We start from the raw sequence: 144179 nt of genomic DNA on the forward strand, positions 1-144179 counted from the left end.
GATTTTGTTGCTAGACCTACTAGAACAAATTCTGACAAAGGTAAAAAAGGAAGCCTGGGATGAAACTGACAGAAATAGAAAGGAGACAAAAACTCTAAGGAAGCAAATAGCCTCCAGCCCTGCTGTCTCCCTCTAGCCCCCCTGCAGACAGAGGCTAACTGGCGATGTAGGCTGTATGTCGGTAAAGTACAAATGGGGTTTCGGTGCCAACTCTAAAACTGCACATTCATTCACTGGCACGCTGGAGAATGCTCACATTGAAAAATGGGGATTCTACAGGATGTGGCAAAAGTAGATTAACAGTTGTGAGTACACAAAACACAGATTTTATTCTTGTATTATTATTTATTCATTATTATACTTATATTTGCCATATGAACAACTGTAGGCCTACTCTGGCCCCACAAGGTATTTGATATGATTTTAAGATTTAGGCTCATATAGTTGAGGACATCAGAGTATCAACCATTAACTGCATTTTGCTTCAAAATCTGTCTTTTAGTGCATTATTTTAAAGGGATATACAAATATTAGTTTAGACGTTATGGTGTTAGTAAAAGATTTCTATATGAGGCTCTGAAGGTTCATTTCATTGATTTATTTAATCTATTTTTTCATATGTGAAATAATTTAGCTTAAGTGTAGTAGACATATCCATATAAGCATTATGTTTTTGCAAAATTACAATTTGCTTTGCTCTGTTTTTTTATTGCAGCTTGACTCAGAATGGAACACATACTCAGTTTAATCCACTTTATAAAGGTGACCACATATATGTATATGTGTATATATATCTATATATATATGCACATAGACATGCCTTGAGGTATAAGAAACACATAGTAAAGCAGATTGAATTTTCACATTTTTTGCAAGCACGGCCATGTTTCTTACTTTGCATGTCCTTCAGGCCTCATCAGCCAAAAATTCCAAGTGACTTCAAAGGGCTTTCTGTACTCAGATCAGCTCTATGGGGTGTATAGGAAGATGAGAAATGAACCAACACCAGAGGTGCAATGAAAAGTAAAATCTGAGCATCACCACAGCTCCTGAGCTAAGCAGCAGGCTAAATTACTGCACCTGGATAAAGGAATCTCATGGGTTCAGGAAGGAAAAACTGGTAACATGTAAGGCAAAAAATAAATCTGAACTCAGAAAAAGTTTTCCTCACCAAGTAGCACAGGTAACTTTTTTTTAAAATTATATTATGAGTATCTGTCGGCTTATTTAGAGAAGGAAATATTGGATGAATGTAAATGGTCAAAAATAAAAGCAAAATATAGTATCTAGCTATAGTGCTTACCTATTATTAAAGAATTAGAACTATTAATTCTTTAGTCATGTCTAAAATGATTGCTTTAAAAATATAATTACATGGACATACTGTCTTAAAACTGGCCATGCTCCTTCAAGCTCTTTGTCATCATCAAAATACTTTCTCTATAATGTTCTAGTAATCACTGTATATAGTTCACATACCCTATACTCTGCTTCTGCCCCTTTTATCTGGATCCACTTTTACTGGAAGAAGAGATTATCTGTAATTGGCAATAGATTTCCTCTTCCACAATATTAATTTTAGTTACTTTCTTTATTTGTGGGATTTGGCCTTTGAGTACTGTTTCACATTTACAATGTTGTATACCTCTGGCAATTTTCTAGATGCCTGACAGTTCAGCTGGGCCTTTATTTGAAGCCACTGCTGCCACCATGTTTTCCAGGCTGTATTTCTTGAAACATCTTCTTCCCAAGTTTCACATGCCATCCTTTGGAAAGAGCATTTATTTTGCACCGCTCAGCCTTTGACTCCAAAATCCACCTCTCCGGTCCTGATCTCTCTTATTTATGTTCCATTATTTCTGCTTGCCTGAATCACCTACTTTCACCACAGATTTAACCTAGGAAACTTTGAAGGAACAGTGCTAATACCCACCTATGTGGGTATGGACACCATGTCCAGGACATTGTGTCTGGATGAGTTAGGAGTTAAGTCGAAAACACTAAGATCATTTCCCAGTTTAATTTCTATGGATTTATTATTCACGTGCTAGTAGAAACAACAAAGTAAAAATAAGAAAAGAACGTCTTCTAACTGGAGGACATGGCATCCCCGGTGTCATTGCCACCGACCTCAGGTGCAACAGGAGACAGGGCCATCGCCATTGGAGTCTGTTTCCAGGCATTGCTTATTAGCAATCTTGGCACCGTCATTGACAACATTAGCGATTATCAACCCCTTCAGAGCCTGTTAGCAAAAATACCCCCTCAGTGGATAGTGGCGGTAATTTCAATGATTCACTTCAGAGGGCTTACGAGTTTTAAAAGTTGGAAATAACTAAAGAAAATGATAGATGTCATATGACTTACATTTAAGAGGACAAGGTTTTGGAGCACAAGGAAAAGACCTTCTACGAACTTGAAGAACTATGAGGAAATTGACAGGCATGATGGGAGTTTCTGAAAACGTGAAGAAATGGAGTGAAAATGCTACAATATTGTAACATTTATTGTGATTCCACATTTACTTCCTAACCATGTGCCTTGTGAGATGCAAGCCACACAAAATTCACATAGTCTGCCTTTGACTTTCTTGCTGTGATGGTAAATTGATGCTCAGCAGGATTTCATTTCTCTGGGAAGATGCAAACAAGTGTCTAAAGTTGCTAATTTATTCATCCAAATGCCTCACAGTAGGTGATCTTTGCTTCATGCTGTAATGGGTAATATTAGCCATTGTCTTATAATCTAAACCTAAAAGTGCTTTCAGTGACATATATAGTCCTTCTTAATTTTCCCAAGTCTCTTAATCGCTATCATCCTTTAGGTATTTTATGCACAAATTTTAAAGTCATCTTTGACTACAAATTATTGTGAAACTACATCTCATATATATATAGTAAATTATAACATCACAAATCACTAATATACAAATCTCCTCTTAGCTCTCACAACCAGAACATCAATTAAGGGACTAATTGTTTCCATTCTTGGATTATAGTAACAGCTTCTTAACAGTCTCTTTACCTCTATTTTTCCTTTCTTTAATTCTTTCTGCACACTACTTTAGCTTAATCTTCCCTCAAACTAATTTAAGTTGATATATAAGAGGAGAAACATATTTCAGTTTTCTGCTCAAAAGCCTTTAGTATCTGAATGTTGTCTATCATATTAAATTTAAATTCCTGTCTGGTTTATGTAATTTTTAAATAAGCTGGTCTTAGGGTATTTTTAAAAAAATTCAGTCCATTAGTTAGTTAGGAACTCTTTCTGTGAGTTAATAAAAATAATAAATATATACTACTAATTTGATAAATCCTGCCTTTCTGATGAGAGTAAACTTTTTGAGGTCCAGGACAATGTCTAACACTCCTCTTACATTTAACAGAATATATCATAGCAATACAAAATCATAGTTTTTAAGTAACTTCCAGATTTGTAAATTAACTTTGAGAAAAACAAAGTCAATTTCTAAATGTCACTGAAACCTATTTATTTCAAATCAACTAAAACAATGCAAAGTCAGAAGAAATAAAATTTTAAGGCCAAAATATCTGTATATTTCAAAAAAAAATTGTTATTATACCACCCATGTTTTAGCATTCTTTGTCGATAAATTATAATACGAGCTCACCATGTTTTCTGAAAGACAAATGCTTTTAAATAATAAATTCTTTAGAGGCTTCTTTTCAAAGCTCTATCTAGTCTATCATTTAATAGGAAAATTATTTTCTATGTTTCACAGTAGTTGTGGATAGTTCAATGTACAACCTATAACTTTTTTGATAATTGTCTGCTTAATTGTTGTTGCATATGTCAAGCTCCCTTAACAAAGCTGAATCCATTTAGAAATTGATAGAATTCAAATGGCATTACTGTTGTTTTGATTATAACAAATGTTCTTCCATCCACTTTTTAAAATACATTTTTTCTTAATAAATAGGAACTTCTGCTCATCTAAGAACTACCTTACATTTCATCTCTCAATGCCATAATACTATCACTACCTATGAATTTACTGACAGGCTTCCAGCTTTCTTTTTGTATTTTGTAGAGGAATGAGTTAATTCATCCAAAAGACCTTGTGACATGTTAAATCTATTGCTTTTAACACATTGAGATGTATTTGTTTTTCTTCCATGCAGTGAGTGCACTTAGATAAATGCTCTTCTGTTGACACCTAATACTTTACATGGCAAAGACCAAATTCATTATTTTTACCTAGCAAAATTTTTGTCAACATTCCCAATGTTCTCAACGATCCTTTCCCTTCTTTGTCTTTCAGATAATTTGTCACATGATTGCCTTTTCTGAATTTTCTTAAAAGTGAGTGACATTATATATAATATGAGAAAACTGCAGCCCTTTCTGTCTTTTTATTGAATTAACTAGTAGATAGATGGTTACTAAATTGGCACAAGAATCTGTATCGGTAGAAAGCTGGAAACCTGGGATCTCTTCCAACGCTACTGAGTGGTGACTGGAAGGAAAGAGTTTAATCTCTTTGGTATGTCCTCTGTTCCTTCATTTGTAAACTTAAGTTATTAACATATATCTCAGGTGTCCTTTTAACATTGAAACTGGTCATAATTAATTCGAGGTGTGGTGGGAAGACTGTGAGGTGCTTCCTCATGTCTGAGCAGTCATGGATAGGCAGTTCTGGAACTCCCGCTAACAAGACTTCCACAAAAACAGGTTTGTCTCAGATACTCACCTGCCCCCTTGCATACATATTTTGTGTTGCTAAATTAAAAGAATACAGTTTTTAATGGTGGTGCTCTGAGGCAATATGATGCTTGTCATATAAATATTGATAATTATAAATAGCATTTCTCTTCATACGCATTTGAATTTTCCTGAATTCCATCCCCTCTTTCTAGTGTGGAATGGGAGAGCCATCCATCCTCTGAAAATAGAATAAGTTTAGAAATAGGTAAAGAAACTATGATTTTTTTTGGCAAGATCCCATGGGCTAAGATGCCAGCTTCATTTTTCTTCATTGTTCAGTGTTAATTTGGTTCAGCTCTGTTTGCTGCCAATGCACTGTCATCTGAAATGCAGAAAACAAGAAAAGAAATTCCATCCTAGTAATTCAATATATTTAGCACTTGGAGAATTATAGACTACTGAAGGTTTAATTTTCTATTTATAATATAACCATTAGGAAAAAAGGAACATTTTTATTTAGAGAATATTGAATGTATCTCTGTAAAATCTTCTACATGATGTCAAATGTTGTGCCTATCTGACCAGGTCATTTGCCTCAGAAATTCATAGCCATCGTTTTATTTTCTCATGTGTAATTTTGAAAAATATAGATACTCTACAAATATATGTCAAAACAGAAGAAATGATTCTATTTTATAACTTTCTATTGAAAATAGAATTCATTACCCATAGTTATTTTGGCATGGATTCTACCATAGATTTTATGGAGTACATATAAAAGGAGATAATGTTAGTAAAATTGTGTTCTTCACAAAACTGGTTTGTGAAAAGAAAAGTTATTATAGTGGTGGTTCCACTAATAATGTATTTGCTTTCCTACCATATAAAAATAAGAGTCTATTTTGGGGTTTTATTTCAGATGCATGCAATAGCTTTCAGAGTTATATTTGTTTAAAAGAAGTTTCTGGAATAGTAAGCCTTTTTAATGAAATAGCATTATGTAAATACATTTAGAACTAGGCAAGATTAAGAAAATAGGACAACATGGCAACTTGAACACTTACTGCCCTGCTGTCATTATCCTAATTGCCACGTTATGCACACGTTAAACCGAGTATCCAGAGGCTGGTAGCAAGCAAGGCGTCAGGCTTAGCTGGCGTTCCAGACAAGTGAGTTTGTACAGTTGTTTTCCCCACTGGGCTTGATATCACTTTGGGCTAAGACGGAGGAAGTTTAGGGTGATAAATTTTAGATGGATTGCAGAGAGAGCCTGGCCTACAGATATCCATAAAGTCCATCCCGCACAAACCGAGTGACTGTGTATTTCTTCCTGGAGCGCTACATGGAGGACCAGCTGGTCCCTACGCATTAGAGTTTCTGTGGGACCACAACTCTGGTATGCCGAGTTCCCTGGGCCCCTGAAAATTAGAGTGACATGGAGCTGAAAACTGGTCTGTTGCCTATTCTTAGACCAGGAATACGGTGTTTTGCAAGTCCCTCCAGTTCGCAGCCACCTTACTCCAGCATTTGGACCCACCCTGAATAAGCAGGCAAGATAAACTTGTGTTGTTGCTAAGAGGCACCCCCATATAGAGAGAACAGAAAATGAGGTCGTTTAATTAATTAAGGCTGCCCTTAGGAGGAAGATATTTTAAACAACAGTTTTAATTTAGCTTAAACACAATTTTAATTTAACAAGCATTTAAAATTTGTGGCTTCATGATTTTGATCAGATTTGAAAAGTTCATAACCAATTACTTTTAGTTATTTTCTGCCCTATTATTTCTGTCCTCCTCAAATGCAAATCCAGTTATATGAATGACAGACCATTCGTTCACTTGTTCTTTTCTGTATTTTCCTGAATATTTAGTGCTATCCCCTCTTCTACTTTGTCTTCTCTTCTGTTTGCTATTCTGCTTTTAAACCCACCCTTAAATGTTTAATTTCAGTTACTGTATTTCTCAGATTTAGAATTTCTGAAGATTTTCTAATTTTATACATTCCCTTTTTCTGATACAAATCTCTATATTTTTCCTTCTCTTGAGCATACTTATCACAATAATATAGAAGTGCTTGTTAGAAAGTCAAACATCTTTATCATTTTGGGGTTGGTTTTCTTTGTCTGATTTTTTTTCATTGAATTTCTGTTATTCTATTCATTTTCCTGATAATCTTGGAAATCATTTATTTAATGTCAGCATTGTGTTTGAAAAATTTTGGAGGCTGTGCAAGATTCTATCTTCCTCTATGCTCTATTTACTTTGCTTCTAGAAGTAGGAGCAACATTTCCTGGTCAAAATAAGGATAGAATACTTCAGTCATTATGAAAGTTAGCCAATTTCCTATAGGCTTTTGTTTAGGGGCAATCCTAACTTGTGCTACCTTTTCTATCATAAATATCAAGAACTCTTTTTTATAAAGTGTTTGATTGAGATCAGGGATCAGCAATTTTTTTTCCCTGTGAATAGCCAAATAGTAAATACGTTGGGCTTTTCTGGTCATACGGTCTCTGTTGTAACTACTCAGTTCTACATTTGAGTCATAAAAGCATCCATAGAAATAACATAAATGGTTGAGTATGTCTTTGTTACAATAGGACTTTAATTATATTAGCAGATGTTAGGCTGAACTTAACCTTTAGATCATTGCTGATATTTGGTTTAGACTACACATAAGTTCCCTCAATTTTTTAGCCTTTGTCCCATGACCCTAAGAATGAATATTCTTCAAAAATAAAAGGAGCACAGAATGTTAGGCTTATTTTTCTGCAGTTCCCTTTTCTACAGATTCTTTTTCCTCCAGTATTAAAACACTTTGTGGCTTTGAAATGCAATTATTTGTCACCTTGATCCCATGAGACCACCTTAAGATCTGGGCTTGTTTATGCTTGTTTACTAAGTTTCCTACTGTTATTAATCAACAAATAGATGGAAAGGAAAGTGGCAGAAAAATACCTGGATATAGTCAACACTTTTGTCTTCTTTCTAGGAACTTTGCCCTGTAAAATTCTGGCTTGCAAGAGCTATTCTTTGGAATTTTTTTTACAACTTTTATAGTTATTCTTGAAAGGACGATTTAGTCTAATATAAGCTAATCTATCATAGTAGAAAGCAGAAATCCCCAACGGGAAAATAAAAAAAAGCAATTTGTAGGCTTTTGAATAAATTACCAAAATACAAAAGTAGAAAACCATAATAACAATGAAATGACATAAAAGCAAACATTAAATAAGAAAATAGAACTAAAATAAAGTATATCAGGCGTTACATTACATATAGAAAATGAATCAGTCTTGCTCAATAATGTAAAATAAAATCTGAATATAGAATGCCATGCCATGCTTTTGATAGAAAGATTAATAGAATAAAATGATCAATTCTCTCTGAGTTATATTATAAATTTAATGTAATTTTCAGTGGATTCATAATAGAGTTATTTTTTGGTTGGCTAAAAAGATTTCAAGTTCCTTTTGAAAAACAAATGCTTAAGAACAGTCAAGACAATTATAACAAATATTTAGTTAGAATATTTATAGAAGACTAGTCTTATATGACACTGAAACAATATAAAAATCAGTAGATTAAAAAATGATATTGGTATAAGCGTAAAAAATAAAACAGTGAAACAAAGTGAATAATAAGTAAATTCTGGTGTATACACAATTAGGATTTTATGTCTCTAGTGTACTTTAATTTTGTGGTAATTTAATAGCTGATTTAATGAATGTCATTGATCCAAATGACAGTAAATGGCATTATCTCATAATACTCACAAAAATAAAATCTAAATGAAACATAGCATAAATGTAACACTTAAGTATTTTATAATAAAATATAAGAGGGTAAATGGACACCCTATTGGTTAGGAATAATTTTAAACATGTTGAAAAACTGGAAGCTAGGGAAGAACAAAGATAGAAATATTTGACACTACATTAAAAAAAACTATGCTGCATCACAAAATGCACAATAAACAAAATAAATATAACTAATATTGATTAGGATTAATATTTGCAACTGAGGTAACACCTGTAATGTAGTGTGGCCACAAATTCTGGAAACAGGCAATAATACATAATAAATGGTATTGACATTACATTACAACATGTGATACAATCAATGTGTTTTATTTCATTAACAACACCTATATTAACAGAAAAAAAGGAAAATACTTTAATATTACTAGTAGAAATATAAATATTACAGTTCATTGAAATCTTTTTGGCAAAATATATTAAAATAAAATGTTTATATTCAATATGTCTTCTGTGAAAGTATCCTATGGAAATACAAGCCTCATTCATATAGATACAAGGGTGTTATAATTGTGTTGTGGAAAAAAATGAAATAAGATGGTTTTTCTAGCTACCTACTTGAACCACCAGATTCTACCTAGAAATAAAAAGAAATATTTAGGAGGTTGCCGAAAACTCAGGTATTTTATGTTGTTAATAGAGAAATTTATTATGAACATGAAGGACATATAAGTTTTTATAGAAAATATGCAAAAAAATCTTCAGAAAAATAAGTGTGTGTCTATAAAATTAACTACTTGCAATACCATATTAAAAAAAAATCTATTCTATTATATACAAACACCTTGAAAGCAGGTTTTCTCAGTTTTGTTTACTGCTACAACCCTAATCCTAGATCTTTGCCTGACACAAAGTAGATACTCAACAATATCTGAAATGAATAAGTGAATGGATACTTTATAATCTACAGGTAATCAAATTATTTTTATAATGTTTAGGATGTTTTTGACAATTTCAGGATTTTATTCTGCAGCCCCTAAATATTTTTCAGATATTTTGGCATGATAATTTTTAAGCCTCTATTTTAGAAAATACAGTTAGCCTCTTTGTGTAAGTTTTATTTCTTCATATGCTTAAAACTACATTAAAAATTGAAGGAGTTTAGCCCTGGCCAGGTGGTTCAGATGCTTGGAGCATCATCCTGTACACCAAAAGGTTGCAGGTGAGATCCCCCATCAGGACGCATACCTAAGTTGTACATACAGGAAGCAATCGATTGATGTTTCCCTCTCATCAGTGATTCTCTCTCTCTCTCTCTCTCCTCTCTCTTTCTCTAAAACCAATAATAAAACGTACCCTCAGGTGAAGACTTAAAAAAATCAAGAGAGTTTAGTTTTTACAGTATACAAATAATTTTAAGAATATTTTGTGAAGCAAATAATTCAATTTTCTTTCTGCTTTTTTGTCTAACATTTGAATTTTAATATTCTTTCAAATGAGTCTTTTAAATTTTCTTTTCTCTCTGAAGACTGATGCTTCTGTCTTAGTTAACTGGGCAAAAATTTAAGAAATTTATCTAAAAATAAGTTAAAAAAATGAATGATTTTCAGGGCTGTGTTTCTTCTCTGGAGCCCAGCCATGAGTGGTTAACATTAAAGAACTGAGACAATATTTCTGTTGTTCACACATACCACATTTGCCACAAGCAGTAGAGCTTCACACTGGCAACAACAGAATTTGGCCTGGCATTTCCATCCCTGATGCTCTCAGCTGCGTGGTACAGTCCCCAAAGAAATGAGCAGCTATTGTTTTCTCTTGCCAAAACCAGAATTTTGGACCGTAACCAGGAAGATGTATTTTTCCTATTTATCTGCATACTGATAATTAGGCTCAAGGAAATGAAGTGCACAGAATGAACGTTGAGATTTTGTTTTTTAATGTGAACTTGTGTGATACCCATTTCCACTCTTCTGACAGATGGATTCTTTTTGCCAGGTGATTATGCAAACTGTTCCTTTCGTGGCTGTCTATATGAAATGTATTCTATAAACACATTGAAGCATTATTCACCTCTGAGTCCTCAGTGCTTGGGAATGTATTAGCACTGTGATTATTTGGATGACAGGATTCAAAAGTGGCTGAGAGTAGAAGCTGGGGAAATACTAGTGTGATTATTTTGCTTCTGTCATGGGCCCTGGTAGATAATAATGTGGTTCCTTTGTAATTTTACACAGGGCATTTTCATGTCAAAGGAAAAGAAATGAACCCATAGATAATAGAGGAAATTCCAAACAAGCAAATTGTAAATAGTTTTTAATAAGTGTTTTAACAGATACTAGACAACTAATGCATTTGGAAAGCAGTGCTCAGGCAAATTCAAAATGCATGTCAAGTACTCACAAGGGATTACCCCGCCACTCATGATTTAATTATCAGAGCCATCTTTCTTCATGATTTAACAGTTTTGAAATATACTCTGATATTTTTATGACAAAAAGAACTCTCTCTTTGTATTTCTGCAATTGAGGATATAAGACCTGACTCAGTAGTACTTTTGCAATCCAAATTTTAGTGTGAGTTTTTTTTTTCATTTTTAAATTCTTTCAAGAAAATTAAATATATTGGGGTGACATTGGTTAATAAAATTGTGTAGGTTTCAAGAGTACAGTTGCCTTGCATTGTTTGCCCACCACCCAAAGTCAAATCTTCCACCACCATAAGTTAGACTTCCTTTATCCTTTACTACACATAATCCACCTTCTTTCTGGTTTCCACCATACTGTTGTCTGTGTTTATGAGTGTTTGTTTTTCTTGTTTGTTCGTTTGTTGCTTTAATTTTTATATCCCCCATACAAGTGAAATCATATGGTTCTTGAATTTTTCTGTCTGACTTATTTCACTTATAATACTTTCAAGATCCATGCATGTTGTTGCAAATGACAGTATTTCATCTCTTCTTATGGCTGAGTAGTATTCCAGTGTATGTGTATATATCATCTATATCTATATCTATATCTAATCTATCTACCTACCTATCTATACTTACCACATCTTCTTTCTCCAATCATTTATTGAGGGACACTTGGGTTGTTTCTATGTCTTTCTCAAAGAACTAATACACACACACACATTCACATTTTAGGCGGAAAAAAAAAACCCCAAAAAACAGATTGCTTCAACCAAGTCACAGATAATTTGTGTTATTTTAAACAGGCCTGGCCATTCATTTGGGCAGTATAGGACTTGCTACATCATACATTTAGTGGGTCAATGGGATGCTAATGCATGCTCTGGTCTGCCCCCTTACCTACAATTTTGAAAGCCAGTTTGAGGGCAGAATAAAAACCTTTATATTTTAATACACAACTGTGGCTATTTATTGAACACTTTATTGTGGTTGAATTAGGGATTTTTAATGTTGTTTCTAATTAATTGCTACATATTTAGGCAAGGCCATTCAAATTGCATTGGTTTGTGATAAACTAAGCCAACATTACAGCTATCTGGATTTTCGACTTGTAGGCATAAAATAACATTGTGATTGGCTATTGAAATCTGATTCAGTTAGAATCTAGTTTCTAAATTTGGTGGCACAGAAAAAATGAGGAAAGCATTTGGGGATACAGAGGATGAATCTACAAGCTTTAGTATTGTCCATCTTTATTAGTACATAATCAGGTCCTCTTTAATAGTGAAATTGGTAGAACAGAATTAGTAATTAATTTATTCAGTAAATATGCATTAAGCATGTATACACTGAGGTATTACTTTAGGTGAAAGAGAGATAGCAAAGAACAAGGCAAAAAATTAATTTTATGTAAATTGTCTAATTTGGATGGAAGTAGATATATAGAGACAATAAACAAAAAAATAAACAGTGAAAGGATAATGTGATGGATCTGAGAATATAAAAATACCTAAGATTGGGAATGCATTTTCAATGATATTGCATTTAAGTAAGCACTAAATGCTGAACATAAGTTTCCTTGCAAAGAGTGTGAAGAGTATTCCCCTGGAAGGAGCAGAAACACGAGAATATTCTGGGGTTCCAAATGTCAATTCCTATGTAACAAAAAAAAAATGCTAAAATTTAACTGCTAAAAATATGAATTTTATTTTGCTTAAAACTTTCTGGATGAAGAATAGAGTATGGTTCTGTAACGTACACATTTCTGCTATATGTGCTCTCAGCCATGACCTATTTTTGTCAATGGGACTGGAAGATCTATTCCCATGTCTGATAAATGTGTACAGTTAGGGCTATTGGCGTGGCAACTTAATTCTTCCTCAAGTGCACATTTCTAAGGGCTTGCTTCAGCTTCCTCCCAGCATGGTGACTGGCATCTAAAAATGAGTCTTCTAAGAGGTCGGAAGTAAAAGTTACAAGTTTCTTAACGTGTGTCACTTCTGTCATCGTCACAATAGTCACAGAGCCCACACTCAAGGAAAGTGGATACAGACTACAACTGTTAATAGAAGTATAAGGAATTTATGATCATATTTAATCTGTCCCAGCTAACCTTATGTCTAAAAATGATTTATGTTATTCCTACATGCAAAATACACTCACCACCACCTCCCTAAATCACAGAAGTTTGATCCCATGCAGCATCAGGTTCAAGCTCAGGATCCAGGATTTCATCGTCTAAATCAGGGTTAGGTATTGTGGAGGCTCCTCACATGGAATAGTAAGTTAGTGTTGACTGTTGTCTGGGAGCTCAGCCAGGCTAGTCCACTCCAGGAGGCAGCTTTGGCTTTTTCACAGGGTGGTGGCTGACATCCAAGAGTGAGTGTTCCAAGAAACATGAAGTGTAAGCTGCCAGTCTCTAAAGGCTTAGAGCCAGAAACAGGCACAGCACAACTTCCCATAGATTCTATTAATCAAAACAGTCACAGGGCCCACCCACTTGATGGGAAGGACATCAAGGAATTTGTGGCTTTCTTTAATTTACACATCTGGTGTTTTCAATGGGTAGAAGATGAATACGTAGGCCATATTTCATGCTGTCCTTTGTGTGTGTGTCTAATTTAAAATCAAAACCTTTTAAGAACTCGGAAAATGTAGTAGTCAGGAGCAGGAGGGAAAACAGAGGTTGTAAGAACTCAGTACTGAGAGCTGAAACTCGAGAGAGTCAGCTTAGATAGCCATTGGATGAGCAGCAAAGAGTCACAAATTGAGCTAAATTATGGGTTGGGAGTTATTTTCAACTGGGACACAACAGGAAGTGAGAACAAGAGGAGGAAAGAAGTAGGAGTTTTTGTTCATGGTCATAAGAAAGACTGTGGCTTTCCAATATTGCCTACTACTTCCACTGTGAATGGTGAGTGAGACCTATTTTAAAAGTATGTATTATTGACTTTAGAGAGGGAGGAAAAGAGAACCATCGATGAGAGGGCGAAAAACAATAACAAATTTAAGAGCTTAAAAAAGAAAGAAGTAAGCACCACGTTATGAGACTATCCAAGGATAGGGCCTGAGAGCGCCATGTAGGAATTCAGAAAAACTCATGGCCAAGAGCCTGCAAGAAAACAGGAACTTAAATTAGAACTGCAAGGAACTGAATCTGGTTACCAAACAGTAAGCTGAAAGAAACCCTGACCTAGGTAACACCCTGATTTTAGTCTGGTGAGACCTAGAGCAGAAGACTCAGATAATCTGTGCATGGATTCCCATGGAAACTATGAGAAAATAAATAAATAAAAGTATGTTGTCAGGCAGAAAGAAAAAATTAATAATTTTATTCCTCTGGACATTATAGTAGACAATTACATATTGTTTGTTGTAAAGCAGTTCTTCACATACCATGAGGAAAATGTAGATTCCCAAATTCCAAAATATTCACCTGTACTTTTTTTGTATCCAATGGGAAGTGATTTGATATTTTAGTAGATACTCTGTAATCTTCGCTTGTGGGATCTCCTGATGATTGCTTTCTTACACACAGAATTATAAAACTGAAAGGAAGAAACACAAAAGTCAATCACAGTGAATAGAACAATCTAGTTTTAAAAATGGGTATAGCCATGATTATTATAACAGCTCCTTTGTAAGTGCAGCCAAGGCTCTACTTCGCTCTAACTTCTATTCATCCTTCAACACAGCTTCTTTACTCTTCTTTTAAACACTTTTTTTGATGTCTGCCATTCCTTCTAATCTAAATTAGAGATTTTCTATGTTTCTGTAGCCACCATATGTATACTATTATTATTTTCATACTGTTTTTAAGAATTTTACTTATTTTTTCCTAATAGTATAAAAATATTAGTACTTTGTACCGTAACTGTTTCTTACTGTAATAAATCTGCTCTGTCCAATATGTTCGTCATTAGACACAAGTGGATATTATTTAGATTTAAAGATAAACTTTTAAACTTACATAAAATTCAGTCACATTTCTTGTGCACAATAGCCTTGTGGCTATTGGCTACCACATTGGAAGGCATAGATATCAAACGTGCCTATTTCACAACAATTCTACTCTAAATTGTTGCTCAAGGTTTTTACATAATATTTTTGGAATGCAGGAAAAAATGTCCATTACTCAACAATAATACTTCAGGTAAGAAATTGTAAAAAGATACATAAAAAATATTATTCATGTATATTAACTTTCAGTTTTCTTGGCATGGCAGTAGTAGCTGCTCATGAAATATAAGTTAAAACTTGATCATGCTGAATAAAAGCATTTTAATTCACAAGAAAAGGCTAATGATCACATAAATTTCACTTGTTCCAAAAATTATGTGTACTGTCTGACTTGGTTAGTCACTGAGATAATAAACTCTTGAATTCTGTAATGAAACCTATTGAGGACTTAGACTAAGGGAAATGGAGTGGGTACGAGGGTGGATCTGTACAGTCATCATGCCAAACCTGAAGTGACACTGAGGAGTGCTTTGATATTTATTTAAATCTGTCATAAGAATTAGCTTGAGGTATAGAACACTTTAAAGAAGTAGTCAGAGAAACAATGATATAATGAAAACTGTTCAGAATTATAAAAGTGCTTTTTGAACAAAGAGATCTAAGTCATATTAAACAGTCAATAGGAATCAGCAACATCGGTGAAAGAATTTTCTAATGGTCTCATTTTTTGCTGTTTGGAAAATTGCAGAAATGATCTTATAAATTGTTCCCTTCATTGACCCACATAAATAAGAAAGTAATGATAAAAGAGTGGAAGGAGTGTGCTCATTAGCCCTTGGCAGGACCTGGGCTTCTCCTCAGTGACTTCAGATTTATGCACTTTGCTTATTTAGCTGCCAAAGCATCCCCGAACTTCAATTCTCAATGAAGAGATGAGACAAAACTCCTATGCATGAGAAAATATGAGAGAAAGAAAATTAAATATTGACTGAAGAGGAACATTTCTAATTGGATGGGAAAAGTTAATTCATTGTGGAATAAAAAATGAGACCATATCTCAAAATGGTCTCAGATACATGAACATTTACTAGTCATATTTTTCATTATGGATTACAATATGGGGCATAGTAAGTTTTTCATTTTCCCTATATTGCCTGCTTTCTCATACCCAATATTCTTTTATAAACAGACTGAAGAGAGTGTACTCCTGGTTAAATACATAGAAATAAACTGTCTCTAATAGTAATAATTATGCAAGCAGCATTTTTTGCTTTTGCTTACACTTGACTGAATTCATATATCCAAATCTTTATTTTACTTTATATATTCTTAATTCTTATTGTCTTTTAATTTCACGTTGCATTGCCTGCCTCTTTAGTCACTGTTCTTTCGTATCTGCCCTTATAAATTTTAGGCCTTCCCTTCTAAGTTACAGAGTAGTCATTAGCTATGAATACTTAGCTATATTGAAGTTTTTATTCCTTGCTAAATTGATATAAGTATTTGGGTGCTGAAATAATAATCTCAAAACTTCCCAGGGTAAAAAAAAAAAAAAAAAATCCATGCATTGTAGCTTATCCTAACATAGAACTCAAGTCTTATCATTTGGGGAGAACAATATTCAAATGGGGATAAAAACATGAGATTTCTTTTTATTCTTTGCAGCAAGATTCTTGTGTTATAATTCCATTACAATAATACTAATGTAAGTATTATTAATATTTTTAATTCGGTCATTACTTTCAGTCAATTTGCATGACTATTTGTATAATATGTTGTATTATGAGGTCCAGGATTTTGGAATTTAACCTCATTTTTCTCTTTCTACTTACTGCTATAGACTGAATCAAATTCTGCATTTTATCATAGATGTCATAAAATTTAATTGGTTTTAGCCATCAAACCTGATTTTGAACATAGATGGAATGACTCTTATAAAACCTTCTTGGCTGTAACAGATTTCCTCTGCATGGTGGCCTCATAGAAAATTCTCAAGGTCACCTTTTATTACAGCAAATTTGGAAGCACAGATAATTGGACATGTTGATGGTGAACCGTTACCCTTCAGGAATATAGTAGGCCTTTTTACTGAAGAGGGATCCTATGTAGTTGTCAGTATTTGACAAAAGCAGAGTAGCTCTTTGAAACTATTCAGTTGCAGTTTCAATGATCTTTCTGAAGCACAAGTAAAATATGAGCATAATGCTACTCCACTTAAAAACTTCCACAGATCCGTAGCACCCCTAGGTAAAGTCAAAATTCCACAGTGTGGTTTACAAGTTGAAAATGTGTTCCCTAACTATTTTTCCAACCATATCTCCCACTATTCCTTGACTCATAAGCTGCTTCAGTTCTTTTATTTGATTTTCAAATGTCTGTTCAATCTCTTTTTTTCTCCCTCTGTGAGAACTCTGTGACTGCCCTCTCCTCTATTCCTAACTAAATAACTATAATTGTTCCTTCGTGAACCAGGAATAGGTATACAAAAAGGGAGTGATTTTTTCATCAACCTATAAAATGAAAATCTATAATTATTATATCTAGGTAATCTATGATTCCTGTTGAATAATTTGATCATGGGATATCTAGGAGGCACTCTCCTTATTATCTCCTCAAATATCACATGCTTCCTGTCAGGGAAGCTATTATAATATTATATTTCTGGTATATACACAGATGTACTGCCCACAAACCCTTGAAGAAGGACTTGCTGTCAGGCTTCAAGGAATGTGGTCAACACACAGCCTCCATTTATGAGCCTCAGCAAAGTATGACTTAGCTGCAGGGAGTCTCCTTGCCTGAGGTTATACCATTTTCAAAGTCAGATTGTCTGGTGATTTGACTGAGGAATGCCTATATAGGCCCAGACATTTATTCAGATAACTTTGTACCAAGGAAAGGTGGATAACCAAATTAGGAGGCTGAGAATAAAAAGGTCAGAGTAGAAGCATATGAATGGACATACGAGGGTAGACACAATGTGAGAAGGCCTTTGAATTACATGTTCATGACCAGCAGGATGAATCTACCACAGAGGAGGCCCTAAACATCTAAGTGTGGACAATGTGGAGCAGTCAGATGACTTCAGTGTGTGTCTGTCATCCAATCTCCCAGTGTCAGCACATGAATGAAGGCTTATGGCAGTGATTATAAGGGATGTGCATAAAACAAACAGCACTAACTATGTTTGATCTAGCACAACTCAGCATCAGATACCAATGCTGAGTCCTTGATAGGGACCATTTCCTGAAAGGACAAAATGGATGCTTGGCATCAAGTTAACGACTGTTCCCCTTAACATCCTAAAAGAACCAGTAGTTCATCAGAGGAATAGACACATATTCTGCGTATAGGTTTGCCTTGTCCACAGGTTCTTTGCCAGCATCATTATTTGAAGTATTTCAGAGTGTTTAGTGATAGGCAATGGATGCCATAGAATTTCATGTCAGATCAGGTCATCCACTTTATGCAAAGCAGGACAGAAACGGGTCCATCATTTCCGTATCACCCAAGCTGACTGCATGATAGAAGCTTTGAAATGGTTAACTGAAGACCCAACTGGAGGGGCAGCCTGGTGGGTATATGCTTCAATAACAGGATGTCCTATTTTAGTATACCATGTATGCATTGAATTAAAGGCCTTTATTTGGGTGTGCACTTGCAATAGGAAGACTGCAGAGTTTTAGGAACCAGGGATGAAAATAGGAATGGCCACCTTACCTTCACTCTCAGTAATCCATTGGGTGTTTTTATGATGGAGTATGACAGATATGCAGATGTGCAGCCAACATCCCCCTTAAAATTAAAAACTTGCTCTCCAGAAACCGGGAATACCTTCAGAGACAGTTGCCTTCTGTTGGTTCCTCAAGGGCTGCCTGGCACAGAGAGCACCCTTATCCAAGATTATATATTGGCTTGTGCAACCTGCATCTGGTGACTGACTGAGGGTAGAATATAAAGGCCTGGCTATATCATGCCTAGGCAGGACACTTTGATAGTCATTATTTGCTCCAAAGCTCTCTCCTGAGTTGGCCAAGTCTTTCAGAGTCCTGTATTGTAGTTTGAATTCTTCCACAGGCAAATGTTACCCTCTCCCTTTCATTTCACAGATGTTGGCCCCTAATAAACAGCTTGCACCCCAAATTCTGTCTTAGCATCTGCATATGGAGAACCCAACTTATGACAATATTATAGTAGCTTTTTACCTTTTGTAGAGGATGTGAAGGTGGAGTTGTGTTGTCTTTACCATTTTATCTACAGAAACTGTCACAATGTTTGGTACATCATGTGTTGTCAGTAAATATGGAAAGAATGAACAAATTTTTAAAAACTTTTATTAAATCAGTTTTTATTGTTATTCTATTACAGTTGTCCCAACTATTCCCCCTTTGCCCTCCTCCACCCATCCCATCCGCCTCTCCCACAGTCAATTCCCACAATGTTGTCTATGTCAGTGGATGATTCATATATATTCTTTGTCCAGCCCCTTCCCTTTCTACCATTACTTCCCTCTCCCCTCCCTTCTGGTCACTGTCAGTCTGTTCCATATTTCCACACCTGTGGTTCTATTTTGTTTATTAGTTTATTTTGTTCATTATGTTCCTCTTATAGGTGAGATCATATGGCATTTGTCTTTCACCAACAGGCTTATTTCACTTAGCATAATATTCTCGTTCCATCTATGCTGTTGCAAAACATAGGAGATCCTTTCTTTCTTCTGTGTAGAATTCCATTCTGTAAATGTACCACAGTTTTTTGATCCACTCTTTTACCGAAGGGCATTTAGGCTGTTTCCAGCACTTGGCTATTGTAAATAACTCAGGGCCCATAGGTTCTTTTGAATTGGTGATTTGGGATTCTTAGGGTATATTCCCATCAGTGGAATCTCTGGGTCAAAAGTCAGTTACATTATTAATTTTTTGAGGAAATCCTATACCGTTTTCCATGGTGGCTGTATCAGTCTGCATTCCCACCAACAATGCACTAGGGTATCCCTTTTCTCCACATCCTTGCCAGCATCTGTTGTTTCTTGATTTATTAATGACAGACATTCTGACAGGTATGAAGTGATATATCATTGTGGTTTTAATTTGCATCTCTCTGATGGCTAGTAATGTTGGGCATCTTTTCACATGTCTGTGGGCAATCTGTATGTCCTCTTTGGAGAAGTGTCTATTCAGATCCTTTGCCCATTTTTTAATTAGATTGTTTGTCTTCCTATAGTCTCCACCAAAAAACTACTCAACCTAATAAGTAAATTTGGCAAAATAGCATGGTACAAAGTTAATATTCAGAAATCAGTGGCATTTTTGTACACCAAAGACAAAATGTCAGAAAGGGAAACGAGGAAAAAATTCAATTTACTATGGCAACAAGAAAAAGAAAGTACTTAGGAATAAATTTAACCAAGAAGGTAAAAAACCTGTATGCAGAGAACTATAGAATACTGAAGAAGGAAATTAAGGAAGATACAAACAGATGGAAGCATATACTGTGTTTATGGATTGGAAGAATTATCATCATTAAAATGTCCGTACTACCCAAAGAAATCTATTGACTCATGCAATTTCTATTAAAATACTAATGGCATATTTCACATATCTAGAACAAATATTTCAAAAATTTCTGTGGAACCACAAACAACTCCGAAGAGCCTCAACAATCTTGAGAAAGAAGAACAAAGGAGCAGGGTTTACAATACCCAGTATCAAACTATACTAAAAGGCTACTGTAATCAAAATGCTAGCACTGGCATAAGAACAGACAAATAGATCAGTGGAATGGCATAGAGAACCCAGAAATAAACTCAATTCTCTATAGTCAATTAATATTTGACAAAGGGCCTTGGCTGGTGTGTCTCAGTGAATTGAGTGCCGGCCTGTGAACCAAAGGATCACTGGCTGGGTTCCCAGTCTAGGACACATGCCTGCATTGCAGGCCAGGTGCCCAGTAGGGGACACATGAGAGGCAACCACATATTGTTTCCCTCTCTCCCTCCTTTCCCCTCTGTAAAAATAAATAAATTTTAAAAATCTTTTTAAAAAGTTGATGAACAGGGCATGAGCATACAACGGAGTAAAGATCGTCTCTTCAACAAACAGTGTTGGGAAAACTAAACTGGTAGATGCAAAAAAATGAAACTAGACCACCAACTTACACCATACACCAGAATACACTCAAAATGGATAGAAGACTTAATTATAAGCCGTGACACCCCCAAAGTTCTAGAGGAAAACATAAGAAAATTTCAGATATCCCACATGGCAATATTTTTGCCAATATATCTCTTAGGGCAAGGCAAATAAAGAAAAAAAATAAACAGATTGGATTACATCAAACTAAAAAGTTTCTGCACAGCTAAAGAAACCATCATCAAAAGGAAAACAGAACCAAGTATATGAGAGAACATATTTGCCAATGATACATCAGACAAGTGTTTAATCTCCAAAGTATATAGAGAATGAACAAATTTAAAATATTCATGAAAGTTAACAAATATGTACATGGTGAAGAGTAATACTTAAATTAGAATTCTAAGAAAATTATGTTATATTGATCCAAATAGAAAATAATTTTTAAGATGACATGACTTATTACATAACTACCTTAATATGTAGGTGCAGGTTACTTTATAATTTTCTTGAATCTATAATGTAATTGGATAAACAAAATTTCATAATGCTTCAGTGATAACTTTGCTGTTTTTCTTAAGATCATTTTATCTCTAAGTAATTAGAGCAGGGAGTGTTTAAAATCAGTCCACAAATTCAAAAAGATATGATAGCTCATTCTAGGGTTCTGGTTTAGATTCTTGTTAAGTTTTCTTGTTTTCAAATACTTAGGTTTTGGGTGACTTATATAGCAAGGAAAAAAAGCATTTTCTATCACTGTGAGAAAACATGACCTTTTACATTGGATTTGAATTTGTTATTAATGTAATTTTGTATGACAGCTTACTAAGCAAAATTTCTTCATTATAAGGGAAAGCAGGTATAGTGATAGCTTGATAATTTATGATAAATTTCTGGTAAGACCAGTGGTTCATATATTTCCCTAACACAAACTTTTGAAAAAAAATTATGAACAAATGCAAAAAATACCATTACTTAAATATCCTGTTGCATTAAAAAAAAAGAGAACCTCATTTGATTTCATAAATGAAATTTCTCACATATTAGAATTTTGTATAATTCTGTAATAAAATTCTTGTTTTGAAAGAATCATTGTATTAAAATTTATATTTAATCATTTAATTAAAATTAATGTGCTTGCATAAGACATTTTTAAACTGTACTATCAATATCAAAACTCTAATATGAAAAAAATTATCAAAAAAACCCAACATAACTAAAGGGTACATTTGATTAAAATTACATGAAAGGACAATTATCTTAATTCATTAAGATTTTTATGAAATTAAATTGTTTCCTTAAAGTACATATTATATATTCACATTATGGGGATATTTGGAAGTAGAAAACATAATTTTTACACATAAGAACATTACCATTTAGCATGGTGGCTTCGCAAGATACTGCAAAGAGCACATTTTTATGGTCAAAAATACTAGGGATTGAATCTTGGCCCAGGCAATTCCTAGCTATAATATTTTGGGCAAGTTGCATTTTTTCTGAGGTTCAGAGATTTATTTGTTTGTTTGTTTGTTTATATATTACCTGAAAGCATCAGGATTAAATTACTTAACTCTCAGGACTGTTGTATTTCTTTTCAGTGTCTTTTTTATGCTTCTTTCCGTTGCCCTTTAATGCAAACAAGAGAGTTTGTTCCTTAAATGTCTATTCTGGGTCCATTAATACTCTCTCTCTCTCATGTTTGTGCTGGCTGATTCCATTAATTCAGACGTTTTTATTATGGTGTATTTACTGATGAATCCTAAGGTGAAGTTACAAGGCTGGATGTCCCCCTAACTTTGAAATGTCTTTCTTATTGGACATATTTGATTTATTCCACAAGCACCTCACACTGAATCTGGATAAATCAGTTCATCATCTATGCTGCACTTCACTCCCAAACTTTTTCTCCATACTGTCAACACCATCATCATCAATGTACCAGGAAAATCTCTCTGTATCAGAAATTATCTCTGACAGTGTCCAGTACTTCCAGCTGCTCCTTTGATCTCCTCATCCACCTTGCTTTCATAGAGCGTGCCAATGCCATCCCTCACTATAGTCACCATGTAAACTAGAAATCAGACTGTCACACTTCAGGTTAAAATTTTAAAACATTCTGCTTCACAGAGTACAGTTATTGTCACTGAGTTTGGCATGTAAGGACTTCTCTGAGTCGGCAATCCCTGCTTCTATCAACAGCTCTAGACACTCTTCCTTTCTTTTACAATCTGGTAACATAAAGTATAGAGTCACTTTGTTTCTTATTACAGGCCTTACTGTTTCATACATGTATATGTGCCTGTGTTTTTACTTATACTTGGAATATTTTTTTCCAGTATTCTTTGATGAACCCTCCCGGATTCAACTAAAGCATCTTCTCATTCAGAAGGGCTTCTCTGAACCTCAAAGTTGAACTCAGCTCTCTTGCTTTTAGCACATACTACATTTTAATGAAATTATTTGCTCTTGCATTTACTCTCACCCAACTCCTCACATACATGGTTATGGCGTTTGATGGACAGTTACATCATTTTTTTTATGTCCACTCAGCACCTGCCCAATGGTAATTGGTAGCTCTTCGGGTGCTCAGTAATTGATAGAATTGAGACTCTTAGAAATAACAGAGTGTCGAATGGGGTAAGAAACTTTTTCCAATCCTATCTCCATTAATTTCTCTAAAAAATTACCCCAATAAATACATCAACTAAGTAAAAACAGTTGTTTACTAGACAATAATAAATTATAGATAAGTCCCTTAGCCTTCAACTTCCAACCAGAATGTCACCCATGCCCTTTTGAAATAGATGTTGTGGAGACATCACTGAATATCGGTCATGATAATTCCTTAACATAAATCCAAATTACTTTAGTTGACTTCAGAAAAAGGTTAGCTGTTTTTACTATAATTATTATCATACTGAGATTTACTATTGTTTCAAACCACAAATTATTTCTAATCAAGAGACACTGTAAAAATAGTAAGAAAATTTTCCCTTCACAACACTTACTTGTATCAGATAACTTATTTCTGAAGCTATTTCCTCTCTTTATTATTTAAATAATGCTCCATCAAAATTCCTTACCATTTATGAATAAGAGAGCAAGACCAAATGGAAGAAAAGTGAGTAATTTAACAGCATTACAATTTTAAACTTAAGTTACTTTCTATTAACCTTGGCATTTATTATCTTAAATTTTGTGCAATTACCTTTCTTCTAAAAAATTAATAACATCTGTTATAATCTTAAATAAAAGTTTACATTCATAATGTTTTAATCAATATCTATTTGGTTCACTATGGCAGGGTATAAATAAGAGAACAAAGTTAACCTCTATTCTTTTTTTAGTTGCTTTTTAATGTCTCATCAAAGAAAGTTTTCAAAGCTTCAGTACTTTGCAATGGATTATTTACTCTGCTAAGTAGAAATATTTTCACAAAGATTGCTTCAATTTTTTAAATAACCCGAAATGGACTCACAACTTACACTGAGCACATACATCTTTAGATATTGTTAGGGAAATACCTCTTTGCAGAAGCACAGGGCTCAGCCAAGCATGTGGTTCATGCACCTCAAGATTCCAATTATAAGAGGATGTCAAATAGAATCTCTAAATCAATTACTTGGAAAATGGAATCAGAATAATTTAACAGCAGGACATAACAAAAGAGGAAGTAATTTTTATTGTCCTGTAGTACTTATCTTGATTGTAAAGAACAATTTATTAGCTGCAATGAGACAGCATACCTTGTTTATCTCGCTATTAATAGGGCATTAATATGTAAGAATTGTTACCAAAGAACACAATTCTAATGATGCTGAAATAAATGGTCATTTATTGTCATTAATAACTCTATTGAAGGCACAATTATTTGATTTCAATAAAAATCACTGAGTTGATCACAAAAATCAATATTAAAGTGTCTATGTAGATAATTTTGAACATTTCTTACTGAAAACATTAGTCTCCAGTTAAACTTTTAGATATTGCATTAATCAATAGCTATACTTTTTAAAATCTAAGTTTATACTAAAAATGAAAATGAGGCTACTTGTTAAAAAAAAAAAGCCAGACATTATACTTATACCCTGGCAAGATTTCAAACTTATCTCATTTCTGTAAAATGAAAACATATGATTTCAAATGTCAGGCTTTAGATGTATGAATGAACTTTCCATAATCTATCATCCAAAATAAACTACATTATTTAGAAACTTGGTGATGGCAGATGAACCAAAATCACATTTCATAAATGAAATGGGTTATACTAAACTGTTAATCTGTCAAGAAGTCAAAATGATATTAAAGATGTGTACGTGGGCTGTTGCTGCTTCTTTAGCGCTACCAAAATGGCTTCATATTTTCAAACTCTGCTTCCAAGGCTTATTATGATTTCCATTAAAATAACCTGGTCAGTTAAATAAACTTGATGGGAGTCTAAATAAATGTTTTTGATAAAAGAGAAAAAAATTACTGAGTAGTATATATAGGGTGATACATATACATATACAATTTGCATTAAAGGACCCTTTCATGTGTTATGTCATACTTGCTCACGGTGTTTGAAAATTTTAAGATGATTAACCTAAATTACTTCTGAAATTAGTAAGACCCCACATTTTTAAAAGAGAAGAAAGTTCTGTGTATGTGTAAATACTAAAACTCACCACTTCTCAGTGATCTTTCTTTATACCTTCTCTAAAACTCATAAACCCTCTTTACATATGCCTTGTTCATTGCACTTTGCTGTTTTATCATGTTATTTTCTAGCTTTTCATTAACAGTATACTTTAGGAAGGTAGAGATTTTTATCTGTTTGTTTACTATTGAATTTCTAGCACCAAAATGCTGATATATAATGGGTGGTTGCTTAATGAATGAATCTATATAGCTCTGTCCATTAATTTATTCAAAATATGTATATATGCATACTATATACTATAATATAAATATACATACAGTATATAGCAGGAGTCATGGTTTCCTACTTTTGTGTAGTCCCCTAACTGCCTTTTAAAAAAGGAGAAAAAGAGATACAAAAGTCCAAAACTTCCAAACATCATGAAGAATACTACCTGTTTATGTGAATAATTACTATTGTAAGGACACGTGACAAAGATGAAATAAGCTTCCATGAGAATACTTGAAAAGTAATCTTTGAAACAACACAAGAACAAATGAAGCATTTGATATGTTTATGATTGAAGATATAATTGTTGCTGCCAAGTATGCATATATCTGAGTTTTCAAAATTCATTTCATTTCTATTACAGTTCTGGAAAATAAATCAATATTTCATGATGCACTGTTTGCATCCTGCTGAGGACAAATCTGTATTCAGAATGAAAAACATGCCAAACATTAGGAATGTTGCCCTTTGTCAGAATCTTGAGCCTTTTGAAATTAACCTATGAAATTAATTGATTAACAAATACTCTTTATGCACTGATGGAATTAAAATGTTATGATGAGTTTGTTGAAGTGAGAATCACATGCTGACTTTTATATATGTTTCTGAAGAAGAGGCTATCTGGTTATCCCTCCTTGCTAGAGCTCATAATTTAAATAGTTTAATAAAAATTACTAAGAACCAACTGTGTACACAACACCATGGTACATGATGGAACACAAAGATGAGCACCACAGGATCTTTTCTCAGTAATACCACCACCAGCATCATCCACAAGAGTCGCCATTTATTGAGCACCTCCTATGTACTAGAAACTATATGAGGCATGTTATTTTTACATGTGAATTTCTTGAAATATCTTTTTTGAACAATCTATTATAATCATCAGTTTATAAAAGAAGAAATTGGAATTCAGTGAGAGTAAGTAATTTGTTTCAAAATTACCTGATATTAGTCATCTCTTGGAAAATGTCCTAGTCACCTCTGGGAATACGTTCCTATTTTTATGGGAACTACTTCCTCACACATAACAGATATGAGTTACAACTGTCATGTTTATAATGTGTGTTCCTTTCTCTGCTACAATTTGTTGGGTCAGAAATAGACACTAAAATCTATCTCTTAATATTTTCTTAAGAATCTGAAATTGGGATTTAGAGATTCCCACTCATTTGCTCAGAATACTTAAACTCCCCTGAAATAAAGTCAGGATCTGTTGGATGACACTTCATCTGCAAGGAGAAACAGAAAGAACAATCTATGAAGGGTATGAAGCAAGTGCGTAAAGCAAAGGAAAGGTGAAGCTACCATTTGAGGGTATTTTTAATTTCCTTTGGTCAAGGTAAGGTACACTTGTTACTTGGGTTCTTTCTTCTTTTTTTTTTTTTTTTTGGATTACATCTGAAGTCAACTTTATTTATTTCTTCAAGAGAAGATTGTGAATTTAGCAATTTTATAATCAGCTAATGTGAGATGGCAAAAATCAAGCTTTATATGAATTAACCTCAAGAAAGCTCTAACACTTCCCTGTAGGTTTACCAGAATGAAAGTAGATGTAAGCTGGAAATACACTGTTGTAGCTATATTTCCTGCTTTCTTATTTTGAGAAAGATCCAAGAAAACTAGTAGTAGTGGTTGTGGTGACAGGTTTTTTTGAAATGTTGTGCATTTAAAAAATGTCTACAACCATGTGGTAGTGATTTGCTAGTATACAAACCAATCTTTCAGTCTAGCGTGCTGTTGTTTTTATATCTAATTACTGATCACTTAATAAGAAATTAATTCATTTAGCGTGGTCAATAATTTTCCTCCATGTTGGTACACGTTCATCATGATTGCCACTTTTTTTTATTTAACTTACCACGTGAAAGCATTCATAGGCACTGAACAGGTCATTATGTATCAAATTTCGATCCTTATTCTAGAATATAATTTTAATATTATGTCATCTTCGATTCAGCTCTGTTGTATGTGTAATCTCCCCATTTTCTTAAGAAATACAGAAACTTTTATGATGCTGATCCTAATTAGAAATTAGTAGCTAAAATATACATTTAGAAAAATATATTTGGAAAGGAGTATATAGCCATATATTTCTCTTGACTGGGAAATTTAAAGTAACAAAAACGCTTTTTAACTACTATTTTATTGCAGATATATTCTTATAATACATATGGGAGGAAGTGATGCAGCTGAAACACTACCACTACTATCTATTGTTTACTACTACTATTACTACTACTACTACTACTACTAATAAAACTATGACTACCACCATCTCCACTACCACCACTACTACTACTATCACTACCACCACCAAAACTACTACTACTACTATGGCTACCACTTATATAATATTTACCAGCACTGTTACAAAAATAAACTCACAGCTCTGTGTACAAAATCACACAATATTAGTTCATGTAATTCGTACTTAGTTTAATGTGTTATCTTTGACTTGGGAAAGTTATTGAAATTATTTGAGAGAAATCTTTTTTATCAGTATAATTTCAGAAGGTGTATAACAAATGACATGAAGTAAATGAAAGTGCTGTCTGAAATGTGCAATATTAGACACACTTGGTTACGTATACGATGCTCTAAGTAAATGCTTACAATTGGGTTATTAACTTTAATTAATAGTAAAGGAAATTACACTCATGATAATTGAGAAGTCATACACTAATCATATAAATTTTTCTCTGGTAATTAATTAATAATAGAACTTGTCACCATTTATATCTTCCAGTGTATTTATTTTTAATTCACTAAAATGACTAATCACTCTTGCTATGTACTGAATAACTACTGTTATTTTGATATATTTTATCAAAATATATATATGTGTGTGATATATATTATGTGTGTGATAGCCCATTTAAATCTCTATCTCTACCAATGTACTTAAAGTCAACATCTGGTGTTATGAATCCCTAAGTTTCTTCAATATGTTTTGCATGTATCCACATAAAATGAGTAACTCTGTTCCATAATTAATGATACAATATAATCCTCTTAAATAAGGATTTTATCAGCCCATATAACTAATGACAGAGTCACCTAAATGACCAGTTGGCATCATTAAATTTACCAACTATTATACTACCATCAATTCCAATTAAATCCTAAATACATCTCTCACCAACATGTATACATATTTTCTAATTGGGATGTATATTCATGAGTAAATTTAATGGTGTCAAGTTGATCATTTAAGTGATTTAATAGTTTCATGAGAAATCATTTGGTTGTGAAGGCATTCCTTCTCTTAACCCTGACGTTTATTGTAGATAGGACTATCCATGTAATAAAGCTTGCTAGAGAAACTGATACTAGCCTCGTACAAAGGAAGTTTATTACATTTAGCAGTGATCTCAGGTGTGTTCTAAGAGGGTGAGTACAGGAGTTGAATTGTAGTTCTGAAACCCCAAAAGGAGATATTGAATAGTTAATATGAATATTTGGAACAAGTAAAATTATCCAGAGTTTGACTGGTACTTGATCTTAGAGAAATTACTTCTCCCCATGAGGTATCAAAAAAAGATTTGGGCAGCCACCTGGCCTTTATTTATTTGCTTGTTTTCATATTTTCTTATTTGATAGAATTCTGTCAAACACATAGTAGAGGTTTGTTGAATGAATGAACCACAGAAGTAGCTCAATGACAGCGTCATTTTCTGTATTTGAGCATTGAAGTAGAAGATTGTCAATGAAAATAATCATAAATTAACTATAACTTCTATATAGCTTACTGAGCTAATTATATTCTGAAGACTTGAAGAACAATGTTTCACGTACTATATACTCTGATGTTCACAAAAACCAAAAATGGAATCAGCCAGGATTTTATTAAAAAACCTGAATCCACTATAGGTATTTGAAGTAAAAAAGAGTTAAGTGTAAGAGTTAAGTGGGCTCCAGGATGGCCTCCAAGAATGACGCCCAGCCTGCAAGTGAAGCAGACCACTAACCTGCGAGAACTCTGCCACAGCTGCTTCAGCAGCCTCAGGGCTGGAGAGTCAATGCAGACATTTCCACATTTTTACTTGCGAGCAGGAAACAGCCAAAACACCTGGAAGATAGCCTGCGCTACATTTATGCTTTCTAAATCTCAGAGAATTGTATTTAATGTATTGTAATTTTTCATGCAGGACTTTAGCTGCAAGAAAGGAAAAAAAAATTTTTTTGAAGAAATAAGTAGGAAAAGATTCTGAGTGCCACCAAATATATTTATCACAAACTTTATTATTGCCACATCCAGATATGGAAATTATGAGTCAAATAGTTTTAAGTAACTTGCACATGATCATAGAGCTAGCACACAGTGAAGCAAGGATTCAAATTCAAGTGAATTAGTTAGCATTTGCTAGGATAAACTGTAAAGAACAACATGAACATTTCAAAATATCAAAGGCTTTTATTGACAGTGTAAATTCTCTTCTTACTCTGGAATGGCTACACCCTGGAATTCGGGTCACAGTGATAAAAGAAAAAAAGAATGTGGTGGACATAATGTTGTCCCTTAAGCTTCTTCCCCAAAGTAACACATTATTTTCTCTCATATTTCACTGACCAAAGCAAATCCCAGGGCCACATTTCAGTTCACTGGCATGGGATAGGGTGTACAGTTCTCCCTCAGCAAAGGGAATCAAATATTTGAGAATAAAACAGTAATCATGGCAGATCTATCTGACTGTAAATCCTATGCTTTTGTCTACTAAAAGTCTATTCTTGTTCCCTAAGACACTGTGAAAAAGATCCAGATAAGTGGAAGCCCTTGCTTCATAATGAGAGACCCAGGTAGCTACTGCCTGTTCTCCTCTGCTGTCAAACTTGTGCAGAGAAGTGCTGCCACCAGCTAAATTTCTTCTCCTGGTACCAGCTCTTTACTCACAAACTCTCTTGGGACAATCAGTATTGATGAAAGTAGCTTTACCCATAACACTGAGCTATGTCAGGAGAAATTATTGTGTGTATGTGAGTGCTGCAAAGGAATGTGGCATACTGAATGTATAATACCACTACATGGAAAGCTGGTGAAAAAATATGTAGACACTTGCAGATCAGACACCGATGAATATGTGTGAGGTCTATTGTGATACAGAGACAATTACCAGAAAAGATTTCACATTAAGCCTACTGCAGCCATCATGGAATCATAAATAGGGCAATGAGGGACAAAAAAGAGTGTGAAATTAGACTTAACCAGTAAAGTTTGACCAAAGTAGTAATTAATTTTTCTTGAGCAGCACAAATAGGTAAGAAAAAACTTGGAAAGGAGGAACCAAATCCAAACTTTTAACTGAAAAATCGAGACATTGGCTTTCATTTTAAAAAGTATTAAGATGATTGCCAATAAAATTAAATGACTTGTTTATCTTTTTAGCTGAGGGGAAAAAGTGAAGTTATTGGAAAACGAAATTCACGGAATAATTATAAAGCCAAGACACCAAGAAGCCATGAAAGCAGTTGTGTCTTGGAAACACCTGGAAGTTAGGAATCAGAGGCCACCAGCATTTAGCTTCATTTCCTACTTTCCACTCTCTGCTTTGCAGACTCGCTATATAAACTTGACAGGAAATATGGCCAATAGTTTTATTATATCCTCATTTAATTCCTACCACTGGAAAAATACTTTCTTTCACTGCTGTTTGATAACAAATCTCAGCATTTGGAAAAAGGAGCTTATCCCAGGTTGGGTCAGCACTATCAACTGTGACCATGGTTCACAATCACATATGTCATGATATGAGTCACAACTACCCATGTAAATTATATTTGTGGTGATAGATCCTTTAGCTGTGAAGAAAAGAGAGAGTTCTGATCAGAAAAACATATAATATTCCAGGTGATCAGGATAACTATATTTCATCCTTCTTATATTTGCTAAAACAGGTTATCTCTTTTAATAATCACGACTGGAATACATTTCTATTGTTCCTGTACTTACCCTGGTCATGGGAAACATAAAAATATATTCTACTTACTTGTTTCTTTATCTATATACCTTACAAAATAATACGTTTCTTGAAGGCAGATACTTTACTTTGATAATATAATAACACAAAACAGGCATATAATATAATGATAATAAGAATTGATCTTTATTCAAATTGGATACATTTTTCTCAGGCACTGTGCTGATATATTTTATGTGGATTATAACATTTATTTCTGGTAATAACTTCATGAATTAGTATTATCATTATCATTATACATAGAGGGATATTTAGACTTTGAGAGGGCATGAGATCAAGGTCACAACCAAAGTGTGTTATAGCTGGCACTTGAACCCACGCAGTCTAACACTAGAGAGCTTACTTTTAATCATAACACTAAAACTCATTCTTTCAGCTTTGGGAAACATGGAAATGATATGATACATATCTGGAACATTTCTTTTGACTTTATGAAAGCTTTAATCATGAAAATTTATTATTTATTCAAAGAAGAAAACTTGATTAGCTCAACAAATGATGAGTAATGGAATCTATTTAGACAAAGTGAAGAAAAAAATAATTATTTGCATAGTATAGGAAAGGAAAACAAAATACCATGGCAGTTTCTTTTTTTTAAGTTTATTTTATTCACTGATATTTAAACATATATTAAAAATTTAAACATTTATTTAAGCATATATTTCCCCTAATTTTTCCAACAACATTGTTCACTAAATGATGGTTAAATTGATGTTGAGATAGACATAGAAATTAATCTAAAACAACAGAGCTTTTACATGATGACATTGAGATATCCACAGTTTGCCAAATGATAATTATAATTCATAATCAGTTCGTACTGTATTAGTTATAGAAGTATAAGATACATTTATATGCAGAGCAATAGATTAGATAATTTCACTTGGCTACCAGAATTTTAGATAACACATGCATATTCTAAGTCTTACCGTGTTTTGGCCAAAATATTCTACAGATAATATGTATGTTTCATATTCATGAATTATGAGCTCTACTGATTACAGAGTTACTTAGAGTGGATATATTTGCAGTGCCAATGGTCATTAATCTCCAGGAGTAAGCATAGGGAATTCTTTACATTTTTAGCTCACTTGAATTTTAAATATATGAGGTAGTTATCTTTGATAGTATAACATTGATACAAGTAACTCTTATAATAATGCAGTTTAAAAATTATATTTTTGAAGGTAGTAAGTTCTCCTAAAGGTAATAATTTTTGTGATTGGAGGACAAAATAATTTTTATTAATAACCCATAGGTCATGAAATATACCAACACTCAGTTTGATTTGTAAACAAATTCCTCAACTGGAATGTGTTCTATGGCATTGCTATAAGTTTACAGAACCTTCTGAATTCAAAATTATCAAATAATAAAATCAAGCTAACTGGATATTTTTCTAACATTTTTACCACAACGGTGTCAAACATTTTGTAGAAGTTTCTAAAATTGGTTACATGTAATCGAAGATATTAAAATTAGAGTTCAGGAACTGTTAAAAGAAATTTTCTAAAGAGAAAGGAAAAAAAACAAAGAAGAAATCTTGGAATATTAGAAAAAAAGAATAAAAGGATAAACAAAACTCAGGGTAAATGCAAAAGGTTTTCCATTTTCTTTTGAAATTTCTAAATTATGTTCGATGGTTCAAGGAATAATTTACACACTGTCTGAAATGATTCAAAATGTGTTGAGAGGAATATTTAACTTATTTGCATTAAAATGGGGGAAGCTAAAATGATATAAAGGGAGGTAAGATTTTGGCACTTGAACTGATAAAATGATGACACCAGTAGACTTTAATAATATGTATATAAATCTAACACCTAGAGTAATCTTAAAAATGCTATATAAAGTGATATACTCAAAAACATTAAAGAAAAATAGAAATGGAATTCTAGAAAATTCTTGCCATAGGCAGGAAAATAAAACAAAATAATAACTAAACAAAAATAAAATTGCACATTTACATCTAATACTAATATATAAATAATTAAATTAAAAAATATGGTCAAACTGCACCAAATATAAGACAGAAATTGCCAAAGTGAATGAGAACAACTGTTTACTATCTATTAACAAACCTCGTTTCAAACACAATGACATAGGCAGGCTGAAAGTAAAAGGATGAAAAATATATATCATGAAACAATAATTTTAAAATGTTGTAGTGGCTACATAAGTAACAGATGAAATAGCATTTAGAGCAAAGAAAATAATCAGAGTTGAGTGGGACATTGTATAATGGTAATGCACAGAAATTTGACAGCTTAGATCAAATGGACCAAGTATTTAAAAATTAAAAACTACTACAATTTATCAATATGAGATAGATATTTTGAATAGACTTATAATTATTAAGGCCAAGTAGAGCAAGTGGGTGCTAGAAACTGAAATGTGAAAGTCTTCTACAGAAGGCCACCTGGAAGGATCATACGAACTTTAGTGGAGTGATACATGCTGGCCTAAGCCACTGTTAGAGCAAGGCAGCCAGAAGATCACATATCTAATATCTAATGGTGCTCACTTCTCCCTTCTGTCTCTGGATGTTCTGCATTAGCCAAACCCAACAGACAACCAGGGCACAAGGCCAATTAATGAGTACACTCAGGTCTGCCTCCTGTGGCAGAAAACATAAGGGCAACTTGAGATGTTTACTACACTCATTGAAATAAAATATAAATATTATCTCTAATTTTGCTTTATGTTATTATTTGTATCATTATCTTATTCTGGAATATAAGCACATATTTTGTATGCAATTCTAAAATATAATATTCCCTCTTTAACTATACTGAAAGTTACCTTTTTCACTATCAAGCCTCTCTTCATCTCTCAGACATACATATTACAAATAAATATATGTGTGTGTATATATATATATATGCACAGTATATATTGGTTTATATACACAGAATAAAAGTAAAATATGCAGACTTAGCAACAGCATAGGAAAAGACTTTGTAGTATAACAAGTATAATTTTTCACAGCTTGTTTACAGGTAAATTTGATTGTGTTTGTTTTTGTGCATGTGTTTGTGTGAAAAACTCAAATGAGTGCATAATATCTATAAAGTATATACACTTCTATCGAATTATGTTAATAATCAAATTAAAGGTGTATGCAAAGATTTAATTATAAGAAATTGTCAATTATGATAAGGAAAGATATGAAGCAACTTAAAAGTTGTTCTCTAATACAAGACCAGTGATATGGATGTTTGCATGCATATGTAATTATATATCATGTATTTGTAGAAATTATATTTCAACATGTTATTTAGGTACAGTTATATGCTTTAGTATGTATGGCTGAGTCTGTTAAGGTAATATTATTTATATAGTGTCTAAAATCATGTTTATGTGAAATTTACATTTCAACTCTACCATTTATTAGCTCTTTAACCTAGACTGAGTTACACAGTCTCTGTAACACTCATCTATCTATAAGTTGAATATAAAATAATAGCAGATATTCTATAGAGTTATTTTATGGGTTTAATGAAAAAGTAAATACAAAATGCTTAATGAGCATCTGGTACATAACATGTTCACAATAAATCAACAAGTAAAATGATCAGTGATCCAGGAGATTTCATTGGGTCTTTTTTTTTTTTTTCTCTAATTTTTAATTTTTTTTAAATTTATTTTTTCAAATACATTTGTCTCTGCCTGCCCCCCACCACTTTCATTGGGTCTTTTTAAGTAATTTCAACATGCGGAAAAAAAATACATATTTGAAATTTTAATTCATTTGAGATATATGTTAAGTATATAGTTTTGAAAGAATTTAGTGAGTATAAATTGTTAGGGAAAATCCATAAATGGAATGTCATTAACTCCACAGACTCTCAAGTAATTTTTGAGTGTGCCCACCTATCTAAACAATACGTACTAGGAAGAGATAGTCTAATATATATTTCAGTTTTGTATCTTCATTCTTCTTAGACTAGAAATGACTTATTTATCTAGTTCACAAATTGAGTCAAATTTTGTGAGTCAAGAGAAAATATTTTTTACCATCTTAATGCATGCTAATATTTTAATATTATGAAGATAAAGTCCAAAAATTGGATCGATTGTTTTATCACCCAGTGTGACTGGATTTACTACAACCTGATGCTAGGTGTTGAACTAAATGAGAGCTGTCAAGAGGAGTAGAAGCTAAGCGATTAGCTAGAAAAATTATTTAATGTAAAGTGTAAACGCATGTGTCTGAGTTCTGAGAAAATTAGGAGCATATTGACTCAGAGGAAAACTACCCAGCCATCTAATGCTACAAAAGATCTTCTCACTGTAAGTACTTCCTATTGGAGTCAAGATTCCTGATGAAATTACAAACTGTTATTTGACAGCAACCCATATATAGAGTATGTGAACAGACATCTATTTTACATATGAGGAAATGGAGTCAACAGAAAGCCTTGCATTTGAAATGAGCTTTCTAGGCCCAGCCCACTATTCTTTCCTTTATATTATGTCCCATATTAATAGTTATGATGACAGTTGTATGATGGACCTCTGCCATTGCTTAAATGATTATATTAATATAAAATTTATGTATAGAAATATGTATCTTTGTCAAAATAAAACATTTTGACCTAAATAATGACGATGTTGACTCTTCATAATAGTGATTCCTTTACACTAGACATGATTTGGCTTATTGTTCAGTTAGTAAAAAGACCATTAAAAATTGTATATAATTGAATTTAAGTAAATTTCGTTTTATACAGGTTTCAGTGGGCCAGCATAATTGGCTTTATTAGCCAATTTGTAATAATAGTTAAGGATGATGTGTATAATTTTTTACCATGAATATTTAATCAATGTTTTAATTGAGTATTTTGATTTAATGATAGAAATAATTCAGGGTAAATGTATAATTATAAATATGCAGATAAAAATTAAAATAACAGACGATTTTAAGTGCTTTTATAAAGTATGTAACTGAATGGCCCTCTGAGGAATTTCTGCATTAAAATACACTTAATTATAGATACAGAGATTTGACAGAAAGTAAATGAATAGAAAGTGATGAGAAAAAACTGTAGATACATTAAAATCTATGTAAAAAAATGGGATGGGTGGGGAGTAAGATGAGAAATCAAAATTTTTTCATTACTGATCTGCCCAAGTTGAGTTGGGTGAAAAAAGGAAGGGAATGAAAGACACTTCAATTATTATTGAAAAAATTCTAAGGATTTCATCTTTTAGGATTGTGGGTTGTAAATAGTATCAAAAACAATAAAATGTTTTTATCAGTTTAGTATAAAAACTTCAACTGATTCAAAAATTAAATTAAAAAAATGAATGTATTGTATAACTGGGTAAATTTCTAATAAAGAAGGATCAGTTGAGTTGAACTGAAACATTTTTTATGACAGAAAAAAGATATGTTATTTTTCTGAAATAGTAGAAAATCAATATAGACTGCAGAATATCTTTTCCTATCAGCTCCAGATTATATTACTAAGGACATCTTTAAAAACTTAAAACGTAGTAAAATAAGTTAAAGAAAAGATTAGGTTTTTGTCAGTTATAATAATGACTTTTTAAAAAGTTGTGGTTAAGCAGAGTAATTGTTACATAAAAAGTAACCCTTGGTCTTTCCTAAATAAACCCTTTCTGAAATATCTATATTCCTTCTGATTTTATTTTGAGATACTGTTTTCGTATGTTTTGGTATTCTTATTTTAATATTTCAATTTATTTTAAAACCATATTTCAATATAAGATCTCCAAGAGCATAAATTTATTTTGATATATATTTTCATTTCATGGGACAAAACTAAGAATATATTAAAAAGTCTTGAAAATTAAGGAAAATTTTTGATAATTCTCTTTTTATCTTTTACTTACACTAAATTATATGAGAATGTTTTTTACTAAAGAAGGTTTTTCTCAATAATCTATACCCAATTATTAAAAATATCATTAAAATCTGTACTAACTTGTATTTCAGCATATCATCTTTTTGTTAACTGCTATTTATTCATACTGTATAAAGTTGTAATATTATTTTCCTCAACTTAGGTTTCATTATCCATTTTAAACCCTTTTGGTATCAGTACCTTATACATAAGACAAACTAGAAAATACTGCAATATTTATTAGGTTTTTTTCTGTTACATTATACATATTATTGGAATACTTAGACACACCAAGGATTCTTAACCAGATTGTTATGGCTAGAATTCACATATTACTAAACTTAAGTAAGAAATATATTTTATATTTATATTCAGTAACTTCTAATAAAAATTTAATATTTCACATAATAGAAAACGTAGACAACAAACCATGGTGGGGTTAAAGTACCTCTATCTTTCATGTCACCTGATTGAGGCCAATAACTTAAAATAATATTTAAGATTATTCACCTAATTGCAAATATTCTACTGCAGCTGTGTAACTATAGGGCAAATCTGAATCTAGATTCTCTTTCAAAGATTCAGGTTTCCACATTAAAGATTCAGATATGTAGAGAATTTTTTCTTTTCTATGTCTTTCACTGTTTGTTAACTGATATATAAAAAGATATGAGTCATTTCCTTTGCATATCAACTTTTTCAAGCCTAGATAATTAAAATGAGAATTACCCATACACTTTGTAAGAAATTTTGTAACATGGATAAGTGTGGCTGCTATAAATTTAACTTTTAGACTGGGAAAATTCAAATATGTCTAACTTGAGAAAATTCTTTTTAAGTTAAAATTTAGTTCATTTAAGTTTACTTTTCAACTTTATTGAGGTATGATTGACAAATATACGTATAAACGTACATATGTATATTTAACTACAATGTGATGTTTTGACGTATATGGGGCCTGTCCAGAAAAAGTCCAGCCATTATTAATCTAATGAGACCAGTTACACTGCATCGCTTTAACCTGGCAGCAAAGGAGAGTGGACCGGAATGCTCATGCATGAACAGTGATGACTTCACTGTACTAGTCAGTGGGAGTGGTAGACAATGCTGAGTGAGCGTGTGTGCTGTGTGGTCATTACATTCAAAATGACTGAGCGAGCATAGCAATGAATCTGCATCAAATTTTGTGTTAAGCTTGAACATTCCTCCTCAGAAACTATTCAAATGATTCAAAAGGCCTCAGCTATGGGCAGCTGGTGATTGGCAGCTTCATCACAACAATGCAGCTGCTCATGCATCATGTTTCTTGCAAAGTATTTTGGCAAAACATAATCACCAAGTGACTCATCCCCCCTAGAACCCAAATTTGGTACCTTTGATGCCTGCCTTTTCCTAGGACTAAAATCACCTTTGAAAGGGAAGATATTTCAGATAAGATTCAGAAACATGACGGGGCAGCTGATGGCAACTGGGAGAACTGTGTGAGGTCCTAAGGTGACTATTTTGAAGGGAACCGGGGCGTCATTGTCCTATGTACAATGTTTCTTGTATCTTTTTCAATAAATGTCTCTATTTTTCATATTACATAGCAAGATACCTTCTGGACAGACCTCGTACATGCATATACATTGTGAAATGACGCCCCAATCAAGCTAATTTACGTATTCACCACCATATGTTGAGAACTATAGTTAGTAATATAGTTAGTAATGTATTATTATATACTTGACATTTTCTAAAAGAGTATATCTTGAGAAAATTCATTATGAGTTTAAAGTAACAGAAAAAATTTGCTAATACATTATGCTATGATATAAATTACTTACCATGCTGGAAGGCTTCTTTTTAGTGTTTAGTCATTGGCTCCCATTTTTTGTTCAGCATCTATGTTATGAAATAAAGGATATTTTTATTCAGCATAGTATGCGATAGATTTTGTATTATAATTTTTGAAAATATTAAACAAATATCACTTTGCAAAAGAGTCAACAAAAGAGATCAGAAACCAAAATTATTATTTATAGCAAAGTCCAAAACACATTATTTCTCTGCCTAATTCCTTCATCTTAACAATATAATTTCATTTATATTGAGTGTTATGTGACTTTTATCCATGTTACATAATTTTGGAAAGAATAATGTAACTAAATGAAGGTTATCCTGCTAAATACTGTGTTACCTAGATGTGTATAACAACCTCAGTTTTAAGGAAGCAAGGATAATGAAAAATGGAATGATGAAACTATTTTGGAATATAAAATTATTAAATATGAATTGATCTGAGTTAATAATGTCAAAGTCTTGATACAATTGGGTTGATATATTAAATAGTGAAAGATGAAAGAAAATGACACAATGGTAAATGATAATATGTTTGGGATTTCAAAAGACACAGGTTTCCCCAAAATATGAGTTTTAGACATATATAGGTTTTATTTGATATTATTAAAATATATTGAATTATTATTCTGATATAAGGACCTGCTATTTACTTCAAGACAGAGTTTTAAGAATAGGAAGCATAGGGTTGCCATCTAATATCCACTCATCAAGTTCTAATGTGATTATCATTAAAACAGACTTACTTTTGAGTATATGTAGGTTAATGATTCAATTAGTTTCAATTGCCAAAGCCTGTCAGGCAACTAATCAAACATGTGGAAAAGATACTCTTATTCTATCCCTAATATTTTATCTGGGAGTCAAGACTGAAAGAAAGAAATTTAGTTTGTTTAGATCCTAAGTAAGCAAAATGATATGATGCATATATACTGATAGGAATGCTGCTTTTTTTATTATTATTTGGCATATTTACTAATGCATTAATAGCTTACTTATCATGATGCAAGACATATGCTTTCATAATATCAATAAAGATAAAATAAAATTGGTATGTGGAAATATGAGTTGGATCAGTCCCAGCTCTGTTTAATTGTGTGACAAGGACAAGTCCACTTAAGACCATTTCACCTGCCTTTGGTTTATACAAGTCCAGAGCGAGAGAGAGAGGCAACAAGTATATAAATGTGTGTGCTATATAATGTGTTTCTTACTCTTTTCAGTTGAGGCCCTCTTAAAGAATCTGAAAAAATACTATAGGTCATCTGTCCAGATAAATGCACCTACCTGTATAGACACACTGTTTTACCTATGATTTTAGGAGTTTGAGAACACCAAGAGGATTGCCATAGTCCCAAATTAAAAAAAAAAAAAAAAAATTCTTGAACTAAATTGTAACTTTCCTTTAATTTGGAGATTTACAGTTCTTCTTATTCAAGTTCTAATATAAATATATTAATGATAACACACAGGCAATTTTAGTCTGATAATTCAGATATCCAGAAGTGACCTGAGTCTATTTCACATACATTACACTTTAATTTTAATTTCTGACTTTATCTATAGCATAATACCATCACAGAGCTAATGGTACCCGAATACTTTTATCAGGACCCAAGAATAATGGAGGCCTTTGAAAGGGTAAACCAGTTATTTAGTTGTAGGTAGTACGCAGATAAGCTTCTATTTAAAAAATATCAACATTGAAAGTTGTTGGTCTAGTACAGCCACTACGGAAAGCTGTTGGGAACTGTCCCGCCTTGTTTCAGGAACTGTAGCCTCACTGACCAGCGAGAGGGCCCCAAGGTTGGAGGTAAGTAAGGAGGTCTTGGGAAAATAGGCCACTGAGGAGACAAAACCTGTTCCCCGGGCACTTGGGGCACCAGCTGAGGAGGAAGGCAGACTCTGGTCCCGCAGGGGCCTCTCTGAGTCATCACGGATGGGGAAATAAAATAAGTCGCCCAAGACACTCTTCTCGGTCTGCCAGGGAAAGGGGTGGCAATTCCCTCTAGTGGAGAATGCCCTGAGCCCCTGTGTCCAGTGGTTTTTATTGAAAGGGTTATCAATGGGGGCTAGGAAGTATGAATGTGCAGGTGATATCATTACATCAGTATGTTACAGAAAATAGATGATGTTTTGAAGAAAACAAATGGCAGGAACACACCGATTTACATGGGTCTGATACAAGACCAGTAAACTATAAGAGCTTAAACATAAGAGCACCGAAGGGTTTAAGGTCAGGGTCTGTGAATAATGTAAATTTCCTTCCCAGCATGAGCTGGTTATCATAGCTTTTGAGGGAAAAACAAAGCACGCTTCAAGGAATTTACTTGTAGGCCTGATTTCCCCCAGGAACCGCCCAATCCAGTTCAGAGCTGCCTCCAGTATTGTTTCAAGCCTGAGTTAGGTGGGTGGCACAGAGCGGCTAAGAGACTTCTTTCAGATAGAATGAGGACCCCGGCCATATCAAAGCCACGGGGGGAGGGTCTTTTTGCCCTTCCTCCGTGTCCCCCAAGTCCTTCCCGTGACTGGCCCCTTTGCAACTGTGCCTGTCTTAGGTTGCCCCTGCCATCGAGGGATCTAACCCATCGTTGACTAACCAGCCATCCTTCGGGGCCAAACAGGGTGATGTGAGGGAGGCAGGGGCTGCATCCCTGCCAGGGGAACAGGTTTTGTCTCCTCAGTGGCCTATTTTTCCAAAGCCTCCTTGCTTAGCTCCAGCCTTGGGGCCCTCTCACCTGTCAGTGAGGCTATAGTTCCTGAAACCAGGTGTGACAGTTCCCAACAGAAAACAGTATGGAGGTTCCTCAAAAAATTAAAAGGAGAGTTACCATATGATCCAGTGTCTCTTCTTCTGGGTATCTACCTAAAAAATTTGAACACATTTAATCAGAATGGTGTAGAATATTTCTCTAATATAGTACATAAGAATTCTATTCCTATTATTTACTTCTAATTATGTACAAGAAAATCAGTTTTATTTTTTCCTAATCATATATCATAAATAATATTGAGTGCTGCAGTACATGGCTACATAATAAGAAAAGGCAAGTATGCATGCACACAATCAAAACCTAACAACACTAGACAGTGATGAATTATTTTTCCACATTATCTCATGCCTTGTTTATAGTCTTCATCAACTTATATTTCTCCCTCCCATTCTTTAATAGAGAATATTAATTTTCTCAATCTAATCTAAAGAAACAAAACACTTTCACATCTTTCCGTTACAAGTGAAATGTAGGCCTTCTCTAGAATTTATGGAGCTCCTTTTGTAAAATTATTAAAATTTTATTAATGTTTTCTGCATCACATTTTTATTAAAAGCTTTTACAATATAAACACTTCAATATCATATTATTCTGAAAATATCATTGAAGACATATTGGTGAAATTCTTCAGGAGCAAAAAACTAACCAATATTGTCTTGATGTATCAGTGAATAGTGTTGGACAAAGTACGGAAAGAAGTTAGGTTTCCACATGTGAAAATAACAGCCTCAACATTCAAAACTATCTTCTTGCCATTCATTCATTAATGTATTCATAATATCAAATTAATACTTTTACTTAAAACTTAAAATGCCAAAGTGAGAGGCAGCAAGTGTTTATTTGAGAAAAAGTATTGTAATTTTAGGACACAAATTCAGGCAGAAACCCAAACTGTGTCTTGGTCACAGTGATAGAAGGGGTTTTCCTGAGGAAGGAAGGGAAATGGTAAATGAACAAAGGAGAGGAATTACTATGATGTTAACAAACTGAGTTACTCTTTAGCTATACAGGGCTGGTAACTGATTCTACCTTCCTGAAAGAGAATAATTATCAGTCCTTGAGAGGATGCCTGCTTTCCTGTTTAGTTTTACAACTGTAACACAATGCTGCTTTAGTGGAGTCCAAAGGTTATTTTGCGTTTTAAAGGTTGAAGAAGCAAGACAAGCAAGCAGTTTTTCTCTGGAGTGATTGCTCTGGCTCTGTTATTAAAAGGCTCCACCTAAGTCAACGCTTCACAACATGTATTTAGATTACTCTAGACAGTTACCAAAGCAAGGATTATGAAAGCAGGGAGCAGGTAGAAATAGCAGAAAGGAAACATTACAATTTACAAAATCATTAATAATTAGATGTTTTTAATGTGTGTGCTTCAAACATTAGTTGAATTAGAATGGAAAGCCCTGAATCACATTAAACAATGATTTTAGCTATATTTTTATTCATAAATCCTGTACAGAAAAAGAAATAAGTTCTAGGTTTGGGAGTGAAAATTTTCATTGAGCAACCATTATGTTGTCTTTGCTGTTTACAGAGTCATAAAATTAAAATAGAAAGATATTCATTAATATTTATTTTCGGCATTGCCACATGCATAATTTTTATTGTTTTATTTTTTATATCTCTTTTATCAACCACACTCGAGTCAATTGCCATACCTTTCTCTTTCTGACTCCACATAAACAATTAGAAGTAGTGTTATTTTTATGCCTACTTTGCATTCAAAGAATTGGCTGTAAATTTTTTTTCTTTATTGTTGCCTAAGATGATGTTTTAGCACACTATTCATGTTGTACAATGTACACAATGTAGGTAGATTCATTCTTTTATACCACTGCAAAAGAACCCATCCTCACATGTGTCACATTTCAGTTAGGAATTATTTTATTTACAGATACATAGTGTCTTATGTCAAGCACCCAAGAAGCAGAGCTTAAGATGAAAACTTTGGTGGAAGTCATTTTTGGTGGAATGCCCCTAGGAGACACTTATAAAGGAGTGAGGAAAGCTGGTATAGAAGTGGTTTCAGGACTCACCCAACCTCAGCCAGATCCCAAGGGAGCTCTTACATTCAAGGGGTTGCCTTGCCCTTAGGCAGAGTCTAGGTTATTTAGCCCTATGTCAGTCCATTATGCATAAGCTTAGGAGACAGAACTACAGCAAAGGTGGCGTGAGAAAGGTGGATGTGAAACTCTCCTGATTTGGAAACTTCTGTTAAGCAACATTGATTCTCTGGAGAAAAGGACAGGTGTAAAGTTTCTAGATACTAATAACCATGGTAGCTGTGGGGCAAGAACACACAAGCTGCATAAAGGGGAGGTAGAAGAGCATCAATACCATCTGCTGCAATTAGGTTGCTTATATCTCTTTATTACCAAAACACTAATAGAATGGATGTTCTTGTTCCTGTTCTATTTTGCACGGTTGCAAGTGTTCTATACCTAGTAGTGAAACTGCAAAACTGTATGTGACTGAAATCTGCTAAACAACACATCAACTCTTGAATTACTAACATTACTGACAGTATTGTTTGAGGATTCCTACAATTTCCTTCATCTTTGCCTGCACTTCGCATTATTCAATTTTCTAATTTGGAGAAATAAAATGAGTGTTAATTTATAGCATTTCATTATGGTTTTAATTTTTAAAGTTATTATTGAGTTTGAGCATCACTTCATATAGATGTCAGGTTACCTTTCTATTCATTGTATATTCACATTCTGACCATTATTTTCTTTCTAACTTGTGGGAATTCTTTGTATTTGTATAAATTCTAGATATTGAAGGCAAGATAAGAAAAATGTAATTATTGTGTGTCCACTCAAATATTCAGATGGCCATCAGTCAACATAAGACATTTAAGTATTAGAATATCAGCAACAATATTGATTTCCTTTTTTTTTTGTGGGCTTGATACTGTTAATTTTCAAAGTGAAATCTGTCTCTTAGTATCCCAAATTGAACCTGGATGTATCTTCTCATTTCAAAGACTATCTATTTTGTTCATATAAATAAAAAAGAAGATTGATGCCCCACTTTTCTTTGGCAGAAGCAGCTTACACTAACATAGAGAACTTTAATAAGTCTAGAAATGACAGACTGATCAAAAAATATATGACACTTTTGTAAGTGTATGGCTCAAGCACTTAAAATATATTTTTGACAGTGTAGCAATTAAGGTAGTTTAAGAATTTTCTGATAACTCCTTATTATATCAAATATTAGATGGAGATATGTTATTCTCGGATATCTTTTAGAACAGAGCAAAAGAGCAAAATGCCTTCCCTCCAAATATTTTACTAATCCTTGTTATATAACGTATTGTTTTAAGATAAATAAAACTTATAGGTATTTTGGTACTTTTATTATTACATTCTATATTACAGTGAATTGGGGCTTACAGAGTTAAAATCAAGTTTGTAAGATAAAAGTTATGTTCAAATCTAAATGTATCTGCTTCCAAAGATTGTCCTTTGCCACTTTCCTGACCCACGGTTCCTCTTCTGTCAGAGGACTGAGCGGTGCGACTGGGGCTGCGTGGAAGCACCGTTCATAAAGTGATTCACGGAAAGGAAACCCATTCCATCACTCATTATCCTTTGGGATGCAGACTACTGAATCTTTTTTTATAGCCTGAATAAAGTTTTTTTGGTCCCAGACAGTCTAAAAGGTTAGTTTTTAATTTTTTAACTTTAAAAATTATTTCCTTGTCAGAAATTCTCAGCTGGACCACAGAAAAAAATGTGAATACTTTTAGTTTTTTCCATGATACTTGCATAATTCTGAACGAAATCTGAAAAAGAAAACATGTAAAAGAGAAATGTTGATCTATTTTATTACTTCATATCCTTAAAAATAATTGTATACAGTTCAATGGAAATTTTAGGAGACTAATTCATTATGGTATAGAATGCAAGAATCCAATATAAAGATATGTTATAAATCTTATCTTTATAGATGATTCAAAAACTATTTCTAAAATTTAAAAAAATCAAAATAGAATAAAAGTTTACAGTAAACTGAAAATACCAAAAAACTATTACATGAATAGTAATATTTATATAAAATAATGATAAAGATATGAATTATTGAATTATTTTTGAAAACTAAAATGCATCCCCTTGAACTCCACAATAAAAAGGAGTCCCTTATTAACAGTATTACTTTAAATATTTTGAAAATTTTTGAACAATAAAATAAGAATAGATCTAGAAATACTGACATAAATTTAGCTAAAATTATAACAGCATGCAAGAGAAATTTTAGTCAGGTTCATATTAATATCTTTTAGAGAAAGAGTAGATTAGTCTCTACCTGGAGCAAAAATTATTGGTTTTGTAAAATGCCAACATTTTTCTCAATTTTACAAAATATATTTAGATGGATTCCACATTAAAACAGAAAAAAATAATAAAATAATTAGAATATAGTTGAATGATTCTTATCTTTTTGAATGGGCAAATCATCTCTAAGCATAAAAGCAAGCAAGTAAGCAGTAGAGATTGATTAAAAAAATAGAATTTCCTTACATCAAGAGATATTATAAACAAAGTACAATGCAAGTGATAGCTTTGCCTTTAGCTTCCCAAGAGTTGTCCATTGACTTGAGTGTACTGGCTAATAATTCAGGCCTGAAAGGCATCCACTAAACAGCAAATGCAGAGTGAAGGGGTCAGACTTATTCTGAGTTGCTTTGGACACCGCTCAACAATGTAGTTGCTCTCAAAATGTAACAGTCACCATATCCATAGCAAGGACATATCTCCTGTTACCTAACAGACAAAATTCTTGAAAGAAAAAAGTCAATGACTAAATATCTATCCCGCTAATAAGAGTATTATATCAATTAACAGCTACAATTCCATAATCCATCTATTAAATTGTCACTGAAATGGCTGTGATTCCAATTGTTATTATGTTCAGAGCAGTTTTAAATCCCTAAAGAAAGGTGATATTTTCTATCCATAAATCCCACCTAGAAACAAGTCAGTCATATGAATTTCAAGTTCCTGTCTATAATGATCATTCTTTTATGCTTCATGTTTTATGCTTTATCTTTGTATGTTTTAGATTATACATTGTATACATATACTATTACTTGAAATGTTCACATTGTAGAATTTATTTCATTTATCATTAAAAATAATTTTAAAAGTGCAATTTTTAAGAAATTAAACATGACATACAGGAATAAATTTGTAACATGTTTGACAGATAAATATTTTCAATGTTAAAATTATTTACAGGAATTGAAGTAAGACAATATGAACACCTGTTGGGAGACCAGTGAAGGGCAGGAATGGAGAATTTAAAAAGAAATATTAATGTCAAAAGATATTTTTAAAAAACTATTCAGTTTTATTAGATAACAAAAATAATTCAAACGAGAATTATAATATACCACTTTTTAAATTATTGTTTTGGGAAATATTCAAATTCAGTAATTGTACCAAGAGTGATGTGAAATTGGCATTTTCACATAGAGTTGATGAGAGTGTGAAAAGACATAATTATCCTCAGGAAAATTTAGGTACATATCAAAAACTGTAAGATTGTTCTTATCCTTTCACCAAATTATCTAACTTCTAACAATTTTCTTAAGATATAATAATAGAGATACATTATATGTTTTGAAAAATATGTTTATTAAAAATGTTTTAATAAAATACAGCAGGGAATTAAGAGAACTTCTACCACCTTTCAATGAATAGAATAAAAACTGTATTTTTTTATGAAATTGATGTTGATATTTTAATTTTAATTTAAAATTACAACTACAGAATGCTTTATTGTGGATGTAATATATTCTATTCATCAGTTCCCTATTAGGGTCAATTTATGTTTCCATAAAAACTTTTAATTATTTAAAATAATGCTACAGTGACTATCTTTTTACAATTTGGTAAAATTTGCAATTTGGTAAAAATTCCTAAAAATAATATTGTTGGAACAGAGGGCAAGTACACTTTTTATTTTTAGACATTGTGTAATCTGTTCCTTATGACTAACACAGTTTGAATTCCAAGCAGAAAAATATAATAATTCTTGTTTCCTATAGCTTTTCCAAGAAATCATATTTTCAAAAGTTTAAATATTTATAACCATGATTGTTTCTTTTTTCTTTCTTTTTAATCTTTTTTTGCTTATTATGTGTAAGACTGAGCATTTAAAAAACCATTTGCATTTATTGTTCTGTGACTCACTTGTACTTACATTTTGTTCATATTCTTCTCAAATTGTTGGTTTTTGATTTAGTTTGTTGGACCTCTTTATACAGGGTGGGGCAAAGTAGGTTTACAGTTGTTTGTATGAAAAATAATAAAATAACAAATCATAATATAAAAGTAAAATGTTTCGTGTACTCACAACTGTAAACCTATTTTTGCTTCACCCTGTATATTAAGGGTGCCAACATTTTGTCTCTGAGATAAATTACAAATATTTTCTCTTTTTATCATTATCTTTGTCAAACCAAAGTTTTCTGTTCTTATTCCTTTTCATTTCCATGTTCCTACTACCAATCATTTCTTTATTTCTTCTGAGTTATGAGTCATTGTTAAGAAGATTTTTCTCTAATTCTAGGTTAAAAAGAATTTACCAGTTGATATAATGCAGTGCATTAATTTTCCTGTTAATTTCTCCTAGTACATGTCTGGCTTTTCTTTTCTTTTTCTTTTGAATTAAAAATCAATTTTGAATGTATGCTGATTTTTGCTGGGAGGAATGGACCTACACTTAACAGTTTTTATGAAGATATAAGGTTGTCGCCATATTGCTTATGTAAAAGTCTTTATTTTCCTTTAGATATGAAATGCCACCTTTACCATTTTCTAAATGTCCTTCTTTTCTTGGATCTGTTTGTGGTATTGAAACTGTGATTCAAGCTATCCATTAATATTTCAAAACAAAATACTCCCTTTGTTAGAGGTAGAACTAGTCTGTTCTCATTGTTTTCTTTTAAGGATTTCTTGAGTATTCTTGCTTCAAATCTTATTTCATAAAGGTTTTTTAGAAGCATGTAGTATTTCTTGCATTGACATTTCCTTATACACATATTCCTCAAGTATCTGCCTCATTTTAATTTTCTATTGCAAATAGTGTTTCTACTACTCATCTGATTAGCCATGTGTCCATTTGAAGATTGGTGATTATGAATATAAGATATTCTTAAAGCTATTTCTACTGTGTAATAATAACAGTATCTGGTTGTGATATTATGCTATACTTTTGCAAGATGTTATTATTTTGAGGGAACTGGGTGTAGGGTATACCTCTCTCTGTTATTTCTTACAATTGCATGTGAATATAAAATTATCTCAAAATAAAAATAGTTTAAAAATTTACAGTTATTTTGGACTTTAATTTGTGATATAAAGACCTTTTTCAAGACTAATTTAGATAATGCATGTTTAAGCAATTTTCAACATAAAATATTATAGAGATATATGATACAATTATTATTAGATACTTTTCTATAACAATCTAAAATTTAAGGAGAATTGAGTCATAATTCTGCAACTTACAGAGAGACCTTTATCTTACCTATAAATGTAGTCTCTTCCAAAGATGTTTTTTCTCTCTCAGGAATTTCTTATGTATATATGACATGAATGGAATAGGAATGTTTCCTGGTATAGTTTCAGTATTTCTTAAGATCACACTATAGTGATTTAGAAATTTAAATATTTATGCATAAACAAAACCATAAGGATCTTGTAGTAGAAATAACATTTATAAACAACATGCAATTCTTAGAATCTGTGAAAAAAAGTATTACAAAACAGGACATAAAAATTACTGCAAAGCAAAAATACCATGAAATGATAATATAAATACAAAATGGAGGGGAAAATTTCAGCATAAGTACAAATCATAAAGAGGAAAAACTAACACTTAAATACAAAGTGTAAAAGGACATGATTTGTATTAAAATGGGATAAGCTATTCCTTTTTTATCATATTGTTAAAAAGTCCAGTGTTCTATCATACAGTGTCGCAAGGGTGTAGGAAAACTGTTAGTTTCTGTTACTATAAATGCAAATTGGTCTGACAAGTTTGGAAAGCAACTTGGCAATGTCTAATTTTTATACACACGCACACGTCTAACATATATGCATGTATATATAATCACAATATCATATGATCTAGCAATTTTAATTCTATTTTTATCATATACAATAAATGTATATGCTCTTGACAATGATACAAAATTCTTCATTGCAGCAATGTTTATAATATTAAAAGACTGAAAAAATATTAAGTACCCAGTAATAAAGGATTGGTTATATTCACACATGGAAATGCCACGTAGCCACTAAAAATTTAAATCTATATATATCTATATCTGCATCTATATATAGTGAAATATGTCTAGGGTGAAGAAAGCATGTTGCAAAATAATGTATAAAATATAGTTATTTGTATTTTATTCATTTGTTTGTACCTGTACATATATAACACAAGAAACTATGATGAGTGGTTACCTATATTGAGGAAGAGTAAGGGTATGCAGCCTAGGAGGCAAGCAGCCGACGGAGGGTGCGGGGCGGGGGGGAGGGGGGGGAGTGCTCAGCATAGTTTCAGTCCGAACAGCCGCACCCTGATAAGCTCCACCTGGCTTCCCAGGTGAAGCCTCCTTAAGACTCGGGGCCATCAGGGTCTCCGCGTCTCGTGGTCAGGTGCGGGAAGTCCCTTGCAGTCCATGTCCACTGGAGCACCTCGTGGTCAGTGCAAGTGCTTCCAGAGGGTCTGTGAGGTTCCGCGCTGGCGTTCATGCTGAAGTTTTCGGGAGACCATTTTCTGGGACCTCCGTTGTACATCAGTCTACTCCTCACTTGCCTTTTGCCCACGGCGACGATGGTATTGTACTTTTGATTTGAGTTTCCAAGTAGTCCTTTTTAGGATCTAGAAATTCAATAGAGTTTTATATATTGACCTTGTATGATGCGACCTTGCTGATTTAACTTTAGTTCTAGTGCTTTGTTTATAGATTCTTCGGAATTTCCTTTGTAGATATATTATCTGCAAATACAGAGGGATTTATATCGTCGTCTCTAATTCATATGTCTTATACTTCTCTTTTGGCCTTATGGTGCTAATAGAACTTCCAGAACTGTCCTGAAAGGCAGTGATGGTTGTGGGCACCTTTGCCCTGTTCTTAATCTTTGCTGGGAATATTTCAGTCTTTCATAAGTGTGATATGTGCTATATATAATTTTTTGTAGATTTTTTTTATTGACTTGTGGAAGTCCCTCTATATTCCTATTTTTCTGAGAGTTTTTATCATGAATGGGTGTTGATTTTTTCCAAGTGTTTTGTCTGCAGCAATTTATATTACCATATAATGTTTCATCTTTAGCCAGTTGATATAATGCAGTGCATTAATTTTCCAATTTTGAACTAACTTTGCATACTTGGAATAAACAGTACTTGGTCATGATGTATAGCTTTTTAATATATATTGTTGAATTATATTTACTAATATTTTGTTAATAATTTTAACATCTAGATTTGTGAGGGAGATAGTCTGTAGTTTTCTCTTTATGTATTGTCTTTTGCTGGTTTTGAGGAATAGTACTGGTTTTATGAAATAAGTAGGAAAGTGTTCCCCCTTTTATTTTTGGAAGAGATTATATAGAATTGATGTTAATTCTTCTTTAAATGTCTGATAGAATTTGCAAGTTAAAGCATTGGGGCCTGGAGGATTTTTTTTTTTTGTTGAGAGTTTTAAAATTAAAATTTCAATTTCTTGAATTGTTACAGTGCTCTTCAAATGATCTATTTCAAATTAAGTTAATTTGTGGTAGTTTGTACTTTTTGAGTAGTTAGTCCATTACCGTTAAATAGTCAAATGTGAAGAATTGTAGGTTATCTGAATGTATTTTGTTGTGTGTAGGTTCTGTGGTGGTATCTTCTGTTTCATTGATTTTTCTGAATTCCCTGTTTCTTTTCAATTTCATTGACTTCTGCTGTTACTGTTGTCATTTCCTTCCATCTACTTGTCCTATATTTTTAATTGCTCTTCTTTTCCTGGTTTATTAAGTGGATTAGATTTTTGAGATACTCCTTTTTGCTAATGTAAGCATTTCATGCTGTACATTCCCCTCTCAGGATTACTTTAGCTGCCTCCAACAAATACTATGTTATATTTTCACTTTCATTTAGTTCCACATATTTAATTTTTTCTTTAAACATTAACCCTTGGATTACTTAGGTGTGTGTTTGGTTTCCAAGTGATTTGAGATTTCCCTGTTATTTTTGTTATTTATTTCTGGTTTGATTCTACTGTGGTTAGAGAATACACTATATTATTTTAATTTTTAAAAATTTGTTGAGGTTTGTTTTATAGCTTAACATATGATCTATCTTGGTATTTGTTTCTTGGGTTCTTGCAAAGAATATATAACCTTTTGCTGTTGATTTGAGTGTTCTATAAATGTATATACATACAACAAACATATAATAGTCTACAAGTGTCAACATTTAAAAAATTCTAGTGAAGTGTACAAACCTTATCTTCCTCATGTTCTACCTATGATCTTCTACCTATAATCTAATTGTCTTAAATATTTTATTTACATATGTTAATATCTACATTAAAGAGTATTGTAATGTTTGCTTTAATCATCATATAATTTAGAAAATTCAAAAAGAGGAGGAATATCGTTATATCTATCCTACTTTTATATCTTCCTTATTCTTTCTTTCTTCCTTTCTGATGTGTTGGGAAACACCCTGTCTGGTTTCAGGCCCTGTAGCCCCACTGATAGGCGAGAGGGTCCCAAGGCTGGAGCTAATCAAGGAAGCCTTGTAAAAACAGGCCACTGAGGGGACAAAGCCTGTCTCCCAGGCAGGGGCGCAGTCCTTGCCTCCCTCACATCACCCTGCTTGGCCCTGTGATGGTTGGTTGTTGATGACAGGTAAGTTATCTCAAGAACAGGGACAACTGAAGCCAGACATCAGTTGGTGTGGGCAGTGGGACAAGGATTTCAGGACACGCAGAAAGGGCAAAAAGGCCCACACCCCTGGGCTTGGGTTGGACATGGCAAGAGTCCTCATTCTGTCTGAAAGAAGTCTTCTTATCCCTTGGCGGTTCTGCCCTGCACACCTGGCTCAAGCTTGAAACAATACTAAAGGCAGGCACAGCTCTAGACTGGATCAGGTGGTTCCCAGGGACAATCAGGCCTAGAAGTAAGTTCCTCTAAGCCTGCTTTGTTCTTCCCTCAAAAGCGATGATAACCAGCTAATACTGGAAGGAGATTTACATTATTCATAGACCCTGACCTGAGGCAGATCTCTTGTGTTCTTCTAATTGTTATCCATGATCTCTATTTATTTTCTCTAAACATAGCCTTTGGATGTTGATTAATGAGCTTTGCATCCATACTCCTGTGCAAATGGTTCTCAATAAAAGCCTTAGGACACAGGGGTTCGGGGCCTTCTCTACTAGAGGGAAGTTGCCATGGCCCCTTGTTACCGAACAAAAGGACCCGTGGCTGGGGCTGGGGGGGTGGTGGCCAGATGCTATCACTGAAACAAGGACACCCTCCTTCCCCGGGACCCCTCGGTTGTGGGTCCTTTGCCCGCCGCCCTTGGAATTATGGCTCTGAAAGAGAGTTTGGTGAAAAGGAAAGGAACTATTTATTCACAAGTTTTACAGGTTTGATTAATGGTTAAATGTCACCCTTAAACCTCAAAATCCCTTCAAAACAACCACCAGCACACACACCATCCTCCCTTCCCCTCTTTGCCCAGTTAGGCCAGTCAGGCCAGTCAGGGTACCGTCCTTCAGAAGAAAGAACAGAAGTCCGGGGCTCGGCTAGGCAGGCCTCTCGCGGGTCCCAGCACCATCGACTGCATCGCTGCGATCTCCAGCTCTTGATCCATAACCATGTGGCACCTCCTCATGGCCCACTAGCAAGAGTCCTTTCTCCCTCTTCCTTCCTGCATGGTCTTCACACTGTTCCCCAGAGTCTGTGTCGCTTTGTCTCTCCTGCAGGCCCCGTCTCTCCTATTTCTTTCTCTCCCATTCTCTATTAAGTCTTTTAAACTTTCCTGATTAGCTTTGGTGATAAGCCAAATAATCCTCTTTGCAAAGGGGGAACGAAGCTATCCTGTTATTGACATGCAAACTGACTTGTCAATGGCCCTGCTCAAGGTTCCCATCCCCCATGGCGGCCCGCCCTGGGGTGGGGAATATATTTTTCTTGGACACCCCAATCTCGGGACCCTGTTACAAATACATTTTGGGGGGGGCCCCTGGCTGTGCCCTGTTACACCGTGTCCTGGCAAACAGAGAAGTGTTTGCAATGACTTGTGTTTATTCCCCCCATCCGTGACAACCCTGGGACAGGCTCTGCGGGATTCAGAGCCCCACTCCCTCCTCAGCTGGCTCCTGACAGTAACCCTCAGATCCAGGAGCGCTTGTGCCTGCGCTCCCCGCAAATGGGTCATTCCCCATGACACTGATCTTCCAAGTTTCTTATATTTATTGTTTTATTTCTGCTTAGAGAATTTTTTAGGCTTTTTTTTTTTTTTTTTTAGAATAGGTGTACTGACAAAAATTTCTTAGTGTACCTCTTTATAAGAATATCTTGATTTACCTTTTTTTTCTCTTTCTCTCTTTTTTTTCTTTCTCTTTCCCTCCCTCCTTCCCTTCCTTCCTTCCTCCTTGCTGGGGTCTTTACTTTTTAGACGTTGACTGTCATATGTAATTGCTTGTATTTATTTTGACAGTTCTCATTAATACTGGATCAAGATAAATTGTATGTTTTCTACACTCTTCTCCCTTGATATCCAGGGCTGGGAAGAGAGGAAGTCCTGCACGTGGGGGTTATGCTGGACTGCTAGCTCAGGCTCCATGCTAGTCGGTAATCTGTCTGAGAGGAGGAGGTCACCTCATTACTGCTGAACAGTAGTGGAAATCCTGATTTTCCCTCTACTTCCTCTGAAACCCCTGTGGAGGGAGGAAGGGGACCTCCTCACTCGCTCACCAGGGTAGAACTATAAGCTCTTCATGTAGTCTCTACCGGTATCACACTAGGGGCTACTAACCACTCATTTGGGATCAAAAGTCCCAGCTCCATATTCTGATATCACCCTGCTGGGATTTGGAATGGATTATTATAGTCAGATTAGTGCAAATGTCTAGACTCTCAACTTGGATTCTGTGTAGGCTTGATGGTGGGGTCACAGTATTTTCTTTGGTGTTTGCCTGAAGTGTTATAGTTAAAAGTTTTCTGTTTGCTAGCTGGCCTTTTTCTGTTGTTGTTTTGTTTTGTTTTTCTGGAGAGAAAAAATTTTTTTTTTAGGTTTGTTTTTGTTTTTTTCTGTACCCATTGATATTTCTGGGTTGGTGCCTTCACCACTACCCAATGGCTCAATGAGATATATATGAGGCAAAAGAAAATCCAAAGAAATCACCACTGTCCTCGGGGCCTTAGAACCTAGTTTATCCTTTTCTCTCCACCTTTCTCTATGACTCTTAGAAAAACAAACAAAAAACAAAACATAAGTAAAAGCAGTTCAATTAGATAGTGACTGAAGGACATGAAGAGATATTTTACTGAAGAGGATATACAGATGGCAAATAAGCACATGAAAGGATGCTCAATATCACTAGCCATTAGGGAAATGCAAATTAAGACCATGAAGAGATATCATTACTTTTATATTAACTAAAAACCATAATGACAATACCAAATGCTGGCAAAGATGCAGAGAAATGGCATCTCTTATGCATTGCTGGTCAGAATATAAAATTTTAGTCACTTTGAAAAATAACCTGGTAGTTTCTTCATAGCAAATATTAAATATACACTTGCCAAATAACCCAGGAGTCACACTCTTAGACATTCCCAGGTAATTAAAGCACGCAAAAACCTGCCCATGAATGTTCATATTTGCTCTATTTCTTATAGCCCAAAACTAGAAACACTAACAAATGTCTATAGATAGGTGAATGTACTGTTGATAATGCAGCAACATGGATGGATTTCAAGGGTATTATTCTGAATGAAGAAGCCTATTTCAAAAGGTCACATACTATTTGATTATATTTATATAACATTCTATAAATGACAAAATCATAGAGATAGACAACATACTAGTAGTAGTCAGAATTTAAGGATGGTCTATTTCGTTTGCTAAGGCTCCTGTAACAATAAGTCCCACAAGCCAGGTATTTTAATATAATAGAAATTTACTCTCACAATTCTGGGGATTAAAAGTCTGAAATTAAGTTGCAGGCAGGGCTCCTTCTGGGGATTCTGAAAAGGAATTGTCCCATGCCTCTCTAGCTTCTGGTGGCTTCCAACCACCCTTGACATCCGTTCTTTGACTCATGGCTGCATAACTCCTGCCTCTGCCTGCAACTTCACATGACCTTCTTTTTGTTTTTGTGGGGCCTCTCCTCCTCCTATGAAGGCAACGGTCATTGGATATAGGTTCTACCCTAAATATAAGATGATTTTATTTCAAGAGCCGTAATTCTTTCTTAAAAGACCTTCTATCCAAATAATGTCACCTTCTGAGTTTCTGGGTAGGTGTGAGTTTTTGAGGGGTACTATTGAACTCTTTCTGGATGGTAATGGGGAAGAATGTGAAACTTACCCTAAAGAGTTAGAATGAGGGAGACCTTTGCCGTGATGGAATAGAGCTGAATCTTGCTTATACTGAGCATTACATGAGTAACATTTATGATAAATGATATAAAAATTTAAATATTCATTGTATCAATATTAATTTTCTGGTTTTGATGTTCTAATTATGTTATCATTGGGGAAAAGGGACAAAGGGTATAGGAACCTCTGTGTACTCTGTTACTCTTTGTGAATCTATTTTTATTTCAAAATAAAAGTTAAAATGTGGTCTAGTAATTTTCTTATAGATGACACATTTCCCTTAATATGTGTAAATATCCCTTGCCTTCCTTCGTGTTTAATATAAGAAATAAATGATCTCTGTCTCTTCAAGTAAGGAAAAAAATGGATAATTGCTCAAGTGTGTCATGAGTCATATGTTTAATATTTTAATACATTGCTTATGCTGTTCACAGAGTTTGTACCTCTGCTCAGAATGCTCTAAGAATGTGGTCCAATAATTGTCTAATTGGCTGCTCCAGAATTGAATATCAAGCTTAGGCTGTCATTTTCTACATGATGAAGCTAAGTTAAAACCTAAATTAATTGTAAAGTGTCATATTGCATTTTATGTCATCAAAACTCCTTTCTACCCTTAAGCTAATTTATATACATTTAATGGGTTTAGTTGAAAAAAGTATAATAGAACAATTAAAGACTTTTAAAACCCAGAATCTTTTTTCTAAAGGTAAAAATAGAATATATACAATATAATAATACAATAGAATATTGTTCAGGGAATATCATTAGCACTAGAAATTTACAAAAAAAAAAAAAAGACAGACATGGAACCAAAAGCAGGTCCAGCTGTCTGCCACTACAAAAGCCAATACTTGAGAAGCAGGTGCTGATGTAAAGGAAAGTGGTTTATTTGCAGATGTTGGCCATCTAGAAGATGGAGAACTTAATGTCTCAAAGCCCAGCTCCACCTCTCCTTGGAGGCAGAGGTTTTTTGTAAGCGGGGGAGAGGGGAACAGAGCAAAGAGGTCAAGGGAAGGGGGTTGCAAAATTCTGCACATGCAGAAGAGCACAGTCCATTCCAATAAGACAAGTAATGGTCCAGTGCGCATCATCCTGGTTTAGTCATCCTGGCTTCACATCATCCTGGCTTCACGTCATCCTGGCTCCACAGATGAAGGATGGCAAATCTCCCAGAGCTGAGATGCTTGAAGGTCACTGTCTGTATCTTTGGAAGTTATTTTGTAGGATTCATATACAAATAAGCTGTTCATCTATAAGCCACGTATTAGTCAGAGTTAGCACTTAAAAGCAATGTCAAAGGAATGGTGGGGTGGGTTACAATTTCCCACTGTTACAAATCCCCACTGTCAATTTTTCTTCCATTTATGGAAGTTAGGAAGTTTGAAACAAAACATTTTAGAAAACTAGAAAAATTGAGGATCCATCCTAGTTCATACATGAAAAGTAAAATTTTACAGACAATTCCTGAACTGGAGTCTAATTTCTACAATTGTATGTCATATATTCTATTGAAACACATTTTTTTTCCCCCAGATTGCCCTCATTTTTATCAAAGAGCCAAATCAAGACTAATTCATTTACTGTATTAAGTAAGTCCAGTTTCAATTTTGCCTGATTATTTGAACGAAAAGAATAGCAGTTGATCATATAAGCATTCTTAAATCTACTTTGCTGGAACGTTATAAGGAATTTCAAGACTGAACTTTAGCTCACAGGGTGAAGCCAAGTCACACAGTTGCCATAAGGCTTTTCCTGCAGTAACTGTAGATTTGGGTAAACACCTCAAATTCTTGAAGTCCCCAAAATGTCTTGGGGTTTTCCTTGCCACCTCCCCGGAAAGTAACCTTCACTCCTTAGCTGGAAAGTTTGCCATGAATTTAATGAATAAGTGAGGTACCAAGCTACTTCTTCAAGGGGCTTTTCTCGGCTTCAAGATCAACCTTTCTTTCTTAAAGCTTTTTGCTGACATCCAGAGTCTAGGCATGTCTCTCAGACATAACATTCTAGTCAAAGTCTTGGTAAATAAATCCACAATTGGAAAGTGGAATAAATCAGATTTCTATTAGATTCATGCAAATAAATATACTATCATGAAAATAATATTCATTAAGAGTTTTCAAATATAGGAGGGATCAAGTAGGGACAAAAATATAAATGCTTCAATTTGGTACAATTTACAAAATTGCTGTAAGAAAACAAACAAATTTTAAGAAAATCAGCAGTATTTTGAATAAAGTCATAAGAACAATAATTATCCTCAGTTCATTTAGTTCTACAATCAATTCTTATTTATCCTGATTATTTAACAGCACCAGTCATTGCCCAGAGCCTCGCAAATCTGGTTATTTCAAAGGTATGATCTGAAAATTTATTCTGAGAAACTTATATTTTAGAATGTCAGAAGATGTAACATTTTTGCAACTGCACCAGAGTAAAACATAGATTGCTTTAAATCACCAAAAAAAATAGTTAAAATGGAACAGTTATAGATCAGATTATAATGCAATTGATAAAAGAATTTGCTTTTTTGTAACAACATTTTAAGATAATAATCAGAATTACAAATGAAAGTGTATTAGGCCAAGAAATCAATTAATTTGTTCCCTATTGTCAATGATACCTGGTGTTTCTGTTGGAAAATAACAATTGGTTTTGGAAAAATCAAAGGGCGCTTTTGGCTTTTTTATTTGTTATTAAAATTATTATTTTGCTTTACCCCATCTATGTACCTATTTTCTATTTCTTTTTTTCCCATTTCTGTTTACCTCTTTGAGTTTCCTACTCCAAATATCCTTTCTTTCTGTATGTCTTTTTCTTTATCCTTTTTCATTTTTTTGAATTTTCTCAGTTCCTTCTCTTGTTCTTTCTCTCTGCAAAACCGTCTTTGACTTACATAGACCTTCTTCAACTAATGGTCCTTATAGGACCTTCTTTGACTGACACAGAACCTCTGCAGTTTTCCTTTTAGTTCATCCTTTCATTCATCCAGAAATAACCAATGCAATTTCAATTTTATTTTCTTTAAAATACATTGCCATAATTTACACCTTTTATTACCAAAACTGTATAGTTGTTTCCCAACTTAATTAGAATTTTCAATTTTTAGTGACAACTAAAAGCACATAATTAGCATTTTTAGATTGGCAAATTTATGAACATACTTCAGAAACAGATTTATTTTCCCTGTTGGCAAATACACTTATATTTTGTCTTGTGATTACTGTATTTCTTTAGTGTGCTCAAAAGTGAGCTGTTTCATTATGTAGTGACCTTCACCACTTTTACAAAGGCTAGAGAGGAGACTGGGGAGATATCAGGCTTGGCACAGCTTGTTCCCAGGACTGCGGTTCTTGGGACTCCAGAAGGAGAAATCGGAGTGTTTAATAGACTCATTTTTTTCATTTTCTTTTTGAGTTTTACCATCTGAGAAGGGAATGAGATCTTTTGTCCTCTTTAAGCCATCAATTTTAATTCTTTCTCGGTACAATCCTTATGATGTAATAATATTAGAGGTCTTATTCCATTTACCAGACCTTTAGCAAAACAATTTGAGTTTAAGACCATGCTGTTCCTTTCAAAACAGAAACAAAAATGAAATCTAAAGCAAAGGCAGAGATTTATAAGCCAGCAAAGATCAAACCAAGTCCCCAAAAGATAAGAAAGAAAGCAAAACACTATAACCAACGTTTCACTTCAGACAGACAAGAAAAAGAAATGAAAGCTCTCAAACAAACAGACTTTCTCCTGTACATGAACAGAGAAACAAAACTAATAATTAAAAGGCAGTATGCAAGAAGAAAAGCAAACAATACCCAAACTAAAAACCAAAACCCGAAAAGCACTCTAACCACACCCTACAGTGGGGAATTTGGATTGTGAGTGTGTGTGTGTGACAGAGCAGTGCCTGCCACCAAGCAGTGTCTATTGAGTCAAAGAATATAAATGGTGGGGTAGGGCATCCTGGTTGTGCAAACCAGGGACTTACCCAGACTGGGCTCATCAGTCCACCAAAACCCATTCCCTTTCTCCAGCAAAGCATTGAAAGGCTGCTGATGCCTTGAGAAATAGAGGAGGAAGAGTCGCAGAGATAAAGAACTCTCAGCCGTTGCTGGGAAATTCCTGCAATTCCTGTTATGGGGTCAGCCTGCCTTAGGCAGTTGGGACCCCCAGCCTGGGCCTTTCTGGCCTTACAGGAGTCCATATTGTCCCATCTGGTTTGCTAAAAACTGTAACTGAAATGCCTGTCTGGCTGCCTCTATGAAAGCCAATACTTGAGAGGTAGGCGCTGATGTAAAGGAAAGTGGTTTATTTGCAGATGCCGGCCATCTGGAAGATGGGGAACCCATGACACAAAGCCTGTCTCTATCTCTCCTTGGAGGCAGAGGGTTTTCATAATGAGAGAGGGGGAACAAAACAAAGAAGTCAAGGGAGGGGGTTGCAAAGTTCTGCACATGCAGAAGAGCACAGTCCATTCCAGTAAGACAAGTAATGGTCCGGTGCCCATCATCCTGGTTTAGTCATCCTGGATTCACATCATCCTGGCTTCATGTCATCCTGGCTCCACAGATGAAGGATGGCAAATCTCCCAGAGCTGAGATGCTTGAAGGTCTGTATCTTTTGAAATTATTTCCTAGGATTCATGTACAAACAAGCTGTTCATCTATAAGCCACATATTAGTCAGAATCAGCACTTACAGAAACAATGTCAAAGGAATGGTGGGGTGGGTTACAATTTCCTGCTGTTACAGAAAGAAGGAAAGAGAGAAAGAAAAACAAACTTTCAATTGTAAATGTGTCATTCAAAATGATTCAGCTATGCTATTAACAAAAGTATTTTTTGAAAATAATTTTTCTTAGTAAACATTTTTGAATTTCTAAAATATGAAAAGGATTTCTCCATGGCATAAAGCTATGGGATAGTTATATTTAGGTAACTGACTGGCAGGTGTGTGTTCTTTTAGAAATGAGATTCCTCCTCCTCTGTCCACCTCAAATTTATCACAAAATATGTTAGCAAGGAGAATTTAGAGCTGATTGGGATTGACATTTCTTTTCAGGTAAAAGCTCCCTAGGTGGACTCAAAATGTCATAAGGGAAATAAAGCTGTAACAGAACAGACTGCAAAGAAAGGAAGAAAGAATCACAACTCAGGCTACAGATTGTTTTTAAGAATGATGACGCTATTTTCTAATGAGACCTGACTTTCAAGTTTTGTATTTACAGACAGAAATGAGCCATGAATTATTGTTTTGAAATACCATTCTTTATCTCAATGATAGCAGGCTTACAATGAATTTTTTAAACGATACCTTCTTCTACATAGTATCATAGGATAAACATTAATATTAAGAATAGTACTCTACACTTATCTAATACCTTTAATGTCAAAAATCAAAAGACATTTTGCAGATTGCCTCACATTTGTAATAGAACTCACTAGAAATTTAAAAGTAGTTACAATACATTACAAACTGGTCTTATATATAAGGTGAAGTGTAAAATTTATTTTTCAATTTCAAATCAAGTTAAAATCACCAAGATAAAAATAACTAAGGACAAGTATGTATATATAAATTTTATTTTTAAATTTATTTTTATTATAATTGACATACAATATATTAGTTTCAGGTGTTCAACATATTGATTTGGCATTTATATACCTTATGTTGTGATCCCCATGCTAAGCTAGGTAACCATCTGTCACCATACAAAGTTGCTAAAATATTACTGACTTTTTAAAATTTTTCTAAAGTGTCCCTGACATTGAATAAATATTGAAAGCTATTTTTAATATACCTTGAACCAAATGTGAAAACAATTGCATTAGATAAACTATTCCAAATTTAGGATGATATTTGTGATTTACATATGTTTCAGTACCCTTATTATACAAACTTATTGACTTATTCTGCTCTGGCTGCCATGACAAAATACCAATAACTGGTCTGTGGCTTCTTATTGATTCTAGAGACTGGAAAGTCCAAGAACAAGGCAATGACATGTTCAGTCTCAGGTGAGGGCCCTTTCCCTCATGCGTGGACAGCCACAACTTTGCTCTGTGCTCATACGGCCTTTCTTCAGTGCTTCTTGCATGTGGAGAGTTAGATTTCTGTCCCCTTCATAGAAAGGCACTGAAGTTCCCACTCTCATGACCTAACCTAAACATAATCCCACCTCCAAATACCACCACATTGGGGGTTAAGGCTTCTACATTTGGATTTTGAGGGGACACAGACATTTAATCTGAAACATTGACCACTACATGCTGCAGTGTGGAAAGTGAGGTCAGAAATGAGATCTTGCTATTACTTCTAAGCTTTCCTTTGTGAATTACATTGTGGCACAATAAACTAATAGAGATTGTTTATTTTTTATTTTTTTGAAGTATTTTTTAGGATGACTGTGCATAAATTTCAGGCTGTTTCAAGCCATAGTGTACATTAATGACGAAATCCAGAGTACATTAAAGCAAATTGGGTTGTGTTATCTTGGCCCCTTGTTTCTTATTAGTTACTTGTACTTTATTCCTGACTTCCAGCCCAAACTCCCCTGGCTGTCTAAAAGTCCTCCTTGTCAGGATAAATCTCTCCATGCATAGTACTCTGTTTCACACTCATAATAAAATTAGTTAAGTATTGGTCTCTGTCACTGGTCAGTGCCCACTGCCTAGTGCAATGATCGGTGTGTCCCACAGCCTTTTGTTCCACACCACCTTCTCAAAGACGTTTCACAGCCAACAGTCTTGGAAAATAGAGCTCGTCTCTACTTCCAGAGCAAGGGCATACATTTTCACTGTACAGGAAAAGATAGTGTCTCCGTCCCAGGCAAAGGACAGATTTGCTTGTAGTCCACTGTAACCGAATTGACTCGCCTAAATCTAAGGTTCCTCAGCTGGGATTCAAACCCACTTGCATAAACGATATCTATCTTATCTATCTGAACCACTTCATGTTGTCCCTTTGGGACTTGGGGTTAAATCAAAAATGACACCAATATAAAGTTTATGCGCTTCTCCCTGCCCATGAGTAATATAGTCTTTGTCTCTGTCCCAGCAATCTTGAGTCTCTTCTGACAGCATCTAGGAACCTATAGCATGCTAATTTATTAACATTCAAGTACAGTAAAATCTCAAACCTTGCACATTTATTTACATCAAGTACTCAATAGTTGCATGTTAAATGTGTTTCATTGACTTATAGATGGCAAAAGAAAAAATAAAGGCCTAATTCATCATCAAGTCTGTAACTTTCTCTATCCCTGCAACATAGGACAAATCTGAGGTTCGGAGAGGTGAAGTGACTTATTCTCTGAGGTGATGATTGAAACATATTTATATAAATACTTAATCCATGAGTAATTGTTAAATTACATCATTTTTGTTATTATTCCAAATATTTAATGAATTCTAGGATCATGTAGAAAATGACTATAAATGTGTTTTGCCATTGCATATCCATGCTGTTATTTACTATTCAATATTTGTGTTTACAGTCACATTGGTACCTTGATGAATAGCTTTAATTATTCAGAATGATGAGAAATGAAAGAGGAAGATGATGTATACATTTTAAATTCATAATAAGATAAGGCCAAATTCTTTAGTAGTTTAGTTGGAAAAAAAATGTAAAAGAATAATTATTTTTCAAATAATCTCTGGTAGAATAAGCATACACATTTTGGCAAATCTATATTATACATTAAATCAATGTTATTGACTTAAATTTTATTAATTTTTAAATTATGACCCTATTCAATTGGTAATTTTGTTTTTACAATTGTATAATCTGTGAACATGAGATATCTATACTTATATTTTTATATGTAAGGAATATTACATGCAAATAAATTAACAGGGAAAACTCATAATACAGTGTTCTAAAGAAATCTATACATGTATATTAATTTATACCTCAGAAACTCTGTTCCAAGCCATCAAGCCAGTTAAAACAAAATATAGATTATATATTTTCTACATATAATCATGTCACTTTGACTATATATAGATCATGCCAAGATCATTTTCGTGTCATTTTGATCCCCTTATTCTTGTTATTTCTAAAGAATAATAGAAAAAATTGTCCTCCTATCTATTAAACTTTGATGAAGTGAAACTGAATTTCAGAATCTAAAGTTATTTTGTTGCAAAGGACAGTAAATGATCTGATAATTGTGATTCAAATGTTTGAAGTTCTACTGACAAATGTATATGGTGAAACTATAAATCACTGCCTTATTATTACTTGCTCTGGATTGCAATATACAATACCTTAATGCAGATCTGTGAAAATAAACATTTTTAGCTAAATTATTTATGAGAAAATCATAACAAACATAATTATTATTCTCCTTTCTTCTCAAACATTCAAAAAACTAAAGTTAAAAATGATAGTTTTGGCCCTGGTTGTGTGACTCAGGTGGTTGGAGTGCCATCTCGTACACCAAAAGGCTGCGAGTTTGATTCCCAGCCAGGCGCATAACTAGATTGTAAGTTAGATCCCTGGTCAGGGCATTTGTGGGAGGCAATGGATCTATCCTTTCTCTCTCTCTCTCCCCCTCCTCTCTCTTAAAAAAAAAATTCAATGATCACCCTTGGATGTTTTTTTTGAAATGATAGCTTTGCATGTAATATCATCCTCTGGTAATGTTCGTATATTTTTCTTTGTTTTATTTATTTTAATTATTATCCCAAATAGTTTAATTACTCTCTGTGATAAAAGCTATTTATCCTCAGACCTCTTCCCATGTATCTCTACTGTCCTCTTCTTACCATCTATTGTTTCTTTAATTACGAGATGGCAGAATAAGGCATAATATCCATAAAAATGAGTCTTAATTTATATGAAAATAGATAAAAGTATATTTTCAAGTTTTGCATATTTTAAATTGATTTTACATTTTGAAATCTAATTCCAGCATTGTGTTAATCTGACTTACTCCACAATAGTGATGATACTTCTCAATAGCAGAAACAGAAAAATTTTGGGTTTTTTGCCTAATGTTAAACCTTAAGATTAATTTGCTTAAAAAGTAGTAGCATTTCATCATTAGTAATTAAAATGCTTTTTCCTGTTAAATAGTATATATTTTAAGAACAGAACCATGCCAAGGAAGCCTGGATTGACTTCGTGTTGTATGGATAATTATTCTGATACTTGTTATATTGGGGTAAATCTGGGTTTCTTAAGGGAATATATATTGGTAACAATCAGAAGGCATTTAAAAGAAAGAGGGGAAGGAACATAAAATGCAGTAAAAATAACCTCTTCAATAAATGGTGTTGGGAGATCTGGACAAGAATAAAACAAAAATGAAACTAGACCATCAACTTATACGATACACCAAAATAATCTCAAGATGGATAAAAGGCTTAAATATAAGTTTTATACACCATTAAAGTCCTAGAGGAGAGCATAGGCAGGACAATTTCAGATATTCCAAGAAGCAGTATTTTCACCAATATATCACTTAGGGCAAGGGATATCAAGGAAAGAATAAACAAATGGGACTACATCAAACTAAAAAGCTTCTGCAGGGCTAAAGAAAACATCAACAAAATGGAAAGGGTACCAATCGTATGGGAAAACTTATTTGCCAATGATACCTCAGACAAGGGTTTGATCTCTAAAATACATAAAGAACTTACATGACTCTACATCAGGAAGATGAGCAATCCAATTAAAAAATGGGTGAAGGACCTGAACAGCCACTTTTCCAAGGAAGACATACAGAGGGCCCATAGATGCATTGAAAAAAAAAAATGCTCAACATCACTAGCCATTAGAGAGATGCAAATTAAAACCACAATGAGATACCACTTCACATGGGTCAGAATGGCCATCGGTAAATCAACAAACAAGGTTGTGCGAGGTTGTGGAGAAAAGGGAACCTTAGTACACTGTTGGTGGGATTGCAAACTTGTACAGCCACTGTGGAAAACAATATTGAATTTCCTCAAAAAACTGAAAATGGAACTGCCTTTTGACCTGTCAGTTCTACTCCTGGGATTATACCCTAAGAATCCTTAAAATCCAATTCAAAAGAACCTATGCAGCCCAATGTTCATAGCAGCATTATTTATAATAGCCAAGTGCTAGAAACAGCCTAAGTGCTCATCAATAAATGAGTGGATTTGTGGTACATTTACACAATAGAATACTACGCAGCAGAAAGAAAGAAGGAACTCCTACCCTTCATAAAGGCATGGGTGGTACTGGAGAACATTATGTTAAGTGAAATAAGCCAGGTGGTAAAAGACAAATACTATATGAGCTCACCTATAAGTAGAACCTAATCAACAAAACAAACAAATGAGCAACACAGAACCAGAGACTCAGAAGTAAAGAAGAAACTGACAGTGACCAGAAGGGAGAGGGAGAGGGATAATGGGGGAAAGAAGCAGAAGGGGCAAGCAGAGAAGCAAAGGATCATGAATAGAGGACTCACTGGTACGGACAATGGGGGAGGATTCACGGTGGGAGGGGCGGGGACACGGTAGGGGAGAGCAGTGGGGGAAAAAGGTAGGACAACTGTTAGTGAACAACAAGAATTAAATAAATAAAATAAAAGGAACAAAAACCTGACTGCACCATTCTGTGAATAATAATGCTATAATAAATTAAGAGCCCCAAATTTTAACTTTTGTGACTCAGAACCTATGGAGTGTTCCTTACTATTGTGTAAATCCCTGCAACATTGTTTCAACAGGACTGATGGAAATGATATTTAACAATCTCTAAGTTCCCGGAGGTGAATGGAGGAACGATCTGAATAGCCCTAGGGCTCATTTCCTTTCTCAGTTTGAGAGTTTAGTGGAGAACCTGTTCAATAGGTCTGAGTTAGCTCAAAGGGAGAATAGGCTGATACTAGCAACTGTGTTTAGAGGCTGACCTAGTCTTGGCAGGCCACTTTTTTGACAATAAAGCTTCTATTGTTACAATTCATATCTATTTCTCTTTTCCACCTTCTTCCTATAAATATTTAACACTGTGTGGAGACAGGATTCTTCTCCCTTTGGACAATGGCGATGATGCATATGGATTATTTTTGCCCAGCATAAGATATAAGATAATTTCCTAGATATATACATTATATGCTTCTCCACTTTCTATTTTAATCTAAAAAACTCTTCTATATCTATACCGTACACAACCACACATATCACCACCACCAAATGTAAATTGGTGTCAAAATAGGAAAATGCTATAAATTTGATCTTAATATACATGAGTAAAATTACATATTGTTTGATCTAACTTTAATTAAGAAAGGCATAGCAATTGATATGTAACTTATTTCTACCCTGGAGATATCCAGGCCAGGGAGAAATCATGAGGTCAAATCTTGTAAACATGCTAATCAGAACTTCGGATAGTATTAATCAGTGGAACTATTACTTTATCCTTGGAATTCTTTTAGTTGAATATACCTAGGATGCTCATAGTAAATATTTGGGTTTAATGAATGTATGGAGCACAGTCTATTAGAAAATGTCAGTGTGTATTTTGTAATTGTTTAAGTACGAAATAAAACATTTTATGACTGAAATAGCTCTCTTTGTGGAATTGATGTCCTGACTGTAGTACTTAGAGTCCCAGATATTAAACTGGGCCAGAGCTTATATTTATGCTCCCAGGGAGGGCCTTGGTAGTCCAGGTTTCTGCATGCTTTGCCTGTGTTTCCTTCTTTGCTGTATTCTTTGCATTTTTAGTCATATGAGACCAGGAAAAGATATCTTATTTTTATGGCTATAGTTTGATGATCTGACTCTTTGCATTATTTCAGTTATATTTTGAAAAAGCCTTTCTTTTAAAGATGAACTATTCTTTGTTCAGAGAAATGATTAGTTTTGGTATTCTAGCTGCTACAGCAGCCAAAGGGGAAGCCTTTCTAAGGGGAAGTATTTTGATATAGAGGTATTTTGATATAGATTAAAACTGCTCACTCATGTAATTTTATGTTTTTTGAAAAGCCTCCAACTTGTGGGGGAAAAAATATTTACAGTTTAATTAGTATGATGTGGACCAAGTCTTTTTTCTACATCATGTCATTCATTCATAATAATGAACAGATGAGTCATATAATAATGAGAATTTTTGAGAATTAAGAAAGCTGAGTGTTTATTGATTTTAGAGGAAGAGAATGAGAGAGAGAGATGTGAGAGAGAAATATAGATCTGTTGCCTCCTGTATGCCCCCAACACAGGATGAACGCGAAACCCAAATAAGTGCCTTGACCAGAAATCAAACCTGTGACTTTTGGTGTAGGGATGATGCTTCAGCCAACCGAGCTGCATGGCCAGGGCTGGAAGTAGTGGTTTTTATCAGTGAATAAGAGACCCTTCCATTTAATGATGTTTAATTTTATGGTTAGTTTGGATGAGTCATAGGGTGCCCAGATATTTGGTAAACATTGTTTCTGGTTGTGTGATTGAAAGGTATTTAGATATATTATTACCTTTATACATATAGTTTCACATAGTGTTCATTTGATTTTTAATATAAATTTAAGTCTAAGAAAAATTTTTATCAGTCCTGCCTAGCGTTGCTCAGTGGATTGAGCACTGCCCTGTGAATCAAAGGGTCGCTGGTTCGATTCCCAGTCAGGGCACATGCTTGGGTTTCAGGCTGGGTCCCCGGTGCTCATGAGAAGCAACCACACATTGATGTTTCTCTCCCTCTCTCCCTCCCTCCCCATCTCTCTAAAAATAAAAATAAATAAAATTTTAAAAAGAAGAAATTTTTTATTGTTAATTTGCCATCAGTTCCTCTCCTCTGCACAATTATTTCTAACTGTGATGAAGTAGCAATTTAGTTATTGCTCATATAATTCCAATTAAGACTGAAATCCTACAATAAAAGTCAAAATAGTAAATTTTTTGTGGAAAGAGAAAATTCAATCTTGGCTCTCCCAACATTGCTATAAAACCAATAAAAATTTCCCACTGTAAATTATACCGAACCTTTTTATTTATAATTACTCTGAGCAGGATTTGTATAAATTTCATGGAAATGAAAACACTGTGAATGATTCATCTGGCCAAGAAAAATGTCAAGTGCTCTAACAATTCTTTCTAAAATTCTTTTAAAAAATGCAATTTAGAGAGTTTCAAACTGTTTCTTTTTTTAAAAATTCTACTAAAAATTTGAAGCTAGGGCAAAGAGGACGCACTGCAAGGCGATGGGCCAGTTGGGCGAGGCAGTGGCTGGAGCCCCAGGTACTCCCATGTTCTTGTGGGGATCAGCTGGGAGGAACAACTGGAGAGTGAGACAAACCGCACAGCACAGGGTTCCAGCGTAGGGGAAATAAAGCCTCAAAACCTCTGGCTGTAAAATCCTGTGGGGGTTGTGGTGGCAGGAGAAAATCCCAGTCTCACAGGAGAGTTTGTAGGAGAGGCCCACGGGACCCTAGATTTCACACAAGCCCACCCACCTAGGCATCAGCACCTGAAAGGGCACAATCTGCTTGTGGGTAGCAGGGGAAGTGATTGAGAGCCAGCTGAGAGCCAAGCAAGTGGCATTGTTTCCTTTCTGACCCATCCCCCACATATAGCATTACAAGGCAACCCTGTGAGTTGCCCCACCCTGGAAAATACCTAAGGCTCCACCCCTTACAATGTAACAGGTGCACCAAGACAAAGAAATATGGCCCAAATAAAAGAACAAATCAAAATTTCAGGAAAAGAACTAAGCAACGAGGAGAGAGCCAACCTATCAGATGCAGAGTTCAAAACACTGGTATTCAGGATGTTCACAGGAATGATTGAGTATGGTCACAAAATAAAGGGAAAAAAGTGAAAGCTGTACAAAATGAAATAAAGTAAAAAACATGCAGGTAAGGGAAGCAAAGGGAAGGAAACTTGGTTTCAAATCAATGATTTGGAAGAGAGGGAAGAAATAAACATCCAACAACAGAATGAAAAAACAAGAATTCAAAAAAGTGAGGAGAGGATTAGGAACCTCTGGAACAACTTTAAATGTTCCAACATCCAAGTCATAGGGGCCCCAGAAGGAGAAAAGGAAGAGCAAGAAATTGAAAACTTATTTGAACAAATAATGAAGGAGAACTTTCCCCAATCTGGCAAAGGAAATAGACATGCAAGTCCAGGGAGCTCAGAAAGTCCCAAAGAAGCTGGATGCAAGAAGAGACACACAGACACATCATAGTTAAATTACCCAAGATTAAAGATAAGGAGAGATTCTTAAAAGTAGCAAGAGGAAGGAAGACAGTTTCCTACAAAGGAGTTCCCATAAGACTATCAGTTGATTTCTCAAAAGAAACCTTACAGGCAAGAAGGGGCTGGAAAGAAGTATTCAAAGTCATGAAAAGCAAGGACCTACATCCAAGATTACTCTATCCAGCAAAGCTATCATTTATATTGGAAGGGCAGAAACAGTGCTTCTCAGGTAAGGTCAAGTTAAAGGAGTTCATCATCACCAAGCCCTTATTATATGTAATGATAAAAGGAACTTATCTAAGAAAAAGAAGATCAAAACTATGAACATAAAATGAGAACAAACTCACAACTATCAACAACTGAACCTAAAAAACAAAAACTAAGCAAACAACTAGAACAGGAACAGAATCACAGAAATAGAGATCACATGGAGGGTTATCAGTAGGAAGGGAGTAGACACAAAATAGACAAGGGGGAGGAAGCATAGTATAGGAAATGGAGAAGCCAAAGAACTCATATGTACAACTCATGGACATGAACTTAGTGGGGTGGGTAATGCTGGAGGGAGTGGGAATACAAGGTGGAACGGGATAAAGGGGAGGAAAAAATGGGACAACTGTAATAGCATGATCAATAAAATATACTTAAAGCAAGCAAACAAAATAAAACAAAATAAACTGGGCAGAAGATCTTAAAAAGAATTTCTCCAAAGAAGATACGTAGATGGCTGATAAGCACATGAAAACATGCTCAACATCATTAATCATCAGAGAAATGCAAATCAAAACCACAATAAGATACCACTTCACATCGATTAGAATGGTTATAATAAAACAGACAGACAATAAGTATTAATAGGGATATGGAGAAATTGAAATCCTTATACACTACTAGTAGAAATGTAAATGATGCACCGCTTTGAAAAACAGTATGACAATTCCTCAAAAAGTTAAACAGAGTTATTGTTTGACCTAGCAATTCTACTTCTAGGTATGTACCCAAAATAAGTAAAAATGTATTTTCACAAAACACTTGCAAATTCATTGCAGCTTTATTCTTACTAGTTAAAAACTGAAAACAGCCATCAACAAGAGAATCAATAAACAAATTATTGCATATCCATACAATGTAATAGGATTCAACAATAAAAATGTGTAACCGATTACACACACACACACACACACATACACTCTCACACACACATATATGAATCAATTTCAAATACAACATATTGAGCAAAATAAGCCAGACCAAGCTTATATGCTATATGATTCCACTTATATGAAGTTCAAGAACAGGAAAATTAACATGATAGAAGTCAGAATAATGGTTCCTAGGTGTGGGGGGTTATGTGTAGATTGACCGGAAAGTGGCTGGGCTAATGGAGATATTCTAGGTCTTATTTTGGGTGGTAGTTACAAGGTAAATAAAATTGTCAAAATTTATCAAACTGAAAAATTAAATCTGTACATTCTATATAAATTATAATTCAGTAAAGTACTGTAAAAAATTATACTAAAAATGGAATGTTTGCATTCTAGCAGTTATTCTCTCCTTTGTCTAAAAGAGGACTTAAACTTTAGTACTTTAATTTTAGCCTTGTTCCTTCCAAGGGAGGTGCAAAGGAACTCTCTTGAATGTAGGAAAGAATTTCTAACAGTCATCAGAAACCATCAGAAATATATTTTGTTCTCCCAGAATATGTGCAATTTCAGTGGCTTTTGTGGCTATTACCTTAAAATATATTTTATGCGGTCAGGGAGCATGGGGAACAGCAGCATGTGAGATACATGAAGAGTAGTTTGCTCATATTTTATTCAAGGTAAACCTCAAAAACAAAAGAAAAATTGGTGCAATGCAAGGAATACTTCTTAATCTTGAATGCATATTGGAATCACCTGACAAGCTTTTTAAAAGCCCCTGGGATTTGATTTGATTGATTTTGGGTATTGACTGGGCATCAGGATATGTGAAAGTCTTCCAAATTATTCAATTCTACATCCAAAGTTGAGAACTACTAAAGTCATATTTCATTTGGATTATTTCAATTTCAATGGATACATTTTAGATGAAAGATAATTATAATTGTAAATAGAACATATCTTATTTCCATATGTGATTCAGGTTCAGCTTGGACCTAAAATATGATTAAAAATAAAGCCTCAAGTGAATATATAATGTATGTCTTAAAAGTTCAAATAAAACATATTTAATACAAATTCATTCATATTTTTAAAATATTAATTTTTATATGAAAGCAAATGTGATCCTATTTTGGATTACTCTTTCCTACATGTTGAATACTGGTTATTAATTCATAATTCTTCAGGTGGAAAGATATTTGTGGCACTTAGTGGAAAAATTAAAAAATAAAAGAGAATATAAAGCAAAAGAAGAAACGAAGTTAGCTTGGTTCTTGTTAAGCATGTTCACAGGAGAAATTCTTCGAGGTTTTGCTTATAGCAGTGTGCATACTAGTTAAGTCTCTGTTAGAGGCTGGTAAAATACAATGCATTTTAATTTTGACTTTATTAAAGTAAATTGGTATATTTTCCTACAGTTTTCTCTCTACACATAGGCTATTTCATTGATTATAATTATTCCCCATATACAACTTGTAGCCTGATAAAATAACATATGTAAAACAGTGCAGCTAACAATAGTTCTCCAGAGAACTACAGCACAATTTATTGAAATGGTTGAATCATAATAGAACATGCAATCAATTCACCTACAATTAACATTTGGTTATATCACTTGTAGATACTTTTAAAGATAAATGATTTTAAAATGATAGATTTTGAGTTCTTTTTCTACTGCTTTTCTTATTTTTACTATTTTCAATGTTCTTGGGGCAGAAATAAGTGGTCTACCAAAACAAAATAATTAGAAGTCGTGGAAAGAATAAATATACTTAGTCTTTAATGATCCATGAACCACACCAAGTGATTTGGCTGTCTATGTTAGGAATGTGTTTTCCATAAAGATGAGCTTCCCACTATCTCCTTCTGGCAGAAGTGAATATGTAATATATGTGTATAGATACATATTTGTAATCATACATTTATATGTCACATACATTAAACATTAACATGTAGGTTTTAAATAACATGTTATATTTTATTCATATGTTTTGGTATCAGTTGCATATGGTATTGATTGATCTATTAATTAGAAGCATATGATTATACACAGATTAGTATGCATTTTATGTAGCTTAGCACCAGGGAAATACGCATAGATACTAAATCAACAGATCACAAGGATATTAAAGAAATAAACTTGGAGAAATAGAAGAATATTTGAAAGAAATAAAGTAGAATAAAAGAATACATGAGAGAGACTATGTAAAGAAAGTAAAGGGAATGAAGATTATTCATGCGGTGCAAATGTCACGAGTTTATTGAGATGCTCCATGCCATCTGGCCTTGAAGACTAGCCATATTCTATTCTGAGGGATTTGCTGGTTATAGACACTTCTTTTCAGAAGTTATAGTATTTTACCACCTACTTTGTGTTCTCAAAACAGCAACAACCACTTAGATTCCCATAGTCACAGATCAGACACTACCCAGATCTTTCTGCTATTGTCCAAACAAGATACATGCTCTATAGATAACGCGATGCACTGTATAATGACATTTCAGTCAAGGCCAAGTCACAAGTACCACAGTGGTCCCGTAGATCATAATGGAGCTAAATTCCCTGTAATGAATAGAAGATTATGTATAGCTCAGGAGAATTTTTTTCTCTGATGGAAGCAATATATGCAGAACTTGGCAGTAGATTGGCACCTCATATCTGAATGCACAGATTACGACACCCCCATCAACCACTGACCTGTTTCAGCACAAGGAACTGTCTCCTTAGTGCTACACATTCAAGGGGCATTAGAGCCCCTTCCAGATCTAGCTTGATGGTCTTCAGAGTACATTGGTGTAAATTCTTTCTGGGGCACCTAAGCTCCTGTACAAGGACATGGGTCCACAGGAGCTCCCATAACAAATGTTAAATGTCACTGCCATTTTAGTAAAAGCTTTTTGTGGTAGTGTGGCGCCAGCCTGTCCCTGTACTTTGGAAATGTTTTCAGGTTGTGATGATGTAAAACAGATAGGTTTTACTTCTCCCATCAATCAATACAATACCAGAGAGAGCCCTTTGTGCCTGATAGGGTCAATGGAACCGAAAACAAATTTCCAGAGACAACTTATTGACTCTTGAGTCCTACACCCTCTTCATGTTAAACAGCCTCCTTTTTATGAATACTAGAGTTCCTTAATCTGACCATTGCTCCCACATACTGTAGGCAAAACCACATTGCCATGACAACCGCTGCGTTCCTTTATCTCTCTGTCTTGACATCTTATTCCTGCTGACCCTCACACCGCCTTTCACTCTTCCATGACTGGCACTATTATGATGCTATATGTCTTTCCCAGCCATTTTCTCTTCAATACCTCCTGTCAGTCCAGCCCACACATTCATGAAGCAGGATTGCCAGCTTTGGTGTTCTGTTTCTGACCCTGTCAGAAGGAAGCCAGGGAAGGCTTGGGGGGACAGTGTTTATAAAGCCTACAGTCATGTCAAGCATTGTCCTCAGCCCTTTACATTCACTCACTGGCTTACGCAGAGCAAATGCCAGCCCTGCAAGCTCTATTCATGGTAAGTGCCGTATGCAGGTGTACCATTTGTTATCTTTTATACTGTATTTTTACCATACTATTTTAAGTTTAGATAAGTTTAGATACACAAATACCATGGCGTTAGAGCTGCCAATAGTATTTGGTACAGTACAGGCTTGTAGCCTAGATGTGTAATAAGCTATACCATCTAGATTTGTGTAATGCACTCTGTGATAATCACACAATGACAAAACCACCTAATGAAGAAATCTCAGATCATATCCCTGTCATTAAGTGATGGTTGGCTGTACCATCATATTTATAGGATGCTTGTGAAAAATATTAGTAAAATAACATTGTTTTCTACTGTGAAGGACAGCACCTAAGAGGATATAACAAATTTATTAACATTTTAAACTTGGCTAAACTACAAGTGACCATGGAAGATTATAATTACTTTGGAAAAAATAGCAACAGAAACCACAAAGTAAAATCTTATAAATTATAAGGCAGAACCAGCTTTATCCATGATTTGTGAAGCTTGTAATTTATTTTATTCAAATATGTGAGAATAATAAAAAATATTTCCATAATCAATAGATCCTGTATCCTATTCAATATATCTAACGATAGCTACAGTAGGTGCACACTATCATCCATATTACTCACACTATTCTCAGACAGTCAGCAAGTATAAGTGTAGAATTTTTTTGGAATAATTTGCATTCTTTTACTTATGCATGATTTCTGTTATATTATTTTGTATTTCAGACACTTTTAAAATAAAACGCATTTATCTAGAAAGAAGATGCAAAAGTTATTTAACTACAAAATATATTTTATGCCTACTATGTAGCAAACACGGTGGCCTTTATGTGGATTTTTAATCATTCAAAGAGGATTATTAACAGCTTCCTTAATATTTGTTTATAGGTCACTCAAATACGAGGGCATTACATAATTAGAAAATAAATCATATGACGTCAACTCCAAAAAGAAAATAATTGTATGTGTTTTTCATCTAGATATAAATGTGTTTTCCCTAAGATTTCACATTAGTATTAGATGCTATTTTATGCACATCAAAAGGGGAGTCTTGTCTGTATTTATAAAGGCATATAGAATTATACTCTAGAATTGTACACCATGGTCCACATAAAATGTCTGAAAAACTTTTCTGCTGCTGAAGGGATATAACTGCAACCTTGTGAAAATGATGGAAACTAAAAACAAGTAGGAGACATAATTTATAAAAAAATATTTTATTTTAGTTTTAGAGAGCGGGGGAAGGGAAGCAGAAAGAGAGGGAGAGAAACACTGATGTTCATGCAAGAGAAACATACATTGGTCCCCTCTCCTACTTTTCCAACCAGGGATCTGTCCCCGCATCCCAGGCATGTCCCCTGACTGGGAATTGATCTGGCAACCATTCAGCTTGCGTGCAATGTCCAACCCATTGAGCCATACCAGCCAGGGTGATACACAATTTTTTTATCTTAAAAAATAAGAGAATAATTTCAAATTAAATAAAATTCAAATAGAGGAATTACGTAGGACATTTTTTACTAAATTGTCATGCTTTCATTTATACTCATTAATTCCTGATGTAATAAAGCCTCACAAATGTGAGAGAAGTGGACTAGAATTCATAAGATTCTAAACTTGATATTTCTCAGTCTGATATTTAGCTACCAACCACTATTGGGCACTACCATGGGCAAGGATTTAGATTCTGAAGAAATCATTTTCTTCATGTGTAAAGTGAGAAAATTGACCAATGGACTCATATTTATCGCAAAGATTTAAGACAAAATTGATAATTTAATAGCATTTTAAAAATATCATTTCATTCAGGAAACAAGATTTTGTTACTTTTTTAGCTAAGTTAACAAGGAAAAATCTGGAAATTTCTGATTTCCAAAGAGTAAAATCAGGGCATATAAAATTTTCTTTTTGAGAAGACCCATCCATTTCTTCATTTATTCACTAGCTATTTTAGGTATATTCCAATTATTTATGTCTGTATTACCAATATGCTAGAGTAATCATTTAAATTATAATTTTATAGTTAAACATAAGAATAACACTCTCCATGCCCTAAATATTTAATTTACTTACTGTTATTTTATTTTATTAGAACTAAATTAAGAATCTTCATTGTAATGTTTTTCATACATTTTTGTTCAAATGCCCCTATACTTACTGAATTAGTAAAGTGAAATTAAGGACAAATTAAAGCCTGACAACATAAATGTGAGGCTCTCTAGTCAATGAACAAGATCAAGTTTCACATGGATATATTTGTGGTGTAAAGCACTGGGCTCACAGACACTCAATAAGGATTATTTTTTGAATAATCCTAACTCTATGATTCTCATATGTGCCCTGATCCAAACTGGTTTTTAATAAAATTGTTTTGGGGGGAATAAATTATGTTATTTTTTACCAAAAATTGGTAAATATGTCACTGACTGATGACTTTAATCAGGTCCGAACTGATGACCCTGAACTAAAAGGCTTAACATCCCATCATAAATCAACCCTGAGTTTTTCTTTCCATTTATGATTTTTTTAAGCTGTTATGAACATACCTGAGTAATGTTATTTAAAGATACATCAGTGCTCTTAAGCATTTACTACTAAGCAACTCTAGTTGCTCTGTTGTTTCCAGGAGGATATATATTAAATATTTACCATCAGACCAAATCAAAACTACTTACCCTATAATTGTGATTATCCTAAAATAAATTGTATTATGTAAGTATACGGAACCGTCTGTCAGTACGCAGTTATGTTTTTATTTGAAGATTTAAGACAAAATTGATAATAGCATTTTAAAAATATCATTTCATTCAGGAAACAAGATTTTGTTACTTTTTTAGCTAAGTTAACAAGGAAAAATCTGGAAATTTCTGATTTCCAAAGAGTAAAATCAGGGCATATAAAATTTTCTTTTTGAGAGGACCTATCCATTTCTTCATTTATTCATCTATACATTTTTCCACACATCCATTCATCTGAGGAATATTTGTGCATACCTGCCATGTCCCAGGTACAATTCTAGGTGCAAGAACAAAATAAAGTTGCTGCTCATATAGGAACAATATATTTCCCATAAATTTACTTTTTGATTGATTAGACAGAGTAGGCTTATACTCCTTGCAATATATAGAATGCTAGGTGACACATAGGGACATTGGATATTCTGGATTTATTTGACTTATCTTTTTATCTTTGCCCTCTCTCTTCTCTACCTCTCTTACTAAGTCACACCATTTATATTTTTCCTCTACCTTCTGTTTTTATTACTCTAACTTACCTCATATATCACTAATTATTTTACTCTTCACACCCTCTATCATTTTTTTACTTTCACCAATTATGTTTTTATTGTCATACAATATTTTCCTTGCAAAAATCTTTTTTATTATAATTTGATTTCATTTTATTGAAATTATAAATTGGCTACACTTAGAAAAGATGGGGTAAAAGGTCATCTTTTCTGTCTTCTCTTACTGTAATTAATTTTCAAAGTTTCTTTGAATATAGAAAAAGAAAATTATAAAATGTAAGATATTATTAGCTTTTAAAAACAGAGGGGGAAAAATGTCTAGAGTAGTACAGTTCTTAAGAAGATTTTATAGTTAAGCATGGGTAGAAATTTTCTTCAATTTATGTACTGATGTCAGATAACTATATGTTTTGGAACACTGAACTCAAGTGTCTTTGCAACTGACCTTGAAGGCAGGCTTATTAAATATGAGCTAAAATCTGTCAATCATTTTCAGTGCCATATTTCCCTGCTGAGAATATTCCAGCCAGAATGACTTGGTACCATATGGCATTTGATTGTTTATTGGAGAGCAAATGGGAAGATTATTCTGTTTCTTCAGAAGAAACACTTAAAATAATGTCTGTTGTTGCCTCTATACTATTAGATCCAGAAGCCTTAATATTGCTACTCAGTGTATACATACATCATTAATCAATATTAACAATATTTTCAAAAACTAACTGCTAGGTATATCCAAGAAAACGGTGATGGCCTAGTTTAATTTTTTATACAAAAAGTGCATACTATATTTCGTGAAATTTGTGAGAGTAAACCTTAAAAGATAATACTCTGTAAGACTTTGTAAATCATATAATTCTAATTTACAAAATGTAATGCATATTCTTTTAAGCATTGTTTTTATTCTAATAGAAATATGCATCTATTTTTTTTAGTGTGATTCAACATTCTTCTGGTGACTATATTATTTGGGATGCTTATTTAGTCCTGCATAGTTTAAGTGTGTGGAAGTATCAGTAACTTTTAATGATTAGGATGAAGCACAAAACTTTCTATTTAAAGCCATAAAACAAATTATTAAGAGATTTCCATTTTGGCTGCCATTTTTTGGTATCATTGCATTAACTTCTGCATAACTCTTTTTACCCACCTTAACACACCATTATACAATGCTTAATTGCACTTACATGATCTCTACTTGCAGGTGTGTCTACGCGGGACAAAGTATTTTAATTTAAAATTAAGAAGTTAAATAAGTTGTTAGTAGAAGTCCCAAATGATTGGCAGGAGAGAACTCAAAACAAGATGCAAAATAACAGATGAAAATGCTACTGAAGTGAAAAATAAAAGAATCAATTATCCAAACACTACCATTTGTATTAATGTGGAATAGTTAATATTCTAACAAAGTATTAATACCAACATTTTTCCATGTCTCAATCCTAAATTTGGTAGTTTATCCTGGCTTCTGTAGACTATATAATGGTCAACTCGAACTGAATTTTGTACTAAATTAAGCAGATAAGCATTATGGCAAAATTAACTTCCTCTTCTGGACATGCTTTTAGCCAACATTTCTTGACTTCCTTTGTAGTTAAGTATGACCATTCCAGTTTTTGTGATTGCACTGTGAATTGAAGTGGTGATCTAAAATACCTATTAGAATATATAGATTATACTACCTAGTAAAACAAATGTCACTTTTAAGGTAGGTTTACTACTGTAACAATGTTACCTCCTAAAAGCAATAGAAATTTAATGTCACTTCAAACACCTCCTACAAGCATTCTTTTTTCCTCTGTCCTCACTTGGTACAGATAACGAGAAGTCCTTGGGGGGTGGTAGAACCCCACTTGAAAAGAGCATGGGTCTCTAAATATTTTCACATTCTCCGAGAAGAACTACTCAATGATTTATACCTCTTTTAGACTATTTTTTAAATAAATGACTTTCTGTTTTGCTTGAGCAATTATACATTTTTTGATGTTTTTAAAATAATAATTCTGCCTACCCAGATGGACACACCCATCATTTTGGCTGAGGAGAATTTTCCTTGTAAGTTCAACCTTCTTGTTTTAGTAGACTTCTATAGTCCTAATTGTTCTATACCAGCTTCTGGCCTTGTAAGAGGACTTCATCTGTGAAACATTATCTAATTTTTTATTACTTTTCTGGTTCTTAAAAGACTGTCTCACCTCATATCTTACATGTTCCTGGCTGTCTTCTAGTAACTGATTAATGGTCTGCTTACACATTAATAGCATGACTCTTGATCCTCTAGCTTGACTCTTACCCCGAACTGCATAGTAACTATAAACTTCAGGTGCTCTTGTCAGTCTGCCCAGCTCCTACATCTAGTCTGTTAATTTGTACCCCACCTAACCCCACAGTCTGATTTTCCCAACTTGTCTTGAATTGAAAGTTAATTTATCATTGTATGAAGTCCAATCGGAAGACTGGCAATGATAGCAGCTAAGGTGTGCTAAGTGTTAATACGGTGTATCTATGGCCATATAAAGGGTACAAAGGGGAACTCAGCATAGCATTCTGCTTAAGGGGGTTAACCTTCAAGTTAAGTCACCTTGTTTCTAATCCTGGCTTTATCACTTGCTAGTTGTAAATTAAAAGTTGTAAGTGATCTAGGGAAATTTTCTAAATTTGCTTATTTCTAAAACTTCGATAAGTATATGAGTTTATAATTTGTAAAATGTTGTCTTTTTCGTTATAATGGGATCTCCTCCTTAGGTCTTGAAACAAAATGTGCATAGAAAACTGCTTTAGGCACCAAAGGAGCATTTTGAAAGATACGTTCCCTATAGCTCATTCTTTTTTTTTTTTTTCCCAAATACATTTGTTTCTGCCTTCGCTCCACCACTTTCCCTTGCCCCCTCCCCCCCTCCCTCCCTCAGTCCTTCCCCTTTGGTTTTGTCCATGAGACCTTGCTATATGTTCCTTGACTTTCCCCTTCCCTTGCTTTTCCCCTACCCGCCTCCCTCCTTCCCTCTTGTCTCTGATGGTTTCTTTTCCTTTCAGTGTTGCTGGTCTTACTTTCCTTGCATCTTTGTATTGTGGGTTAGGTTCCACTTATAGGTAAGATCATATGGTATTTCCCTTTCTCCCCCTGGCTTATTTCGCTTAGCATAATGCTCTCCAGTTCCATCCATGCTGTTGCGAAATTTAGTAGTTCTTTTTTTCTTTCTGCTGCATAGTATTCCATAGTGTATATGTACCATTACTTTTTGATCCAATCATCTACTGATGGGCATTTAGGTTGCTTCCAACACTTGGCTATTGTCAGATGTGCTGCTATGAACATTGGGATGCATAGGTTCTTTTCTATTGGCGTTTTGGGATTCTTAGGGTATAGTCCCAGCAGGGGAATCACTGGGTCAAAAGGCAGTTCCATCCAGTTCAGCTTTTGAGGAAATTCCACACTGCTTTCCACAATGGCTGCACCAGTCTGCATTCCCACCAACAGTGGACTAGTGCCCCCTTTTCTCCACAGCCTCGCCAGCACCTGCTGTTTGTTGCTCTGTTTATGATGGCCGTTCTGACCAGTGAGGTGGTACTTCATTGTGGTTTTGATCTGCATTTCTCTGATGGAACCATTTTAATGTTTTCTTCCTTTTTAAAAGTAATATTTACCAGCTTCTCTAATGTCTTACTCATTAAATGCTTGCATAAAGTAATAACACAGTAATTAGAAAATAATATAAGAAGAATTGAAAATGCAAATTTATATTGATATGTGATTGACATATAACATATTGCACATTGGTATTTTAATTCTCATAATATTATTACATTTCCTTTGGAGTCTTTCTGAAGTTTAAATGAACTAATAATGCATCTGAAGCTTGATAGGAAATTGATTGGCATGTAATTGATACCTGTTTTAAAGTAGACTAACGTGATGAGCAAAAAATAAAAATAAAACAAAAACATAAATAAACAAAATATTTCCATAAAATCATTTGCAAATAATAGAAGTTTATTCCTAACTTATATGATAGTGCTCGGCAAGTAAACAGTTTGGCAGGGTGATCCTCCTTCAGGTAACCATGCATAGTTGACATTGGTTTTCAGGGTCACTCTCAGAATTATCTCCATTTTAGTTACTGAGAAGGTGAATTATTATGGAAAAGCTTTCAAACAAGGTTTTAATTGTCTAGCCTGGAAAAGGTGCATGTTACTTCTGCTTACATTCCAACTGCCCAGAAGTAAGTTCAGTGGAGCTTTGGAAATATACTCCAGCTTTTTCCAGGAAAAAGAGAAGCTCCTGGATTTTGGAGAGCAGCTCACAATTTCTGCCACAAGTATCTTCTCATCTTCAGTGTATGTTCTGGTAATTCCTGCTCCACAGAAAAGTAGTCCAATTAATTCGTGTGTCACTAATCTTAGATCTGTCAAATAGTTCACAACATATGAATCCAGTAATCAAACATATAATTGTTTAAGTGAATTAATATGTTAAACAATAATATTCCCTACCTCATTAAGGATCTATTCACATATATTTTTTTTCCATTTTTATTGCTATTGTGTTACAGTTGTCCCAGTTTTTCTCCCTTTGCCCTCCTCTGCCCATCCCACCCCTGCACTCCCAGAGTCAGTTCCCCACCATTGTCTGTGTCCATGGGTCATTCAGACATGCTCTTTGACTAGTCCCTTGCCCTTCTTTCCACCATTTCCCCCTCCCCTGCCCCTCTGGTCACTTTCAGTCTATTCCATGTTTCCATGTCTATGGTTCTGTTTTGCAACACCGTGGGTGGAACTGAAGAATATTATATGCTAAGTGAAATAACCCAGTAGGTGAAAGACAAATACCATATGATCTCACCTATAAGAGAAATCTAATGAACAAAATAAACTAACAAACAAAATAGAACCACATATAATATTTTAATTATGGTAATCATAAATTATTAGTGATAATTTAAGCAAGTTTTCCATATTTATTGTTTAATTATTTTCAATCATTGTAAACACTTTAAAATTATATAATAATTTTTAAAGACTTAAATCTTTTTATAATTTTGAAAAAAGATTATTCTCCTTTTTTAGCAGTGTTACTAAAACATGCATGTCTAGGTAGCAGTTCAATTTAGTGGATAAATGAATTATTTAGTAAAAGTTGCTGATATCAGTGGTTAGTCATCTGGAAGAAAATATAGTTTGACCATTAAGTCAGACATATTAAAAAATAAATTTTGATGGATAAGAGTTAAGTAAAAAAAGAAAAAAACTTAGAGGAAACTCTGGAAGGGAAGTTATGTCTATGTTAGAATAAAAATGTAAACACTTGAATCTGTGAAAAAATATTTTTATAAAAAGTGTACCATTAAATAAAGTGAAGTAAAAGATATATTGATAGAGAAAATATTGCAACTCTAGGTCAGATAAATAGTTTACAATGTATAAATCTTTGACATTAATTAAGCAAAAAACAAACTCACAAGTGTTTGATAGAAATAAAACAAACTAAAAAGATAGGCAAATATAAATGATCAACAATCATAAAATCATATATAACAATAATAGGGACATTCATTATAAAGTAAAACATATCTTTTTCACTTCTCATAATTTTAAAAATTAAGGTGTGAAAATACTTAGAGCTGTAGGGTTCTAGTCCATTGTAGATGGAAATGCAAATAGGTACAGATATTTTGGAATATTATCAGACATTATCTGTTCAATCAAAAGATATGCTCTCTGAACCAGAAATCATACTCCATGACCTTCTATCCTATGCAAAATAAGCAACTGATATGTCATATTCAGGAAGAGAGATATTTATTACAGCATCATTTCTAGTGTAAAGAAACTGGACACAATCTGAACAAGGAAATAATAGAATGGTGTGATGTAATGTGGAATACTTTGCAGCCAAAATAAATGAGTTAGAGCTTTCTCAGAAGTGCTGCAATGAGGTATTTTTTTTGACTGTGAAAACAGAGATGCAGAGAGTTATGGATTAAATGAGCCACTTTTGTAAAATAAGTAATTCATTTCTACTAAATGCATAGTTTAAAGTGTACATATTTAAATTATATTTAATTTCTAGGTATTGTGGGCAGATTGAAAATGTAAAAGCATTTCAAGCGTTTTAAGAGATAAAATTATATTCATGTCAATAGCTGTTGTATTAATTTTGTTTCTGCACAAGAAATCACCACAAACTTAATGGTTTAAAATACCATAATTGCATTATCTCACAGATTCTGTGGTTCAGTGGTTTGGGTATGGAATGGCTAGGCCCTCTGCTTGGATTCTCAACAGGCTATAATCGAGGTTTTTCCTAGCACTGAGCTGCCTTCTGGTGCCTTGGGTCCTTTCTGATGTCTGTGGCATGGTTATCGACAGAATTAGAAAAACTTGTATACTTCTGAGCCAGAAGAGGTCCAGGGATCAGTTGCAGTTGTCACACTAGAAGTGTGTCCCCAGTCCTACATAGCCTTGGCGTAGGATACTTTCTCTAAAAGACTGTACCTGTTAAATTCATTTTAGTCATTTGTTTCTTTATCACATTAATACTGGGACTTCTTTATCTACGAACATTGCAGTTATAACTATGTGCAGACTGATTTGATTACTTTTTTTTTTTATAAATTAAGCTTCAGGATATTTCACATTCATTCAGTAGCCTGGCAATCCTCAGATAAGTCCCTATGGATGCTTTCAAATAACTTGTGCTCTCTTTTACCTCTCATATCATTCCTTAGATGTAGCACTTAGTAAAAATCATGATGTTCCATTTTATTTTAAAATATTGGGAAGACTAAGAGCACTTTTGAAAAACAAAAGGTATAGTTCAAATCCAAGTTAAAGTATTCCCGATTTTCTCAGGAGGCATGCCAATGGACTTAATTATTTCAAGCAGTTATTTACACAAGTAACTTCAAGCAATTTTACAATCAAGTCACATAGTGCAAAAATATTATTTAAGTAAGAATTAAACCATGAAGACAAGCTATTCTGAAAATCAATTTCTCTGTAACTCTGTACTGAGTCACCAATTTAACCAACCTCAGTTCTAGAAAGTAATATGGATATTTAAGCTCAAAGCCCAGGAGGATATATTTAATAACAAGAAAAGGTTAACTTTGTATATTATGAAAGATTTTTAACTTTATTTTATTGTTGACACTGTTACAGATGTCCCCATTTTCCCCTCCTTTGTCTACTCCACCCAGTCCTGTCACAGAAATTGCAGAATATTTATTTTTATAATACTGTATCTCATCCTTTTGTTATTTTCTTTTAGAGGGTCTCAGATGCCATTTGCTCAGTAGAAAACAGAAAAGACATGATGTAAAGATAGATGAGATCCAGTTAAAATCCAGACTTTTATTGATAATGTTTAATCTTAATTTGAGGTTATTTTCTAATCTGTAGAACATCTCTTCATGCATCTTTCTGAGAAAAATCCCTTTCAAGAGCTTATCAATCATAAATACAATTTGGGTGGGGAAAGGAAAATAAATGATATGTACCAGTACACTTTTTAAAATGTTAGTTTGCTTTGGGAGGACTAATAAACTTTACACTCTGCATTTCCTCTATCATCTATTTATATCTTATCTCAAAGATTATTCAAGAATCAAGTCAAAGGAAGAACAGAGAGCATTAGCAAAAATGGTTTTTAATATATTTCAAATATGTAATTAAACTTGTGTTCTTAGCATTCAGTTCTAAAAAGAGAATGTAGGAATAGTCTATTTAATGTAAATGAACAGCTAATATGTACCATATTTTATTTTTATTGCTTATTATTATTATTTTATATTCCTCACCTGAAGATATATTTATTGATTTTAGAGAGAGAGGAAGAGAGAGAGAAGAAAAAATTGATGTGATAGAGGAACATTGATCAGCTTCCCACCTCTGCCTCATATGCACCTGGACTGGGGATTGAACCCACAACCTTTTGGTGTAGGGAATGATGCTCCAACCATCGGAGCCACCGAGCCAGGGCCCATGTTTTTATTTGTTTTTAATATTTTTAACTTTTAAATATTAAATATTTAATACTTTAAACTTTATTGTGGTGAAATTGATTAATAAAATAATATGTTTCAGGTGTATAATTCTATAATACATCATCTGCATGTTGTATTGGTGTTCACGACTCTAAGTGAACTCTCCATATTTTTAAAACAAGAATGCTGTCATATTCAGAATAGACACTTATTCACTTACATAGTCATTTTCCATGAGCCTGTCCTGAGCCATCCTAAAATGACAATATTTTTTTAAAAACAAGGTACCAAAGTGAAAAAGAGCAAATACTAAGTAAACAGGTGATAAGAAGTGTAGATGCTATGAGAGCGCATTGTAATGACATTTTCTCACTCTGGGTAACTGAGTCTATCTTCTTAGTAGGCTTAATACTTAGAGAGTTATATTAATGTTTTTTGAATTCCAGAAAAATAATTATGTGGCAATAATTCTATCTATGTACCTTCTAATTTATTCATAATATGCACAGTCTGATCCAGGAATTAGGGTATAAACCGAATATTTATGTCTGGTTAGAGAAAACAACCTTCAAATTTCTATATGCTATTCAGAAGAGTTGCTATTGTAGGTATGTTTAAGCATTTTTCAATGTATACTGTTTTATCATCCAAACTTAAAAACAAAGCAAAAACAAAACTTAAAAACAAAGCAAAATCAGAAATATTTAAATAAATAGATTTTCAAAATTATGAGACGTTTGGATACCACAGTTTCCTGTTTTCAGGCTGTTTGTTAGTAATGCTTTTTACTGATACACAGCATGCAATTTCTAAATTTGACCTTATGCTTGACAGGGCCAAAAATGACTGCTATTAGAAAGGCCATATCATTTCATATAGCTTCATGGTTCTTTAATGATATGACAAAGCATCTCTTTTGCCAGGTTGAGCTGCACCCAGGAAACAGTGATTAGGATCGCCATCAGAGAAATTGTTCAGTTCTAAAGCCACAACATGGATAGTTATTTAATGTTCTGTTAATCTTTCTGAAGGACACAAGTATTATTTGCAGCATACATGGAAGCCCCCGGTATGAAGTAAGTAAATATTTGTTAGAATCTGGAGCAAAAATTATAGAGAAACTTGACAAAGAGTCCTTTCATACTTCCTAAATAAATCATGTAGAATAGATTACCTCCAACTATACTATATAAGGTCCTTTATTAAAATATTTTAGTCCTCATCAGTGTGCAGTGATATACAAAGAGCGAGGTTGATGAACTAGATAAATTTTATTCGAGGCTGTGGGAATATGGGTAAAAAGCAATTAAAATGCACAATAGCTTTGAGAATCTTTTTGTCTTTTCCTCAATTTATAGGAGATTCTTTAAAGCTTTTGCTATCTCAAACAGTATCATATAGTAGTTAATACAAATTAGTGTGAAATTTTTGCGTGTTCAAGAGCAAATATTTAGAATAGTGTTCAATAATTATTTGTGAATTTGCATTAATTTTCATATAGTCAGTACTAAGTGAAAATAAACTTTTAACACACTACAATAATAATACCTTATATCTGTGATAAATTTAATATTTTTCATGTAATTTTCATTCTAACACGGTTAACTATTCTTAGTTATCCACACAGATGTCCAATTAGCAACCTTTACTCTAAATAAAGACTGGAAATGCAGGAGTAGATTCACTGTTTGTGTGTCTGTCCAGTAGAGTTTTTATTTGAGGGTATGGTTCAGAGAGAATACCAGAAAGAGTAAGTCTGATGACTATCTTTGTAATTGTGTTATTAATCTTGCTTCATAAATTTCAATGACATATGAAGGAAGATTAAAATATCAGCTATCAAAAAGAAAGAAAAAAGAATAAATAGAAGGAAGTTGAAATAATCAGTTGCTATTTCCCTTCGAGATGTGGTTTTGGAGTTTTGGATCCCTGAGAATAGATTTTAAAATTTGTTTATGATGCTTTGTAATCAGCATCGTTTTCCAGAGAGGACAAACTGTTTAAAGTTCTCTTCGCCTTTTGTGAGCAATACTTTGATACAGTGACTCTCTCACCACTTGCTTATATTTTATTAGTGAACAGTCTCCTGGCCACTGTCACCCAGTGCAACCGAAGCACAACAACCTTGCCTTGCCGCATACGCCAGCCTTGAAATTTGGTCAGAGTTCATTATGCTGCTTCTGCCTCATTTAGGCCCAGGTGTGGAGGAACATAAAACTAAAAACTTAGCTTGAGGCACACAAGACATGGATTTTAGTTTTGGAAGGAATTAGAAAACGCTTTAGGATAGATGGATTTCACACAGATATGAAGTAAATATCCTTAAAGAAAAAACTTGCCTGTAGAGGGAAAGAGTGTGAAGCATAAGGAGAACGCTGGCAGAAGGAACAGGCACACAGAATGAAAAGGACAAAGAGGTGTATATGGAAAGCCATTAAGAAGGCATATTATAAAAGCGTGCATACTAAAACAAGCAGCAAATGCAGCTCTAGCAGTCTGAAGGAAAATAATGCTCGTATATCTGGCCAGAACTGCAAAAGGAAATAAAATTGGGAAAGACTTAATTATTGAGAAAGTATACAAAACCAAAAAAAGGGTAATAAAATATATGAGATTTGAAATCACATGCACTTTGTTGTAATTGTGATGGTATGAGACTAATTGAAAGTTGACAGAAAAATAAATAACTGGAGTATCAACATAGCAAAATATAAGCTATTTTGGAAATAGCCAGCGGTAATGAGAAGATAGAATTCATAGCAACATACTCTTCTTGTGGCTATTACTTTCATATAAGAAAGTATATTATACATATGTTTTATACTCAGCTGTTTGCCTTATTGAATAAAAACTGAGATTAAATTAAATTGGTATTCCTAATCAAGGTTAGTTAATAAAAAAAAGCCAATATCATAAGCATACTTTTAATGGGACTGCCTTTTTAGTGTTTCCTAAACGCATACTGTATTTTTTCTTTTTCTGTAACTTGTGAATATTTTTTTCTTTTCTTTTCTTTTTTTGTCATTTTCCTTATCACCAGTCTACCTCCCCTTTGTAACATCACAATCATTGTCATTTTTTTCATGGTGCTTCACTTGCTATCTTTCTATCTGCTTATCATCTATCTATGCTTCTATTTATCAATCTGTCATTTTTCTAATTCTAATTCTACCTATTGTTTATCTAATACTAATTTTCTACATAGACACACTACTTAAATATATATATGCATAGATATTCATGTATTATTTTAAAACTCTGTGTGTTTTTGTGCAGGTTGAGAGGCTTTTAAACCTTTTCTGTAAAGAATTTAAGGACAGGATTTGGGAAGTTTCTGGGGTCCCTGAAGCCACCTTGTGAATGAAATCCTACTCTAATTTACCACTTTCTCTGTATTGTTTGTCCACAAACTAGTTAGACTTTTGTTCAGAGGTCTGGCAAGTGGATAGACTGGTGTTCTGGTCACGCTATATTTCCTAATTTTTTAGAAGTACATCTTTTAAAGTCGTCCACAGAAATCTGTGTTGAGTGCTACGTTGGATAACATGGTGGAAAACTATATATGTAAAACACATTACCAGGGTAGACTCTGATTTATAGCTTCCAATTCACCTTTTTTAGCTGCCTGAATGAAGCAAGAAACCTCACCCTTCTATGTCTCTGATTTCATTATATGTAAAATAAAACATATAATAAGAACTATCTTAATATTGTTTTTAATAAGTAAAATAATAAATGTGTGTAGCACAATGCCTGCAATGTAAAAAGTACTCAGTGAAAGTAGGCTAATATTATTGTCATTATAAGGTGATAATATGGATATATACAATTACAAAGATATACAGTAAAAGTATAAGATGTTTTATGTTAAAATTTCAGGACACCTCACTTAGCACAGGAGTGAAGGATATGTTGAGGTGCTTTACAGACATGGCTAAAAAGAATGTCTAGACAGTAGGGTAGATGGGAGTGATACAGTAGGAGAAGAACGTGGAAGGTGTTATTCACAGAAATATGAGGTCGACAGTGCCACAGAAAGAGAATTTAATATGCTGTGATTCTGGAAGAATGAGTATTCAAAGTGCTTTGGTTTGGAAGCTAATTTGATAGCTTTAGATAAATTGGGTTATGAGTGTAGTGGTTGTATGTATTGTGACAATCTTAGATTTTCTTCTGGGCCCACTGGAATCTTTTAGCATGGTGTATAATGTGCTTTGACCTGAAAGACAGATGAAACATTTTTTCAATTGTTGCAGCAGTAAGATTTTTCTTGAATCATTGTCAGTCTGGTGATATTTTCAAAAATAGGTTATTTCTCTTTGCAATATTATGTACCCCCCAAATTTAAGGGAAAAGTCATATTTAAGCATTTTGTTTACCATCATTTTTCCTGCCTTCTTGAAATTCTCCTGAGGTATGCCCTAAGATTTCCTTGAAATTCACTATACTGTAAAAGATGATTTTTGTCAAAAGTGAGATTCAAGAACATTATGCTATGTGTTGGCAAATCCTTGGATATTTATAATCTCATCAGAGTTGATGGACACTGTTGAGAAAAAGGTGTAAGCAATATTTCAGCAACCACTGTAAAATTTTCTCCTTTTGTGACATGAAAATAGTTTCTTGTTTCTTTAAAGCAATGGTTATAGCATACGCTCTACCCTACACTCCATATTTAAAAGCTTCAGAAGTTTGTTTCTCTGTGGTTTACACTGCTGTGTTGCATTAGTTGTGAAAGCCTTAAAGTTGAAAGCAAATTGAGAAGTATTGATTCAGCGCAGGCTAACAGAGAAAGTAGCTTAGAAAAATAAAATTTATTTGATTGCATCATAGATCTTTGTTATAATACAGTAAGTTCTTTCTTTGAACCCATGCACTTTTAAATCAGGTTTGAAATAATTCTTAATATAGACATACTGTTTCTCTCAAAATATAGGAACATGTATTATACTGACTAAATCACTGATGGTTACATGCAGTATTCATTTTAAAGCAATTTGTATTTTCTCTTAAAAATAAAGGTCTTTGTAGAATATGTTGTGGCCAGCTGTGCCAGTTGGCCCGAGACTGAGAGGTTTCCTGGACTTGGCTTCTAGTGCCCAAACGTGATAGTCCTGGGCAAGCCTGGATGGTTGGTTACCCTAAATGTATTGCACAGAAAACAGGTAGCATATAGAAAATAAACAAACACCTATGTGGCCTGCATCTGTCATGTAACTGCAATTTAAATTCAACTAATAATAATTGGTTCAGGTTCTTAGATAAGATTCAATACATTCTGATTATTTTTAGGTATGAACATATTTCTATAAAAAGCAACTACTTGGAGTATTATGTTCATTATCAAATGAAATATATATGCCCCAAGGAAATCACCATTTAGCATCAATGATAATGTTATAAAGTTCTATTTTAATTAAGGTAAGATAACTATTGAATTATGAGTCAAATTAAAAGGGAAAGCAAATATAATATGAAATTGAGCAGATGGTGGTCACAGATACTAAAGGAATAAAGAAGAAAGAAGGAAAAAACATACAGTTAAAATCTACCCCTTTCCTGTTTATTTCTAAACTCATATTTTATGTTTAGAATCCATTAAAATTTAAGGTAGCAATTTAAGAAATTTTAAAACAATCAGATGCTAATCTAGGATAATTTGTTTCATCTAGAATATTGAGTGAGCCATACAATATTTGTAGGTAAATGCTTTGCATTATTTATGCACATTAGCTAGTAAGCACTTTATGTATTGCTTGAACTACATTAACAAGAAAAAAGAAAACACCAACAACAGTTAAGAAATGCTTAAAAGTTCTGAAAGTTATCTGAGACAGATTTTTTTTTGTATATAAAAACTAAAATGATACCTTAACATCAATTAATTATCCAGGCATTGTACCATTTCTCTGTCTTCTATCACCCTAGAACTTTGTACATGTTCATAGATAAGTCAATATTGTAAAGATACCAGTTCTCCCTAAATTACCTTGTAAATTAAACACAATCCTGAAAAATATACCAAGACACTTTATATGGAGTTGGACAAATTGAGAATAAGTTTTGTATTAGAACAGAAACATGAAAGAGTAGAGAAACACTCAAAAAGAGAAACTGTAACAAGGAACTAGAGTTAGCAAATACTAAGACAGACTATAAAGTCCCTATAATTGGAAATAAGTAGTGATGTATAGAAAGAAAATAAATTATTGGATTTAAATAAGAAGCCCATAAGTAAACCAAAAAAAATATGAAAATTTTGTATGTAATATAGGTAAAATGTCAAATTACTGGAGCAAAAAATCTATTCAATTAATTACATTAAAATGTTGTAAGCTTTTGGTAAAATCCAGCATCTATTTAGGATAAAAATTCTCAGCAAAGTTTGACTAGAAAGAATATATCTAAACATAATAAAGGTCATATATGCCAGACCTACTGCCAGCATCATACTCAGTGGGCAAAAACTACAAGCATTGCCCTTAAGATCAGGAACAAGGCAGGGATGTCCACTTTGACCTCTCTTATTCAACATAGTACTGGAAGTCCTAGCCACAGGAATCAGACAAGAAGAAGAAATAAAAGGTATCTAAATTGGAAAGGAGGAAGTAAAACTTTTTATTTGCAGATAACATGACACTGTACATATAGAACCCTAAAGATTCTACCAAGAAACTAGTATAACTGATAAATGAATTCAGCAAAGTAGCAGGATACAAAATTAATATCCAGAATCAGTTGCATTTTTATATGCCAATAATGGACTAACAGAAAGGGAAATTAAGAAAACCCATTTACAATTGCTTCAAAAAGAATAAAATACCTAGGAATTAACCTAACCAAGGTTGTGAGACACCTGTATTTGGAAAATTATAAGACACTGAAGAAAGAAACTGAAGAAGATACAAAGAAGTGGAAGCACATACACTATTCATGGATAGGAAGAATTAACATCATTAAAATATCCATACTACCCAAAGCAATCTATACATACAGTACAATTCCTATCAAGAGTCCAATGACATATTTCACAGAACTAGAACAAGTATTTCAAAAATTTATATGGAACCACAAAAGATCCCACATAGCAGCAGTGATCCTGAGAAGGAAGAACAAAGTTAGAGCAATCAGTCACACTACCTATTATCAAATTATACTTCAGGGCCATAGTGATCAAAACAGCCTGATACTGACTTGAAAACAAACATATAGATCAGTGGAACAGAATAGAGGACCCAGAAATAAACCCACACCTTTATAGTCAGAAAATTTAAAATTTTAAAAGTATATCGGGTTTTAGGTTAACATGTGTGATAAGTTTAATATAACATATTCTAATTATAGATGATAGATAATATATTTTCGTACTATATTTGTGAATCCATTTATTTTATGTGTATATTCTTATATATTTATTGTATATTTTATATAGATTTAGTTGTTTTAATTATGGACTTTAATACAGCATTTATATTTTAGAACTAAAGTAGATGGTGTTACATTGCTGTTGATTTGGTTCATTTAAGTTAAGAGTCCATCACCCACTAGACTGCTCTTGTCTTGCAAGAGAGAAAATGGTTTATGCTACTGAAATGCAGACAGAAGTAGTTATTCTGTTTTATCTTTATATTTTTTCTTGATTGATGCACTCTTCTTAATAACGAATTATATTAACCCTCCCACTTTATCCAGTTTCTCTCCCAACTTGACACTCATATGTAGAAATTAATGTACTAGAGAGCAAGAGCAAACTGTCTCAGTCATTAATTCTAGGCAGATTTTTCAGGGGGAAGAGAACAATAGCTATTGATAATCACCCTTAGAATGTGCATGTGGTTTGTATCGAGGCTATTTGAAAGTCATGCATTAAGGAAACAAAACCATGGTTTTATGGCAATGGTTTAGGTATAATTGATAAAAGGTTACTTTTGACACTTGTGAATACAGAAGAAATAAATCCAAGACCTAAGTGTTTTTAAGGTTTTAAAGTGTTCTCTGTCCATGAGTGATCAGGCAGGCAAGTCTTCTCCAGAAGAGTTTGCAGATCTACATTCCTTTTTGGTTGCTATTACAAAATCACTTTCAATAATAATCAACACTAATATTAAGTTCAAATACTTAAGATAGAGTTTGAATATATAAGTATATCATAGGCCAGGACTTGTGTCGAGGGCTCTACATGCATGGTCACATTTCATTCAGATGATATGAAGTAGGTACTATTATAACTTTTATGAGTGCACATATGTGATATAGACATGAATTTTATGAGAGTACTTGGCCATAAAATATAGATTCTTTGAACTCATTCAACAAGCATTCAAAGAGCCGTTTTATAAGTAATATACAGAAATAATGATTATAAGCTCTTCAGGCAACTTAAAATATGTTCACTATCTTTATCTCACTAATTAGCCACTGTAGTAGCCACACTATTATATTCATGGAAGACAAGCAGAATTGTGATTTATGTTGGTAACTGTGGCTCAGTTCCTTTGCTCCTACAAGTAAACTGGCTTTTGAAAAACTCAATGTCAAAACAACAACAATAATAACAACAACAACAAAAAGCAAAGAGGCTATTGTAAACTAAAAAGATTAAGGAAACATTACAGCCAAATGTAGTAAATGAACTTTGATTGGATCTGGTTAGAAAAACTGGCTCCAAAAGACAGAGATGTTCAAATAAGAACTAAATATTGAATGTTTGTATAAAGAAGTGCTAGATTTCTTAGTTATGCTAATGATATTTTGGTTATGTAAAATGTGTGTACTTGTCAAGAGTAACATGGCAAAATGTTAAAAACTGTTGAATATGGGTAGTGGGTATACAGATAATTTCCTATTCTTCCAACATTTTATGTTTCAATTTTTTTTAATAATAAAAGTTTGAATTAAAAAAATGAATGGTGATTTTTGTTAGTAAATGTGGCTCACTTCCTTTGCTTCATTCCAATGAGAAGAACTCAGAACTGACATTAAAACTGAACATAATGATAAATAATTTTAAAAATTTACAGATTGAATGGTAAAATATATATCTTTATCAAAATAATCTGTGTGGGTGATTGGAGAAATTGGGTGAGGATTTAGTTGAAACAATATTGACCATGACTGTTGAATATTAACCATCATTGTTGAAGCTGGATGGCTGGTATATTTTTATAAATTTCTATAATAAAATGTTTAAAATTAGAAAAAAGACAAATCATTTTGTAATTTAAAACAGATGAGTTCACAAGTAATCAAATAGTTTTTTTGTTTTAATATTGTAGTTCAGTTATAAATTTCTCTTAAACAAAATGCATTTAGCATTCATAAAATTATACAGTTTTCCGTTTGCCTTTGCCCACCTAAAATGATTGTGGTTAATGGCCATCTAAATTATTCATTTTGTATCATGAACAAGTGACTATTGTTAAAACAGATCCTGTGCTCTTTTTAAATTGCTTTTCTTCATTCTCCAGTTGGCCCAGGCCATTACTGAGTTAAATCTTCCATAATGAAGAACACTGCCTCACTGAACTTTGCTTTGTCTGCAAACAAGAGGAATAATTTGGAATTCCTAAAGTCCAGAAATGCAGTTCAAATCAAAATGAGATCACAAAATGCTAAAATTTTGTATCTCTTCACTGAGGGCTGTATCCTGAAGTGTCGGGGTTTTCCTAAATCTATAAAACTGGATACAAATAATCAGTGTGCCAGTTATTCTACAGAAGTTGATTTTTACCAAGACATAAATGAACTTATAAATAGAAATATGCCATATGAGGGGAGAGGGGCAAAAAAAGGCATAGAATAGTGTTCCCGCTTTCCATTGTACTCCCACTTCCCCCCAGCACTTTCTGTACGGAGGAAAAGCTGCTAATCATATTGTCTGTGTCCAAGGAATTGATAGGGTTATACTCTAGGTGAGATCACTGTTCTAAACAATTGTGCTTCTTCCATTCTTTTATATTTTCTCCTTCCTTGTGTACCATCCACTTTCGTATTTCTGCAAAACTTTCACTGTAGAGATAAAATACATATTCATATAATATTTAAATATGGAGTGAAATTAAATAAACATGTAGGCACAATTTATTGTAACTGATGAATGTAATAAATTAGCATTGAGTATACAATTTTTAAATGAGAGTTTTTTTCCTTCCATTTTGGTTATACAGGTAATGAATTTAAACTTAATTTAAAATAATAAAGATGAAGGAATAATCAAATACAAAGTTTGGATTCAATTTTAAAGTTCTTTTATCCATATTCATTTTCACCTGTTTTTAACTGGAGTAATTACCCAAGTATATGGACCTGAAATAAATAATTTATCAGTTTTTATGGATAATAGTATTGAAAACCCCATGTGGCTAAATATATTGCACTATTTAAAATATTTTTTAGACTTCTACAGGGTGGAATGTATTTTAGAAATGTGGATACAGCAAGCAGATTTTCTGTCTCAGATACATCAAGGCCAGGGGTGAGTGAAGTGTGCTGGAGGAAGGTATAAATGCAGGGCAAAGGGAGCCATGGCTGGTAATCCCAGTGCTTCAAGATATGCTAGTAAGTGTTCATCTCTAAACCTGCTACAGTTGCTGAGTAGGAATTTGTGCTTCCTATGTACAGTCTGATTTAAAATGATTAGCAAGCCAGAAGTCTGCACTTTATAATTGTGATACCTGAGAATGCTTAACTTTCTCTTGGAGTGTCAGGGTGTTATCACTATGGTAGGTATCATGGAGAGTAAGAAAACTACTGTGTGGAGAGTTATTTATACAATACGAGGATGGGCACTTGGTGTTTATTACTAGGGAATATTTAAGCTGTTTTTGATTCTGCCAATGCTGTATAGGTTGAGTTAAAGCAACTCATGTACTTAAGCTTTAAGAACTGATACACTTTTCTAAGAATACTCTAACAGAGAAATGATACTTGATATCTGCACCTCATATCCCTCCATTTACGTATCACCATACCCACGTTGTCAGCTGTACCCTTGAAGTGTTAAAGTGACAGCTGTTTGCTTCAATATGAAAAAATATGGGCTCTTCTTGATTATTTTTATAATAGTACTAATAACAGTTTTATGCCTGTTGTTCGTGAAGGGGCGCTATCTCAGAGGACCATCTCTTATTCCATGCCGTGATTAATGCTGGCTCCAGCAGCTTCCACCACATCAGACTGCTTGCTTCCTGTCTGTCATGCTTCTATTTACTCCATGCACAGGCTCCAGAGTCCTCTTTTTAAAATACATATTGATCACGCTACTTCTCTTCTCTAAGGTCTCTTGTGGCTTCTCATGCATTTTAGAAGGAATTCCAGTTCCTTACCAAGGCATTTAAGAATCCCCATAATCTCAATGTACTCTATCTCCGTATCATTATTTCTCTCCTACAATCCCACTCTGTTGGGTGATTTCCTTATCAAAAATATGTTAAAACTTTTATCAGTCAGGGTTTAATTCCAGTGACAGAAAACTCCTTAGGTATTTTAATAAGAAAGACATTCAGTGCAGGGAATTAAGTGACTGAAAAACTGATGGAAATACTGAAGGCCAAAACCAGATTGTCACACAGGTCGAGGACTAATTCCCACAACCATGAAGCGGCCATTCACTAGGGCAGCAACTCCCTCTGAAGCCGCACCATAGGAGCTGATGATGGAATCAAAAAGCCTCTGCCAGAGATGACTGCCGACTCCAAGAATACTGACAAATATGCCATGGAACAGGGCTGCAAAAACAGTACCACTGAAATTGGGATGAAATGTGACCTCTACAGCATCCTTTTCCTTTCAATTATCCTTTTCATCATCACTTTGGGGAAAATCAGCTTCCTCCTTTGGGCAGAATACACAGTCCCTGAAGACAGTAGTTGTTCTTTTCTAAACCCTTCTATTTTATTTAGGGAGTTTCTTTTCCAGATATATCAGCATTTGATTGAGTGAGGTCCCCGAATGTTTATCATACAACATCACAGGAATTCTAAGGGGAGAAAGTGTTCTCTGGTAAACAAGTAAAAAGACAGATAAAAATATCTTAAGAGAGTGAGAGATCAAGAAACAATCCATATCTGGAAACTTAAACTTATATTAATGGATTCTATTTCTGTTTCCTAATAATTGGGCAATATAAGAAAGACATCTGTGACCTGTCCATTTTATACACTTCTTTCTTAATCTTTTCAACCACTTCCATCCACTACCATTGTAGGTATTCTTATCCCAATTTAATAGATGAAGAAAATTAATCATAGTAAGGTAAAGAGATTTGCCCATTTTAACAGAAAAGGTTAACATTCAACACCAATTATGACTGTTACCAAGGCTCTTCTGCATGTAAAATAACATCCATTTTTATGTTAAGAATTTATACCAGTAGAACATTAAACACTTCGAGCTTTGTATTGTTTAAAACTATGAAAGAAAGGTAAATGGAAATAAAATGCTTCAGTAAATATAAAGGTAATTATAAGTATATATTATTGTAAATGAATAATTTACATTATTTCATTTATATAATATTTCATTACATATTTAAATAGTATAGAGAGGATGATTTGTCAAGTAATCAAGTTACTCACAGGGGAAAAGAAATAGTATTTCACATTGTGGACAATTATTAGTACAATGTGTACTTTTTATTCCCTTACAATTGCATGTTCCCTTTTGTCACATCTGCACAAGACAGACTAATTAAAGTACATTAGCTGCTTTGTGGAAGGGACATTTGGCTCTAATTAACATTAGACAATAAGAAAGGCAGTTTGCTTTATATTACCATTCATTATTTGATACACTCATACACACATACAAAGTCTGTGCACAGAAAGACAACTATGTGAAATGTTAGAAAGCTTCTCAATTTGGAGTTACACTCAGCCTGCCTAAAATATAAAAAATGTTTTATGCAGAAAAATTCCTTTCTTCTCTTTGACATTTTAGATAGTTGTGTGGCATTCTAATACAAATGATTTAAAACCACAAGTCAGTTTTATAATGATTACTCCAAAAGTGAATTGGGTAATCAAAGCCACCTTGTGTTCATATATCAGAAGCAGAATCCAGAACTCACAGTGTATATATGTTAGGCCTTAAAGAAGCAAGACTGACACCTTGGACTTGACTAATGCATTTTGGTGAAAAAGAAGTTTATATTATAATTGAGTACGTTTTCAATTAAACCTATTTTATAGAGGGTAGGAATGCATTTAGATTACCTGCATGATAGATTACAGTAATCTTATTCCCCTGGCAGGGGTGTATTGACCATGTACATTAGTTAGCTTTTGCTGTATAACAAACCACTCCATATCGTAATAGTTCTTTTTCCCCCATGGGGAAGTTTCTTTTTTATTATTTTTTTAATTAATTTTATTTATTTTTTCTATTTTTTAATTGTTCAAATACATTTGTCTCCAATTTTCTGCCACCACTTTCTCCTACTCCACCCACCCCCACCTCCTACCCTCAATCCTTCCCCACTTTGGCTTTTTCCATGGGTCCTTTATACACGTTCAGCAAAATGAAAAGGGAACCAACTATATGGGAAAATATATTTACCAATGATGCCTCGTACAAAGGTTTGATCTCTAAAATATATAAAGAACTCACGACTCCACTCCAGGAAGACAAACAATCCAATTAAAAAAATGGGTAAAGGACCGGAACAAACACTTCTCCAAGGAGGACATACACAGAGCCAGAGACATATGAAAGGATGCTCAGCATCACTATTCATCAGAGAAATGCATATTAAAACCACGGTGAGATACTACTTCACACAGGTCAGAATGGCCAGCATAAACAAATAAACAAACAAGTGCTGGGGAGGTTGTGGAGAAAAGGGAACCCTAGTACCCTGTTGGTGGGAATGTAGACTGGTACTGACACTGTGGAAAACAGTTTGGAATTTCCTCAAAAAGCTGAAAATGGAGCTGCCTTTTGACCCAGCAATTCCATTGCTGGGATTATATCCTAAGAATCCCAAAATATCAACACAAAAGAACCTATGCACCCCAATGTTCATGGTAGCACAATTTAGAATAGCCAAGTGCTGGAAGCAACCTAAGTACCCATCAATAAATGAGTGGATCAAAAAACTATGGCACATTTACACAATCAAATACTATGCAGCAGAAAGAAAGAAAGAGCTACTACCCTTCACAACAGCATGGATGGAACTGGAGAGCATTATGCTAAGCGAAATAAACCAGGGGGTGAAAGACAAGTATCATATGATCTCACCTATAAGTAGAACCTAATCAACAACACAAACCAGCAAGAAAAATATAACCAGCAACATTGAAAGAAAAAACAAACTGACAGTAACAAGAGGGGAGGAGGGAGGAACTAACAGGGAAAAGAAGAGGAAACGTCAAATCAAGGAACATGTATCTTAATAGTTTAAAAATAACAACCACTTATTTAACTTATGATTCTGTGATTTGGCAGTTGGTCTAACTTTACCTGGGCAATTCTTATCTCAGTGGAGTTTACTTACATGTCTGAGCTCAGCAGTATATCCAGTGAGAAATGCTTATGTGGAATGACTACGGCTGGGACAATGTTTCTCTCTCCATCATCCCTCGCTCTTCAGTAGGCCAGCTGGAACTTGTGTATATGACAGCTGGGCAAAGTGGAAGTGACGCTGGACTCCTGAGCCTAGGCTCAGCATTGGCATTCTGTCATTTGTTCTACATTCTGTTGGCCAACCAAATCACACAGCCAGCTTATATTCAAGAAATAGAAAAAGTAACTCAATTGGATTCACTCCTTGATGGAAAGAAACCCAGAGCCACATTGAAAGGGCATGAACACAGGAGGACTGAAGGGTTATGGCCAGTTTTTCAGTCTGCTTTAACACCCTGGAAAACAAATTCTGTTGGTGACGTGGTTCTCTTGATACTGCAGTGTCCTGCTAACAAAAGTAGGCCTCAGAAAAGGGAGTTGTATACATTGCTCTTCCCATTCCCAAAATTTTTTTCAATGTCACTTCTGGCTCAATATAAGTATCTGCTATGACTCCTTCATGAGATTTCCTTCTAACCACCTTAGGCTACTGTTCAGCAGTTCTACATTTTCATCAATTTAATTTATTTGACATCCAAATCTTCAACTGAAAAATTTTTAAGTATGCCCTTTCTGCTCCCCAAAAGTTGATTCCCTGAGAATCTCTTATAAAAAGATTTATAAAAATTATTATGTGTTTTTCAGGTGGTGCTTTCATGTAGTATTCTCTTTTTCATATCTATAGTATTCTATAATTTACTTTATACTTTGAGATATATTCTCTACATCTAAGGTCTTCCCTGCATAAGATTCATTGTCTTGAAAATGTCTTCCATAATTAGCTACACTTGATTGTTATCTGCATTTTAATTCACTTAAAAAGTGTATACACACACACACATGTGCATATATCAGATGTTTTAAATATTTGTTGACAGTGATGATTTTGTTATCTTATCTTCATTATAGCACCCTGTAGGACAAGGATCACACTGCTTCCATTGTAACATTTATACAGTTTACTCCTCTAAGAATCTATCAATAATTGTTATTGGAACTACATTGGTATAGAATTCTCTCTATATATGTGTATGCACACACATGTACATATTAAATACATATACATATATGCATATACCTATATATTATGCACGTGTGGGTAAATGTGCATAGTTATATAGATAAGTAGAAAAATAAGTAGATATTGACACTTAAATTACCCATTTGAATGTCATATATAACTGACATTCTTAAAATTTCAACATATTCATAGACTCATAAAATATTTTATTTTCCTCTTTTCACATTTGCATATTACTGATTAACAGTAATCAGTTATATATGTGCATAACTGTGTCCATGGTAAAATTTTAAAAATCATTTCTGGTAATAATGATAATAACATTTGCATTCTGGAATAGGGAGTTAATAAAGGACAAGTAAATGTGGAATGAAAGTAATAAGACTCTTGAACATAAATTTACTGGCTTAAATTTTTTAACTTAATGCACCATACATAAATGATAATGAGAATAAAAGTTATATTCATCTAGATTATGCTAGAAAAAAAAGCATCTTTGGCTAATTTTGAATCTGTATAGCTAAAGAATATAGGTGTTATAATAGTCATGACTTTCTTATACTCTAAAGCAATAACAGTTCAAATATTAAAGTCCTTCACAAATCAGACATATTTATTTATTTAAGATTGGGAAGGAACACTATATTTTTTAAATATTTTATTGATTTATTTTTAGAGAAAGGCAAGGGAGGGGGAAAGAGAGGGAAAGAAACATCAATGTGTGGTTGCCTCTCATGTGCCCCCAAATGGGGACCTGGTCTACAACCTAGGCATGTGCCCTGACTGGGAATTCAACCTGCAACCTTTTGGTTCTCAGGCAGACACTCAATCCACTGAGCCACACCTGCCAGAGCAGGAACACTATTTTTATCTTTATGATTTGTAGTTACATATCTCTGATCACTTAAACTGTAACTATTGCTTCCTTCAGTGATACTGATAGAGTAGTTGTTAAGAGCAGAAGCTCTTGTGTCAAAAGATCCTTGGGTTAAATCCCTATTCTATTATGTAAATATTTTTGGAGGGTCGATTGGTTAATGAAATTATATTGGTTTCAAATGTATAATTCTATGATACATCATCTATATACTGCATCGTGTATTTTTGATAATAAGATACTATCTTGTGCTCCATTTTCTCATTTGCAAAATATGAGTTAAGAATCACACCTATCGTATTGGTTATGGCTAAATGAAAAAAATGAACGCGTTATAAAAATGGTGACGATGATACAACTCAAGATGATGACACAAACATCAGGTAAACTCCTCTAACTTTCCTGTGTACCATTGTATGTGTGTGTTATAGAAAAAAATCAGTAAGTTTTTCTTAGGCTTCTTTTATAGGCGAAATACAGGAATTAAAATAACTACTTCCTGGTATTATGCATGTACAGTAATATGATAATGTGTGTATAACCTAGAATGGTTAGCTTCCTAAGAACAAAAAATCTTAAAGCCAAATTGTTGTGGTAGACTGTATTAGCAGGGTATGTAGTGCGAACAAAGTCAGGTGACCGTAAACAGTCTATGGCATGCACTATAAATATCCATTTGCCACAATGGCCATGAGAGTTGGAACATGGTGTGTAGTATGTTTGGACAGGGCCAGACAAACAGATAGTAACATTGGTGGGTATGTATTCTACCATTTTAAAATGAAAAAGCCACATTCACAGAGCTTGACATGTCCAAGGGCATCCAATTAGATCTTCTGATTCCAAAACTCATGATTTTATTCCTCCACTACCCTACCCTTTTTTTAACACATACACATACAGCTCAGTTAAAACATTTTTGTTTGAAACAGATATAAACAGAACACTTAGTTTAAATTAACCTCTTATGACCACTGACATCTACCTCATAGTGCTAATCTGTTTTCACTTATCAGTATATGACAAAAGAAATAATTGAAGTGTTTTTAAAGTAAACATTGCAAGGTGCCTTGGGCATTTATAAATCAAAACATCTGTATAATATTTACAAACTCATAAAGACAGAAACTTCTATCACCCCCAAATTATAGCCCATTTGTATAATAAAAAATTTACAGGATTTAATGCAAACTTCTATATACTCAAATTATTTTTAATTGCATTTTAATAATTAGCCCTGTCAGGCACTTGACTTTAAGTGTCGTACGGGAGAGTCCATCTTTTCTGTTTTTAAAAATTATTTTTGCTTCGATATTGTTTAATTAGTATAAGAATTCTCAAGACAGTCGTGTATATAAAAGCATACATTTTGCAGAAACCTCCAGCTTCTTTAGCCGACCAGTCTTCCTTTACCATCCATCCCCCCAGTATGCAGAGCAAAGATTTCCAACTCCTCTGCAGTGAGCTTTCACATCATTATGTTCTCCTCTGCTTTCCCTGCTTCTCGGCGCCCTCTTTCTGGTTCCAGCTGGGGCCAAAGGGTTGCAGCCACTTGTAATCAGCCCACAGGCAGCTTCCTTGTCTCCATATTATCATCACAGCATGACAGCAGCCGCAGAAGTCCTTCCCCTGTGGACTCCAACAATCACCAGTAAATGATAAACCTTCCCAAACTGCAAAAGCTATGCCAAGGGCTCCTGATTGTGAAATACAGGATCCCCCGCCCCCGCATAAAAAAAAAAATTTTTTTTTTGATTAAAGATAAAGATTTGGAGAGAAAGCTGAAATATAAGGAAAGCCTTCTTCATAGTGGAAATCAATAGCTAACATCTGAGGAGATGTCATCTCGTAAACTGCTGTGTCAAGCTCCTATGACAGTGAGGCACAACATTTACCATAACACAACTCAGAACATGCACAACTGCAAGTTACTATGTCACCAGAAGTAGATCATCCTCAAAGGGAGATGTGAATGATCAGGATGCAATCCAGGAGAAATATTATCCACCACATTACATTCAGTGCCGGAGAACATGTCAACTGAAGAAAGAATATTCTGCAGAATGGACTTCAAAATGAGTGCATGGCCAACTCTGATGTGCCCTGCTATGTAAATGGAACAACAGGTAGCAGATGATTTTCACAAAATGATAATGTCTTAGAATGGTTTTCATTCACTCATATTTAAAGTGGTTAGATCTTCAGATGCTGGGACTTATGCACGTGTTGCCAACAACACTACAGGGGAAGCTGTTGTAGCTGGACATCCTTGCAAAAGAACATAGAGGAACACCCATCTGCAAACCTCAGAGCAAAAATGTGCTTGAGGGAGACTCAGTGAAGCTATAATAATATACCAGATCTCAGCTGTAACTCCACCAAAGTCAATCTGGAAAAGAAATAGTGAAATGGTACAATTCTACAATGACCATGATAACTCTGATAAAAGATGTAAATAAGGAAGATGTGGGGTGATAAACTACTATCTGCATTTAATGAAGCAAGAGACCACCTGTGACATAGTATTAGATGTTACAGCTCCTTCCAACCAAACTCTTCCAACTCCTAAGCGGTAACTTGTTCAGTCAACTTTCAGAAAACATTTATCATTTAATAGGAAATGTTTGGATGTGAAACAAGCTTTTAACCCAGAAGAAGGAGACTTTCAGTATCTGGCAGCTCAACCTAGATGCTATTAAAGTGAAAAATGTATATAAGTTTACCAACATTAGAAAACACAACTACACTATTAGTAATAACTTTGATGAATTATTTGAAATAAATGCATGGCTATAATAACACATTATGGCTTTAATTAGTTAACATTGGGTTGGTGAAAAAGTTCATTTGTTTGTTTTTTTGTCTTTTTCCTAAGATGGCTTTTAGAAGTGCTTAGTTGTCTTTAACTTCATTCAAAACAATTTTGTTAGGTTGTATTGTAACAGCTGTCATATCGACATGCATTTTAAAAAAACATCAAAATTGGTGAATTTTTATGTAGTCATTTTGATATTGATGAGAGAAGAAAATACGCAACATTTTCAGCATATTATACTTTATTATTTCAAGGATGATAAAAACTCAACTGAAAGGCAAAAAAAGATTTGTGTAGTGTATTGAGGAGGTGCTGTGTCTGATTGAAGGTGTCAAAAGTGGTTTGCAAAGTTTCGTGCTGGAGATTTCTCATTGGATGGTGCCCCACGGTTGGGTAAACCAGTTGAAGTTGATAGTGATTAAATTGAGACATTAATTAGAACAATCAATGTCATGCCATGTGGGAGACACCCAACATATTCAAAGTATCAAAATCTATAAAAAGTTATTGGCGAAAATGAAAAATGTGCCTTTTATTTTTCAGAAAGAAACCCAGTTATATAGCGTTTTTGGCCAACACAATATAACTGACATACACATATCCACATACACATATGAGAGCTGATTATATGCATATGTATGTGTACAATCATTTAAAATATTAAATTTTAATATTAAAATTATAAATGTATATTATATTATTTATCTTTTAACCCTCGTATATTCTAGCTACTTCTCTGGTTTGTGAAGCCAGCAGAAAATCTGGGTTTCTAATTGTAGAAGACTATATTCAAATGTAAGATTTTAACATTTAAGTCAGGCACATTTAACAATTACAGTTTATGGATTAATATCAACTTTATAAAAACACACCTAACACTTCCAGTAAAGTTTACTGATACTGTTTTTTAAATACTGTTTAACCTATTTTCTATTATAATTACTAACATGATAGAAATTATCTGAGTGTTCCATAATTTTATTTCAAAAGGGAATATCATTTCAAATATTAAAACAAACAACAAGAGCAACAAGAAAATACATTACGCCTTACACCAAAACAATTAGCTATTTATCTAAGACATCTTTTAGGGCGAATACCCCCCAAGGAATTTTGATTAAGTTTAATGTTATCTCTGAGTCTGAGTTTTGTCTTCTTTCAACTCTATTCATAATTTTCCTTCTACTTCCTACTATTTTATTTTCCATCAGACTCATTTTACAAACAAAGTATATTTAGAGAGCTTTATAAATTGTAAGTTTAAGTTTTCAAGTTAAGAAAGCTAAGGAAGAACTTAGGAGGAGATTAAAGACAGTCAATTAGACACCATCCAATTCTTAGATTTGCTGACTCAGCGTTATTACATCAAAATGTCAGCTTTTCTTTTTTGTCTGCAAAAATGATATATGGTTGACTTGCTGAATCAAAATATACCTATATTTAATTTAATTTCTAATTCAAAATGAAGCATAAAAAATGTACATTTTAGCTGCTAGGAGAGAAGGTAAGATTTTAATGTTTAATGGGTCAGACATTATTATGCTTTTCATTTAGTATCTTATTCAGCTTTCAAAAAATCTTGCAAGATAATTGTCATCCCCACTTTACATATGAAAAACAAGACTTAGATAACTTAAGTCATCTGTTCAACCAGACCTATCACTGAAAGTGCTAAGATTGTTTTCTGCCTGACATGATTCAAAAATGAGTCTTAAGGTCCTGGCTAGGTACCTCATTTGGTTAGAATGTCATATGACCCAATGAATGCATAAATAAGTGGAACAAAAAATTGCTGTTCCTCTCTCTCTTTCTAAAATCAATCAAAAATGAATATTCTGGTGTCATGAATCTCTCTTAAGACAAACTTAAAAATTTTATTGGGTTCTTAAGGTCATATTTTCAAAATACAGTTATAATAGTTCTGGCTAAAATTCAAAGGGCATTGACAACCAAGGAACTTGTGGAAACTCAACGTTTTGAGTTATATTTGTAGATAACTTATGAAGCTATCCATAGCTTCATGAAAGGCAAGGTGATATGTTCCATTTCATTTGCGTACAGCACAAAACTAATAAAATAAAGTGATTTTAAAGTGTCTCTTTCTCATTTTCTCTTGAATATTAAATAGAAAATCCTATTTCTCAAGCTCAAGTAGATGAAGTTCAAGTCAGGTGAACAAAGTCAGCGGCAAAGACAAGGAGCTTTATTAGATTTCCCAGAGTCACTGTAAGAATTGTTAAATGTTTCCAAAGTGACCAGAGCTTTTAAATAAAGATAAAATGATGAAAGTTAGTATTAAAAGAAACCTTCACAAAGACTGATGTTAATTTCTTATTTTCAACTAACAGTTCAATCTAACTAAAAACTGAATTTCAATATTAGCTTAATACTTGAGCTCTTATGTAATATAATATTTATTATACATAAGTAAAGTTTTTGATGAGATTCTTCTCCATTTTATGACATAAACAGGGACTTAAAAATAAATAGCTTCTATTAAATCCTGTGATACTCTCAGAAATATATAAGAAATAAGAGTATGTAATACAAATGACAATAGGATTTCTCTTCCTCAATAGAAAACATTTGCATCATTTTTACTTTCATGTGCATTATAATTTTAAAATCTTGCACATTAAAGTTCTGAGCAATTCAGTAATCTATTAACAAGTTATTATTAATGTGAAAACATTTACTTTTCTCAGAAATCTTAGTTTTTTTTATTTTCATTGAATCTTTTTGTAGTGTATAGTTTGTTCCTGTCTGTGGTTAGCATCATTTTTATCGAGTCCTTGAAAGGATGTGGGCAAATGAATTTTAACCAATGTAAATTTATGGTTGGTTCACTGTAGCCATTACTTCCTTATGTAGTTGGCCTCTGAGAGTATTATTTGAAAAGGGAAATCCATTACATTTGACTAAAAATCTTGTCATATATGGACATGTTTCCATTACCATTTATCCCTCCTAGACTCTTTTTCACCTCAACCCATACCCCTACTCCCCACCCCCCCAAAAATTCACCACACTGTTGTTTGTGTCCATGAGCTCTGTCTCTCTCTCTCTCTTTTTTTATTTATTTTTTGCTGGATCCCTCCCCTCTCACACCTGCCCCCCACATTAGAATTGGACATACTTACTTTTATGTCACCTAATTTATATATTGAGCAAAATACAAAATGATTTTATTAGTTTACTACTTTTGGTTCTTTTCAAAATTCAGTCCTTTTTTATTTACTTTGTAGGATTCTGTTTTTTCCTTTCCTTTCTTTACTTTCCTCCCATTTCCTTTTTTTTCTTTTTCTTCTCTCTTTCTTATGTCTTTCTCTTTTTTCCTGAATAGATATATAACTCTAAGCATATTTTTAGAATGATAACTGTAGTTCACTAATTTCTCTTATAACTTGCTATGCAGATGGTAATACCTGAAAAAAACATTCAGTAATGAAAGTGAGAGTCCTGTAATCACTGAGGTTGAATCTGACCACAGGCTGCTATGAAGAATTTTGTCCTGTTGCTTCTATGTATTTATAGCTAAATGAAATAATAATAGGCCTTGATTTCAAGGATATCGATTTTGGGCACTGGGTGTGCAATGGTGAAATATTAAAAGGTGAAAGATAAACTAAAGAGTTTGTATGCCCATTTAATATCATTTAGTTTCATATGTATTTCAACATCAAAGTTAATGTATTTTATTAACCAATATCATAACCCATGAATCACCTGCTAGCGTTCTGCTACAATCTTTTCCATGGGGTTACCATTTTTGGTACTATAATAATAATCTATGGGTTTTGAGAAATGTCTTCAAGTTATAAATACAACAAACTAAGCCATGGGACATGAGAGACAATGTAATTTAATGGTTCAGTGAACACTGAACATAAAATTCAATTTTTTAAAAAAATTACCCTCTTGAAGTATCTTTTAAGGTTTATGAAAGCATGTCTACATACATCCGTTATAAAAATGAATGGTTTCCACCAATCACATTCTATAAAACCTTGACCCATTTGAAAAATTCATGTACTTTTTGACCCCACATTACCTTCAATTTATTTGACCTTTCCTCTCATGTCCATGAGAATAAATTCTTACTTTTATTCCAATGGAATGATACAGGCATACAGTAACTTCAATCTGTACCTATATCATGGTGCTATAGTTATTTAAGTATATTCTTTTGTCACATTTTTCAGGGTGCCTTTATTGAGGGTAAGAACTTTATGTCATTTTTTAAGTTTCTATTTATTACAACCTGAAATGTGTCTGAAGATTTTTTTCATTTTTCCTAAATAATTTTTGATCTATAACAGGAGCGCAGTTAATATTTGTTGAATTGACTCTATCCCTGTATTTCTTATTGAAAAAATAATTTGAAATTAAGAACATTTGACTACAGTGGCTACAAGAGACCGCTTTCCTCTAAGGGGACACTTTTTCTAGTCTATCTTTCAAGATTCTAACTTCATATATGCTTGCTTTCCTAGAAATTTTGAGCCCCTTAAATTCTATGACAGACAAATATTTGCATAAAATATGTGTATTTTCTTCTTTCTTCTTAACACTAAGCCATTTTTGTGAGGGTGGCAATGTGCCTGGATAAGTTTCCTGATTTCTCAACTTTTCTTACAACTAAGGGTAGCCTGCGCTGCATTGTTGCCATTAGGATGTAAGCAGGAATCGTTCTAGAGCTCATGAAATCATTTTAAAAGAAGACAAAGTCAGCTTGTTTGGGTTGTCACTTCTTCTAGTTAAAGATATTTAAGTAAGAAGTTAAAAGCCTGCATCAAGAAGTTGCCATGTTGCCCCTGACCTGCCCTAAATACTTACTTGGTAAACCAAATGAACCTAGTTGAAGTAAAGTATGTTTATATTTCATGAAAATAAACCAGAAAAGTGGTGTAGTAAATATTACATTTAATTAAATGAAAAATTGCAAAGTTTATTTTACAGTTAAAAAATATATTTCTAAACAATTTCTGTCTGATTTAGTAAAGATAGCATTCAGAGAAATATTTTCAGTTATGTTTTATTATATTTGACAAGAAAAGATTATTTCATATTCTTAAGAATATTATTCATAATACTTAATAATAGACACAAATAGCATAGAATATATATTAGAAAATATTTAAAAGGAATATACAGTATTTAATTTATTGAAACAGTCTAGCATAACTAATGTCAAAAGGATACAAGTTAGTGACTTTTTTAACAGAAAACAACCAATAAAGCACTAAGCATTACCATAAAATTAAATTGTGCAAAATATTACAATTGCAAAGCTATTCCAATAGCTGTAGGAAACTGAGACTATTATAACCAGAATAAATTTTTGGCTACCACAGGAATGGAAAAGGAGCCATGTAGACATATTAGATACTGTCTGAAACATGGGTGGCATAGTGACTCTCTCAAACATCCCAAAGAGATGCTATGCTATCATAAAGGATGCCTTGTGACTAAAGTTTTACAACTTCTCACTTAACCCTACCCAGTACTTAAAATTAATATGAGTCTATTAGTGTGTCTGTTCTAGCAGGATGTCCTTCACATTGTTTCAGCTGATTGTCATATAGGAAATATGAATGAGTCTTTTTGTTCTCATAATTAATCATTTTGAAAATTATAAACAATTTTTGTTCTCAAATATATTGTTTCAAGGAATCTGAATTCATTTTCTACTAAAAATTTACATTATTCTATTCTGATAATGTTCCCTCCAAATAACTTTTTAAACATGAGACTAATAAAGGACTATGAAACTAACAGAATATTATTATTCTAGACTTAAATATAATATGAATTGTCATTTGAACTTGCCCATCAGTTTATCACTAAAAAATCATCAATAAGTAGTCTCCACCTTCTTCATGGATTATTTAGTGAAGGATTATGTACTGTTCTTAATTTTAAATTATTCAAATAAAAATTTTTGCCTATTGGTTCCTACATCGTGCTTTTACTTTCTTTTTCACACACTAGCTCTCTTTACCTATTTGGAGAGTTGTTATGTTTCCTCTGAAGACTCTTTATATTCTTTAGGTAAATCTCAGTTACTTCAAATATCTCTAATCTAAAGAGGGTTTAAATATTTTCAGTGTTAACAATGGCCTTTTTGGAACAAATAAACATTGTTAAAACTCTTTTTTAAAGTACATCCCCTCCCATTTCCAAGACTAGAAAACTGCATGCTCACAGTTGAATGCTTGAGCCCAAATGTAATAGTTCACATGAATCACAGTTTTGTTTCTTGAGAACTCTAAATTCTCACTCTTGCCAGTACATGGAAAGCCTTCAATAAACATGGCTTAGTGGAGAAATGAATGGGTGAAGGAAAAGAAAAATGCATTCGTTTTCCTATGACCACCTCAAGAGAAAACCAAGTCACATTTGCAACCCTTACTAAAGGGAAGAATATTTTAAATTATTCATTACAGAATTCTCTTTGAGAATAATGAAAATTTCAAAATTTGTTTTTTGGAGGTTACACTCTATCCTAATCAGGGCTGCTTTTCTCCATCTCCAGTCTTCCTTTATCTCTTCCATTCCCTACTTTCATCTTAGTCCACTCACCTCAGTTCAGGTATATTATCTCCAGATAATAATAATCTTGTGTGAATGTAATTGGCGATGTCAATGTGCTTAGATCCATGCGTCTCTTTCTTAAGGCTCTCTGTTCTTCTTTGGACTCAACCTCCCCCAAATAGCATTTGTTACCTTCTTCAAAGCTTTAGCATTGTCCTTTGGAACAGAATAGTCAGAAATAAAATGGGAACTGGGGAATTAATTATGTTTTCTTTCTTGTTTTCTTTTGTCACAACATTTATTCCAGGCTGTAGACAGATGAATTCTGTTTCTGTTTTCCAGAAGTGTATAACTCATTATACACTTTATCTTTCTAATTAATTTCCTTATATGGTAATAGTCATCTATCTTGCATCTGAGACATTCACTATCTCTTCTGTATTCATTCAAATTGCTCAGCATTGACAGGATGCCGTGGCAGGCTTCTCATCAATAGCAGGAATACAGCATGTAATAGTACCTCCAGCTTCCTCCTATATCATGATTTTACTTCTCTGTCTCCATTTATTTTAATTCAAATAGTCTTCGGTGTTTCCCCAAACTCCTAATTTTTGACATATACCAACATCACTTCTAATATTTTTTTAACATAATGTACTTCTTTATTGCTTTATTTTTTTCTGTTTTCAACTTATTCTTTCCTAGTTTACATATTCATTCAATATATGTGTTATTAAGTAAATAAAAAAGTTTTTGCATATATGTGTACATTCAGTGACTAACCGGGTGGATTTATTTATTTAACACTTAATTTGTTTAATAACCTTAATTGAACACAAACTGTAAGAATTCTATTAAGTCAGAGATATAAAAATAGAAATAACATAACTCCTGACTTAAGTTATCTATTACAAGACAATATAAAATTTGAACAAACATAATATGTGTGCTTCTCTCTGTTAAAAGAATGTTTTCTTTTCATTCTAGATCTTATTCTTATTTTTCTGACTTGATTCAGTTTTAGTATAAACTCTTTGAATCCATTTCTCTCTCAGACTGAATTTGATATCAGCCTCTTGGGTTTGACAACTTCCCATGAATAATATAGCTATACTACTTACCATAAAATGTAATGTCTATCTCGCTTGACAATCCCCCCTGGGGACCTTGGGCCCCTGGAATGCATAATACATTTCTGTAGTCCCAGGGCTTAGAATGCATAGAAGATACTCAATACATTACTTTAGAGTGCTCCAATGAGTGAATGACTATGTGCTGTAATAAAGGTTTTAAGTACACACCATTAGGAAGATGGATGGGTTATTTTCATTTACACAGTATTTTTTGTTTGCTTTTTATTGGATTGGGTTCTTTCTTTAGCTCATGATCATACTTTAATTTGTCCATGTTAAATTTAAGAAGTATCTTTATCAAATTTAAGGAATGCATTTTGTGGAATAGAGATGGGAGGATAATTAATATTCTTCTTAGAGTGATAACATGTTCTAGCTGAATTATTAGAAATTTTGATTATTATTGTATTATTTTACCAAATTACGACTTAAGTTAGATGTCTACAGTTACAATTATATGAATCCCACCCAAATAAAAATCTCTCTGTGGTTAAGTGAGTATCATGACTTTCAGTTAAAGATCCATGGAGATCTCATATTAATATCATCATATTAATTTCCATTTAAGAAAATCCTTTTAGAAGTTCTCATAATAAACCCTTCAGATAATCTCCAGGCTCATCCCACTTCCTCCTGAATTGCATAAATGTTTCTTGCATATTTTGTACCCCACTAATAGCGTTAAGATGCTGGCTCAAACTTCACTTGTTGCTACTCATTATTCTAAAGGTCCATGTGGGATGTACTTTTGTAATTTTCTGTCAATGAGATACCTGAATAGAAGCACCCAAGAAATATATGGGGCTATATGATCTGATATTCATAGAGATCAGAATGAAAATTTGCTAGGATGAACAAATCAGGTTTAGCTCTTTATGAAAATAAATCTAAAAAATACATTTTAATTCCCAAGATTTAATTTTCTCACTTGAAGTGTAAGTAACAAGCAAAGTAAAATGATGCTGATTCATCCTAAAACTGACTTGTGTCCCAGATTTAAAAAAGAAAAATATTAAAAGATCTATTTCTTGTATCTATCCTCTTCAAATATTTATAGTTATATATCTAAATATTGTCATTTGCAAGATGAAGTATCTGGATACCCTGAAGCAATCACTAAATTAACCTGGTTTCTGCCTTGCTATATTTGAAAATCAATATCTAAGTTAAGAATCAGTAAAGAAAGGTAACTCAGGCCCTTGACAGAATGATTTTCATTAGCTCAAAGGTCTGAAGGAATAACTGGAATACCAACAACTCTTGAGCACTTGATTCACATTTTGGGTACTGGGAACTTGTTTTCTGTTATCGCCAGCCCCTTGAGAAAGTCAATCGTATTTTAAAAGAGAGACTGTAGGAGAGTTAAATTACACATTAGATTAAGAAAAAGAGCTGATGCAAATAGATTGTTTAGATGTTTAATTCTTTATCCAGCTCTGAGCACAGTGTTCTACCTAGCAGAAAGGGGAAATTAAGTTGAGGACAACTAAACATTCTCTGCTGCCAGAGAAATTATCAATTAGTGGGATAAAGTGCCACAGAGCATATTCCTGTCTTGAGATTTTCACAAATATAAGATACAATAATTCTATGCAGATTTCATATACTGTCTTTTAATTAAAAATAAGCATGAATACATTTTCTTTTGCTAAAATATTAGCCTTCCTGCTACTGCCTCAAAAATAACACTAATATTGATACTACTGGTAACAACAAAAATTTATTATATTATAGAGCACCTTTCTTTATGTCAGAATTACATGGAGACATATTTTTAGTTTATGACAATTTGCTTGATAAATTTGTAAGCACGTTTATTCATTTGAGTCATAAATTTAAGCAATAAGTTCTATTATTAGGTTATATGATTTTATTTTTTAATACTGATAAGTTTCATATTTTCATCTGTAATGGGGTGTATTTTAAAGACAATGAGTCAACTTGGGGAAAAGAGACTATCTTAATAGAGTTCAAATGGTCATTGTTATCTACATGCATTCACAAGTACATTCCATCTTACCTCCTGTAACTGCCTGAACATTCCTCTCTCCCCTAAATACCATTTCACTTGTGCTATTTTCCTTAAATCTTATCTAACATATGCAGACCCATACACAGACATGACAAAATCCTTTAGGATAAAAAGTTAAAGTTTTAATTAAACTTTAATTGTAAAAATTATTATCCTCTTTTCTATTTGCTAAAGGAATATAAATCACATTTTCAAGTATATCAGCTGACAAACATTGATATGTGATACATTGAGTATATAATTTATTTGGAAAATATTTTAAAATGTCAAATTAACAAGGATTAAAGTGATTCTCAAATCCATTTTTGGTGGTATTTTATATAGCTGCCAATATTTGATAACTTTCACAAAAATGGCATATTTATTTAAAGTAAATACACACCTTTATATTTAGGGGGAAATAAACAATATTTCTCAATATAATAAGAGACCCTAGTAATTATAACTTAAGGGTTTTCCCATTTGTCAGAAAGTGTAATGTTAACATTGCAATGAGAAATACACTTTATAAACTCTTATGCTATAGAAGTTTTCCAACATTTAGATGGGAAGTTCACCCATCTAAAGAAAACTCTGTTACCACTTTCAGACACTGCTTGGTATAAAGGAAGGGCTTGGTATAAAGGAAGGGCTTGGTCTCTGTAGTCAGGGAAAGATAGAAGGAATACTTTTTCTGCCATTTTGTAACCTTTGTCCTCCATAGTCTTTACTTCTCTGAATAGCATCATCTCTATCATTTGTTAAAAGGACACTGGAATTTTTATCTCAGATTAAAAGTAGTAACAGTTATCCAGTGCCTGGTCCCAAGCCAATGTGTTGATGTAGGCCATGCTTTCTGTCAGACACTGGGCGTGCTAGAAATGCTCTGGATATGGCTTTCTTTACAATAAAATACAGATAGCATTTTCTAAGTGACATTTTTTGTTTAATTTTTTTTGGTTTTTTACTAACAACAATTACCCCTAGCGCAACTAATAGCAAATGCTATTGAGTGATCACTATATGCTAACTTCGATATTAAGGCATCATCCTGTTCAATCAACACAACAACCTTGAGTTAATTTTATCATTTATCATTTTAAAGATGCAGAAACAGAGGCTTAGAAAGTTTAAACAAGTGATAGTATCAGAATTTTAGCCCAAGATCTCCTGACATCATAGCAACAAACTCTTAGTCATTACAACATATTCACTTTCTTATCACAATTGAATACCAGGAACATAGATGGAGAAAGGATGTTTCTCTTTCAGGAAGCTGTCAAATTCATCAGAAAAGACTAGGATTTGCATGGTTTTATTTATTCATTTGGAAATAGTATAAAAATAAATTTATGCAGGTACCACATTTTCATATTTCAGGAAAAAGAATGCATTTGAATGTTACTTAGAAGCTGAAGTATAACAGGCAATCTGTTTAGCTTTACTCAATTTCACTTAAAAACACATAATTTTATTAACAATATGGAGATATAACTAGTTTTAGCTTCAAAGGAAATTTTTCCATGTTTCTAGTCTGTTCTCCAAATAGCTTTCAAAGTAACAGCTGCTGAAGCAGCCCTGCGTATATGTAACTTAACAGCAACACCACTTTGTAAGTCTCCATATTGCTAAATCTTAGGAGCCTGTAGTTTAAAAAATTAATCTATTTTTTTAAATTAATGATCATATCAGAATGTCTTAAAATTTGGCTGATTTCTCTTCAGAAACTATATAATACATTGTTTGGTTCTCCTAGGTATTAACTTGAATGTGTAACCCTCTGCCCCTGAGTGTTTTGAGGAACAAAGATCAAAAGGACATTGGGCGTTGCCAAGTCCTGACACTAGTAAGACAGAGGCTTCTTTCCCTGTGCCAGTCTAGATTCTTTTCAGAAAGGCTCTTCTTGGAGAAGTTCAAGACCAATGACCCCAACCCTTCTCTGTGCTTGCTAGTCAATCTTGAGAGTTAAGGTAATCTGTCACTGTGCCAACAGGAAAGAAGCAAACTGCAGTTTGAGGAGGGAGATATAGGCCATCCAGAGTAGTCCTGTCATTTGTTAGCTGTGTTCTTCAGTTTTCTCACCTCTAAAGTGATGGGGATAGCATCAGCATTACAGAATTGTGGTGGGGAAAGATACATTAAAAAGGTAGAAATATATAATGTATAGATAATACATGCCAAGTATTGTGATTGTATATGGATTATATCATTTTTATAACCCCCACATTTGACAAGTACTTTTGTAACCCACTTTTACAAACAAAGAAGCTGACAATCAGAGCTATAGAGTCTTTGTTCCTGGTCATATGCTAGGGGATAACAGAGGTAGGATTTAAACCCAAGTCTTTGAGACTCTAGAGCTAATGCTCCTCATTGTTATGCAGGGTAGTGTTAAATTGCTACTGTTAAACACTGAGAACAAACACTGCATGTTTCACAGAGGAAAAAGGGTAACAATATCCTCGTTGACTGTGGAGAGCCTGAAGTCTGTCAGGGTTGGAGCCAATTACAGAGACCACTGGATTCTTGCCTGAGAGGTTATGGCTCAGGAAAATGTTTAAAAGTATAATTTTAAGACACTGGTTATCGAAATCTCATAATTTGTAGAAATTATTTTAAATTTTAATCCAATTTGCTTTTTAAGCTTTAATATAACAATTAGACCTTCTTTCAGAGAGTGCCTATTATTCAAAATCAAAACAGTTTATATGTTTAAGCAGCTGACACCAGTAACAGTATGCTTCCCTGTACATGTTACTATAAAAAGTCCATACTCCTGTCATCTCATCTTTTTGTGGCTCTGAGGAATCTATTTTCTGAACCTATCTCCCACAGTCTATAACTTCTAGAATGTTCCCCTGTGTGTTTTGGAAGTCATGAACTTCTAGAGATCACTAAAATGCCTAAGAGTTTTGGACCGTTCCTAAGAATAGATATTGTCCCCCACCCCGCCCTGCCGCCAAAGCCTGCTTATGTCAAATGATTTGGTTATTATATTTTGTTTCCCCACATCTCTCAGACCTCAGGGTTGACAGTGGAGTTAAGAGGCCTTTTCACTTCTCATTGATGCCTCTGAATAATTTTTCACCTCACCTCCAAAAACAAAACCGAAATCACCCAGCTTTGAGTCACATACCATTAACTAGAAATTAACTAACTATCCACTTCAGGATCATACACCCACTTTTAGAGCTGGATCACCATACCCTTGTCCAACGTCAGCCTTGTTATAATTCTTGGTGCTTTTTCAGTGCCGTTAGATTTGTAGCTGATTCTTTCTCTGCCATCGGTCCCTCTTGTGTTTTTGACCTCCACACTACTTCAGCCGTTCAATCCCATGGTCAGTGCTAGAACAGGATTTTTTTTTTTTTAATGACTGCAGATTTGAATCATCTGGGAGCAATTAAAAAATATAAAAGCTCAGGACTCCTGCTGGAGTCTGTGATTTGCTTTAATTTGGTATAATTTACAAAAAATCAATAATCAGTGTCATTCACATTATCATGATCAATTATTGCTGACACAACAATCTCGAATTCAAGAATCCTGCTCTTTAAATAACGTTTTTATTCTATTTAGCCTTGTTCTTCTAATGCCCCAAAATGTGCAATCTTTTGATGCCCATCATGATCTACCTTTCATGAATACTGCCAGTTTTCACTTTTTCTCACAAATCTGATGTCTTCACTTTCCTTCCTATTAGCTCCATAGTTTGTTATTAAAAACACTTTTCTCCATTTACTCTTAATTTCCTTATTTCTTTTCACCTCATGTCAATATCTGGTAAAATATCAACTCTAGTTAATTCCATGTTCCTTTTCTTTGTGAATGAGCCTACCCTATAGACATGGCTGGTGAAAATTACAGTTGGTCTCATTTAAAATTTATAGGATTCTGAAATATCTTTTGTTTATAGTTATATCACAAGTGCCCAGAGGGGCACTTAGAATATAGAAGGAGCACAATAAATATTTGCTGAATAATACATCAATGTCGAATCGTCCATTAGTGTAGCCCAGCAAACTCACTATTTCCGTTGCCTCCTTTCCTAGTCTAGTATTTCTTACCTTATTTTTTTCTTTTCAAAACAGTAACAGTTTTTTCCCATTCTAACTTGCAGCTAATGACTTTTCTTATCATTTCCCTGAGAAAAAAAGGACAACTACAATAGAACATAAGCTGCCACTACTTCTAAACCTAAATGCAATGATGGTTTAAAAAAGTACCCTGGAAACTTATCAAGAAAGAATGATGGAATTTTTTAAATATGGAAACTCGAGAAATACATTTGGAATGTATGTGAATGCATATAAATTTACACAAAAGCCTTTGAAAATTGTGCACAATAGAAATAATAAGCTAAAAATAGTTGAATGATTCATATAAAATAATCAAGATGATAAATATACACATAAACAGTTCATTTAACATCACTAATAATCAAGTATGTTTAAATGTTTCTCTTCATTATATTGATGTTTAAAATTATAGAAAAATTTCAGTTTTGCAGAGGAGTCAGCATGTGAAAATGTTCCCACAAGCCTTGGACAGGTGGCTCAGTTGTTTGGAGCGTTGTCCCTTATACCAAAGGCTGTGCATTTGATCCCCAGTCCAGGCACGTGTGGGAGGCAACCGATTGATATTTCTCTCTCACATCAGTGTCCTCCCACCACCCCGATCTGTCTCTGAAATCAATGAACATATCCTCTGGTGAGGATTTGAAAAAAAAAATGTTCAGACAAGACAAAATTTAACATGCTCAAGGCATGAAAACAGATCAATATTTCTGGAATACACAAAAACAAGAAGACAACTCATTTGGGCGGTTGTAGGCTATGGGAGAGAGTGTGGATTTATTTAGAAGTGAATTGGGAATATTTTTGAAGCTGTAAATAGGCAAGTGACAGTATTTGTTTAAAACTTTGAAAGGTGAGTATGGCTGTGGTGTGGGGATCCTGTGGGTTAGCAGAAGCACAGTGACTCCGTGGTGTTAACATCGCTGCATGTGAAAGGCCATGATGTCTTGACCAGCAGAGTAGTTGCAAATATGGAAGAGAAAAAAATGAGACCGTCCGGGAAGCCAAATTTGACAACTTGCTGTTGAAGTGGATCTAAAGAATAAAGGATAGAGAAAGCACAAACAATTTTTCTAAGATAATATTTTATAAATGACAGATCTGGGATTTGAGCCTGACTCTAATTCAATGTCCCATATACTTTTACAGTGGTAATTATATTGGGATGTGAAAGGAACCTAAACTTCAGTGTCCTTCACTTACTCAGGCACCTTCAAATGCACTGAGGTTGCCCTACCAGTGTCTTCTCAAAGTACATGCTTCTGTAAAAATATTGCAGCAGTGGTTTAGTCCACTGTCTTTCTGTTCGGACTCCTCCTCCCTCCGCTATTCTCCTTATATTAGGTGTGTTCAAGATAGCCTTAAAACTTCCCCTCAGCTTGACTAAACATTAGACAGTCTTTTTCCTGACTATAGGCACTGAACTCCCTTTTGCTAGAGCGTTTGTTTTAGGACTTGTGGATTCTTGTTCTGCCCCTCTGAGAGGTACATCTCTTTAAAAGCCTCTTCCCCGTTTTAAAACCCAGGAATGTCTTTCTCAAGGATCGGGGATCCATCTTTCTATTGAATGCAGTCACCAAGGAAGGTGGTGCACCTCTTTCCCCATCTTTGTTGGGGGTGGTGTAAGATTCTAACTTTGGTGGACATTTATTCTAAGTTGTAAAACTACCTTCTGTCATGAGACTTTGGTGAAGTTTACCTTGACTTTGGATAGAGCCAATTAGCAAACACAGATGGCCTTCCCATCTCAATTCTTAAAACCTCTTCTTGCCCTTTGTTTTACTAGAGATGAGTTCACATGCTTCAGTGGAGTTGAGTTCAGACGGCATTCTGTTCTGATTCATTTCAGTATCCTTGAATGAAGTCTTCCTTGCATGTTTAACTTTGGTACAATTTTTGTTTTAATAGGCACCTTTGTTATAACTACAGTCATTTTGGAACTCCAACTAAAGAAGAGTTAAATTGGGGGAAACACATTAATTTAGGTTTGGGGTGTGTGTGTGTGTGTGTGTGTGTGTGTGTGTGTGTGTGTGTGTGAGATATTGCAGGCATTTCTGTGTGTTCTTCAGTTATTGCTAATGAGTTTTCAGGGGGTCACAAGGAGAGCACAAGGAGAGCACTAAGATTAAATTTCAGTGTGACTGATATTAATGCTAATGAGCTTAACAATATACAATATCATCTGCCTTAGATTTAGTTATCTGTCAACAGACCTTTTATTTTAAAAGCATTCTGTTTGCTATCTATTCAATCCTAAAATTTGGCAGTATGACCCAACTTCTTATCTTACTCTACATATTTTCTAGTTCTTTTGTCTGTTTCTATTCCGCCATATACTTGACTTCATTCTTTGTGTGACTGTGCCCTCATTCAAATTCTTGCCAAATTTGGAAACAACCCTAGGACTTATATGACATTTCCATTAACAAGGTTGAATCTGAAAGAAAATTTTCTAAATAAGACTTAATAATAAAAGTCATAAACCATGCTAGAAGAAAGACTGAATTATATTTTTATTTCTACATTGATAGTGATATTATAAAATTGTTTTCACTTGACTAATATTATAGAGATAGTGAGACAGACATTTGATAAAATACATTTTTCTGAATTATGTGACCTTGTAGTATTTGCAGTTTTCTGGAATTTGCTATTTATTGTGATTCATATAGTTACTTTGAAACTTAATTTAACAATTATAATCATTCTTCCTTTTTCTTACAGAGAATATATAAAATTTTATAAGCTTCAAACCCTGGATACACCCTCTGCTTTTTCTTCTAAAGCAATCTGTCTTAATATATTAGAGAGCATTTTATAAATATGACTCTTTAGAGAAGTAGACAGCTTGTAAGAAGGAAATGAGGAAGTTTTCTGAAATTTCAGTGAGAGCATGATGTTAGCATTTTACACCAATGGAGCTGGTCAGAGAAAAGACAGAGCGGGTCTGAAGAATACCAGTGGCAGGATTGCAGGAAGTTGTTACATACCTGCAGACTTGCAGCACAATGTCACCCGAGGCTAGTGAAGATGACTCCTTTAAGGCTGGGCTCCATATCTAGGATAAAGAATGAGCATCTCTAAAAGAGACAACATGGAGAGATGAGGAGAAGAAAACAACATGATTATTTATTATTTGGGTCTTTTCAGTGGTTTAATTCTAACAGTGGATATTATAATATTCTATATAATGATTCCTTTGTGACTTGTTAAAAAATGAACCTAGTATGCTTCCCAGATTCAGCCTGGTAAAGAAAGCTGTTTGAGATGATCAAAACATTGAAAGCAGCATATATTAGGGAAAACTTGCAAATGAAAGCATTACTTTCTCAAACTATATCTGTTTTTAAAATTTAGTCATTCCCCAGCTTAGATATTTCCCTGTCCCTCACTTCCATTCCAAGTGCATGGTGTAAAATAACAAGGTGCTCAAAGTTGCTATCATTCTAGACATTAATTGACCACCACCAGTCTGTTTGGTCATGAGGAAAGGTAACAATATTATAATACAGGAGTGATGATCACAGCAAGAGAGAGGAGACAGGGAAGAATATTAAATGATCCTGAGAAAACTCATTATACTTATATTTAAAGAAGATTAAATTTCTACCAGTTATTTATAGAGCAGAATTTATTGTTTTCACTGTACCTGATATCATGGTGGCAAACAGTTATTCTCAATTGCACACACACACACATGCAATTTAATAGCAAGTACAATTCATTCCATGCTTTGTTTCATGTGCAAAACATCTTTATGTCTATTAAACAGAAATTTGGATAGGTGTGCTTTGGTAATTTAGACTTTGTATATTCATTGGAAAAGGAACTTTAGTTTTTAAGAAATAGCAATAATAATCTCAAAAGACATTTTATTGCATGAGCAAATGGTAATTTATTTTCCTTATCAACAAGTGTTATTACACTTCATATTTTTTAGTTGAGAAAAGTCTTGTTTGATGTGAAGATCAGATGTTATTCCCAAGCTCATATCTTATTTGAGCTAAGGGTTGCATTCTTTTGAGCATCTTAACGAATCTTGTATTGCATATTGAATATAATATTTGCAGTATTATTTAGTTATATAAACTACTATTGAAATATAAATGAGTATGTTTATTTATAAGCCTGGAGAATTGTTGGTAAGTTTATATCCAGCTATATCAATATCCCATCATATAAGTTTTTCCTGGCCACAAGCCACTATCCCAAATTCTTAGAGGTACCAGGCAAGAAGTACATATGTGAGAAGTGGTCAAGTTTCACAAAAAATCAAACAGCTCTCTCAGCATATCTTTTGTTTCCTCTCACTTTTGATAACAATATGGATAAATAAATTATCATCAGTTGAATTATGCTCCCACCCAAAAGAAAGCCCTACCACCCACTACCTTAGAATGCAGCCCTATTTGGAAATAGGATAATTGCTGATAAAATTAGTTAAGATGCAGTCATTCTAGAGTAGAGTAGAACCCTGATTAAATACCTTGATTTCAAACATCTAACCTCCAGAACTATGAGACAATACATTTTTGTAGTTTAAAGCCACTCAGTTTGGGGTACTTTGTTATGGTACTCCTAAAAATACTAATGAAGATTTCAGTACCAGGAAGTACCCTGCTGCTGTAACAAATACCTAAAAATGTAGAAGTGGCTTTGGAAATAGGTTATATTTGGAAATAGGAAATAGAGGTTGGAAGCACATTTAGTGCATGATAGAAAACACCTAGATTGCTTTGAAGAGATTCTTGACAGAAAGATGGTAAAGGTGATTCCACCAAAGGATCAGATGTAATTGAAAAACATATTCTTGGAAAGTGGAGGGAAAGTGATCGTTATAAAGTGGCAGAAAACTCATAAGCAATGAACTTGAATATTTAACTGAGAGGATTTCCAAGCAAAGTTGTGAAGACACAGCCTGTTTCTTTTTCTTTTTTCCTTGCTGAAAAATAGCAAGAAAAAAGATGAATTGAAGAAGGAACTGCAAGCCAAAAATCAACCAGCACATGATAACTTGGAAAATTCTCAGCCTATCCAGATTGCATGCTCTGGAAGCAGTGCAAAAGAATGTGACTAAACAACAGTTTTCTGAAGAGATTAGGTATGTGATTTATGGATCCAATGAAACATCTCGGCAGAAGCTAGGAATAGAGATGTGGTTAGGAAAGATCTGTGAAAATCCCTCTTGTCTGATGGCTTGGACTCCCAAGAATTATACAGGAGGCTTACAAAATTTTTTAAAATGTTATTTCCGAAGAAACACTGCCAGCCTGAACTGAAAGAAAGAGAGATGGATGAAATGAAGAAAGGCAGTCATGGATACAGGGGCCTGGGCTGTCGGGACCTCTAGTTTCCAGAAGATGAGCTGCGTCCAGGGCAGAGCTGCAGGGCCCACCCTGCAGGCCCCGAGAGGAGGGCATCCCGCCACGGATCATTATTCTTAGGCCTAAAACCGAATGGAATTTGACCTGCTGTGTTGCCAAGTTGCTTTAAGCTGGTAACCTCTCTCTCTCTTTTTCCTTTCAATTTCTCCTTTTTCAAATGGAAGTGTCTATTCTATGCAGATCATTTGTGTTCTGGTTTCATGGGTTTACAGATGGAATGGAATTTTGCCTCAGGATGAAAAATTCTACCCACCCACCTGTTTTAGATAATACTTAGTGAAGGTTTAGAGTTGATGGCAGAATGAGTTAAAACTTTAGGGGTCACTGGAACAGGGTGACTGTTTTTTTTCAGGTAGAAAAGATGAATTTGGGGCGGCCATAGGGTAAGCTCTTATGGGTTGCATTGTGTGTCCTCCAACCCGCAAAAAAAGCAGATATGTTGATGTCTTAATCTAAAGTAACTTAGAATGTGATCTTATTTAGAAACAGGGTAATTGCAGGTCTAATTAGTTAAGAAAAAGTCATATTGAAGTGGGATGTAAAACTAACCTAAGTGTTCTTATAAATGATGACCGTGCGAAAACAGTCACCTAAGGAGAATACGGTAGGGCAATGGAGGCCGAGAGATGGAGGTTATGCAGCTGCAAACTAAAGGATGCCTAAAACTGTCAGCCACTTAGAAGGGAAAAGGAAGGATTCCACTACAGGTTTTAGGGAGACACTGGCCCTTCTAATCCCTTGATTTTGGATGTCTAGCTCCAGAATTTTGAGGCAATGCATTTCTCTACTAAGTCACCCAGTTTGTAGTATTTTGTTACAGCATCCCTGGGAAAGTAATGCAGAAGCTATTCTCTTCTGTTACTAAAAAATGCATACAAGAATGATGGCACAAGCCAACAACATCTGATGTTAGTGGAGGGAACTGATAGACGTAGACTGTGGAAATGAAAAGAGCATATGCCCTGTCTAATAGGTATAACCCTTGTAAATTTCTGGTGCATGAAGTTTTAGGTATACGTCTTATAGTTTGTTGAGAAAAACTGAACATTTGGAATTTTTAAATGAGCTTTTCTTAACTATAAATTATCAGTTAAAAACTTACCACCCACTTAATCAAACATAACAGGACTCATTGAATATTTAGGTCATAGATGATTGACTGGTAACCTCCAAAACTAGTGCTTAAAGAATTATCAAAATAGCCCTAGATCGTTAGCATGGCTGTTAGAGTTTGCTTTTACTATACAGCTATGATAATTTTTGCTAACCCTCTGAGTGCACCAAAAAACCCCCCCCAAAAAACCCCTTCCTCTACCTCTTTAATATTCAATTAGTGCAACCACAAGTAATAAAAATAAAGAGCATGGCTTCGCCTTGTCTAAAGTCTCGCTTCTTGTTTTTATTATTACACACAAATATAATTCTTATGCTTTTGGTTATTAAAACTCTTTTATCATTATAATTTTACTATCCTTTTCAGCTGATGGAAGCAAGATATGTGAAAGAGTAACAGTTTTTTAATTATCCAAGAAAACCATGGAGAGTAAATTCAGTACTTAGTTCTTGTTTAAAGTAAGGCTCAACAATTCTATTCTGAGCAATGTCTAGTTCAGGACTTAAACTATTAGATTTCAGTAGTTTTGAAATGATTTTTCTCTTTTCCTAACTTCAATAAATTCATTGAATTTTAAAAATTATTTATATCACAACTTCAGATACAGGTATTGAAAGTTCCATCTAGACAGAAGACAGTCATGATGATAGGGTTGTAAATGGTTTCCTATTAAATATGGCCTCCTCTTTATTGTATATTAATTCACAACCACTTTGGCAAGTGATTTACTATTAAAAATCACCTGCTGCATTCTGTTTGACTCTAGAAAGCAAACTTCTTTTTTAATTGATGGAAAATACACACTGATTGGCAACGTGATTTTCAGCAATGGAATAATGTTTATAAAGAGTAAATCTGAGGCTCTTTAAATAATTGCTGTTCAAACTGGCTGTAGAAATAAAAGGTTAAATATTAATTCATTTTGAATTGTGCAGGAAAATCCAGTGGTTAGCAGCATTTCACTTGAGTTGGTTTCAAATCCATTATTCTAATCAATCAGTTTTTATTCATGTGAACATGGATTTGGGCTTTGTTTTTGAAAAGAGAGAAAAAGCATTTAAGTGAGAAAACCTAAGAATTTCAATCCCTTGAAAAGGAGAGAAAATAAATGAGCAGAATATAAAACCAAGTCCCAGTGCAAAAGCCATTTATACTATGGTTGAAAAATACTTTGTAAATGAAAACATACTATTTATAACACCTGTAAAAAGACAACAACATTTGTAGACGCTGTTTATTTGCCATGTCTTGATACTTACGGGAGGAGAAGGATTTATGGATTTTTCTCAGGAGGTACCAGCTCCTCTCTGAGTCCTGCTAGAAACTGTTGGCAATTAACAGGCTGCCAGTACCTCCTCTAACACCCCATTCCCCTAGTTCCCATGAACACAATCTGGTATAATTCCCTTGTTTCAAAGACCCAGATCCCACTGTAAACAGAGTCATGTTTGCTGCCTATATTCTGCTCTCTGATTATCAGCACTTCTAGAGTGATTTTTGGAATATGATAATTTACAAATGCCCTTTTGTTTTCCTTGCAAAAACATAGCCATGGAAAATAACATCCTTCTTTAAATTAGTCATGTATACTCCAGGCTCTTGCTTACGACAAAATATGATATATTTATCCTACAGCTGTAAGAATAAAGGCGGATCTTTCTCAAAATTTTATACTATTTACTTTCTGTCCATGTTGATTCTTCTGAGCCCACCTAAGAATACAGCTATCCTTTAGAAAATAACTGCAACCCTAAAGTATCTCCAGGACTGACTACTGCATCTCCCGGTGTCTATCACAGGAGGATTCTGAAGGGTTCTTATGCCCTGCCTAGCTTTTCAATCACACAGAACTTACAGTTTAGACTTTTGACAGTATCTCTGAACGTGGACCAACTCTGCATCATTTGCGTGTGTGCTTGGGTTTGCATATCACTATATAAACATAAAGATAAATTACAATATGTACAATACTACCTGTTACATAGATACACATACATGCATAGCTTTCAAAAAAGGAAGAACGGGAGGGAGGAAGTACATAGTTTCGGTCATCTTGACTTTGAGATCTGGCACCTCATATTAATTCTTTGTCATTTTTTTGGTATCAATTTTTTTTTTTTAATTTCTTTGATTTTGTTGGGGAGAGAAAATTTTTCCCCTGCCAGTCTAGATTTTTCTGACTGGTTTAGGAATTAAATTGGCATGAGACAGATTATCAGAAGGAAAGCAAATGAATTTTGTGTGTTCAGGGGCTCCATAAGAATATGGGGCCCACAGATACTGAGGCAATTGAGGCTATGTGTCATTCTAAACTAGGGAGAAGAGGTAGGAGTATGGGACTTATGGGGGTGGGGGGAAGGCAATTCACGTGGGGTTGGAAAATCAAAAATGTTCGGTAAATAAATGTTTGCTGGGCCATGCAGAGATAATGGGACACCAAGAGATTTGATCCTGAAGCCCTGAAGAGTTCTCCCCAGCACACCTAACCCATATTTGTTTGTAATTATCTTTGGTGATATCTCTTTTTCCTGGGACAGGTCCTCTATCTAAATTCTTTCAGCTGGTTAAGGGGAAGTTAGAAAGCTCATCTTGAGCTTTTTTTTTTCCTTGAAATTAATCAGCCTAATACAATCCTCATGTCGAAGAGACACATTTCAGGGTGGAAAAGTCCTGCTCCTTTCCAGCTTCATACCCACAGACCCCTGCTTTCCCAACCGCCTTGGACTGATATATGTGCCTGCCTGTACATGGTCTATCTGAATTGTTGAAGGAGTTACTTCCCAAGACGCTCTGCTTCCCAAAGCAACATATCTTGTTGCTCTGAGTTACTTAGTGATATGCTTCTCAAAGCAACATATCATGAGCATGTGTCAATGGACATAGAAATTTTTCCCCCCATCAAGTTAGAGCTTATTCTTTATGTGTTCAAGATATGAATGTGGAGAAACAAGAAGCAGATGAGTGTGGTTATAAATGTAACCATCATCTAGCCTTTATCTTGTTGCATTTCTGATCTTTGTTTCTAATTCAATCATTCCAAGAGCTATAGAAACAACATTGGGTAGGTTCACAAGGTGTAAACAGTATGTGTAGATGTTACAGTTTAGAGATCAGTTAACATCCTAACCTAAGTCAATCAGTGATTCTTTGTTCCACTTTCATTAAGTTTTATGGATATGGACAACAATGCAAAGAGTAGCTTATGATATGATGAGGACATCCTTTTAAAAACAACTAGTTAAGAGGTTGGATAAAGCTCAAAATGTTAGCATAATGCATGATTACACCCACAGGACGTTTTCAAGGCTTGACATACACCAAAATGTTCTAAACCCTAAGAGAATGATTAGCACATTTTACATCATAACTTTATCCCCCACAGTTGAATCATTTCAAGGATAAGACATGCAATTATTAGAAATAAATATTACACACAGACTTAAAGAGGATAGATACAGAGTATAGAAGGATCCAAGAGCTGCATAAGAATTTGAGAACTTCAGTATAATATTGCTAAGTATGGATTTAATTGATTTGGTTTTAGAGGACTCACCTTACCATTAAATTGAACTGTGATTCATATTCATAAAAATGTAAGAATCCTGCAGAAATTGTGTAATTAATAGTATAGAATTCCACCTTTGAGAAACACTCACTTTTCCTCATTTCCACTGTAATATCATGCTACTATATACAGCTGCCTAAGGATTTAGAGTCCCCTTACTGAGAAAATTGTAAATCTTCTCCATTTTCATATTCCAAATCTTTTCATCCTATATACGCCATTTCTCTAGCCTCTAGGCTATAAAATCACTCTTGGGGGAGGGGTAGAACACCATATAAACAAACATAGGTTTTTCTAAAAGTCCCCAAAGTTTTGTAAGAAATGGTCCAACTTATTTATGCAGGCTTATCCTTTAATATTACTAAAGAGTATAATTCACAAAGAAATGACCTAATATGGTTTAGTTCTTTCAGTGTCTTTAGTGTTTGTTTATCCACAAGCATGTCTCCATTTCCACTGCTCTATATAACTCTGAAGACATTAAATAATAATTGCAATTGAAGAATGTATCCTCAAATGGATTGTATCTATGGATTTTGGGAACCTAAGATTAAAGAAATCATGCAGTTTCCTTGTTAGAGAAAAGGCAGGTTATCAACAAAATGTAATGTCTAAGGCTATTTCAAATATGTACATTTAGAATGTATACCTTTTGAACAACTCCCATTTCCCCCTTCCTCCAGTCTCTGGCAACTGTCATTCTACTTGCTGCTCCTATGAGCTTGACGGTTTAAGATAGCTCATACAAGTGGGATTCTGCAGTATTTGTGCTATGACTGGATTATTTCACAGAGCATGATGTCTTACAGGTTCATTCATATTGTCATGTATGGCAGGATTTCCTTCTCTTTAAAGGCTGAATGATAGTCTGTTGTACGTATATACCACTCTTTCTTTATCCATTCATATGAAGATGGAAATTTAGGCTGTTTCAGTGTCTTGGCTATTGTGAATAATGCTGCACTGAACTTGGGAGTACAGATATTTCTTAGCCTATCGATAACAATACTGCATTGGACACTTGAAATTCTGTTAAGAAGGTAGATCTCAATTCAAGTGTTTTTATCACAGAGCAAAGAAACAAAACCAAAGGGCAAGGAGAAACTTTTGGAGCTGATGGATACGTTTATTGTAGCGATGGTATTATAGGTGCAGGAGTACCTTCAAACCCATCAAATTACATAAACTAAATATGTGCAGTTTTTTGGTATAAACTTATATCTCACTATTGATGGATACATATCACTATATAATTTTGCAAATCTCTAGAATGTAAAACACCAAGTGTGAACAACAATGGACTTCGGCTGATTATGTTTTCTGGAAGTGGGTTCATCAATTGTAACATATGTATGACTCTGATAGGGGATGTTGATAACAGAGGAAACTGCTCAGTTATGCTATGGATTTAAATTGCTCAAAGCAATTATGTATTTTGACATATATACTGCATACCCACATTTTTGGCCCAAACTTTTGGGACAAAAATCCTTCATTTTAATTTTTAAATTCAATTATGTATGTATTAATATTTAGAAACAAAACTGATTATCATTTTTCATGGTATTATTTTGCATATGGATATTGTTATTGCTTTCTAGACTTATACTTTTAACACATAAGCATGAGTAAAAGAATTAAAACATTTATATAATAGGGAATTAGTACTATCCATGTATAATGCACATCCTTATTTTTCCTTCAAAAATTTCAGCAAAAAGTGACCACTATGCATGGCAAATAAAGTATTCTTAATTGAAAATTGCTCCCACAGAACTGACATGAAATAATAAAAAATGTTTATTATTTAAAAAAATAAAAAATGAATAAATACAAGAAGACAATTTTATAAAATGAGCAGTGTTATGAAGATTATACTAATTTAATTCAAGGAGAACATTTGTGAGGAGATGGCATCTGAGTTAAGACATGAAGATCAAGGAAAACCCAGCCATGACATTATTTACAGAATATCACTGCAGGCAGGGAAATAAGGAATTGCAAGGGTCCTAGTGGGAATGAGCAGAAATAATGACTTGTGTGCAATAAGCTGAAGAAATCTAGTTTTTAAGTACAGTCTTTTATCTGAAATATGGAACTTCGGCAGCTTATGCTATTTCTGATAACAATTTCCCAAAAGTAGTATTATAGCCCCTACTTTAAGAGTAAACTATTGTGGAGGCAATTCAATTTATTGGTTCATTTCATTTGGTAATATTGGCAAGCTCAGTTATTGTAATTGGTAAAGGAAGATTAAGAAAGGGATATTATCTGACCTACTGAAGAGCAAATGAAGATATATGGCAAATTGGTGCAAAGAGAAAAAGCATAACTTTTGTTGTAATTATATTTTAACTTTTGTTGCTTCTGTTTGTATTTGTTTTGTCCAGTTCTTTCAAAATATCATAGATAAAAATGTGAGAGTTAATGAATTTTACAGCCTCCAAAACTGTATTACTGAATGGAGTTATGTTCAGAATTTTTTGAGGTAGATTTTTGGGTTCACTGCTTTCTGAAATGAATTTGAAGGCTGTCGTGAATCTCAGGCAGGATAAATGAAGTCAGTACACTTGAGAAATAGGTAGATGACAGCAGGTATTTACTACCTGAGTAGTTAAATAGATATTTGTAGACCAATTTTCTTTTCACTGTGCTTCCCCAACAGTAATTTATAAAGTGTAGCCATCGATTAATTCAAATTGCACATGTCAGGCTGAGCAAAATATTATTTCGTCAGCTTCTAACACTGACACCAAAAATGTGAAACTGGCTCTTAAATAAACTAAAATTAATTGTCAGGCTATTTTAGGGTATTTTCAATAGGACAGAACTTCCTTTAAATCATAATCTTTTAAAAAGAAATTCTAGCCATGTTTTAAATGTTAAGTGGGTTTTAAAAATTATACACAATAAAAAATTATATTAAATGTGTAGTCTGATTAGACTCATTTCCCTTTAATGCATTAAATCAGTAGCCTATAATACATATAGAGTAAGTCATATGAATTTATGTGTATGTTTGCAATATCTACATTCTATGAATATGGTTTAAATGTTTAATATTTTATATTTATATATTTAAATTCAGTTATGTTTAAAAGGAAAGCTGAAAATGGAACTGCCTTTTGATCCAGCGATTCCCCTGCTGGAACTATACCCTGAGAACACCAAAACGCCAATACAAAAGAACCTATGCACCCCAATGTTCATAGCAGCACAATTTACAATAGCCAAGTCTTGGAAGCAACCTAAATGCCCATTAGTAGATGATTGGATCAAAAAGTTAAGGTACATATACACAATGGAGTACTACGCAGCAGAAAGAAAAAAAGAAGTACTAAACTTTGCAACAGCATGGATGGAACTGGAGAGCATCATGCTAAGCGAAATAAGCCAGGGGGCGAAAGACAAATACCATATGATCTCACCTATAAGCGGAACCTAACCAGCAATGCAAAGATGCAAGGGAAATATGACCAGCAACATTGAAAGGAAAAGAAATGAACAGAGACAAGAGAGAAGGGGGGGGGCAGGGAAGGGGAAGGGAAGGGGAAAGTCAAGGAACATATAGCAAGGACTCATGGACAAAACCAAAGGGGAAGAGCTGAGGGAGGGAAGGTGGGAGGGGGCAAGGGAAAGAGGTGGGGGGGAGGCAGAGACAAATGTATTTAAAAAGTAAATAAAAAAAATTAAAAAAAAAAATTCTCATCACAAGGGGGAAAAAAAGCCTTTTTGTACTTATGTATGGTAACAGATGTAAATGAGACTTATTGTGGTGATCATTTTGTAATGTATACAAATATTAAATCATTATGTTGTGTACCTGGAAAAAAAAAAAAAAGATTTACTTGAAAAAAAAAAGGGTAAAAAAATTTTATAAAGCAAAGTAAATCCATACAGAGTATATTCTCCAGTAGAAATATCATCATCAATCAGTCTTCATTCATTGTGCACTGTTTTATTCCAATAAAATAGTATTTCAAGAATTAAAAAAATAAAAAATAAAAAAAATAAAAGGCTGCTAGATTATGTATTAATTATCCTGCTAGAAACTACTTGTTGATAGGATGAATAACCGGATTAAGTACAGTACTGAATTCTGAATGGGTGCAATAATAATGGACTTCTGGAATAAAAAGTTTGTTGTTTTATATTTTTATTACTATTTATAGCTGAAACACAAGTTCTTGGATCTCTATAGAAATCATGACCTTTATCTCATTACAGGCTATGTAATTTCAACAGTCTTTATTATTTACATTTTATTATAACTAAAATTTTCTTGATATTTCAATAGCAAAGTAATATGGTGATAAAGATGAACACACAGAACCTTAAACACATTGTTGAAATAGATGAAAATAATAATTATAATGTGACATAGTTGTAAGTTTGACTAATTTCATCTATTTTAATTTGTTTTTTATTTCTAGTGTTTCTACTTCAATAATTCATGTACAAGAATAGTATGTGAGAGAGTAAAACATACGGATGAGAGTGATGAGAAAATACTGAAATGCATGAATGATTTGTTGAAATAAGTTAAAGTTATAGTATTTTCTAAAAGAACATTAATAAAAACTAGTTCATTAAATAAATTGTAGGGAACTAATTAAGTAGGCATGATACCTGATTTTTATTCAGACTAAAACTCATAACGGTTCAAGTTTTTAAAGTTTTGGCCCTTCACATAAAAGATCTGTGATTTGACATCACTGGTCTCTGCTCATTGATTTTCCAGTAACCCCAGTTTAGGTTTGCATTCTGCCATTTATCACCCAACACTCAGCTGTTCAGAGGTCCCAGGTGGTATGCTGCTAAACTGAGAGCTACTAGCCGTGGCTGCAGCGCCCCTGGCAGCTAGTTAGGTCATTTGGGAGTTAACCCATCAACAATAATGTGCTCTATTCCACCCTGTTAAATATAAAGTCCAAAAGACATGTTAATAATACTTATCTCTAAATTTGGGCCTGATTTAACAAGGCCTGGACTTGTATTAATAACCGTCACTGATTTGGCTTTCTTGATAATCCACTAATATTTTAGGACATTAAATAATTATATTTAATAAAATAATTATTTTGAGTAGAAATATGATTATACACACACATGTATTAGGTATTTAGTTCTTCTCATACTATCCTTTAATTCAATTAAATTAATATTTTCAGTAACCACATTCTGAGAAGCTAATAAAATTCCGTGCAGTTTATCTAATACAGAGCACACTTTCTCTTTAAATGAATAGCTGTTGACCTTTAACATTAAAATTACTACTCAAGAAAAGTAAATGAGACAGAAACAAACATAAGAGATTTTGTTGCTCAAAACATTTATCCAAATGTTAGTTTTTTGAATCACAGATAAAATAGCAAATTTTATCACATTGTTGGGCATAATTAGTTCCCTCCTCATCTTTTAAATAAAATAGCAATTTAATTCTCCATTCAATTTTTATTTTAATGATAATATATATTTAGAAAATCACAAAATGGCTAAAGATAAGGCAAGGTTGAGAAAAAATTCAAAAAGTGAATTTATTCATACAAATAAATAGCTCATTATGAATTCTTTAGACAATAATATTTTTTTAGAAGAAGAAGTACATTGTATTTCTATGGCTGCCATAACAATGTACCAAAAATGGAGTGACTTAAAACAGCAGAAATTTACCTATTTTGTCTCTGGGGCTAAGTCTAAAATCAGAGTGTTCTCAGGACCAATGATCCTCTGAAAATTCTAAGGAGGAATCCTTTCTTGCCTCTTCTAGCTTCTCATTGTTGATGGCAGTCCTTGGCATTCCTTGCATTGCAGCAGCATCATTCCAGGGTCTCTTCTATATTCACCTAGCTGTCTGCCCTGGGCATCTGTTTGTCTTTTTAACACTAGTCATCAGATTCAGGGCACAGCCTAATCCAGTATAACTTCACTTTATTTTGATTACATTTGCAAAGACCCTAATTCCAAATAACATCACACTCATAGATACAAGAGGGTTAGATCTTCAATACTTCTTTTTGTGGGAACACAATTCAAACCACTACCCATACCTTGAACTTAACTTTCACATTAATGCATAACATAAATAATGTTTAACATACACTAATGTGTAATATACATATAAGACAAAGTATTGAATTTTGGAAATATTGGTACACATTATTAAGGTAGTACACTTTTTCATTTTATGAGAGATTCCATTGGTGGACTAGCATTACACTTCTTGTAATATACTCTTAGGTTAGTCAACATTTGTGCTTCAGCAAAAGAAAAAAAAACATAACCAGAGAAAACTACCACTATTTCTCATTTATTTATTTGTTGATTATGGCTGCCATTTCAGTAGTGTTGAGTCATTACTTGTCTCATTTGAAAAAAAGATAGAGTAGATGTTGTCAAAAGTTCAGAAATAACTGAAATAAAACCAATGAATCACTGAAGAAGCAATTAAAGAAGTTTATGGCCACACACTAAAGGACAGTTTGCTGACTGGAAGTACTCAAACCAAAACATGGAATGAAGCTCAGGGTATATTGTTCTCAAGCAGCTTAAATAATGAGAAGACAGTGACTGTTCATTCTTTAGAGTGACTGGTTATAATATTAGAATTTTTAGTGGTTACCTCTAAAATTGTCAGGGGATCAAACTTGGGGAACAGTTCATGTTTTGTTTATGATTTCCAGACACATAAGGAAAAATGACACGTAAGGAAAAATGACCCAGGTCAAGCTAGTTTTGCAAAATAAGCTAACTTAAACTTTATTTGTATGACTAAACTTTATTTGTCTGTTCAGGAAATTTTCTTTTCTAAAAAAATTATAATAAAATATGACATTTAATATTATAAATGGTGTTTAAAAATATTTCAGAGACAGAAGATATATTTTCAAAGTTAGTAGGAACAAACTAAATTTCTCAATTTATTAAAATCACACATGCACATGGCTTTACATTAAAGTTTTTTTAAGGAGGTGACCAAAAAATATTCTGAGACTTTAAAGAACATAAAGACCTAAACTCAAAGGAGAACCTGAAGACATTCATGAAGTACCTTCCCATGAAAACAAATGGAGAGCTTCTCTAACATTCATTCTTATTAAAGCAACATCTCTCATGAATTTACCATAAAGAGGTATAAAAGTTATATTTCTTTTTATATATTTCATGTTTAAATTCCATTTAAAATTAAATCTATCAGCAGAACATTTTTAATAAGATTATATAGGTTTCAGGTGTACATTTCTATGAGACATGCTCTGTATGTTGCATCGTATGCCCACCACCCACAGTCAAATCATCTTCTGTCACCATATGTTTGACCCTCTCTACCCTATACTATCTGCCCACTCCCCTTCCATCTGGTAACTACCAGAGTGTTGTCTAGGGCTGTATTTCACCTATTCTTACAGCTGAGTAGTATTCCGTTGTGTATATGTACCATGTTTTCTTTATCCAATCATCTATAGAAGGACACCTCAGTTGTTTTCATATCTTGGCCACCAAGAACAGTGCTGCAGTGAACATATGGCTGCATATATTTTTGCAAATAAATATTTGGATAGATACCCAAAAGAGAGCTTGCCAGGACATTTGGTAACTCCATTCTTAATTTTTTGAGAAACTGCCATTCTATTTTTCATAGTGGCTGTACCAGTTTACATTCCCACCAGCAGTGAATGAATGCAGGTTCCTTTTTCTCCACCACCTCTGCAGCATTTGTTACTTGTCTTGTTGATAAAATCCATTATAACAACTGTGAGGCTGTATCTCATTGAAGTTATGATTTGTGATTTCCTAAAAGCTAGTCAAATTGAGTATCTTTTCATATATCTGTTGGCCATTTGTATGTCTTCTTGGGAGAAGTGTCTGTTTAAGTCCTCTGCCCATTTTTGAATTGAAATGTTTGTTTAGTATTGAGTTATGTGAGTTCTTTCTGTATTTTGGACACAGAATACAGCTCTTTGTCAGAGCTGTTATTGGCAAATCTCTTCTCCCATTAGATTGGTTCCCCCTTTTTTTTGGTTGGTGACTTCTTTTGCTGTTCAGAAGCTTTTAGGTTGATATAGTCCCATTCATTCATTTTTGCCTTTACTTCTCTTGTATTTGTGGTCAAATTCATAAAATCTTCTCTAAGATCAAGATCCGTAAGTTTAGTACCTATGTTTTCTTCTATGCAGCTTATTGTTTCCGATCTTATATTTAGGTCTTTGATCCATGTGAATTAGTTTTTTGTACTTGGGGACAGAGTGTGGTCTAGTTTCATTCTTTTGGATTCATTTCCTAGCACCATAAAGTAAAGAGGCTTTCTTTTCTATATTGTATATTTTTGACTCCTTTGTCAAAAATTATTTTCCCATATACATGTGGTTTTATTTCTGGGCTCTTAATTCTGTTCCCTTGTTCTTTGTGTCTGTTTTTCTGCTTTTTTGATTATTATTGCTTTGTAGTATAATTTGAAGTCAGGTAGTATGATATCTTCTGGTTTTGTTTTATTTTTCTCAGGGTTGCTTTGGCTTTTCAGGGTCTTTTTCCTTTCTATACATGTTTTGGTTATATTTCTTAAAAAATATAATTGGTATTTTGATGGCATTGCATTAATTCTGTATATTGCTTTGAGTACTATGTACATTTTAACTATGTCAATTCTTTCCAATCCATGAACACAGAATATCTTTCCATTTCATTGCGTCTTTTTCAATCTTTTTTTTCTTTTTTTATCGTTGTTCAGTTATAGTTGTCCCACATTTTTCTCCATTGCTCTCCCGTGCCCCGCCCCGCCACTCCCACACTCAACCCCCCCCCGCATCGTCCATGCCCATGAATCCGCTATTTGGTTCCTTTGTTTGACCCTTCCCATTCTTTCCTTCATTATCGACCACCCCCGCAACCCCTGCTTTCTGGTCACTGTCAGTTTGTTTTTATTTCCAAGTCTCTGGTTCTATTTTGCTTCTTGTTTGTTTTATTGATTAGGTTCCACTTGTCGGTGAGATCGTATGGTATTCGTCTTTCACACCTGGCTTATTTCTTTTAGGATAATTCTCTCCAGTTCCATCCATGCTGTCGTGAAGGGTATCTCTTTTAATAATGCTTTGTAGTTTTCAGTATGCAGGTCCTTCACATTCTTTATTTCAAGGCTGGTCTCTGTTTTTTATTTTAACGATGTTTAATACTTGTTTTTTTAATGCTGTACATTCACAAGATTTATACAAAAAAAAAATGAAACATTGCTCTCCAAATATTGTAGGTGAATCGTCCAAGTTAGCTGTGCTCCAACTTCTTGTGGATTTAAAAAAATTTTTTTTGAATGTTTCAGCCCCCATCATAAAAGTTTTCCCAGAGTATCACTACCTCTAGTATTAAAGTGCCAGAAAATCTATACTGCCAATCTTTCCTCAGAGTGCATCTGTCTTTTCATGATTGAGATTTGTGAAAATTGTACTACTGAGACTATCCCAGTGATACTGATGCTATCAAACAGAAAGAATTATTTTTGGGAGAACACTTTTTAATGTACACATATTTTCCTTCTTTCATAATATTTTCATAATTTTCTAAAGAGAAAAATTACCATAAAAATACACATCAGCTCCTCTGTTGTAGAAATAGATGATTGCAGCAGAATATATTTTACATGTATAGCAAACGATCTCTGGCATTTATAATAATAATATCCTATATGTATCCCATTTTATCCACAAAGCTATATCTTTATACAATAAACACTATCTAAACAGGTAATTTGACAATGTAGAACTTAAACATAGCCTAAATGAGTGTACATTCTTAGGAAATAATTTATGTGGTTATAAGCCCTAGGAACATGTTAATATTGATCTATTTTATTAGTTTTATTATATATAATATCAAGGCAATATTAATATAAAACAATTTACAGATCTTTGTTTTGAATAAATAACACATATAAATTAGTTAATTTATATTCCCTGGTAAACACCACTCAAATCAAGTGAAAGTATTTTTATTGCACTTGAGTGTTTCTCTGGGTCCCTTTCTAGGCAATTCCACTTCAACCTTATTTCCCAACAAGTAACTTCTTTGTGATTTCTGTCAGCACAGACTAGTTTTGTCTGATTTGGAATTTTATATAAATGAACTCATAAGTATGCACTCGTTATGTATTTGACTTTTTTTCTTAATTAATATATAATATCTTTTGAGATTACTGTTTTATCTGTAATTTATTATTTGTTACTGACTGGTATTTTATTATATGTTATATCAAGTTTTTTCCCATTCTCTTATTGATAAACATTTCTTTATTCAGAATTTTTCTGTCATGAATAATGAGGCTATGAACATTCTTTATAGATATTTTTAAATATTTGTTCTTGTTTTCACTGAGTAAGGAGTTGGTGGGTCATAGGGAAGATTCATGTTATTAGATACTATCAAATATCTTTCCAAAGAACATATTTTATCATCTGTAAAGGCAAAATTATTTATTACCTAATGAGGAGAGTTTGTATTTAAGAATTGTATTCTCTGCTGATAAGCATTCACAAATCTCACTTGGTATGAATTATAAACTTAAGCATGTTCAAACACTGCACTATGGCTTTCAGAGAATGAGAAGCAGGCTGAGAATGATTAGTAGACTCTCCTAGATGTTTTTTACTCATAAACTTAAGGTTATAACCAATTCCATTTCTTTAATGTTTAATTCTTCATGTAGTGAACCAATTCCAGCATAGTGTCAGTCTGGCAGTGTTAGACTTCTTCTGTATTCCTTCACAAATACAGAATATGACTAAATATGATGAAATTTTCATTTCCCCTTTTCTGTGTAATCTCTTTTTCTAAAAGAGAACAGGAAGAGGAAAATATTTAACAAATCCATTTCTTGGTGATGCCTTATCCTGGACTTATTTTACATGAAATCTACAGTATGAAAATTTACAGGGTTTTTTTCTGGTGAGCATGAGAAATAGAAAGATAACAATGACCAGAGCCACAGAAGAAGAAGCACAGTAACAGCTTTTTTGGAAACTTGTCAAAACCTGTAGAAAAAAATAGATGTTGGCAGTCTCTGACTTAATGCTAACATCAAAAAATGAACAAGGCCAAACAGGCTCTCCCAAGCTTAATTTGGCCACAAAACTGCTTGTGGGTTTTAGCTTTAAATAACACCAGAAGAGTTCCTTCCCCTAAGGCTTCATCATGCAAAGACCCACTTCTCTCTGAGAGCGTGTTTCTCTACTCTTGCAAAAGGTAAATATTTCTTACTTTTTTCCATGTCTCAGTCTTTACTTTTCTATCATCAGTGGATCATGACAATACTCATAGATACATGACAAAGCAAATTAAAGGTTCATCCATGTATAAAAAGTGTAAGGAATTATCATATAAATAGAACTATACAGACTGGTCCACAGTTTGGAATGGTATAGCGAAAGGTGACTGCAATAATTTCATTTTTGTCTATTACCTTCATCTCCTACTATCTGGTAAAATTTCTTCTTAGTCTGAAATATTTTAGATTTTATTTCATAGAAAGTAATAAAGATCAATGAATGCACTGATATTGTCTATAAGGGAGTTATAATTTTAGTAATGGTACAATGAACAAAGGAATCAAATACATTTTAGTCAGAAGCATAACATTGATATAACATGGACATTTTTATAAGAGTAAATTATTTTGTTTTATATTCAATATTTTACTTTCACTTAAAGGGTTACAATGTACATAAATATGGGTAGACATTTATAATATTCATAGGAAATTAGTAAAATAATATATAATTGTGTCAAACACTCAGATAAATATTAAATGTTAGTCAATTATTCAAATTTTTTTAATTTAATTTATTTTCTTTATTTTTTCAAATACATTTATATCTGCCTTCCCACCACCTTCCCGTGCCCCCTTCCCCCCTCCCTCCCTCAATCCTTCCCCTTTGGTTTTGTCCATGAGACCTTGCTACACGTTCCCCGACCATCCCATTCCCTTCCTTTTCCCCCGTCACTCCCTCCCTCTATCCCTCTTGTCTCTGTTCATTTCTTTTCCTTCCAATGTTTCTGGTCTTATTTTCCCTGCATCTTTGTATTGTTGGTTAGATTCCACTTATAGGTGAGATCATACGGTATTTATCTTTGGCCCCTGGGCTTATTTCACTTAGCATAATGCTCTCTAGTTCCAGCCATGCTGTCGTGAAATTTAGTAGTTCTTTTTTTCTTTCTGCTGCGTAGTATTCCATTGTGTAAATGAACCATAATTTTTTGATCCAATCATCTACTGATGGGCATTTAGGTTGCTTCCAACACTTGGCTATTGTAAATTGTGCTGCTATGAACATTGGGATGCATAGGTTCTTTTGAATTGGCGTTTTGGGATTCGTAGGGTATAGTCCCAGCAGGGGACTCACTGGATCAAAAGGCAGTTCCATTTTCAGCTTTTTGAGGAAATTCCACACTGCTTTCCACAGTGGCTGCACCAGTCTGCATTCCCACCAACAGTGGACTAGAGTTCCCTTTTCTCCACAGCCTCACCAGCACCTGTTGTTTGTTGTTCTGTTTATGATGGCCATTATGACCGGTGTGAGGTGGTACCTCATGGTGGTTTTGATCTGCATTTCTCTGATGGCTAGTGATGCCGAGCATCCTTTCAAATGGCTCTGGGCCCTCTGTATCTCCCCCTTGGAAAAGCATCTGCCCAGGTCCTTTGCCCATTTTTTGACTGGATAGTTTGTCACCTTGGAGTGGAGTCGAGTGAGTTCTTTATATATCTTGGAGATCAAACCTCTATCTGATGTATCATTAGCGAATATATTTTCCCATATGGTTGGCTCCCTTTTCATTTTGCTGATGTTTTCTTTAGCTGTGTAGAAGCTTCTTATTTTGATGAGGTCCCACTTGTTTATTCTTTCCTTTATGTCCCTTGCTTTAGGAGACATATCAGTGAAAAAATTGCTGCGTGGGATATCTGAGAGTTTCCTGCCAATGTTCTCCTCTAGGACTTTGATGGTGTTGCGACTTATATTTAAGTCTTTTATCCATCTTGAGTTTATTTTTGTGTATGGTGTCAGCTGATGATCCAATTTCAATTTTTTGCATGTAGCCATCCAGCTCTCCCAACACCATTTGTTGAAGAGCCTTCTATTGCTCCATATTATACTTCGGCCCCCTTTGTCAAATATTAGTTGCCCATATACACCTGGATTTATTTCTGGGCTTTCTATTCTGTTCCACTGGTCTATGGGTCTGTTCTTGTGCCAATACCAGATTGTTTTGAGTATAGTGGCTTTGTAGTAGAGTTTGATGTCCGGTATTGTGATCCCTCCTACTTTGTGTTTCTTTCTCAAAATTGCTGAGGCTATTCGGGGTCATTTATGGTTCCATAATTTTTGAAATGTCTGTTCTATTTCTGTGAAATATGTCCTTGGTATCTTAATAGGGATTGCATTGAATCTATAAATTGCTTTGGGTAGTATGGACATTTTGATGATATTAATTCTTCCAATCAATGAGTACGGTATATGCTTCCATTTATTTGTGTCTGCCTTAATTTCTTTCTTCAGTGTTGTATAGATTTCTGCATACAGGTCTTTTACCTCCTTGGTTAAATTTTTTCCTAGGTACTTTATTTTTCTGGTTGCTATATTGAATGGTATTTTTTTTTCTGATTTCTTCTTCTCTTTCATTGCTGGTTTACAAAAATGCCTTTGATTTCTGAATATTGACTCTGTATCCTGCTGCTTTGCCAAATTCACTTATTAGGTTGAGGAGTTTTTTGGTAGAGTCTACAGGGTTTTCTTTGTACACTATCATGTCATCTGCAAACAAATGATAGTTTTATTTCCTCCTTTCCTATCTGGATGCCTTTTATTTCTTTTTCTTGTCTGACCGCTGTGGCTAGGACTTCCAATAGGATGTTGAAAAGAAGTGATGAAAGCAGACATCCTTGTCATGGTCCCGATTTTAGTGCAAAAGCTTTTAGTTTTTGCCCGTTGAGTATGATGTTGGCTGTAGGTTTTTCATATATGGCCTTTATTACGTTGAGGAATGCCCCATTTATTCACATCTTGCTGAGTGTTTGATCATAAATGGGTGCTGTACCTTATCGAATGCTTTTTCTGCGTCTATGGAGATG

General features: G+C 33.8%; 1 pseudogene; it reads left to right on the forward strand.

Annotated features, from left to right (window-relative positions):
* Nucleotides 1–2101: 2101 nt before the first annotated feature.
* Nucleotides 2102–106136, forward strand: LOC129083554 (myotilin-like; annotated as a pseudogene).
* Nucleotides 106137–144179: the final 38043 nt, after the last annotated feature.

The sequence above is a fragment of the Pteronotus mesoamericanus genome, unplaced genomic scaffold, assembly GCF_021234165.1.
Source record: "Pteronotus mesoamericanus isolate MK-2021 breed Mesoamerican mustached bat unplaced genomic scaffold, CSHL_Meso_final scaffold_167, whole genome shotgun sequence".
Lineage (NCBI taxonomy): Eukaryota > Metazoa > Chordata > Mammalia > Chiroptera > Mormoopidae > Pteronotus > Pteronotus mesoamericanus.